Raw genomic sequence first — 144,179 nt, 5'->3', positions numbered from 1 at the left:
AGAAATACGCGTGGAAAATTTGACAAAAAATATACATAAATCATACGAAAAACGTCTGATAGTCTAAAGAACCCTTAAGGAAGTATTTATGTAATTGTTTTTATTTGAAGAGAATTCTTTCTTTGATCGTTTAAACATTTGGTCTTTGAATTCTATATTCAGACTACAGTTACACCATTGAATTTGATTAAAAGATTAAATGTTGTGAAATTGTGTTATACGCGGAAATAACAAGGCGCCGTGGCTTAGTTGGTTAAAGCGCCTGTCTAGTAAACAGGAGATCGTGAGTTCGAATCTCGCCGGGGCCTTCGACAAAGTTTGTGTTTTTTACAATTCAAAATGTGTCATTTAATTTACCTTGTGTACTTGGTATTGTACAGTGGGTTCTATAGCCAAATATGTATATGTGCATTATGTATATTTGGCTATGTTAATAAATGAAAAAGTTGCAAATTAAAGAACGCGACTATAATAGGTCTTTACTACAATACATCTGTAGTAGGGATTGATGTGATTATTTTATATATTGAAATTGATTTTGATTAGCCAATTTGGATCCCACATTGAATGATGTTGAAAATTAAAAACAAAAATAAATTGTGTCAAGAAGTTGGAATATAAAAACAATTTTTAATATCTTTAAAAATTAATATGTACTACATACATATTTACATGTTTTTGGTAACATTAAAAAATACTTTTCCATTAAATTAATTAAAATTCAGTGATAAATAAAAATTATCACTTTTTGTTAATAATATTTATTTAAATGTATTTGGTTTAAAAGCACTTCATTTGCTCGAGCTTTCAAATCGGCGCCGTGGCTTAGTTGGTTAAAGCGCCTGTCTAGTAAACAGGAGATCGTGAGTTCGAATCTCGCCGGGGCCTTAAGTGGATTTATCTTTTTTAATATATTTTTCATAAAAGTAAATTAATTATTAATTACTATTAATAAGAATATTAAATCTATAATAGTCTATATTAATAAAGAAATCAGAAAACCCTAAAAAATATTACATCCATTGTTTTTATTTATTTATTTATTTTACTAAGCAGCACTGTTGTATCGAAGAGGAAGGGAAGAAATACACCCACACTGCTCCTGTGATTAGCCACCCCGTCATAACAAAAAAATTAAATTCTTTTGGTGAATAAATTGGTGAATTTAACATATCGTGGTAAATAAAATTACAGTGGTGATAATAATTGTGGTGAAAATAAATAATTCACCATAAATTTTGTTATGCATAATTTTTTAGTCATTGTATTTGGAATCCTAAAAGTATGTTGTGTTTATTATTTTTTAATAAACTATGTATATTTTGATGCACTCTGTCTATAGTTTTAGTTTGCGAGAGGGATTGTAAGTAAAGCATAGCATACAGATGTCATTGAATTTCCAGAATGTCAAATCAAATATGAAAAAATTGACATTTGTTGAAACCGCATAGATATATTATCAAGTTGATGTGAGAGTTGCATCGTGATTACAATTGGAACCGCGAACGACGAATTTAAATGTTTAATGTTCCTACACAAACCCATAAAGTATACCTCATAATCGACTCATAATCACTTTCTGAGTTGATTTAGCTAGCACATACTCTTTTTTTGGTCCAAAGACGAGCGCTATTGAAAGTGGTTGAAATCGGTCCATTATTTCGCCTAGCTCCCGTAAAACCGTAATCCTCGAAAAGGACCTTTGAGCTTATAATTACGTTAAATGTTCTATTATGTCAACAAAAATTAGCAAAACTTTGTTTTATAGAACTTTAAATGATACTACCGATTTTTGCAATGATCGGACCTTTTGTTTTTCTTATTTTTTCTTGTACAGCGTAGTATTTTTTAGTATTATTCAGGAAAAAGCAGAGTTGCATCACTAAAAACTATTAGATTTTAAGTAGATTTTAACGAAATCTAGTTACGAATTGATTTTGTTTTGTATGGGAAATCTAGTTAAAGTCAACTAGATTTGGCTCGAAATTTGATAAATACTAGATTTTGTGTATGTGTAAATGGGATATTAAATGTTTTATTATGAAAACTTTATTTATTTATAAAGTCAGTTATGTCGTCTGAAAGTCCTAACAGATCTGTTTATTCGAGATATCTAAACCTAAAGCTTGGAACATCCATAAAATTACAATATCTACTAACTGTGTTGTCTCTCATTTATAAGGTTTTTAGAAACGATAAACTGATATGATGGAGAAATTGGAATCAGATTAAACGATTCTCAATAATTCGGAATAGTAAACTTTAGTTTTTGAGTTTCGAAAATTGTGCCGGCGTGTGTAAAGTATTTAGCTAAGTTTTTTTTACTTTACATACCATTGAATTAATTTATAACATAATTGCTGGAAAGTATGTTGTATTATTTTTATTTTATTGTGCCAGAATCAAAAGATGTCAAAAATGTCTTTAAATTATTTTTTTAAATTAATATTGAAACCCCAAATAAATAATACAGAAATAAAAATTTTAGAAATTTTATCCGATTCGTGTCTAACGAATTTTTTATCTATTTGTAGGACGGTGTTATACTATTAAGTATTAATGTTTGTTTAGATTTATAAAATCGATTTGCCGAAGAAGGTTTTTACACCAAAATGTCCCGTTATGTTTTCATTATAAGAACACTACTAACTACTACGTTGTGATAGGGCCTACTTAAAAGGAGTAAGAAGGTGCATTCGTAGCAATTTCTAGGGTCAAATAGTGTCTGATCATTACAAAAATCTGCAGTATGGTTTATTTTTGATTTATCTTTAAAAGTACAAAAGCTTTTTACTCAGGGTTAATTTTGGATAATAGTGATATTAGTTTCGCACCCTAGTAATCTACAAAGGGGACACATAAAAAACTTTTTCGAATTGTCATGTTCATTGTCATATATATTGAGTAACAATTAACTTGTGAACTTTTAGAGCATCGGAAGCCCTTTAAAGTTTTTGCGAGATCCATTTCTTGTTGTTGTCCAGATCTTTTGCAAATATCGCCCCGGTGTCTTCTTCTGGCAACTTTGGCGTTTTTACCCTTAGCAGCAGGATTGTGACTTGAGGTTCCTTTGAGTGATGTATTGCTTGGCTACGACTGCATATTAGAAGACTGTGAGCTATTTTTATACTCTACACCACTTTAGTGGGGAAGTCATTATGCGTTTGTGCTGAAGATTGTAAAAATATTGCTCCTAGACCCACCTTAAAGTATACCAATCGCCTAAGAATCACTTTCTGAGTCGATTTAGCTATATCCGTCTGTCCGTCCGTCTATGTGTCCATGTAAACCTTGTGCGCACGTTACAGGTCGCTATTTTCAAGATAATTTGATGAAATTTGGCACATACTCTTTTTTAGTTCAAGGACGATCGCTATTGAAAATGGTTGAAATCATATCCATGCCCCCATACAACCGTATCCCCCGAATCGGGCCTTTAGGCTCATAATTACGTTAAATGTTTTATAATGTCAACAAAAAATACCAAAAATTAGTTTTATAGAACAATAAATTACAATACTAATTTTTATTTTGATCGGGCCTCATACTTGTTCATCTTAGATTTATTCCCAAAACAGGAAAATCCGCCGATTTATAATAAAATTAAGTCCAGTGTCAGCGTTTTCGCTGCAGACATATGACGATTTCCATAATAACGGCATCATTTAAAATTAATATGTATCGTTCTTAAAGAATAATCCTCATCATTTTTTATTTTTCCAAATTTATTAATGTTCCAAAACAAAATTGGAATATTTTTTCAGAATATGAGTATTGTGTAGATATTTAATATATGAAATCTAATCTTTATAAACTAAATAAACAGTAACAACAATAAAATATGTGGGACGTTCATAAACAACACTTGTAAAATTGTCCATTTCTTCATCCATCAAATGACGCATGCGCATCGTTATACCTTGATTTTGTTTCTCAATAACAGATAAAATGCAAACAATGCGATGACTGTAACAAACATTCAAATATGTAAATATTTTTTAGTTCTTTGTTATTATTAAGCTATTACCGCTTGTGATTAAATCTGCGAACACCATCTCTTATGTCGGAAGCTAAATTCTCGGCCAATTGTAAAGAACGCCATGAATCATAGGAACGACTGAAGCGATCCCAGGTCAAACGTTCCTCAATCGTTGCTTCAATAAGTTTCTGAACCTGTTCCATACTGAAATTAGTGCGAAAGAAACTCCAATCGTTTTTGGGTTTCTCATTTTCACTCTCAGCTTCGTTTTCCCCCTCCACAGTGGATAATTTTATCAGAGCCTTACGTTTCCCCAACATGGATTCCGAAAGTAAAGCATTCATGCGACTTGTAGTGCGCACTGAAGCAGTTATACTAAACGAAATAATAGAAAACAATTATATATTTGCATAAGTATGTTTTAAATTAAATATGGTAAAATTATACTGTCAACATTCTTTAGTTTATGTTTATAAACCAACCGAGATTTCATATTACTCCATGAAGCCATTTTCTTTATGAATAAATTTATTAGTATTTTGTGTGTCTTACACTCTGAGAATTGCATGTAACTGAATTTGTATACATTTGCAACATTTCAAATAAGTCAAAAGTTTCTCAAATAAAACCATAAACATTTACCTCTATTGTAGGTACATAGATACATACATACATATGTATATTTTTTTATTGCATTCCACAAACGAAACTTTTCACCCCACTTTTTAACCACTTTCGATAGCTATAATGGAATAGACGATATCGTAAGTTATATCTAAGGTTTGTAATACAATTTTCATAACTATTTGAAATTTGTTTAAATAATTCGTATTGATCGATTTAAATCAATTTTAATATGAAAAATTTCAAATCAACAGTACAAATTAATGTTTTCGGCCCAACACCCATTGTTTAAGTCCTATCGCATCGGCGATCTGACGTATATTTTGTTAAATTTTGTCTCTAAAGCGATATTCAATACTTTCTAAGGCTGTTCTTAAGAATTTGACCGATCGAATTCAACCATGTCGTTAGTAAAGAGGTTATGTTGAATCATACTATCATGAGATATTTATTTTGTTAGTATTGATCGATCGGTAATGTGATTTAACGCAATTTCATTATTTTTAATATATTATTCTAAGAGATTTATCATGGCTTATTATGAACCAATTCTCAAAAGAGTATATATCTTTGTTTTGAAAGCCTTTGGACTCCTCCTTGCGGGGGATGACGAGTAATATTTGGGAAACCTAAAGAAAAGGAAGTAGAGAAAAAAGAAGAAAATATGATAGTCATTTATATCTTAAACTCTGTAGTCAGGGAATACTCCAGTTAGTACTTTGTTTGCATTAGTATTTTGGTCAATGCTTCTATCAAATCTGTGATTTTCAAATAATCGCTATTATCTCTTCTTCAAACTTTGCTCTAAAGTTGGTACTATTGGATAGTAGAAAAGAAACACATTTTCTGCACAACCGGTCTGGAACTGAGTTAGAATAGGTCAAAGTTGAACTTATTGCTCATAAAGGATTTTTTTTTTCAAATAAATACAACTTATAACCTATTGGTCCTAGCCAAAAGTTCAAAATGAGTTTAACTAACTATATTTAGCTAGTACCAATAGGCGAAAATCCAACTTTTATGCCATCTAAGGCCTGCAGTTACTGACTGATTTCATCCCATCTAAGGCCTGCAGTTACCAACTGATAGAACAGGGTCCATCGTTCAAAAATCTTATATGTCAATCAACGTCATATCAAGATCGTTTAAAAAACGAATATACATAGAGTAGAAGGGGATCAGTAACCATAGGGGCACATATGCCAATACCGAATTACTTGAAAACCAAGTAATCGGTTTTATCACATTATCAAATTTTATTTTCGTTTATATGTCAATCCTGAAAGTTTGAAAGATTATTATGAGATTTTAGATATGAGGGGGCAGACGTGATTAATTGTTTTTTAATAAGAAATGAAAATATTTCGCTGTGTGAGTTTTTTGTGCTAAGTTGTTTTGTTTTTGTTATGTAAAAATATATTGGTTGGTGATAGAATGTCAATAATAGTGAAAATAGTTTTTTCGATAACTTAGTTTGAAGCAAAAAAAAAAAATCAACTAAACCTTAGAACTGCCCCTGGGGTACTTTCGCCAAATACGATAACCCCTGTGACATTTTGTTAAAATATATTAAAAGTTATGTGAAATAAGCAATAAATATCTGTTTTATTATACATTGTTTAATTAAAATATGAAACAGCTAAAAAGTTAAAATTTTTTGATTTATTTTATTAATAACAAATCTGTCCCATCCTCTTGGCGTATTCACCCCCTGGATGGGGCGGTATCGTCGTTTGTGGTCAGTGTATATGTATATTAAAATGACATAGAAAGGATTGAAATGTATAAAACTGAAACCAACATATCTATGTATCCGTACCAAGAACAACATTAAGAATATGTATTATAGTTTAAACTAGAGAACGTGTCAAAAAAAAAATGGCGTGTGGTCCCCCTTTTACCCTAGACGCATAACATATGTAGGTATACCTTTGTAGACCTAACACCAATATTTCGATGTAAATAATAAATTTTGATTGTGGACATAATAGAGTGACTTGTATAGTTCCAAACATTTAAAAAATCTATTGAATTTAAAATAATTTAAAGTTTTATAAAGTCGTTCTTAATGAAATTTATATATTTTTATTTGCTATTCTTGTATTTGTTTTTCTTTTGGTTTTATTGGTGTTGTTTTTATTGAAAAAATTGTTAGTACTCTTTGTAAATTTCTTTATTGACAGTTCATGTTGCTTTAACCGCCCACAATTGTAGGTGCCACATTTCTTTTTTACAAGATACACGAAGTTGCACATACCACATTGTTTGTAGGTATGTGTCTCAATTATATCCATATTTTCCAGTTGTTGTTGAATTTTTACGCCGATTATTTCTTTTCGAAATGTTTAGTTGGTTTGCGTGCATAAAATGATCTATTTTGTAATAATGAAAATTCTAAAATGCATTCATAAGCAGATATTTAAATGAATTAAATCAATTTTATAACGTTTTTGTGTCGTTTTAGAATCATAAATTTCATTATATATTTATAATTAAAGCTTATTTAAAGATTTGACTTATTTATATTCCTGCTTTAAAAGTGTGTAATTTATGACTACAAAGTGCAAATAAAAAAAATTTAACACATTATCCAGTTAAACGCCACCTATGAACGTTTTTGTTTTCCCATCACCTACAGGTGTAACTTTCATTTAAAATTTAAATAAAAACTAATTTTATTAAGTAATAACTGTAATGGTTTTAAATTTTATTTAATTTGACAAGCTATATATCTATATATGTATTTAATTCATTCTAACGTTACTGACTGACTGATTTATCATCGGATAGCCTGAAGCTTTAAAACGGGTAAATTTGGAAACCTTATATCTCCTAAACTAGAAAAAATACAAAAACAGTTTAAAGTTAATTTCCCCTTTAGGGAATAAATAGTAAAAACAATATTTTGGTACTTGTTTGCACCCCATGTAATATTTAAACCAGTGAACATACATATATGTACTTTCATAACTTGACGAAAAAATAAAAATGCAAATTTAGTAATTTTTGGACATTAGGACTTTGCATGGATGATAATTGTACCTATATTACTACAGTGCAACTTTTTGGAATAGTAAGTTAGTACCCAAAGTGGGAAAACATGAAATTTTATTTTATTAAAATTCATTGAAAAAATTTTTATAAAATAGAAGAAATTTTAGATTTATTTAAACTGAATATGACAATGGGGTATTACTCGGGCCTATTGTGGTTCTTTTCTGTACTTTTTCGTTCTTCAATACGAACGTTTTGAAGATTGAATTAAGAACCTATAAAATAGAATCCTTTGATACTTTTTAGTTCGTCAACTGTCAAGTTATTTAATTCATATATTGAACATGGAAAATCAAAACTAAGCATTCAGGGATCTATGTATATGAATGAAAATCTAAAACATAAAATGAAATACGTTGAGTCCTTCTTCGTTCTTTTAGTAATACTTTTTGAATTTTCTATGATTCTTTTTTGGAAGTTATTAAAAAGTGAAATTATAGTATGTATTATAGAATACAACTAATTTGACTTAAATAATAAATTAATTATTAAATACAAGCATTTATCAATCAACTCCAATAGAATATCATGTGGGTATAGGACCAATATTATTGTGCGTTACAAATATCAGCACAAACCCAATATAGCCACTAAAGTAGTGTAGAGTATAAAAATGGGTTTAAATCAAAAAAATTCAATAAAAATATACCTCTAATTTTAAACAAAATTGGATTCATTTCGCTTCTTTGGAAGTCAATAAACATATCACTTCTACAGAAGGTACTGCTACTATTGAAGTGGTGATGAATGTTATTCTTTTAAAAGTACTCCGTTTTATTTTTGCTGGGTATATCTATTAACAATGTTTGTTCGTAATCGATGAACTTAGGAACTACGGCACCTCGAAAGTGTTTCTGTAAAATTTAAAATTTGTCCGACAGATGGCGTCGAAGTTTTAATTTTCAGTAAGTTACACCCAAACCGCTAAACTGAATATAATTTTAAAATTTGAGGGATGTATAGATTCTTATGCGAAAGCCTTATTTAAGTAAAATCTATAAATAGGAACTTAGGAATATGTATGAAAATTTATAAAAAAGTAAACCTTTTGATATTGTAGATAGGGTTCTATAGTTGAAACGAAAAGTCGACATTCGACTTTTTTCATTTAATTAAAAGTCGACTTTTCGACTTTTTGCATTTTATGAAATGTAGATTTTTCGACTATTTGACTTTTTTCATATAATAAAAAATCGACTTTTAGACTTTTCGACTATAAGTATTTTATAAATAGTCGACTTTTCGACTTTTTTCGACTTTATTCGACTTTTTGACTTATCGACCTTTTTCGACTTATCGACATTTTTCGGCTTTTATTAACAAAGTCGACTTTTCGACTTTTATTAAAAAAGTCAACTTTTCGACTTTTTTCACAGACGATAGTCGAGTTATCGACTTTTTTGGAACAAAATAGTCGACTTCGACTTTTCGACTTTCTTTGACAAAAAGTCGATTGTTCGATTATTCGAAAGTCGATTTATAGAACCCTAATTGTAAATATACATATAAGAATCGCAAACGGCCCTAACTAACCAAAAATTGAAAATCGATTTGTTTCCAATGTATTGCAAATGGACTCCTCCGACAAAAATTATTTTATTGACAAAAAACTAAAGGCCTTATCTACAAAAACATTTAAATATTAAAGGTAAAAAGTCCAATTAATTCATTTGTATATACGCCATTGTCAACTATCATAACAACTGATAGGTTTCACTATTACAGTAGGGACGTTAACGTTTTAGCTGACGATATGTATATTTGGCTGACTAAAAATTTACAATAATATTTATTTTATTTCAGTAGGATCAGGGTAGCGAAGAAAATTGGGTATAGCTAGTATTTCTTAATAGAGGATAACATCTAAAATGATGAGTCATAGAATTTGTCATTAATTTTGTAACACATTGAAATATTGGACTAAGATACAGAAATATATATTATGGGTCCCAATTCAATATAGCAGTAGCTGTAGTGTAGAAACAAAACTTTTTTTGGCGAAGTGCCAAGCCCACTAAAGAAAAAATTTAAGAATAAACTATCTATATAACTACAGTGTCATCACCCATATAAAATAAATACCAAAATTCGTATATCTGCAAAACTATAGACATCCATGTAAACGTTTGTGTAATAAATTGGCGGATTATTGTACATATAAAAATAAATACAAAAAAGTTGCATTATGTTAAAAACTACGCTGAAAATAATCCATGCTCAACTTTACGAAAAAAAATTTCTATTGAGATCCATTTTAAAACTATTTCAGGGAAAATGTTTAACTTTTTGTACTGAGCGCAAATAATTTCAATCGCTGGTACGGAATTGAGGCCCTTTTAAAAAAAATAGTTCTAGTTTTGCTCGTATTTAGTACATCATTATGTTTGATATGCATTTACACAAAAAAGTTGGTCTACGTAACACACTAATGTCCATACTGTTTACATATGTATATAAAGGACATATGTACATATAGTCCCAGATATTTGATGGTTTTATTGATTTCAACAAACATATTGATATAACGTTCTTACGATAGCAAATCATAACTCATGAATGAATAATAATTGTATTACAAAATATTTGACACTCTGTATGTTTATATTTTACAACCACATAAAAATAAATATATTCTATTGTTATGTTATTATTTTTTTATTATTGAAAAACTTTTCAATAATAATTTATTATTGATTTCAATTTATAAAATTAGTTTTCAAGTTTTATCATGAAAATGTTCATGCACATTTGACACACACTTAAAATATCTATTCATATTCTAACATAATTCAAAAATATAAAATCAACAAATAAAAATACTTACAAATCTACTACAAAAACTTTTTACATACTAACATATGTAAGTATGTAAAATATTTTTACTTACATATGTACTCACAATGTGTATTGACATGTACTTGAAAATTAAAGTTATTTCATGTTAAATATTTACAAAACAAAAATAAACTCTAAAGTTTAAATACAAAAGTTTATTTGATCTGGCGGTACGTAACGAAACTTAATATTAAGTTTGTAGCGTTGTGCACTTCTCTTTATTTAGGAATTTCAAATTAACGTTTTTCAACACACGTTTTGCTAAAGAATGTTTCCAATTAACGCTTTTACATGTGAATTTATACTTTGTTGCTTTCTTCAAATTTAGCATATTTAGTCTATTTTAGCAACTAACTTTTATTGGCCACAAAACTTATTTACGAAAAACAAAAACACGCACTAACACTTTGAGGTGAAGGGAACTATAATTTTTTTTACATGATTGATATTGTTTTGACATTTCTATTGGAAATATTAATGCACTAAAATGTTTTTTTTATTAATTTTACTTATATTTGTTATATTCTTACTTTCATTATTATTGTTTTTTATAATTTATGACTGTAAAAACATACACCTGTATGCGATTCATTTTAATTCAAATTCTTTTTGTTCAATTTCCAAACAAGGTTTTCTCCTTCGCTTCCTTTTCGAATGAACTTTATTTACGAACTTTGAAATATGATTTAGACAAATGTTAAAACGGAAATGAAGTCAAATTTTTGGAAAATTATATTAGAGGCCTTTTTTTCGTCTAGTAGCAAAAAAAGAGAAAAGTTAAAATATTAGTAACAATAAATGTGTTCATATGTTTTTGATTAGTTGGCAAAACAAAAGTAAAAATAACTTGAAAATCATGTATGAATAATGAATTGCAAGTGGAAAAATTTGTTATTATTTACATATAAATATATACAAATTGCAAGTGAAGTTTATTATAACTATACTAAAGCAATATTTTTGTTCTAACACCACGCGATGATGAAAATTTAGTTATTTATTAAAAAAATCGGGTCAAATCTTATTTTATACATCAATAATATCCTTTAACATTCTTCGAATATGTATATTTTTTGTATTATTTTTTGCATTCACTAGAAAGATAATTGCGGTAATCATTTTTAAAGCTCACATATCACATAACCACATAGAGCCTATTAACAAATAAGTCTATCGTCAAATATAAGGTGCTCCCTATTTGTAATTACTTATTTAAATTCACCGCAATTGGGACGAACGATGAATTTTTCGGAACGAATTTTTGTCGTCAGATATAGAATACACACGATCAAGTTTTCCCTTTCAAGTTTTATTTTTTTTACCAACACACTAACACTTTTTAAAATTGAAATAACCCAATAAGCAAAAACCTTTGAAATGATGTAAATATGTATTTGAAAACCTGTTCAAATTTCATACATAGCCTTTGAGAACAAATTTAAAAATTTTTGTTTTCAAATGGAAAATTATGGCCTTCTCAAACAAAAAGGCAGTTAGAAATCAAACGTATTTTTCAAATGTATTTCAAATTTAAAAAGAAGGCTAGAGGTAAGCTTGAAACTAAAAAAAATTTTAAACGTATTTCAAGTATTCTTTATTATTATTTTCATATATATTTCAAACCCTAATTATAATGCGGTACAGTGAAATAACTCCCAACGGGTAAAATGAAATAACACCCAATCAACTGTCCATACAAATTGGGAATTATTTCATATGAAATAACTCCCAATTTGTTGGAACTTATTTCATATTTTAATGTTACTGAAATGAAATAACTCCCAATAAAATTTTTGTTGGGAATTATTTCATTTTTTTGAAGAAATTAGGAGATATTTCATATGTATTGGAAGTTATTTCATTTCTGTAAATTTTGTTGAAATTGGAAGTTATTTCATTCTTGTTGGGAGTTATTTCATTTTGTGGTAATAATTTTCCAAACTTTGGTGGATAATGCATTTTGGATCCTTAAACAAGTGTCGTGGACAGACGGCCTTCGGCCGGGCGCAAGGGTTTAAAACTATGGGGTATTTCGAATACTGGCTTCGCTTAATTTAACCTTTCTTTGTACACCATGTATTTTATATCATTATGATTATGAACACTACGATACTTTCAAATGTATCACAATTCCATATGACAATTTTAATAATGCCCATGAGCATAGTGACATAAGTTCCATGGAATACAAATATATATCATGAAAAGGCTTAATTTAGCGAAGCCGGTGTGTGAAATACCCCAGAGTTGAAAACCCTTGCGCCCGGCCGAAGGCCGGCTGTCCACCACACTTTCGTAAGGAGTTGGGAGTTATTTCACTTCTGTTGGGAATTATTTCATTGGAAGTTATTTTACACAAATAGATTCTTCGACTTGGGAATAATTTCATATTTTTTGGGAGCTATTTCGCATTTTTTGGGACTTACATTTGTAAAACTCCCAAACTTCCAATTACTGGGAATTATTTCATTTTAAAAGTTAATTTTTGATGAAATTGGGGTTTATTTCATTTTACTCGTTGGAAGTTATTTCATTTGGGAGCTATTTCACTGTACCTTATAATGCTAACTATTGCAAAATTCATATATTTTTTTACATCACCTGAAAATAAAATATTCATACATTTATTTTAGCATATTTTTCTTTTAGATCTCCGATTATTTCTCCTATATTTAACGTTTTTTCGCTCCCTTGCTGTAGAAAAAATGTTCTGTTTTTATTTTTCTAAAATAATTTATTTTTTGAAATAAACTTTTCTAAGTTCAATTAAAACAAAACTTTGAAAATTTTATAAATATCACATATTATATTTTTTTAAACGTTTTTTGAAATTATCATGTTTTTTTCAGAGGCTTAACTTTCAAATTTGAAAACAATTTGGAAAATACATTATTAAGTTAAGAAAATTTTCAAAAATATTCACAGGTTTGAATCGATGTTTATTGGGAAACTTGCTTTTAAATTTTTCTTTCCATCTACTGTTTCAATTTTATAATCAATAAATTTATTTTTTTTTTGTTCTTTAAAAAAAAAAAATAATTTTTTGTATTTATTTGTATTTTATTAAAAAAAATTCAAAATTAACAATTTTGTGAATAAAATTAAATAATATAATAAAAACGGCATCATGAAACATAAAATTGCCTGCAGCCTACGCCACAGAAGCAATTTCAAATGGATTTTTACAATCAGTTTGTGTGAAAAACTTGAAACCAAAACTTCTAGGTGTAACTACCCGCCCGTAATGTAGAATTTCTGAGGTTTGAATAAGATTTAACGCAATTCATTTATAAAGTAATAAGTTAAAAGGCTTATAAAACTACTTTTCACTACTTACTCACTGCTATTTTAATTCATTATTATAATACGATGATGGAATTTAAGGCAAATCGGGAGTAAAAGCACTAGACTCAATTATATGTCGATCCTCATAAAATTTGGTAGACAGAATTTGTGTCGAATTTCAAAGCTACTTTTCGAAGGGCCACTCGTATGGGCCGAAAACGATATTTCCCATTTTCAATATCAAACTAACCTTACCTATAAAAAATATTTATGCGTTTTCAAGGTTTAATATGATATAAAAAGACTCAAAAAGTTGAAGAACAAAAAGTACAAAAATTCACCCTTATACATTTATAGATAACCATTTACTCTGGGCCAGGCTTGGGGGTAATGATTACACAAAGTAAATCATTATATGGTTAATTACAATTACCTATAATATTTAATCGAACAATAACCAATTACAATTACTTGTAATTGAAGTTTTACGTTTCAATTACATTTCACAATTGGACGTTGGAATATGAAATTTTTAAATTACAAAATAGTAATAGGCGAAACTTTAATTACTATTAAAAGTAAATGTAATTGGTAAAAATTTAATTATAATTGGTTATTGAATTTGAAAATATCCTAAGCCTGCTTTGGGCAAAATTTTTATTTTTCTAAGTTCAATATTATTGAAAATTAAAAAAGTACCTTTTGTAAAATTAAAAATTACCAAAAATTCCTTTGTTTTATCATATCTGGATTCTAGGTCCAAAAATTGTGAACAAATAGTTCGATTTTGGCAATAACAACACACAGCTTCATAAGTAAAATGTTGTTCTTATTCTGTTTTTTAACAAGCAAACTATGTACAAGAACATATGAAGAATATGATAATTTCTTCGAGCCCTAATTCCAACCATTTTTATTAGGCTTTGATGTCCCTGTGTCGAAAAATACCTACCAGCAGACTTTAATTTGAGCACAATATTTACATGATAAAACCAATATTTTTGCGTTACAAACATCAGCACAAACCCAGAATACCTCTCCCCCTATAGTGGCGTAACATATAAATATTGTTTCACATAAGTACTTACATATATTATCAATATCGTTTTATTGTAAAGAATTAATACTTGTATTAAAAGTAGTATTTATAAAAACATTTTAAAACTTTCAAATAATCAATTAAACTTATTTCTAAATTACATCACTAATATCTAGCTCTACGCTGTTGATTTCTAAATGTTATGGCCAAAACACAAGCCGATATAAATGCAACCACCTTAAATGAAATAAAAAACGTAAAATTGAATCCATTAATTTTAAATTGAAATTCGTATCAGATTATATTTACCTCGGTACAGAAACTAGACCAAGAGAAAATTGTAATCCAGTGTTCGGCGGCTTCATAGAGGACAATCAAAAGCTCTAGACAACCTTCGGAGTAAACTATTTTCGATTTGTCATAATCGCCACCAACGAAACAACTATTGGGAATTGTTAAATTGGCATTAATATAATCGGTAGAGTTGTTTATACCACAACACTTCAACTAAAAATTTAAAAAGAAATAATTACAAACTGTCATTAAGATTCAGATATTTAATAACCACGATTAAAATTTTCAATGGTTTGGAACATATTTTATATGTTTATGTAAAGAAATGTTGTTTTTTTAACCATTGCTAACTTTAGTAAACGTTTTTTAATAGGAGGTGTAAACATCCACTTACATTGGTCTGATATTTATACATGGCATCGTCACCGTTCAATTGCTTTGCCCAGGCTTTATTAATTTCCTTGCGAGCTTCAGACTCACCATCTATATGCGTAATAAAGCCAAATAAAATAATGGCATTTCCAATAACCAAAAGCAACAAACAGAGCGCATACTATTAAGTAAAATGAAATTATAACACAAATATCACCAATCTTAAACTCTTTTCACACTTACCGTCCATGTTAAACAGATATTTTCCCGAATGACACCGCAGCAACCAAGGAACGAAATTATGAAAACAATAGATCCCAATACGATCAAGAAAATACAAATCATACGTCCATCTTCGTCATAGTTATCCAATGCCTTAGTACTAACCACTATGGCCCCAATACCAAGTATCTGAAATAAATATTTTAAATATGTAGGTTTTCAATAACAAAATAAATCTATTGATATCGCTTTTTGCAATGTGAATAAGAAAATCAAAAACAAACTCTTATGACGCATGTTTAAAGTTCCCGTGGAATCTTATCGATTAAATGGCGGTGATTGTAATCATCCAAAATATTTCTTTTGTTTTGAAAATTTGGGCTAAATATACATTTTATCAAATGTTTTCGTTTTCGCTTTCATTATAAAAACAATTGAAAAATTTATCACAATTTAATTAAAATGCATGTATTTTTTTGTTATATCGTAATATTGATAATCCAATATTAAGTCGAACAAATTGTTTGTGATCATAATTCATATAGAATTATCTTTCCAACGTAATATAATTTAATAATAAGGCTTAGTTTCTCTGGTCATAAAATCTACCGACGTTAATCATGATAATACAGAGTAAATTTAATGAAAGTTGATCAATTTGTCCTGGAATCCATAAATTTTTTTTTAAATTTATTTACGAGACGAAACTTTTCTCAGAAGTAAGGTTTATAAAGTCGAAAAAATAACGAAATGTTGAATTTTGGCTTACATAGCTTTTTCAAATTTGAGGTTAAAATGACTTAAAGTCACATTGAAATTTAGCTCAACATTTAGAAATGTATACATACATTATCTTAAACTACATTTAAAACTCTTACTTCATTACACAATTAGTGTGAGATCGGATCTGCGCAAATCCAATTTATACGGACCTTGTTAAAACGATAAATTGATTTAGAGTTAATATTCAACTTTAATTTGACAGACAAATTAAAAAGGTCTTATACATTTATATGGCGAATTTCATGAGTATTACTTTTTCCAGGAATTTCAATTTTAACTATTTTTAATTTAAACGTTCAGAAAGGTGTACATTTATTTTAACATTTAATTTTTAAATCATCGAAATATTGGTGGTAATCCAATGTGTTACCAAAGTGTTTAGATTTTGTAATCTTCGACCTATGGCTTTAAATTGGGGGACAAAGGGAACTTGGGGTTTAATAATGAAGAACCTGATATATACCAATGTTTACTTAATCAAAACATAAGCTTCGAGCCAGATATCCGAGCAATAACGAATTTGTAAATTGGATTGGAATAAAACCGTTTTGGATTGTAAGAAAACTTTAACTGAATATTTTCCCCAGGTTTACATCATATGGGTACCTGACCCATATGAGAGTAGTCGGCAACAAAAGGGCGAATGTAACAGCTTTAAAGCGAAGGGAGCTCAATGTAGTTAACCTGATGAATGCAAAACCATTCTATTGAACTAAAACTGGGTTAAAACTATATGTAAAATAATACCATAATGCCTTTTGGAATAATGAAAAGGTGGGAAGAACCACAAAGATCCTATGAGTAGGATTACGAGCACATCTATACAAAATTGGACATGCGGATTCAGACGAATGTAGAACATGTGTAGATGACAATGAAACTCTGAAAAACTTTCTTTGCCACTGTCAGGCATCTTACAATGTTGGCAGAAAAATGCTCACGGTTGTCAGATCTTACAACGTTGTCAGTAAAATGTCAGATAATGTCAGATGTCTAATAATCGTCTGAACTTACAATTTATAAACTTTATTTATTTATATAAACTTTATTTATATAAACTTTATTTATTTATATAAAAAATTGTTATAAAACAATATAAATATATACTGTTGGACATTTTTTGATTATTTTTCTGACATCGTTGTAAGATCTGATAGCCGTGTACACAAAGCATTACAATTTCATCGGCAGGCAAATGTCAGACAATAAATTTATCTGTCAACAAATATTTGTCAGATTGTAGTACGGCGAAAGTTCCCAGATCGTATTTTAGGCACATGTGTTCTTCGGTTGAAAATACAAAACATTTATCTGACAATGATTTCATTGAATCCCCGTGTCTACATTAGCCAAATATTTATCGCGGCACTTGACAAAACGTCGGCAGAAAAATTGTCAGGTTTTTGTTTATGTTAGACACAGGGTTAGATGCTAAAAATTTGCATATCCGACAATGAGATATATTTACACGCTTGTTAGCTATAGCTAATGCCCTCTTTGAAATTTTTAAATAATTCGTTAATTTATGTAAGCCACTGTTCTATAAGTTTAACTTTAACTTAAAATTATAAGCATTCAGTTATAATTGTATTTCTGAACTGTTGACTCATAAAGAAAATGCATTATAATTTCTTTGTTAGTTTATATTTTTATTGTAAATTTTTCACTCGAACTAAAATCTTTGGTAGTCACTATATAGTAGCATAGTTAATAATAATAATAAAAATTACATTTTTTACGATTTGTTAGTTAAACTATTCAATATTATATATAACTTTTTCCTATTTTGTTCAGATTTATTATCGAATATGACTCAGAATAACTGAAGCAATATTAAAAATTTATTTTTATAGCCTTCACCATTAAAATTGGTGATAAAGGTTGCAAGTTGGCTATTTCCAGTGGTCTAGAACATTATTTTTTGAAAAGAAATCTTGAGCCTACATCGTTTCGGGTTTAAACTACTTTTTCAAAAATTAAACTTTTAGATCTAAAATTTAAAAATTTTAAAACTAGGATCCAAAACTTTCTGGACCAAATTAATAAAAACAAAATATCTTAACTTCCACATAAGTCATATTTCCGAAAAACACTTACCCGCTTAAAAATCACTTTAAAACTTCAATATCAAAACGGATATCTTTTATGAATATATAAATCAAGTCACAATGGGATCTTAATTGCTCATATTTTTTTGTAATAGGAAATGTGTCCCAATTTCTTTAATTTACAAACTGAAAAATATTTAAATGCTTTTAGAAGAAGTTTAAACTCAGCAGTTGCTGATTTTAAATATATAGAAATCGTTGTAGTATCAACATAGCACATTCAACGATGAGATTTGTATAATTTGGTTTTGAACGCAGGGTACATTAGATTCGGCATAGCGGAAGAAAGTATTATAACTTGTTTATACGTACTTGTATAAATATTTACATTTATTTCCAAAGATTCTCAAAACTCTCTTTTCTACTTAGAACGCGATTCAATTTACAAAATGTGTTTTATTTATATTCTACATATGCATATCGAAATAATAATAATAATAACTTTATTAAACTTACGGCGCATAATATATTGAAAATATAAACCAAATATTTAATTGTAGCTGTTGTACAACTCATTTTGAATTTATAATTATTTAATTTTTTAAATAATTTGTTCTATTTAAAACAGTTAGTAGAGTTCGTTATGTTCTAAATAAATGTTAATTCCTGACTAATCGCTTTAGTTTTGAATTGCTATGTTTTTAACTTTTCCTTTAACTGATTGCTTTGAAAATTTGTTTAAAATATTGATTTGTATTTTTATAGTTGTTGTTATTTTGATAAGATATTTGTTAATATCAAGTAATTGTTTTATTTTCAGTTTAAAAAGCATATAGATGAAATTAGTTACTTTCCACACTTTATTATTTACACACACTCTCTCTTACTCTCAAAAAGAATTTGAAATTTTTAGTTTGAATACAATATCAGATTCGAACCTACCGCACTAATTGTATTGAATAGGAAGACCGCGTATTTGACAGTTGGTAAATCACATCCCATTTCAAAGAAATTGACAAAAAAGAAAAGAGAAAAAACGTTGATTCTTTAGTTACAGTCACTTATTTACTAAATCATTTTAAGTCTGTTGCAAAACGTACGTGGTTCAGATCGTGGTTGAGCGAACGAGTGAGTAAGTGTCTGACTGACTGAATGAGTGAGTACCTAGTACATACACCTATTTCTGTATCAGTTGTTTACTGTTTTTATTTGTTTTTGTTTGCTTTTTATTATTCATTGTTTTGTTTTTATTTATTTTTTTTCTTTCTTCGTTTTTAATTAATCTAACGTTGTCCGTGTTTGAACGTTTAAATGATAACCAAACAGTTAATAAATATATGCAACAATTGGCAGTGGATTTAACTTTTAAACGAGCAGTTAATTTTGGGGGTTTTATCAAGATTCTGAAATTTAAAAGAATTAATTAATTGCTTATGGCAAGGTCAAGATTTTGAAAAATATAAAAAAGAGTTTTTTGGAAAGAATGAAGAAATAGCTATCTGAAGAAATAGTTATCTGAACTCCTTTGAACAATTTTTCTAGGACCATTAAGTGAAAAGTTTCACTCATGTAAATAAAACCCTCTATGACCAAAATGTCAAACTTGAACCCCTTCTAACTCCGACAGTTCTTAATCGATAATGCTGAATCTGGCCTACTATTCCTTGGTGCCAAATTCATCCAAATCAGAAGACATATATTTTAAAGTTGGGTCATTTGACATGAAATTCCCCAAATATAACAAGAATGAATGTATAGTCGGGCATGGCCGACCATATAATACCCTACACCAATCAGTATGTTAAAAATTTGAATTATTTTTAAGAAATAAAGCATTTAAGTTGTTTTGTAACTTTATTCCGGAATGTTGGTCTAGGCGAAATAATAAATCGTGTGCTTGGACCAAAAAAAAGCGTGTGTGCCAAATTTTATCAAATTATCTTGAAAATTGCGTCCTGTACCTTGCAGACAAGGTTAACATGGACAGACAGCCAGCCAGACGGTCGGACGGACATAGCTTAATGGACTCAAAAAACGTAGGGTATAAAAATTAATGTGTGTTTATTTCATCTGTCATATTTATTTTAACAGAATATTTGGTATTTATTTGCGGAATAAGTATCAAAAAGGAGAAATCGAGTAATTTAATTCTATTTAAACTCATTGAGCCAATTTTAATACAATTTGAAAAATAGTTTATTTATTCACACAAAAAATGCTATTAGTATATTATTTTTAAAATTCGGGTACTAAATTACTAACTATACGATAAAATTTGGGTAACTATTTGGTACTTTTTGAAAGCACAATTTTTCCGGAACAAATGAATGCATATTAGGGTCATATGATTTATATCTGTGATGTATAGATTTAAACACGGAATATTTTGTAAACTTAATTTTCGAAAATGTGTATTCCTAGACGAAATGGGTAAAAAGGTACTTTTTTATTAGAACATTCCACAAACGTAGAATTTATTCCTCTATTTCATAATTCCAATTGTATTTTTCAAATGATACTTTTTAAATATAGGAATTAAACACATACAGTGCTTAATGAATAATAACATTCTATATGGGAGACATTTTGGTACTTTTATTATTTTGATTTAATAACAAAGTACGAAATATTGTAGTGGATTCTGTATTTAAATTGTTATCTGTATAAAAATAGATAAATTCATCTTACTCGAAACCCCATACATACCCAGCAGTTCGACAAAGAGTCAATGCATACGAAAAAGACAGTCATTTCCACTAATAGTTAACCACATGGATGATCGTAATTCGTATGTCTTGGGTCATTCGTCACGAATGTACCCTTTGTAATCGAGAATGGAGACAGTCGTCACTTTAGTGTCCTTTTTGTAAGCGGGAGCGGAAACATTCGTCTCTTTATTGTGCTCAAGTAACATAGAGATTATACTTTGTTTGTTTTTGTTGTACTTCCGAATGTAGTTATTTTACCCATCTTTTGGAAAAATAATTATTACTTTCTACTAATATGCCACCATCTGGTTGACTCAAATTTATATCTTTCGTGTCAATCGTCACATTACTGCCCCATAGTATTCTAGAGAATAGACACTTGAAATTTTTAAATTTTATTTCCGTTAATATCTTATCACATGGCTGACTCCAATTCGTTTGTTTTTGGTCTTTCGTCACAAATAAACTCTTTGTAAACGAGAATGAAGAGAGTCGTCATTTTAGTGTCCCCTTTGTAAGCGAGAGCGGAGGCAATCGTCTCTTTACTGTCTCTTTGTACGGTGTAGAGTGACGATTGACTTCCTCGTAGGACAAGCCCATGTTAAAATGGTCACCTGGCCAGTTAGGTGGCTAGGGGCCATCACAAGTGATAGGTTAAATTGTCAGTTCGGGACTGTCCCGTCGAACTGCTGGGTACTTTATTGTAAATTTGTTCGATATTTGAAAATTTTGAAAACCTGCATTTTAAAGAATGAATTCTTTAAAACTTATGAATAAACTAATAAGCTTTATCTCAGAATATTAAATATGTATGTTTGTATGCGAAAATTTATTTGAATTTATAAGGTGTATTTATCATTTCACTTCAACGTTTTTTATTTGTTAATAAAATTGTTCTATTTACTAAAACTCAGGAAAAATATTTTAAATATTCTTTAACACAAGCCGAAAATAAAAGTACAATTTCATGTTTATTGTTTTTTTTTATACAATTGCCAAAAAAATATTTTTGTGTGCGATAAATGTTCTTAGACCCTTTGATACGATAAATAATCAAAATTAAGACCATGTCAGATGAGAATTTCAACATATCTATTAACAGCTTAATAATAATTAAATAAAGTTATATTTTTATTGATGACTACACTTTGAAAATAATTATATGATAATGTAGATTATTAAATAATGTTAAAAGAAATTAAGTTTAAAAAGTCTATCCAACCTTAATCACTACATGTGGAGATGTATGCTTAATAATTTGTATTAAATTGTGTTTCTCATCTCAAGTGTATATTTGTACCTAAAGTTATGTACATAAGTACATTCGTACAACATAGATAAACATACATACATATTTGTCACTTTTGTTGAAGTTGTAAATTAAAGTAAATAATTAGAGAAGCAAACTATTGTTAATTATGTTTATTGATACAATTCACATCAATGATAAAGAAAATTGTGCATCTGGATACAGTGAAAGAAAATTTTATTTTAAGATAAGCTTCAAAGATAATTTACAGAAAATAAATATAAACGATTTTTTACAGATGATATTCGAACAACCAATAAAATACAAATAAAAACATTCTAAAATGTCTCCCATATAGAATATTATACATTAAGCTTATGTATGTTTAGTTTCTATATTCAAAAGTATAATATGAAAAATACAATTTGGAATTATGAAATAGTGGAATAAATTTTACGTTTTTTAAAGGAATACATTCTTCGAAAATTAAGTATACAAAATATTCCGTGTTAAAATCTATAAATCACAGATATGAATTTACTTGTTCCGAAAAAATTGTGCTTTCAAACAGTACCAAACAATTTATCCCAATATGATCCTTAGTACTCGAATTCCAAAAAATATACCAATATCTTATTTAGTTTATTTACTCTATTTTTCAAATTTTTAAAAAAATTAGCTCGATCATATACATTCCTAAGCATTTTCGGTTAAATAATACTATTTAAACAAAATACTTACCTCTATATTCATAAACGCTTGATGAAGTTATTGATGAATTATTGTAAGAATTTTATATGGGAAATGTGAGTAATAAACCAAATATTAGTGATTAATATCTTTATGAATACGGTGGTTACTACACAGAGAAAACAAATTCGTTGTGATAACCGAATTTGTTTCCTATCGAATTCAGTCGATTGGATCTGGATTGAAATTTACAACTGAAATATTATTTATTAAAACCCAATTTGTGGATTATGTGTATTTTAAAATATATTTAATTTTATTTAAAATATTTACAATAAAATATGAATTTGTATAAACTTTCAAAACTTATATTTATAAGTTGATGGTTGATGATGAAAATTTGATATTTATGTGCCGGGGATTTTGCTCTTCATCCTGTCCAACATGTCCAAAGGAGTACTACCTTTCCGCAGCTGTAAAATTATGAAAACTTATAGAAAATAACACAAAATAGACTAGAAGATATAAAACATACTAAACATTACCTTTTCTATCCGATCTTTCCGATTTTATTTATGCTCAAATGTAATTTGGCTTTTTTTAAATATAAATTCATTTTATTTTATTCATTTTTATATACGTCAACTAAAATTACCAATTTATTGGTTGTGAACATCGAATTTGGTTACTTTAATCATCATTCAATTTTAAATAATTTTTCCATTGATAATTGGTTGCAGTGCTCAATATTTTTTACTCTCTACTATTTCGGTTGCAACGACTAATATTTGATGTTCTGACGTTTTAATTCTAAATAAAAATCAACTTCATTTACACTTTTATGGACTTTTTTGTTTAAAATTTAGGGGAAATTTAAACCAATCATATAGAAGTTTGTTTATAAAATTGATATGTATATCAATTGATTTCATCAATCATGAATTTCATTTTAATGTTGGACATTGAAGTCATTTTCTGAAGGGGCATTGATTGGAGCTACCCGATTATTTAAAAATTCGGCGTGTTTAAGGCTCTGTGCGAATCCATGGGTAAAAAAGAAAATTAAATACATATCAACTAATTATTCTCAATCTCAATTCGCGTACCTAGTTAAAAAGGGACTTAACTCAAATTTTATTTTTTCGGATTTATGTCCTAAAGCTTTAAGTTTAAGCAATGAAATATCAATGTATTTTGTTGTTGATAACTGTTTATTAACATTATTCATAAACATTTATCAAAGTTTATAGAACAAATTTTGTAAGTATAAAAATTTGTTTATGTTTTAGAATTTGAAAAAAAAACTTCTTCTGATTTGCTCGAATATCGAACTTCGGATTATGGAAAGCTTTTAGTTAACTAACAAGTTGAATTGTTAAAAAAAATAGTAATTGAATGATAGATACTTTGTAATTTAAGTTACAAAGCTGTAACTTTTCGATTTATCAAACATTTTTTACTCCAAGTATATTCTTGTTTACCAATTTTCAACCTATTCGTAGTTCGAGGATTGCCCTGTTAATTTAACAAATTAAATTTTATTAATTAAATTAAATCATCAAAATTAAGTAAATCGTCACTTGCAAATTATATAACAAACGAACAATTTTTTTTTATTAATTTGTATTCTGTTTACTGTTGACAGAATTTAATCTAGATAGATTTGATTTCTTTTTTCAGTGTAGTAGCTATTTTTAACTGATAGTTAAACATGACGCGAGAAATGTTGAGCTATTTTGCCATATCTTTGAAAATGAGTAAAACAACTAAAGGTAATAGCTGCCCCATTCTAGAGTTCAAAAATATTTTTTTTATGATTTGGTTTGTGGTGGCGATTATGAATGTTGAAAATTTAGAAGATACATTTCGTTTTCAATAAAACATTATAAAATCTAATTTCATCGCTATGTTAGTATTTTAAAGCTAGCTGTTAGCGTTTAAGTCATTTTTAAATAGGACCCAGAAAACATACTACTTTGGGGGTATACAACCAATATTTCTTCGTTTTACAAATCAATATACCTCTGATCTTTTTGATAACACATAGTAACAATACTAGAATAGGGCTGTTCTTTCTTATCAGTTTGGCAAGTAACTAATAACAAACTAAATAATTTGTTGTTATTCTTTTTTATAAGCTATGAATTAAATAATTTTAATAATAAATGTACTTATTATGACAACAGAAAATGAAACGATGAATTTTTTCACTTTGGAACGGCCAGTAACATAAACGCAACCGTGCGGTTAAGAAGAGAACGAAATCAATTGTTATATTAAATTAAATAATACGAAAAATAATAAATATTTATTAAGAAAATAAAATGAGTTGTGGATCTTCAACATTAAAGTTTACATTATTTATATTAAATATTCTGTGCTTTGTGAGTTTAACCAAATATTAATTTTTAAAACGATTATAATGATTAAAACTGAGAAAAAAATAAATAGTTTTTAATAAGTGTGTTAAGTAATTAGAAATATTGTTTGTTTGTGTGTATTTATTAAATTCAGATAGTTGGTGTCCTAACACTCTCAGCGTGTACCTATGCTCTAATTGAATTCGATGGAAGTGAAGCTATTAAAATACCCTGTATATTGGGAATAGTTTTGAGTTCGATATTATTTTTAAATAGTATTTTGGGATGTTGTGGCATTACACGCAAATCGATACGTATTACTTGGATAGTAAGTTCCTAATGGGTTGAAATGTCACACAATCATTATATCATTCTGAATCTTTCACTCTCTCTCTCTCTCTCTCACACAGTATGCCATTGTAATGCTGATTTTACTGTTGGGTCAAATTGCTGTGATATTTTTGGAACCAGTTAACTTTAACAACATTGCCAATGAAATAATTAATAATGTCTGGAATTCTGATATAGCGAACGATTATACAATGACAATGTATGAAATGAAGGTAAGCACTTTAATACTCGAAACAATCATGTTATTCAGTAAAATTCAATTATAAACAAATAATAATATTAGTCGACAATATAATATCCCAGGTAGCATTTGAAAGATTGTTGGATGATTAATCAGTAAACTGATTCATTTTTGACTCCTTTTGATGACCTAAAAGTGATTAATAAGTTTAACGCTTAAGAAATGATTCGAAAATGATCCCGATTTATGATTGAAAACTGATTATTACAAAAAAGCAATAACAAAATGTATAGCAATCATAAATTGATCATTTTGCTATTTAATATATGATGGGTTTAAAATCTTATTTTGTGATCATATTTCAAGCAGTTGGAAGATGTAAAATGGTTGTTATGTATTTTTTTTTTTGTTTGCAATAAAACAGCAACACTTAAAAATGACTCGAAAACGATTAAAAAATAAGTCGAAACTGATTAGAAAAGGGGCTCAAAATAGACTCTTTTAAAAGACTTGGCAAATAATTTTGTGTGGCCTAAAATAAGTTGATATATTTCTCATTTTGTTTATAGAATTAAATATATTATTTAAATTAATTCGGTTATTAATGAGTTGAAAAACGAGTCAGAAATGATCAGAAGTTGGGTTCATAAACGACGCGTTCAGAAGATTCGCGGGTAGGGTACCATTTTCTACCAACGAATGAGTTATTTATGATCAGAAAATGAGCGCATATATGATCATTTTAATCGTGCATTAATGTCTCGAAAGTGATCAAAAATTTCAAAAAACGCTAGCATGGATTCTATGTTAGGTACGGTTTTATTTGTTTATTTTATTTTATGGTTTTAATGAGATCATTATCCTAGAAGGAAGAGATTTTTACAAAATTTAGAGACTTTATGAGCTACGTACCAATATAACTATTGACTTGAGAAAAGTTTTCATATAATGTTTAACAAAGCTTATATAAGGTTATAAACCCAGTAAATTTCCTAATATGTCACTACATATGGACTTAGGTTTTTATGGATCAGTGTTATTATTAGGCAAAGATCTATGTTTGTAAGTTACGCCTCTTTTGTATTTAAATTGACGATACATAAATTTTTGGAGTCTTCAATATAGACCGCTTTGTACCCCATTTTAAAGCCATCCATTTATCAACGGATTCCGCTGGACCATGACGAAATTCTAGACATATTATGTGTCCAGTATAAATACATTAAAGACCTATATAAATATCCGCTTTTGGTTAGTAAGCCTTTAGCTGCAAGTAGCGTCTCATATCTAAAAGTGTTTCAGAAGCATTGGTTGTGCTCATGACACCACAAATACCCAAGCAGCATGTACGCTGAATTTCCAGCAGTAGTTTAATATTTGTCTTGTTACCAAGAAGTCCACCAGATTATTGATGCCTAAGTAAGAACTGGTCTAAATATACTAAGGTTCCATTTCATGCCTATGGTATCCTACAAAACGCTCAGCACCGATTTTCCGCTAGACTATATACTAGACTTTAGATATTTGAATTTATTTTTTAAGGTCGTTTTCTGAAAATCAGTACTTTTGTCAACCAATTAACAATTGTATCTCAAAATAAGTTTTAATTAATAAATAAGAGTAAATTTAGAAAAAATACGAGCTTCTATGCTCTTTTCGGTGCTTGGGTTATATTGAACCTAGGTTAATTGATGGACCAATTTTAAATATTTTCAAAAAACTTCGTCTTTAGTATATTTGAAGTTCATAATTAAATTTTGTTAAATTATATTAAAAAATGCGAAATTAAGAAAGGTTTTTATTTTTTCAATCATGCTATACCTTTTTATGGAAACACCCATATATGTATGTACACCCAAGATCGATCTCACAAAGAATTTTATAATTCTATATAAAAGTCTTTAGTTTGAAGCAAATTTTGTTGTACTCAATTCAAAAACTCCAATTTCGGATTATGTCAATCTTGTAGTAAATGTTATGTACTTATACTTATTTTCTTTACAGTATGAATGCTGTGGTAAATTTGGACCAGATGATTATGTAAAAGAGGGACACTCAATACCATTGAGTTGTTTTCAGAACAACAACAACACACTTGCAACGAACCTATTTACCGAGGGTTGTGTTACAAAGTTGACAGAAATGTATTCCCTAAATCAAAGAATTGAAGAAATTTCTGACTGGACATTAGTTGGTCTAGAGGTTTGTAGATTGTATTGACAAATCTATTTCTAGTAATTATGATTATATTTTTACAGGGAGCTTCAGCATTCGTGGCTGTTATATTGGCGATAAGTTTGAAACATATTCAAAGGCGAAAATTATATCATTAACTATTTATTTGATCATTCTTAGATTGTAAATGATATATATTTTTGAAAAAGAAGCTTTAATCCAATTACTTTTCTGTGTATGTCAGTATTTTAATAGCTTAATTGTGAAATATTTATTTTGTAATATTATGGAATTAATAGAGAAATATTTATTTACTTGTATATATTAAAAGAATTTTCGTTTCAATTTCCCAAACAATGAATTCCTATTAAATGTTGGACTCGAATCTTTATAATATTTACAAGTAGGAAAGTATAGTCGGGCATGGCCGACCATATAATACCCTACACCATGAGTATATTTTTAAAATTTTTACTTTTTATAAAATTTTTATTTTTTGTAAAGAAACTTTTATGTGGAATATTACCATAATTCCAAAATATTTAAGCCATTTATTGATAAAAAACTAAAATTTCTAAAAAAGGCTTTATATAGGTCAAATATGGGCCGATCCTCGGTAAATTTGGGAAAAGGATATATTTCTAAATAACAGTTAGTTTTGTTGGGTTTCATTGCGATACAAATGGTTACAAGTCAATTTTAGACGTTTAAATCATTTTTTTAAGGGGGGTTTGTATGGGGGCTAGGGTCAAATATAGGCCGATCCTTACGAAAATCTGCAGTATCATTTATACTTATATAAAACTTATTTGTGCCAATTTTTAGAGAGATAGCATAATATTTGACGTAATTATAGCATAAAAAGTTCAAATCGGGAGGTACGGTTGTATGGGGGCTAGGTGAAATAATGGACCGATTTCAATAGGCTTCGTCCTTGTGCCAAAAAACATGCTTGGTCCAAATTTCATCAAATTATCTTGAAAATTGCGGCCTGTACCTTGCGCACAAGGTTTACAAGGACAGCCAGCCAGCCGGACAGACGGACGGACATGTCTTAATCGACTCAAAAAATGATTCTGAATCGATCGGTATACTTTAAGGTGGGTATTGGACCAATATTTTTGTATGTTACAAACATCAGCACAAACGTATAATACCCTCCCCACTATAGTGGTGTAGGGTATAATAAAAATAGAGTTTAATTCGTTTTAAAATTATATGAAACTTTTGGGAAAAAATCCCAAATTTTTACTTCCTTGTTTTAAAAAACACTTAATTTTCAACGAAACTTTAAAAAACAAAGAACAATTTATGTTAAAAAATGTCTAAGTACATTACAGGTGAAATGATTTACAAAAAAAACGACTGATGGTCAAATTGTTTTATTTTCAAAATTTAATTTTGAATTATGTCTGTTAGTTTAAATTATAACAGTTCGCAATTTCCATGTTCGTCAATGGTATACAAATTTTAAATTGACTACAGACCAATAGATGGTGCTGTACATTGAAAAACAATGACAAAATTAATTTTAAACATACTTTTAGGAAGAAAAATATATTACAGTTAAAATGTTGTTGTGTCAGGCACTTATATGACCTGTGAATAAATAATTTATAAATAATACCAATATTTATGTACATTTAAAAAAACAATTATTGAATTATTGAGTCAGTCTTGAAAACTAATAGTCAGAGAAAGTGAAATTCTTAACAAATATTTCAGCAATACAATAGAATTTTTTAATTTTTTTAAAACAAAAAACTTTGAGATGATTGAAAAGTAAATACAAAATGTTTGCATAATTTATCTAATACAGAACCTTAAATGATAAAACTATAAATATCCACCATAGCATCCAAAGATATTTTCAAGTTTAAATCAAGTTTTTTTCGAGTTGTACAAAAATATGTATTTTATAATAAAAAAACTAAATAAGATAAATATTCAAATTGATAGAGTTCATAAATAAAAAATGAAAATTTAGGCGAAAAAAACTAAATTTTCTAAATTTAAAACTAAGAAATAAATCTCGTAAAATTTGTTCACTGGTCAGCGATTAAACCAACTTCTTTTGTAACATTAAAAAACAGTTAATTTTTTTTAAGCCAAATAATATAAACACTTATATGTATATAACGTTTACACTTTAAAATGTACACATAATACAACTCCTTTTAACGAAGAAGTAAAAAAGCCATTAAAATCATATTAAATATGGGTCAGTATTACACAGTAACAAGTAAGAGTTCTATATTCGGCTGTGCCGAATCTTATATACTCTTCACCATGATGTGTTTAAAGCCTTTTGTACCTTTTGAAGAACGAAAAAGTACCAAAAAGTCCCCATCTATGGGTCCTCAGTTAATCCGGGCCATACAAACTTAATTACATGTTCCTAGGTTCAATATTGTAGAAATTGTAAAAAGTACCTTTTGAAGTACCAAGAAGTCCCCTTTTACTGGTTCTCACTTAATCCGGATATACGAACTTAATAACATGTTTCTAGGTTCAATATTATAGAAATTTCAAAAAGTACCTTTTGAAGAATGAAAAAGTACCAAAAAGTACCCTTTCATGGGTCCTCACTTAATCCTGGCCATACATACTTAATTACATGTTTCTAGGTTTAATATCGTAGAAATTGCAAAAAATACCTTTTGAAAAACGAAAAAGTACCAAAAAGTCCCCTTTTATGGGTCCTTACTTAATCCGGGCCATACATACATAATTACATGTTTCTAGGTTTAATATTATAGAAAATTCAAAAAGTACCTTTTGAAAAACGAAAAAGTACCAAAAAGTCCCCTTGTATAAGTCCTCACTTAATCCGGGCCATACATACTTAATTACATGTTTCTAGGTTCAATATTGTAGAAATTGCAAAAAGTACCTTTTGAAAAACGAAAAAGTACCAAAAAGTCCCCTTGTATGGGTCCTCACTTTATCCGGGCCATACATACTTAATTACATGTTTCTAGGTTCATTATTGTAGAAATTGCAAAAAGTACCTTTTGAAGAACGAAAAAGTACCAAAAAGTCCCCTTTTATGGGTCCTCACTTAATCCGGGCCATACATACTTAATTAAATGTTTCTAGGTTCAATAATGTAGAAATTGCAAAAAGTACCTTTTGAACAACGAAAAAGTCCCCTTTTATGGGTCCTCACTTAATCCGGGCCATACATACTTAATTACATGTTTCTAGGTTCAATATTGTAGAAATTGCAAAAAGTACCTTTTGAAAAACGAAAAAGTACCAAAAACTCCCCTTGTTTGGGTCCTCACTTAATCCGGGCCATACATACTTAATTACATGTTTCTAGGTTCAATATTGTAGAAATTGCAAAAAGTACCTTTTGAAAAACGAAAAAGTACCAAAAACTCCCCTGTTTTGGGTCCTCACTTAAACCGGGGCCATGCATACTTAATTTCATGTTTCTTAGGTTCAATATTATAGAAATTTCAAAAAATACTTTTGAAGAACGAAAAAGTACCAAAAGTCCCCTTTTATAGGTTCTCACTTAATCCAGGCTCTACATACTTAATTTCATATTTCTAGCCAATGACAACGTAACGTTACGTGATGTTCTTTCTTTGCTTTGTGTTTATTAACAAGCAATTACAATAACAAAACAATTTACCGTTTGATGCTCCATTTTGTTTTTGTTGTTTTATTATTTCTGCATAAGCATGCACGAAAAATCTAAATTTTTGATGAAATTTTCAGAGGTGTTCTCGGATTTTTACTCATATCTTCGTTATTTATGGACCGATTGGACTGATTTTAAATAGCGTTCTATTCGACCGTATTTCCAATAGAATTATTGAAAATTCGGATCTCGCAGATATCTGGGGTCTTCTGAAAACTGATTTCAACATACACACAGACAGACAGACAGATAGACAGACAGACAGACGGACATGGCTAAATCGACTCCGCTATCTGTAAGGATCCAGAATATATATACTTTATAGGATCGGGAAATTATATTATAGAAATTACAAACGGAATGACAAACTTATATATACCCTTCTCACGAATGTGAAGGGTATAAAAAATATACAAAAAATTTTAATTAAAACAAAATAGTCTTAATAAACATTAATAGCAAGATCAAAATAACGCGTGGTGTGTAACTTGTAAAGCGCAAAAAATTTGAAAAGCGTAAAACGCGTTGCAGTCTTAACGCGTTGTGTGTACTTCCACCTTAAAAGAACGATAAAAACTAGTTGATAGATATTTATAGGTTCTCACCTAATCCGGGCCCTATATGCAAAATTTAATGTCTCTAGGTTCAATATTATAGGAAATTCAAAAAGTACTTTTTGAAAAACGAAAAAGTACCAAAAAGTTCCCTTTTATGTGTTCTCACCTAATTCTGACTCTACATAATTAATTTCATGTTTCTATGTTCAATATTATAGAAAATTCAAAAAGTACCTTTTGTAGAACGAAAAAGTATTCTTCTTGCCTAATCCGGGCTCTACATACTTAATTTCATGGTTCTAGGTTCAATATTATAGAAAATTCAAAAAGTACCTTTTGAAAAACGAAAAAGTACCAAAAAATCCCCTTTTATGGGTTCTCACCTAATCCGGGCTCTACATATTTAATTTCATGGTTCTAGGTTCAATATTATAGAAAATTCAAAAAGTACCTTTTGAAAAAACGAAAAAGTACCAAAAAATCCCCTTTTATGAGTTCTCACCTAATCCGGGCTCTACATACTTAATTTCATGGTTCTAGGTTCAATATTATAGAAAATTCAAAAAGTACCTTTTGAAAAACGAAAAAGTACCAAAAAATCCCCTTTTATGGGTTCTCACCTAATCCGGGCTCTACATACTTAATTTCATGGTTCTAGGTTCAATATTATAGAAAATTCAAAAAGTACCTTTTGAAAAACGAAAAAGTACCAAAAAATCCCCTTTTATGAGTTCTCACCTAATCCGGGCTCTACATACTTAATTTCATGGTTCTAGGTTCAATATTATAGAAAATTCAAAAAGTACCTTTTGAAAAACGAAAAAGTACCAAAAAATCCCCTTTTATGGGTTCTAACTTAAGCCAGACTCCACATACTTAATTTCATGTTTCTAGCCAATAACAAAACATTAGTGCTGCTCTCGCTCTGCTACTCTTGCTCTGCTGCTCTTGCTCTGCTTTGCTTTTATAAACAAATTACAATAACAATATTTACCGTATTGTTATGTATTTTGTTTTTGTTTTTTGCAGTTTCTGTCTGAGCATGAATAAAAAATCTAAATTTTATATGAAATTTTCAGAGGTTGTCTCGGTTTTTTGCTCATATCTCCGTTATTTATGGACCGATTTTGCTGATTTTAAATAGCGTTCTTGCCGGTCGTATGTCTGATAGAATTATGGAAGATTCGGATCTCGCAGATATCTGGGGTCTTCTAAAAACTGATTTCAACAAACATACAGACAGACAGACGGACAGACAGACAGACAGACAGACAGACAGACAGTCAGACAGACGGACATGGCTTAATCATCTCCGCTACCTATAAGGATCCAGAATATATATACTTTATAGGGTCGGAAAATTATATTATAGAAATTACAAACGGAATGACAAACTTATATATACCCTTCTCACGAAGGTGAAGGGTATAAAAATATTGATTGATATGCAGTGTAATATTGTATAAACAATACACGTTTTTATAGAAATATATGTATAGACGTTGTAATAATCAAAGAAATATTTGCCATAAATTCTGCTTATGAAATTTTATAAGATGATTTCAAGATTGAAAAAAAATTAAAAGAAGTAATTTTTAATTCCTAATTTTCACTTTCTTTTCGGTAATTTCAATAATAATTAATTTTTCTTATAAATAAAATGTAAACAATAACGTTTAATTTTAATATATGTATTGATGCTATAAATAGTTTATTAATTCATTCCCAAAATATGTTTAAGGTGATAATTATTTTGCTATTTTATTAAATTTACATTCAATTTCCACAAAAATATAATAAATCTAACAGCAATAGCATTTTTTTGTAGAAAGCAATTTATCAATGAAATCAATCTCTTATGTCTTTTCTCTTTTTGAAGTACATAAAACATTGATATCAATTAACGAAATATTTGATAGAATGTGAACGTATAATTTTTTAGGTTTTTTTGTAAGTTTTTTTTTAAGATTGCTGATAATTTTGTAAATTTTAAAATTTTTATTACTCCTATATATTTATATAATAATTTTTAGATATTTTAAAAGTTGTGCGTCTAAATTTGAACATTTCTTAACTGATTTATTGGCCTCCGGTAGGTTAGTGGTTTTTGTTCTAGTCTGGTAGAACGGAGGTGGTGGGTTCGATTTCCACCCGTGGCACTGGTTAAGGAGCGCACAATAGGCCCGATAGAGGCCTATGATTTGATTTGATGATTTCAAACTAACTAACTAAATAACTAACTAACTAACTAACTAACTTACTAACTAACTGATTTATTATACTATAAGAATACATTAATATTTGACTTAACATGAAATCTATTTTTTTTATTTTATTTCAAAATAAAATGTAATCTTGTATTGGATACGTGATATATCAGAAAATTAATAAAATTGGACTTAGAAAAAATGTTTAGTGAATTATAAAACTATATATTATATATTATATAAACTATATATTATATATTATATATTATATATTATATATTATATATTATATATTATATATTATATATTATATATTATATATTATATATTATATATTATATATTATATATTATATATTATATATTATATATTATATATTATATATTATATATTATATATTATATATTATATATTATATATTATATATTATATATTATATAAACTATATATTATATATTATATAAACTATATATTATATATTATAGTTCGTGTATGGAACTAGATCGGCCTTTTGATTTATAATTTAATAGGAGCGTCAGGCAATTATGTATAACGAAAGCACTCAATTAATACAAAACAACTGAAAAAAGAGGTTTAATGTTTTTATACACTTCATCTTTCTGAGAAAGGCATATGAAAAGTTTGTCAGTCCGTTTTTAATTTTTTCAGTCAATTTTCCGACTCTAAAATTATATACATACATTAATACCCACAGGAATATCCCATATCTTTTCAGATGTAAAAGAACGAATTAGATGGTTCGTTACGGAACGTAGAAACTAATTGAACCTTTACGTGTTAGCCACAGAGTTGCTTATTTAAGTGTGTTAAATCATAAATACTACAATATTATTTTGGTCCTCTTTTTAGCAACCACTCAAAAATTATTTATTTGATGTCATATTTTATTTACAATTTTTCTAAATGAATAAATACAGATGTTTTTTTTTATAATTTGCAAATATATTTTATTAAAAAAATTAAATTAAATGGACACTAGACGAAGTACTATTTGTTTTAGTTTCTATTGTCTTCAAATTATTTAAGAAAATAAATGCAAACAGAGCAGTGCAAAAAATGAAAACAAACTAAATAAAAAGCTGTTTTGTTGATAAACAAAAGATCCAGGTAGCAGCGACCATCAAGAGAACTGTGGACGGACAGGCAATTAAAGCGGTTTAGACAAAACGTTAGTGGAGCAACAACAACAACGTCGTATAAGTGAGCAGCACCAAGAGAGTGGCCCCACATTCGGTGGTAAACGGTCAAAGCAAACACATCTTGGTGTCGTCTAGTTGTATATTTTTTTGTAGTTTCGTTTATTTTTGTTTTTTATTTTCGATCGGTCGATTTTGTCTTAAACATTAACGGGGTATATACACACATATACATACGTTAAGACGCGCTCGTTGTTCGTCGGTCTGTCTTTTAGTTTTACAAGTTAAACCAGAAGTGAAAAAGAAATTTGGCCAAAATATCGCCAACAAAAAGAAGTTTATTTACACGTAACATAATGGGTTTACGATTTCAGCAATTAAAGAAATTGTGGCTGTTGTATTTGTTCCTGTTATTTTTTGCATTCTTTATGTTCGCCTTCAGTATTAATTTATATTTAACAAGTATGCAGCCTACACCTGGCCAGGAAATACTGTAAGTTGCATCATAGACATAGCGTTTTTTATTTTGTTTTTATTTAATAAAATATTCATCAAATTGTAAGTTATTTGTTGTTGTTAAGAAGCTAACATATTGTTGTGGTAGACTCATTGGTAGCCGGCGGATATTTAAACGTCCCTCACAGTTGACTGAGCATCTAACAAAAAAGCAATGAATGCATAGCATACGTAGAAATCGCAAAACAATGCAATAAAATGTAAATTATGGAATAATTTTGAATAATTCCAATAATAACAAAAACCAATGTTTTTCAAAATAAGAAAAAAAAGAAGAACACTTAACATTAATTTTGAAATCAAAACAATTGATTCATCCATCAGCCTTGTCCAAGATTTAAACCATTTGATTGTTGTTTGTATTTTTATAGATTGAAAAAATATTTATTAAATTTATTTTAGTACTAATTGATTTATTATACCCATTACAAATTAAAATTCGATATACAAACGTCTACTGACTACTCTATGCATACGACATTTATGGAATCAATCAGTGTATTGCTGTATACATTTATGTTAATTAATTTAACATTTATTGCATTGTTGAACATAATATAATAATTGCTTTTTAAATGCATCACTATTAATGGAGAAAGAGAAAATGATCAAATTATTCCCTAAGATCTAAATGAAAATGAGTATTTGATTCCAAAAAGTCCAAATCTGTGATATAAATATTATAAATTACTACAAAAACTTTATAAACCGTTTATTGTTATGAGAGTTTTTTTTTATTAAGAATATTACAATAATTTGGATATACAGATATTAGATATTACTGATATTAGAAAACTGATTTTTTAATTTTGTATAAAAATTATTAGATTGTAAATTTGGTATTTGCAAAATTTTTGAGTTTATAGGCAAGGTTTTCATTAAATGTTTTATTGAAAGCAATTTTAGTGTTTAAAATTTTAATGAAAATTTTAACATTAAGACCAATAGCACTATACATTGAATATTGGTATATTTAGAGTGATATAGTGGATGTCAAATAGCTGAATTCAAAAATCGATATAATTTAGTTTTTGGTATTTTAGATAATTTCAAATGTAGATAACAAAGTAGTTATACTTTGGTAGATAATATTAGTATATTTTATTTTTTGTATTTACCCATGTCATTGTGATTTTAAAAGTAAACGTTATTCTGGTGCACTATTAATGCATCTCACATAGATCTAAAAGAATTGTAAAACTTTGGTGTATCTCTAGTCCTTGTACGAAGTAATCAAAATAAAGAGTTTACTAAACAGCACCTTATTTAAAAATATCAAAGCCATTATATACCAAATACAATAAAGTCTAAATAACGCAATATAAATTTAGATTTTTAAAGATTGTCCTCCTTTAACATTGACAAACGTAATGTGTAGAGATATTTAATCAATTTTAATATCTGAAGCAATTTGGGGAAAAGATCTGTTATACAATTAAATTTACCGAATTTGTATTGCAATTTTATTAATAATTGCAATTATTTTATTTGTTTCAAAATTAGGAAAAAAAGAACGAATCTGAAAGAATGAACACAAAATATTAGTTTTTGTAATATAAACTATCAGTGCAAAAAAATTGTATTGATATTTATTTAAGATGAGTGCGACCTATTTCATAAATTTGCAAAAATGCGAAATTATTTGTTTATTTACTAATAGCATGAATCGATTTCATTGATAAATTGCTTTCTACAAAAAAATGCTAAAGCTGTTAGATTTATTATATTTTATGAGAAATAAATGCATATAATGAATATGTGTTTGTAAATTTAATAAAATAGCCAAATAATTATCACGTTAAAAATATTTTGAGAATGAATTAATAATAAAAATAAAAAAGCATCAATACATATACTAAAATTAAATATTATTTGTTTACATTTTATTTATAAGAAAAATTAATAATTATTATATTTCTATGATTATTACAAGATCTATACATAAATTTCTATAAAAACGTGTATTGTTTATACAATTTCTATATTACACTGCATATCAATCAATATTTTTACTGTGTAATACTGACCCATATTTAATATGATTTTAATGGCTTTTTTACTTATTCGTTAAAAGGAGTTGTATTATGTGTACATTTTAAAGTGTAAACGTTATATACATATAAGTGTTATATTATTTGGCTTAAAAAAATTAACCTGTTTTTTAATCTTACAAAAAAAGTTGGTTTAATCGCAGACCAGTAAACAAATTTTACGAGATTTATTTTTTAGTTTTAAATTTAAAGAAAACTTACAGAAAATTTAGTCTTTTTTCGTCTAAATTTGCATTTTTTATTTATGAACTCTATCAATTTGAATATTTATCTTATTTATTTTTTTTTATTATAAATTACATATTTTTGTACAACTCGAAAAAAAACTTGATTTAAACTTGAAAATATCTTTGGATGCTATGGTGGATATTTATAGCTTTATCATTTAAGGTTCTGTATTAGATAAATTATGAAAAAATTTTGTATTTATTTTTCAATCATCTCGAAGTTTTTTGTTTAAAAAATTTAAAAAATTCTATTGTATTGCTGAAATATTTGTTAAGAATTTCACTTTCTCTGACTATTAGTTTTCAAAGTTTGTTGTCTTCTTAAGACTGACTCAATAATTCAATAATTGTTTTTTAAATGTACATAAATATTGTTATTATTATTAAATTATTTATTCACAGGTCATATAACGTTTATGTCTTTTTCACACTCTATGCAATCAATTTTTATTTGTTACTATTAATATGTATTTAAATTATTATAATTATTAAACATATAAAAACATCATTCATGATCAAACTAAAACACTACCACTTTGGTATCATCAAATGCAAATTTAGTTAACATACATATGTACATATCAATTCTTTAACTTGTTTTTTTTTTATATTGAATTATTTGCCACATATTATTCATTACTACATACAAAACCACCGAAGTCTCTTTACTTCTTCTCGCCTTTATGTTTATATTCTACGAAATGTTGAGACATTTGCATGATAATACAGTTAAGTAGTTTCTTAGTTTGGTTAAATAGCGTTTAGTTTTTAGCGCTAACATGACTTGAGTCGAGTTCATATTAGGCCATTGTTTTTATTTTAAAACTACTTCTACTATCACGGTTACTCACCATGAGTTTAAGTAGTAGTTTTTTTTCTTTGTTATTGTGTTCACTATTGTATAATTCCCCTCTCTCTCTAGCTAGCTATACGTTCTCCCATAATCTGAGGTCGATCATTTTTTGTGTTTTCAATAAACATATGATCTTCTTCATTTTTTTGTTAATCATCATTGTTTTATTTTTATATATTTAATTAACTGGTTTTCTTGTTTTGCAGACAACCGAAACCACCAAAAAAACGTTCAATTTGGCCTATTAAAAATGTTGTCGCCCATTATATAGGCAAGGGTGATATATTTGGTAATATGACCGCTGGTACGTACATACTTCATATTCTTGTTTATTTATTTAAACTACTTTAACAATAACATAAACAAAAAACAAAATATAAACACTAACCAAAAAAATTAAGACAAGAAATTCAAAAAACCATAACAAATTTCTTTGAAAAAAAGAAGTAGTTTAATGGTTTCATTATATTTGAATCTGTAACGTTGTGTTTCATAATTAAAACAACTAAAAAATAATAATAATGAAGAGGAACTTGTTATAGCCATAAGCAGCTTTTATTATAATCTTTCTATGTATATACTAGTTTTTAATTATTTCATTAAAAATCAAGAAGTTTCTGTACAATTATTTTAGTTAGAATCTTGAAATGAATAAAATAATTTTCCATGTTTTTATTCAGTTAAATCTCTTCCGTTATATTGTTATAATAATACTTGTATTTGATATTACATCGAATTGCATGTGTTACTAAAAATGTAAAATATTTTACAGTTTTGTTAAGTAAATTTTTAGAAACAATTCATATAACAGAACAGAGACAATTTATTTTACTATTTGATAGTTAGAAAGATTATTTTTAAAAGATTTAAATACATTAAGCGAAAATATGCTAAATATGAGAATATGAATTTTCCACTCAAATTCTATCAACTTAAATCTGGTGAATCGCAAGGGATTTTCTAAAGTATCATTGTAATGACTTTAAAGGCGAGTTTTTCTGATAAAGATAATCTTCATTCTTTGGTTAAACCTGGTTTAATATATGTTTCGTGTTTTTCAGTTACCAGTAAAGTTACTTATTATCCTAGTTTAACTGAGTGTAATTGGCCAATTAAACTCAAGTTATAAGTGAGAAAACACAATTAACAAAAACAATAATATACTGATTCCGGAAGAACAAAAACATAATATTTTAAGTAAATTGCTATTTTCTGATTTGTTTTATTTCATTAATTATTGTTTTAAATGTTTATTTAACATTTTTACAAAATTTTCCATTTTACAAAAGTATTGTTTGCAAAAAACAGCTGTTCATTGTTTATGTTTTTGAGTGAAAACTCGGCAATACTAACAAAGTTAACTGAGCTTAAATCTACAACTGAAAAACACAGTTATCGGTTAAAGTCCGCCTAAATTTGTTCCGAGTTTCATCTAACAGCAAGTTAAGCCTAGTTTAACTGATGAGTTTTCCCCTATTGACTTTGTACTCTAGATCAGTTGCAAAAAATATAGTCTGCTGTTTGAAAAACCTACAAAAACCATTTGTGTAACATAACCGATTACCTTCAACTAGGATTCTCAAACGGCTCATGTGTAATTCTAACAGGAATCTAGTTACTTTGTTATTGAAACTGTTGCCTTCGAAAATCAAATTATGTCTTCCTAAAAAAAAAATAACATTAATACGGATATCTATAAGTCAACATATGTCGCTATCCATCAAGTAAACTTAGGACCCTCTACCGAATTCGTTTTTGGACCTATCAATAAAAATTTTACTCATTCAAACTTTAAACAAAATAAGAGAAAATCTATACTTTAATATTTTGTTTATACACGTGTTTGCAGACTAATAAATAAAAAACTAAAAACACCATTATGCCCACGCTTCTATTGTTAACTAAATGCATATTTTTATGTTTAGTAAATCACTTTAAAATAGCTCAAGTTCAAATAGCTAATTTACGTCTCGATTTACGTTGTTGTTTTCTAATATTTTGGTTTTTTATTTTGTTCTCCGTCTAGCCACACTATTAATTAAAAACTTAATCCTAAATTGGAATTTTCCTTATTTTTTAAAATGCAATAATATTTTTAATAACTTGATTATGACTCTATATTGATGTCTTTTTATTAAAATATTTTATTATTGATCTCTTTAAATTTCAAGGTTTTAGTTTTAAAAGGGAAAAATATTTTCAAATTCAAATTTATTAGTTGTTGAAATTTAAAAATAAATGCATTCGATCAAACAACATTTTGTTTTACCATTTATGCGTGTGTTTATATTAATGTTTAGCAGAAAAAACATATTTAATACCATTTAAGAAAAAGTTGTCTTATTGTTTTATCTGCATAATTTAAAATTTTCCATAAATTTTAATTAGAAAATAATAATAATTATCAACAATAATAAAAAAAAACATATTTATTTTTTTCAGATGACTATAACATTAATTTGTTTAGTCCCATACAAGGAGAAGGAGCAGAAGGTCGTCCTGTGGTTATACCATCTAGAGAACGTTATCGTATGCAACGTTTTTTTAGACTTAACAGTTTTAATATATTGGCCAGTGATCGTATACCATTGAATCGTACACTCAAAGATTATAGAACCAAAGAGTAAGTCCAAAATTTAACAATATTTAAAGTTTTAAAAGTAAAACGCAGTTTTTTTATTTTAAAATTATACAAAAACAAAATTAAGAAATAAAAAGTTATATTAAGTAAATAACAATAGTTAATAACTTTGCAGAAGAAAAAAATATACAACAACTACATTTAAACGCTACCAGTTGTCAGCTAAATGTAGCAGCAGGCTGCTGTATTGTTTTGTTTTCAATGCAAGTCATTGGCTTTTTACCACAAACTATAATTTATTTCTGATTTTTATTTTATTTAATACTTATAATTTTTAATAATTTGTATAGTTTTTTTTAAGTTTTTTTTCGGAAATCTTAAATTTACGTATTTTTTTTTTTAAATTACTTTGCTTTGTTCAAAATATTTGTATTTATTAATAATATGTCTGCTTATTACTTAGTTTCTCAGTTATTGTTCAAAATATTTGTTAATTTTTATATATTTTTTATGTTAGTTGTTGATATTATGGCAAATGTTTATAATCATTTTAAATGATCATGTTAAATTATTAAAAGACGTTTAATGAGGCTGCTGCTATTACTGTTGATGATAATTACTTTATTTTTTTTCAGGATTATTTTGTTTTTATTATTTGCTTGTTTTCAATTGTGGAAACTTTTCTTAAATTTTAACTACATAAATAATTCTTAAAATAATTTGTTTATCGTTTTATTTTAAAAATAATTCTTAATTACATAAAAGTTTAATTGGACTCGAATTAAAATTATTTTTATTTGTTTACATTTTATAAGATAAAATTTATTTAAAAAAAATAATTGAAAATTATTTCTGTCTGTAATATTTTAAGTATGCACATTAAATTAATTTGTCACAAAAACGTCTAGACATTGATATGCACCATAGAACAGAATGGGTGCCTTATCAGATTATTTAACGATAACCTTAACTCCATTACTTCTAAAAAACAGTTCTGTGCAACATTATTGTGATTCCAAACTACTATTAAAGAGTCTTTCGGAAACAGAACAAAAAATTCAATTGACGATATCTCATCAAATACAAGAGAATTGATAAAAATTCAAAAAGTATTCTTAAAACTATGACAAAGACATAATATATTAAAAGAATCAGTTTTTGTTAATTTACGTTATTATAAGCTTCAGCATGAGACATCTTAAGGACAAGGACACGTTAGACTTTATTTTAATATAAAGGTAGTTTCATGCTATTACAACATATCAAATACAGTGTCCAGTTGTTCATTCATAGGAAAACTTAACAGTAAGCTTAACCTAGGGGCATCAAACAGTTAGATTCGCTAAACCATCTAATTTGAGCTATTACTTATAGTTCAGTAAGGAAAATACTAATAAAGGCATCTCTCCTCATAGCACCATTTCCCTTATGTCCAGAGAGCTATACTTGCATTATCCTGGAATGTTTCGCAATCTCATTCATTTTTATACTCTGCACCACTATGGTGGGAAGGTATTATGCGTTAAGAAAATGTTATGTTAAGAAAAATCGACAAAATTTAGTTATATAAAACTCTAAATGACGCTGCCGATGTTCGCAAAGATCGGGCCTTATTTGACCCAAGCCGTCCAAAAAATGAATTAAAGTTCAAAATTCACTTTACCATTAAGTTCATGATGACGTAAATACCTCTAACAAAATGTAAAAGGAAAAATATTCCGGAATTAAAATAAAAAACAAATTAAATGCTTTATTATTAAAAAAATAATCCAAATTTTTAACTACTCACTGGTGTATGGTATCATATGATCTGCCATGCCCTACAGTACATTCATACTTGTTTATATGAGGACAGCAAAGCCGTGACCTGAAATCTAACGGGTATCAGTTTGAACTCGTTTGCCATTGCATAAGGCGATATCATTAGTTCCAAGGTTAATGTTCAATACAAGAAATTATTGCACTCTGCGAAATGACCTTCACTCTTCGTCACAATGTGACATAATTAAGTAGGATCTCGATTGAAAATGTGGAAACTGCGGTGGCAGCTATTCTATATATACCGCTATTGCACTGTCTATAAAGAATTACTAAAAAAATTGAGAGTGCGACAAAAACAATTGAGAGATGAAATAGTTGTTACACCACCAGTCAATTCTGACTTGGCTAAAAATCCACCCAACTCTACAGATGTCTTTCTTAAGGAAAGTACAACAAATTTTCGTCAAAATGGGAAGATAACTGAGCCATAAGACTCAATTTTAAAAAAATGAGTAGTCCAAAACCTTATGTTCCTTAAAATATGAGATAGTTAAGAACACTTACAGAAGTACTGACAAACTTTATGTCGTCCATGCAATGATCCAAATTCTTCTATCTAGAAAATGAGTTATTAAAATATATGTTTCTGGAATTCAAAGGCTTTAAACCGACATCAATAGGAATTATTAAATTTCATTTTAAACAATAACATTGACGTAATGTTAATTTCGATCTTACAAATAAATACAATTTCTACATTTTTATTATTTTATTTTACAAACCATCCTGATGCTAAGGCACATGTTGGCAGTGGTGTTTTAAGTAGAAACCGTCTGAAACACTACGCTCTAGATGCGTTTTTAAAAGTTAACATGCATGCAACATCTATTCGCGTTGAATGCTTAGCTAAAAAAAAAACTACCATAAGGTGTATACGTTGCCCACTACGCTTTTCAATGATCAGAGAAATATATGAAGAATTTTTTAACTAACTGAGAGATCGGTTTCTAGTTTTCGGTGACTACAACACTAAACACACTTACTGGGGTTCAAGTTTTATTAATACTTACAACAAAACACTTTTTTTAGACTTTGTTTCTCCTGGACATCCAACTTAATGGTAAACTAATCCAAGGAAATTCCCGACTTTCTAAATTACTTACTTAATAAAGATTAGTTCTACAAATTTGGATATTGAAAGACTTCTTCTCGATTAGAGATAATTCGGAGGATCGTGCCTTTCTTGAAAGTTTGACAAATATACAAATGTCTCCTTTTGGAGGACAACAAAAAATATAAGAGGCACCTCTACCGGTGATTGAATAGAACCTGAGCACAAAATGATATGTAAAAGCAACTAACCAAATGCCAGGACAACACAAACACAATGTATTTAATATACAAATTCGAACCGTCTGGTTTTGAAGCCAATTACAGAATTACCTACTTGCATTAGCGGCATCAATTTTTACTTGGCCAATACATATAGGCAGGTATTGTGGGCACAAATACTTTATTTTTAAATTGAAAAACTTATTTCCAGCTTTAAGTGCTAAAATATACATATATAGAATGATTTTTGTCGGGAATTTACCACTGTGTAGAGTTATAAAATTTTGCTTGCGACAGAATCATTTAATGGCAAATAAAGATGAGAAACATGTAATAAATTTTTGCACTTGTAACAATAATACTAATAATTTTAAATGTCGTATAATTATAACTTCTGTGAATACAAATATGTACATTTTATAAGTTTTTTCTACGACATACTATCGTAATAATATATGCATTGAAAAGTGTTTAGTATTTATTTCCTAGAACAATTGGCAAACTACGGTTAGTGTTAGTGAGTAAGTAACTGAATAGAAGAGTGAGATTTTAACATTTGATTATATAAATATTAAATAATTTAATTATTTTATTTTTTTTTAGTTTTACATATTATAAGTAAAAAACTTTATTTGTATTTATTAAAATATTATGTGAGATCTAAAAAATAGTATTATGAGCAGTTGAATATCAAATATTAAAAAGGCAATAAGCCAAATTTTATATGAATTCAAATATGATTTTTAATTGATATTCAATATTTAAACTTCAAAGCAGTTATCACATCAGTAGACATTATTCTGTACGAAGTGGGTCTATTTGGCCAGAGTTGTTGTTGTAACAGTTCAACTGTGGCCGATAGTTCTTTCCTGAGGAAAAAATGCAGCTGTCGGTGGGTTGAGTAAAGATCCAGCTGTTTGCAACAGCTAAAACTGTACAATAGTTTCTCAAGGGGGTATTACATCAATGTCCAGGACTAAAAATGCGTACATCCATTGGAAAAATGAAGAAGTGTTGGCTGAGCAATTAAATATGTGTAGTGGCTGTCATGAGGACCTTGACTACAGGCAGGACATTGGTTAAGGGAAGGCACGGTTTATACGTGACTAGTAGGCATTAGGAAGGTTGATCCATCCCGATCTTAGTTGTGCAAGAACTACTCTTGTTTCCGCGGCAGGTTTTCCTCTATGTCGGCTATAGGAGGTCGCCCACCGCCGCCAAGTACGAAATTCCAGCGGTATTCTGCGGAACTTATGGCGTCTCTATGAATATAAATCTACCGCATACAAGAATTTATCTAGTTGATCCTGCAAATACCTGTGCATGTTTTCCTCATATATACGAAGATCCTTCTTGACATGTATCGGGGGAATTGGGATGACTCCTCCGGTGTCATTTTAGGAGGAACTGTTTTTCCTTGTACAGGTGATATTTTGAGGTAATTTGTAGGCAGCTCGTTACAGTCCTTATGGTGGCATTTTGGCAGATTTGAATATTTCTCTACTGTGTTCCACTGAGCAAAAGTGATCACATTGGAGCAGCCAATGACCGACCAATAGTTTGAGGTGTAGCTAAAATGGTTTCCTCATCCATAAGCCAATGTTGTTGGCAAGCGCTTTGAGAACCTTGTTTATACTTTGCAATTTGTGCGTGAAAATAAGCTATAAAAAGTGACCCGAAAATCCGAACTTATTGTAGTTCTTCAAGTGATGTAGCCATAGCTCCTTATCATCATCGCTAACACCAACGTAAAACGTAAGAAAGTCATGCAGACTCCCTGGCATATGTATTGTCTTTTAATCAGAGACAATAGCTACGGAACTGATATGTCATATCAGGATGCTCTCGGAGCATCGGTTGTCCCTCCTGGTTGTAGATTGCAGAATGGCCTCAAGGACATTTTGAGACTGTTTATATCGTTTACCGGGCACTGTCATTATTATAGGTTGATATTCGAGATAATACGTGACATCATTAAACAGTCCTAAAATAGTTAGTTGGTTTGCAAAATATCAAAGGACTTATTGATAACACTTGACATGAAGGGTTATTTATGGATATTGGATTATATTACATTTCTTTCTTTAGAACTTCTTGAGAATATACATATTTCCATTCATCTTTCTTCTCTAACTATTTGCTCTCTTTCTTGATTTTGATTATGTTGTTTCCCTGTTTTTAGGTTTCCAATGATTGAATGTGCACTTTTTATGGTACATAATCCTTCTTAACCTTAAACTTTTTATTGTTCTATCACAATAATATTTGACATACAAATTTGATATCAAAATGGAAATTTAAATTAATTTGTGTAATTAACTTTTTTTTAAGTTCTATCTAATAAATTCTTTTCGTCTTTTAGATGCCGTGATATATCATATAAAATTCAAGAGTTGCCGACAACATCGGTTATTATTGTGTTCCACAATGAAGCTTGGTCCGTTCTATTAAGAACACTAACGAGTGTCATAAATCGGACACCCAGGAGACTTTTAAAGGAAATAATATTGGTGGACGATGCAAGTGATCGATGTAAGCATTAAATAAACATTTATTTAAATAAATTCAATTCATTGCAATCTGTTGTATCTTATTGTAGCTTATCTGAAAAAGCAACTGGAAAGTTATGTTAAAGTATTAACGGTACCAACTCGCATCTTCCGTATGCCAACACGAGGAGGTCTGGTGCCTGCTCGTTTAATGGGTGCTAAACATGCACGCGGTGATGTCCTAACATTCCTCGATGCTCACTGTGAATGTTCGAGAGGATGGATGGAACCGTTATTGCAGCGCATTAAAGAATCGCGCACTAGTGTCATATGTCCAGTTATCGATATCATATCTGACGATAACTTTAGCTATACGAAGACATTTGAAAATCATTGGGGAGCATTTAACTGGCAGTTAAGTTTCAGATGGTTTTCGAATGAACGAAAAGGAATGTCATTAAAAGATAATCCTACTAAGCCAATCATGACTCCTGCAATGGCGGGAGGTTTATTTGCAATTGATCGCAATTATTTCTATGAAATGGGAGCATATGATGAAGAAATGAAGGTAATTTAAATATCCTTAAAATTTTTCTAAAACATTTTTACCAATTTTTTTAATTTTTCCATAGATTTGGGGTGGTGAGAATGTGGAAATGTCTTTTCGCATTTGGCAATGTGGCGGTAGTGTAGAAATCAGTCCTTGCTCTCATGTTGGTCATGTTTTTCGTAGCACTACTCCCTATACATTTCCTGGTGGCATGAGCGAAGTTTTGGGTCAAAATTTAGCTCGCGCTGCCATGGTATGGATGGACGAATGGAAATATTTTACAATGCTCTATACAGCAGGACTTACAGTTTCCATGCAGGATAAAATTAATATTAGCAACCGCTTAGCCTTACGTGAACAGCTGCAATGTAAACCATTTTCTTGGTACTTGCACAACATTTGGCCCGATCATTTCTTTCCCGACCATGATCGTTTCTTTGGCAAAATCATTTGGTTGGATGGCGAGACAGAATGTGCTCAGGCCTATAGCAATCATATGAAAAATATACCTGGACGTCTTTTATCTCGTGAATGGCCAAGAGTGTTTGATGAAATCGAAAGTAATTCAGAAATGTTTATGAGTTTAATCGATTTGGATCGAGATAAATGTTTGAGACCAGCTAAAGATGATGCTCCACGCACTTCTGTGCAACCGGTAACGGTGGGAGATTGTAATGCCCATTCTCAAACCATGGACATATTCGTTATAACTCCCACTGGTAAAGTAATGACAAATAACAATATTTGCCTGACTTACAATGAACCCAAACAAAGTGTAATAAAAATGCTAAAAAATCGCAATGCAACAACATCAAATGTACATCTAACACCCTGTTCGAATGATCCACGCCAATTGTGGAATTATGATATGGATGTAAGTTTTAAAAAACTTTGTTTCATTATTAGTTTAATGCTTATGAGAAATTATATTTTACTTCCAGACTCAACACATAAGTCATCGCAGCAATCAACTTTGTTTAACACTAAAAGCAACCGTGTCGGTTAAAACGCACTTGCAGGAAAAAATAGTCGTGGCCATGGAATGTAATTTTAATGATATTACCCAAAAATGGGGACTTATACCACTGCCATGGAAAATGTAAAATTATTTATATTGCCAAGATACCACCACTGTAAATTGTAACTTTACACCGAAACTAAAATTGAAAAGAATATAATGCAATTAATTTAGAGCAATTAGACAATTTTTAGAGTAAATTACAAAAAAAAAAAAAAAAAAAAAAAACTTCAATTTCTACAACACCAGCGAATACTAAATGTGATATTTTTTTATTTGAATAATATTGATGGTGATGCATGATTAATTGAATTAAACTAAACTTCATACTTACTTTTTGTTATCCTATAAAACAATTTATCCTATAAAACACACATTCACATTATTTCGAACCATGAATTTAATATTTTAAAAAACTTATAATACAACAGCAACTATATATACATATTTTTCTTTTTGTAAATACATATATTTATATTTCGAGTGAGAATAATCATAGTATCTGTAGCAAAATCTGTTGATTTATATATCTTACATAATTTAAATTAACTGTTATTTTAAGTTTACTCAATTTAAAATTGTAAAAACTACACTAACTAACCTTTACTTAAGTTTGTAGTTTTAAGCATGTATACACATTTAATATATTTTTAAGAGTGATAGTAACTAATAAACTTTTTGTTTAATTTTATTTAAATTTCTCTGCAGTATATAATGGGTAAAATTAACTAGTTGGATTCTGCGAAATAGTTGAGAGTGATGTCATACTTGAGATATTAGTGAAATTAAAAAAAATAGTTAAGCTGATCCCTTGAGTGTTTAAATATATTTTCGGTTTTAAAAATATTGCGCCTGTTCCAAAATGCATCACTGTGCTCCATCTTATGCGCAGTGCATTCAGAAATGCGCACTGCTGTAACCGGTTTTGCCAATTTATCTTGAGATAAGAGTCGATCGGCTGTTACATGTTGTAAGAAGAGTTTTTATTGAAGTGGAAAAATATTTGATTTACAAAATATTATAATAAGTCAAATATAATGGAAATTCAAAAATTTTTGATAAAGAAAATTATTCATTTTTATAAGTTGTTTTCTCCATTGGTATAGAATATGTATTTTATTAGCATATGCTTTCTGATAAATCTTAATACATTCCATCTTTGTGAACAATTTTAAATTCCTTTTGCAATTCTTAATAACTTAATTTAATTTATTGATATTAGAAGCTATCAAGCCACCAAGACGCAAGAATTATTTTATTTCCATTTTTCTATCTCACGTACAAACAGGTTATATAATATCCTATTCGATTGTTCCAGCATCGTGGAGTTTGCTTTAGGCCGCATAAACTTCGTCTTAAGTGACATACTCGATTTGTTCCAATATAAAATCCATTTGGCAGATTCATATATAGAGAATTTGACCCAACTCAAAAAATCAATTTGGACAATATTTACACTACAAATTTTCAGCCCTATCGCTGAAGAACTGCCGGACATAGAGGGGGTCAAAGTCGGACTTTTGGTCATACAGGGTTTTATTGAAATAAGTGTAACTTTTCACCTATTGGTTCTAGCAAAAATTGTCCAAAGGGGTTCAGATAGCTATTTCTTCATTCTTCAATTTTTTTTAATAATATTTGTTCAAAATGTCCTCTATTTTTGCTTAAAAAAGCTTATACAATTTCCTGAAATCTCTTTATAGTCCCATAATTGGATACGAGTAGGATATACTATGCGACAAAAATAAATACCTGGGAAATTATACTATTTTTCTGAAAGGTGGATCTAAGTAGAACAGAAAATTTGCCAAACACCTCCAAAATCTTGAGTTACGGAAAAAAACTATTTTTTAACTAAAGAATAAAACAGTAACGCGGTACCGTTATCCGACGCCACACACTAAACCTATGCGGTAGTGAAACGTAAAACTCTCCGAGGCAGAGCATAAAGAACGGCCTGATTACCCTTAAGCGATAATGGCAATTCATCAAATGTTGTTTATTCTGATGTCCCCATTATTCATGGTATAGTTGTAAGAGCGAACTTTTATCAACGGCCACGTTTAACTCATTTTTTGTTATCGGAAGAATACTTGTTTCGTACTGCGATTCGTCTACTTCATGTTTCACTGTTTACTTTAAGGTATCACTTTTTCGGAAATGATTAACTCGAAGTACTTCTATCATGAGCTGCGAAAACCGAAAATAGTTCCTTGTAATTTCCGGAACATTCCAATTTTTTTTTTTAATTTTATAGTAATCTCTCTATAGAGACTTTTCCTACAGCCTGATGTGTATCATTTCCAGTTTTATTAAAAGTTTCATACTAAATTAAAAATTCCGATGAATGTGTTACATGTTCAGTTCCCACCAATCCATTTTCGAAATCCAAACACCCGCTTCTGCTAACAGTGATTGAAGTGCAATGTTAAAATGTTTAAGATTTTCCTTCTTATACTTACTTGGTTTTCCAATACATTGGTTTTCAAATCAATTTGCAACAATCTTTCAACTAGTGACCTTTCTTTTTTCAATAGTGAAAAATATTTTCTTTCTTATTATTTGTTTTTTAAATTCTTTCTACGATTGAGGCCTTTCCTTTGGTTTACCATGAAGAAGCTTTCATTATCACAACCAGTTTCAAATAAACATAACTGCATTAATTATTCATCAAATGTCTTATCTTTATTTCGGGTATTCATCATCCAACTTGATTTGAACATCTTAAATGAACAGCGTATAATATACAAAATTTTGCACACTAATAATAAATCCGGCAATGGCAATTTTTCAGTACTAAATTATTTCAAATAACAAATTCTTCAATTTTGAAATATGTGTTGAACCGTCTTCTTTATTATTTCATTGGAAAGAAAAAAGTTCAGTACACATCTGAAATAATTGGTCTTTCGTTGTTTCATATTACTGTATTAAAGCTTCCCACATTTCAAAAGTATATTGCTTGTCCAATATTTGTTGATAGATTTCATCACAAATTGTGCTTGTGAAGATGCTTTTTGCATAGTAAATAGTTTTTCTGTATAACTTACATTTGAAGAGACTGTGGCTTGATTTGCTTGATTTTCAATTACATTCAGTGCTTCTTCGCAAAATTCGAAAAGGTCTCTGACCTTTCTTTTTCATGTAGGCCAGTAGGACTCAGCAGATAATTGTTTAATATCTTGAAGAATTCCATATCTCAAATCTAAGTAATTTTGAGTTTTGAATAAATCTAAGTTTTGAGCAAATGGCGCATATACAGTGCCGAAAGTTCAGCATGTAGTCAAGGCCTCAAGACACCCACTACATATTCAACTGTTCAGCCAACCCTACTTCATTTTATCCAATGGATTTATGGACGCAACCAGTTGAAGAAGCACCATATTTATGCCTGGACATTGATGTAGAATCCCCAACTAGATTATTATATAGTTTTATATATCGTCATTTTGTCTGATGAGTATAAAAAGAATATCAATAATTCTTTATTACCTTTTAAGTATTTCTTTGTTTTATATATCGTCATTTGGTCTGATGGGTATAATAAAATAAATCCAAAATTCTTTGTTACCTTTTAAGTATTTATACCCTACACCATTTTAGTGGGGCTTATAATTAATTTAAATGATCTGTTATGTTAACAAAAGTCGACAAAACTTAGTTTTATAGAACTTTAAATGACATTACCGATTTTTGTAATGATCGGGCTTCATTTGACCCTATCCCCCATACAAACTCCCCTTCAGAAAATGACTTAAAGGTCAAAATTCACTTACAAACACTAATAACACTTTTAAATTCTACATAAATAATATTGAAGAAGACTTAACTCCCCCTACCAACATTTTTAAGGATAGGGCCATATTTTGCCCTACTCCCCTTTGAGCCCTCTTAAAAAAATCTCTTTTTTTGCCGAAAAAAGTAAAAATATTCCGAAATAAAGTTAAAAAACAAACCAAATGCTTTATTTTTTTAAATAATCCCCATTTTTAACATACATACTGTCTGGTGTAGGGTATCATATGGTCGGCTACGCCCCGCTATACATTCATACTTGTTTTTTTGGCGCATTCCAGCATTGTTGGGGTGAAATGTTTAAAATTTCTTTGCAATATTTATATTTTTAATGTTTTATTTTGTTTTAATACTAAGTATAATTTTTGTACTAAAGACGAAATTAAAAAAATCATTATCAATTAAATATGTGAATGATGCTTCATGATTCATTATCTTTTAAAGCTTCTTAAATAATAGCATTGTTATTCTATCGTCTGCTGCAAAATACAACTTTATCATTAATAAAAAATATTTAACGAATAAAGAAGTATTAAAACGTAATCGATATACATAATTATAATATTTTTTTTTAAATATTAAACTTTACTTAATATTGAACTTAAATAATGGGAGTAGCATTTAATACTATAAAATGGTTTGTTTTCGCCCTAAATAAAATATGTCTGGTAAGTTGGCGTAAAATTTACCAACAAAAACATTTATCCACCAATGTTTTTAAAAAATTTTAGTTCCTTGGAATTGGTGCTATTAGTTTGAATGCAGTGGGCTTTAAAGATTCACAACCGGGTACTGATGCTCATACATTTTTTATTTTGGCCATTTTGCTGTGTTCTCTTCTGTGCTTGACCACAATTATTGGCTGCTATGGTGTGTTTAGTGAAGTTTTTGGTATAAATGTCATTGTAAGTAGACTTTTTTAAATTTAATTATAAGAGTATGGAAACTACATTGTCTAGACAGAAGGAAATAAGAAAATAAATAATTGTATAAAGAATACCTTTTAATGCGTGGGTTTTGTGGTATTAAAGGTGTGTTGACCTTTTGAAATTTAAACCCCTACAAATGAATTACTTAGAGTTATTTCATGTTAAATAATATGAACTAAAATATATTCCGTTAATATATCCCATGAGATATTTGGTTTTAACGACTAAGTTAGGTCATCCTGTGTAAACTAAGTTTTTATACCCTACACCACTATAGTGGGGAGGGTATTATACGTTTGTGCTGATGTTTGTAACATACAAAAATATTGGTCCAATACCCACCTTAAAGTATACCGATCGATTCAGAATCATTTTTTGAGTCGATTAAGACATGTCCGTCCGTCCGTCCGTCTGTCCGGCTGGCTGGCTGGCTGGCTGGCTGGCTGGCTGTCCATGTAAACCTTGTGCGCAAGGTACAGACCGCAATTTTCAAGATAATTTGATGAAATTTGGACCAAGCATGTTTTTTGGTTGAAATCGGTCCATTATTTCACCTAGCCCCCATACAACCTTACCTCCCGATTTGTACTTTTTATGCCATAATTACGTCAAATATTCTATTATCTCTCTAAAAATTGGCACAAATAAGTTCTATATAAGTATAAATGACACTGCAGATTTTCGTAACGAACGGCCCTTATTTGACCCTAGCCCCCATACAAACCCCCTTCAAAAAATGTCTTAAACGTCTAAAATTGACTTGTAACCATTTGTATCGTAATGGAATTTAACAAAACTAACTGTTATTTAAAAATATGTCCTTTCCCAAATTTACCGAGGATCGGCCCATATTTGACCTACATATAGTCTCATTTAGAAATTTTAGTTTTTTATACCCTACACCACTATAGTGGGGAGGGTATTATACGTTTGTGCTGATGTTTGTAACATACAAAAATATTGGTCCAATACCCACCTTAAAGTATACCGATCGATTCAGAATCATTTTTTGAGTCGATTAAGACATGTCCGTCCGTCTGTCTGTCCGGCTGGCTGGCTGTCCATGTAAACCTTGTGCGCAAGGTACAGGCCGCAATTTTCAAGATAATTTGATGAAATTTGGACCAAGCATGTTTTTTGGCACAGAGACGAAGCCTATTGAAAATGGTTGATATCGGTCCATTATTTCACCTAGCCCCCATACAACCGTACCTCCCGATTTGTACTTTTTATGCCATAATTACGTCAAATATTCTATTATCTCTCTGAAAATTGGCACAAATAAGTTCTATATAAGTATAAATGACACTGCAGATTTTCGTAAGGAACGGCCCTTATTTGACCCTAGCCCCCATACAAACCCCCTTCAAAAATGTCTTAAACGTCTAAAATTGACTTGTAACAATTTGTAACGTAATGGAATTTAACAAAACTAACTGTTATTTAAAAATATGTCCTTTCCCAAATTTACCGAGGATCGGCCCATATTTGACCTATATATAGTCTCATTTAGAAATTTTAGTTTTTTTTATCAATAAATTGCTTAAATATTTTGGAATTATGGTAATATTTAACGTAAAAGTTTCTTTAAAAAAATAAAAATTTTAAAAATATACTCATGGTGTAGGGTATTATATGGTCGGCATGCCCGACTATACTTTCCTACTTGTTATTGACAGTATTATCTTTAAGGTGTAGTTTTTCAGGCTTTAAAACTGTAATGGTATTAAAGTAATTTAAAGTAATAATAAACTCAGATAAAAAGATTTACAAATGATAAAAATACTTTATTAGTCTCTGTAATGTTAAACTACTAGATCAATTAATTAAAATTGATCATCAAACTATTAACCGTTAACCGAAGCGAAGTACTTCCAAAAGAATAACATTTATTATTACTTCAAAAGTATCAATTAGTGAATTATATTTCTTCTGTGGAAGTGATGTTTAATGACTTCCAAATAAGCGAAAATAATGCTATTTTTCTATGCTGAATATATTTTTTTGTTTTTATTTTTTGTGAGATGAAAAATTTTATTTTTGGCTTCTGTTTAATAAAATATGTAAATATTAATTAAGTCCAATTAGTTACATTCTATAAGACAATTTCACTTCTGAATAACTTCCAAAAAGAGCATAAAAATTACGTTTTGAGATTGACCTTAGAAGTATTGAATTTGGAATTAAATTAAAGGTACATCCCTCCTCCTAGGTAAGCCTGTGTTAAAATCATCCCTTCTTCAGGTCATTTTCAGTACTTCCATGGAGTAAATTCTACTTCTTTTTCGCTTTTTGAAAGTTTTTTTTTGCTGGGACTATAATATTCAAAAATTTAATATATAGAATATGTACAAAATTTTAAAAAGTCGAAACTTTGAGACGAGGTTATATTTTTCTAAAAATTTTCTCCATTTATGGGATTTATTAAATATTGTATGTCATTTCGTCAACTTAAAAATAACGTCTAAAAATCTTTGTTCTTCTTCAGAGATACATAATTAAAGGGTGAACCCATGAAAATCGAACAATTTTTAATCTTTTATATCTACAAAACTAAATGTCCAAACAATATAAAATTTTGGATTTAAATAGCCTATAGCCTACTAATTTTATTCCAATAAATAGTTTTTAACTGTTGATTTGAAAAAATTATCTTCAGAGCTTATTTGGAGAAAAGTTATTTTGCACCGATATGATAAAAATTAAATATTATCATTTTTCTTTATAGGTATAATTATTACAAATGTTATGTAGCATTTGTCCACATTATTGTAAATAGATAATAAAAATCAAATTTCCAAAAAAGGACCTTGTTAAGCCAGCAATTTGTTCTTGTATTCTAATATCAAAATTTGATTTTACAAGTGGTAAAATCAATGGCTAAATTCATTAAGGAGAATGATTTTGAAAATCAAGCATTTGTCCAGACCTATTCATTTGTCATGTTATTCCAGAGACACATGTAATTGATCTTTGAAATCAAATGAGTTAAAATGAAAAAAAAATTGACTTTTTACTGAAGTAAAATAATTTCTCAAATTAACCACTATTAGAGATAAACAAAATATTGCTCAATTATAATAGGATTTTTAAACAATATAAGAATAACAGAGTCAACGTTAAAATATTTTATCTAAGCAGAATTTGGCAGATACAAAAGTTTCGTGCAAAATCAACGTTTTTCTTTTAAGATATGAAACCATTTCCTACAAAACTACATGTTGTGTCTTCATCTAAAGCTTGACGTAACAATAAATTGACAAAAACATAATATTTTCATAAATCTTCATTGATTCTTTAGAAAGTAGACGTGTAAGCGCATCTATAAAGGTCTACGTGAAATATTTTTTTTTTGCATACGGAAATCTGAGTCGTTAGTTTTATCGTGAGGTTTACGTTTGGTTTTTGTAAATTAAACAAGTAAGAGTGCTATATTCGGCTGTGCCGAATCTTATATACCCTTCACTATAGATATTTTAAACATCTTTTATAAATTTTAAATTTTTTCGCGAACACATTATTATTACATCAAAAGCTAAACAAAAAGAACAACAACAACGCTAAACGAAATAAAACACAAAATACAAAAGGCACCTAAACCAACAGACATCTAAACATACATAACGAAAAACACAGAAAAACAAAAATAACAACGCAATGATGCCAACAGCATCCAAACCAATGGTGCCCAAGCCCTATGCGCTTGGTACTCTTTTGTTTTTGTAAATGCGCTTACCTATAGACATTGTGTTTTCTATAAACTTATATTCGAGAGTTATATTCGACTTTGTCGAATCTATTACACCCACGATCAAAATGCATGCAGTAAATGTAATGCTCTCCTATAAACATTAGGTTAGTATATCGAATTTCATAGCTATACTAGCAAAGTCAATTTCAGAAGGGGGCCTTGTATAGGCGATTGGAAAAATATATACATATAGTATTATATATTTATACTTTTGTGGGTCTATGATCAATATTTCGATGTCTTACAAGCGGAATGAAAAAATCAATGTACCCTTTAACTTTTTTTTGATGGTGGGTATAAAAAATGCGTGGTCGTTATCAATAGAATTTCATATTGTCAAAATCATCTGTCTAATCAACAATAAGTAAGTGGTTCTAACCATAATTTATACTTGTAGTTTCGATATGGAAATTTATTTAATATTGTTAATATCTTTTCGGAAATGGATTATGCATAATATCAAGAAAATGATGAAATTTTACTTTATTATGAAACAACTCAGATAATTACATTATTAATTTTTTTATAGTATTCAATATTTATATTGGCGTTGCTGATCATACAATATTTACAAATACGTTCATTTCAACCGCATGAATATTATTTCAACAATTTACAAGACTTAGAATCAGCATGGCGTTTAGTTGAGACACAACCAAAATATATGGATTCAATCCAGTTACAAGTAAGTTTTAATAAAATATTTAAATATATTTAAAAATTAAAATAATCAGAAGCGCTGGCCAACAAAATTTGAAAAAAGTCGAAACAATTTTTCAATGAGTTCAGTTCGAAAGGCTAACAAAACTTGAAAAAATTCGAAACTCGGATATTAAGTAAGACATTTCTAAATGATTGAATCCCAATCTAATATTTTATTCATCACATCTTGGATTTGAGACTTAGTCATTTATAAAAGTATACTTTGGTCAGTGGTTTAAAAATTTGTCAGTCTGTCTTATTTTTACCTAAAATTTAACAATTAATTTTTTTCAGCATTACTGTTGTGGGTTGTTTAATGCTCACGATTACTCGTATAAACACCTTTCAATACCCGAAAGTTGTTACGCTTCGATTACTGAAGCCGATGATGATGTTTTAGCTGCCAGAGTTCATCAGCTAAATAATGTCGGATGTTTGGATACAGTATGGAGATCTTACAAATTCGCTGTACATCGTCATGTTTTATTTAACTGGGCTCTTCTTATAACCGAGGTAAATAGATAAAAATATAATCCTAAATGCCGTAAGTTCAGACTTAATTGAAATTTCATTAAATTTCTGGCATTGCTGTGTTACATAAATCCCATACGCTTTTTACCAAATTCGAATGAAGTTTATTATTAATCATTATTTTATTTTATTCCTTTGGTTTCAGTTTATTACATTAATCTATTCGATTATTTTAAGTATTTTAATATTTAAACGACGATTTCAACCACGTTTTGAAAATCTTAATCGTGCTGTTGTTCAAGAATTTGCCCAACAAAATCATTTCGGTTCCAGGCAACTCTTATTGTCGAACTGATCGGAAGCACTTTTTTCTATATAACATCAGAACGAACATGTGGAGGTGGATTAAGTGGGATGGCTGCAACTCCAGTATATTTTGATATTAAGTTATTTATTTTGGACATTTGCATTCTTTCTGCCATGTAATATGCAACACCCGTTATAATACCGTGTAATATCTATAATTTAGGAATAAATAAATGAACATTTTATTGTTAAACCAATATTTTTAAAATTAAAATTTCTATAATGTTAAAAATTAATAACCTTCTTCGCTCTAATTTAGTTCATTCCATTATAAAATTATTTTATCAAAGAGACATTAATCATGTATAAAGAGCTTTTGAATATAGTAGTACAAAACATGCGTCATTAACATCACATGGCGGATTGGATAATTAGGTGATAAAGAAACATAAATATACTACCGTTTACTTAACCAAAACACTAGCTTCCAGATAGAAGTCCGAACAGATACCGTTTACATAACCACAACACTAGCTTCCAGCTAGAGGTATTGCCAATAACGGAATAAGTAAATTAGATTTGAATAATTGGAATCAATTTCTAATTTCAAAGCAAAAAAATTAGAACTAAAGCAATAAGTGAGAATAAGAAGTCCTATTAGATCAAGTCTGAAGTTAGTATACTAGTTAAAAATCTTAGGAATTACGTCTCGGACACAGTTTCTGAACATCGGAATTGATATATTTAGTGATTATATATAAGAATTTGATGAATATCGAACCCACCACCTCTGGCCTACCAAACTAGAACACATACCAATAGCCTAACGAATTTCAGATGATCTTACATGTATTGTAAACATACGAAAAAGACAATAATTTCCAGTAATAGTTAACCACCTGGATGATCGTAATTCGTATGTTTTGGGTCATTCGTCACGAATCTAACCTCGTCACTTTAGTGTCCTATTTGTAAGCGGGAGCGGAGACAGTCGTCTCTTTACAGTCTCTTTGTAGGGTGTAGAGTGACGATTGACTTCCTCGTAGGACAAGCCCATGTTAAAATGGTTGGTCACCTGGGTAGTCAGGTGGCTAGGGGCCACCACAAGTGATAGGTTAAGTGGTCAGTTCGGGACTGTCCCGTCGAAATGCTGGGCTTCTTTCAATATTACTTTTAAGTTGTTAATAACCAAATACATACATATGCAGATAAATATATTGTTTTTATAGATAATACTCACCAAAACAAATAATGTATATAGATGTAAGGATAAATCTTCTGTATAAACCCATAGAACTGCTGTTGCTATAATTTCACTAAGAAATATATTGGCAGACTGAAAAAATTTACAAATAATTAGAAATTTATTTTCGAATATTTGCCAAATAAATTAGTAAAATGTCACGTAAAATGAGACGTAATATTTTGAATTTTTTATTTTGTACAAACAACTGCAGGTTTTTTTAACCGGTGCAAGTGTTGTGATTCACAAATTTAAATATTAGATTGGTATAAAAGTAATTTACTAAACACATAATAAAAAATAATGCACATTAATTTTTTTCCTTATGAGTTATTGAATTTTTAATTACTTTTTATCTAATCGAATAATAATAATATAATTGATATTTTTACAATAACGTTAATCAACATCTATTTATATTCTAACAAATACTTACTATTTGTAAAATTAAAAAGGATTCCATAACGGCAGCCGCGCAGCATATTCCCGAAATTAACATCGTTATGTAGTTCATAAACAAGAAACTGTTCGGATCGGAATTAAATAATGTTAAAATTATTTCTATTATTGCACGAACCTTGAATATGTTTAAAAGATATTAATTATTCACAATTCGAAACATTTGTATTTTTATTAATTTTATTTATTTGGTTTACTTACGATATTTAAACTGTTAAGAATAAGTAGAATTGATTTAATTGTTAACGTTTCGAAGACCATTTTGTAGAGTATCTAAAACTCAATTAAAACAGTAAAAATAAAAATGTATAAGTTGAATCATTTTAAATGAAATATTTTATTATTTCTCGCCAATTTCGATTGTGGTTTTGTTCAGAGTTCTAAAAATGTTTGTATTTGTTTCTCCTGTATGGCTCTCTATTAAATCTCAAATCTCAAACATCTCAAATCTCTCGCTTACAAAAAAATAAAATTTCCCCTCCAGTGTTTATTTATTAAATATTATTTAAACTTTAAAGTTATTTTGGTTAGGTTTTTGTATTAATCACTTATAAGATAGTAGTTTGGAAACTAGGTCTTCTGGACTTAATTTAACAGTCTTCCTTTGTTCAATGTGTTTGTTAGGGATTCAAATTTACTATGTTATTCGCATTATTAAAACTGGCATTCGCAACTCCTTAATATGTATGTATATTGTTGTGGGAAATTTAAATTTTGATATGGAGTTATTCGTCAGAAATGTACACTTTGTAATACAATAAATGCAATGCAGAGTTAATTGTTCTTTTGTAATCGATGAATGATAACTGTGTCCTAAGAGTCAATTGAATTCCTCCTAGAATAAAGCCTATTTAAAAATAGTTAGTTGTAATCCGTATTTGCAGGTGAAATAACTAGTTCATGGTTGTCACCCGTACTGCAGGGACATGTTTTAAATTAGAAACGAGTCTTGTAAGTTAATATATTTTCCTAATTGTTTGTAAATGGTAAATTATTTTCTTTTGCTTCAAAATATCTTGTCCTATCTACGATGCTTTACCAAGGAAAGAGCAAATATAATAGTTTTAAAGGAAAGGGAGCTCGATTAAGTAGTACATATACAAAATTGGTCGTGCGGATAAAGACAAAGAGCATGAGAAACTGATGCAAGATATTTAAATTTTGTTGAAACCTTAAGAATAGCAAAGAATGTAGTTCGAGTTTCTCATTCTCTACATTTGTCTTTATTCGCTCAAACAATTTTGTATAACGATATATAGCAACATCGAGTTCCCTGTCCTTTAATGCTAGTTTATTTGCTATTTCCTTGGTAAAGCATCGCAGATAGGACAAGATATTTCGAAGCAAAAGAAAATAATTTCCAAACAATTAGGAAAAAATATGAACTTACAATTCTTGTTATTAATATAATTGACCTAATTGCCTTCTGGCTGTCGGTAAATATTTATTGTAATCCAATCCCAAAACTTGTTTGGGATTAGGTAAACGGTGATATATTTCGTTTCTAGGGCTTTAATATAAAACTACAGGACCTGTGACTCTTTTGTTCAGTGCGCCGAATTTATATTTAGAAAAGTTTCCAGAGTCTTGGTTGATGTTGCGCTTATAGCATCACTTATATGTTCGATGAACTCTCTGTAGTAGTTTGATATTATACTCTTTGACCAAGAAGCCTACCAGATTATTGAAGCATAAGACATAGTAGGACAAAAGTCCCCTTTCATGCCTATGGTTTTCTTACATAGCGCCCAGCACTGATGTGCAGTGTTGGTCCTATCCCTATGTGGTTCCTCCATTTAAGTTCATATTTATAATGGACAACATTCAACGCGGTTTGCGCCTATTGTCCCTTTACATAAGAATGCAACCCATGCTTTTAACCCATCTTATATCCGTTCCAATGTTTTAAAAAGAGAGAACGTAAGGCTTATCGAGTTTTATAAATGTTGAAAAATTTTGTTGAATACAAATTCGGACTGAGCTCTTTTTGAATTTCAACATGTAAGTGTTGTATACCTACCACCAAATTTTGTGTCGTAAAATTAATGTTAATTTTAGAAGGTCTTCTCATTTACTTAATACTTATATGCTTAATTATACTATTCGAAATTGATATAGACACGAGAGTGATTTTCGGAATAAGGAATTTAGGAAGATTTTTGTTGCTATGAAACTTTTTTATGATAAATTTCACCACTACACTGCTTTTATAAAACTAATTGTGAGTGTTAAGTAATTTTCTAGAGGGGATAATAACAATTATGAACCGATTTTCATAACTTTTGATGGAGAGATTTTTGCTTGTAATAAACTAAGTTAGGTCCATTTTCTTCGCTGTACGCGTTAAAAATTATTTGCTGAATGAGACCTTATATGGAGGGATACTTATAAAATATGATAGACTTTGGATTGCATGAACAATATTTGTGTGTTAAAGTAAAAATAAGGAGATTTGGGTTTCTATAAAATATGTTCATATCGAATTTTACCGCTATAGATGCTTTTTAGGCAGTTATGAGATTTAAAATAATTTTTTAAAGGGACCTTATATTGCTGGTAGGATCAATTATGGGCCTATCCTTATAACATTTTACAAACGATTTAGGTTCCTATTAAACATATTAATGCCGAATTTCACCGCTAAAGATGCTTCTTATAGATAGTAATGCTTAACTTTGCTTTTTTTTAGTCAGTTATGAGGGTTAAAGTCATTTTTTAAGGGAGACCTTGTATGGGCTAGGCGAAATAATACCAGCATCAACTAAAAACATCATGGCTAGATTGTATTAAAATCTAAAAAGAACCCAGTATTTATACATACATATATACCTTTATGGGTCTTAGACGAATATTTGATGTGTGGAATGACAAAAACAATCTTTGTTGATGGTGGGTGTAAAATGATAAATTACTTAGAAATGGAAACTGCTTTTAATGGAGCTTAGGTTTTATTTGCTAAAATTTGTGGCTTTGGAATCTCAAACGATGCTACAAACGTAAGTAGAGCTTTCACTAGTGATGCAATTTTTGTCGTTATTACTGTTTATTACTTTTAAATTATGTTGATATCATGTTAGTTTCCCATACATCCAAGAGTCTATAACTTTAGAAATAGTTAACAATAAATTTAAGCAGATATGAACTCCAATCTCAATTGGGTTTATTTGTAAGCTGCTTCTAAAAATATATGCTTCTAACAAGTAGGAATGTATAGTCGGGCATGGCCGACCATATGATACCCTACACCATGAGTATATTTTTACAATTTTTACTTTTATAAAATTTTTATTTTTTGTAAAGAAACTTTTATGTTGAATATTACCATAATTCCAAAATATTTAAGCCATTTATTGATAAAAAACTAAAATTTCTAAATGAGGCTTTATATAGGTCAAATATGGGCCGATCCTCGGTAAATTTTGGAAAAGGATATATTTCTAAATAACAGTTAGTTTTGTTGAGTTTCATTGCGATACAAATGGTTACAAGTCAATTTTAGACGTTTAAGTCATTTTTTGAAGGGGGGTTTGTATGGGGGCTAGGGTCAAATATAGGCCGATCCTTACGAAAATCTGCAGTATCATTTATACTTATATAAAACTTATTTGTGCCAATTTTTAGAGAGATAGCAGAATATGATTCTGAATCGATCGGTATACTTTAAGGTGGGTATTGGACCAATATTTTTGTATGTTACAAACATCAGCACAAACGTATAATACCCTCCCCACTATAGTGGTGTAGGGTATAATAAGATAAGGACTCAAAGCCGTATAAATCAACATTTTTTGATTCTAAATTTGAATAATTTATACTTACAATGAGACTAAAAAGTGAAAGTACAAGATTATCTACAACCAATACAAATGATTTAAAAGATACAAAATTTTATTATTAAATTAAAATACATATTCATACATAAATAAATATATTTGTAAATTTAATAAACAACTAATAACTATAACGTAATGTATCGGCCGTCAAATTGCATATTAACACAATGGATAAAATAATGCCTAAAATCTAAAAACAAAAAAAAAAATATTCATTTTATTTTTGCACACGTCAAAGTGCCAAGAAATGAGATCCACTCACCTCGAATCCAATCAATGAAATGTGTGCCCATGTCTCCATGCGATAGATACTCAAATAAGCTCTTGACACCGCTGATATACAACCCTCTTCGTGGGGATAATACGATTTTTTATTATTTTCGTAATGATAACAACTGTCGGGGACTTTCATAAAATTATTGATATAATCAATATATCCATGTTTGCCGCAACAAGTGTACTGTATAGGAAACAAAATCTTTATTAAAGACTAATAAAAAACAAAATTATGTAGGTAATTTAAAATCGATCAATCGTTAAAAAAGGGGTAATTTCATGCGAGATTAAGATATAAAACCTTTCATTGACCTCCATTAAATAATCTTATTTATTGAATCTGTTCAATAGAATTCATGTTAACTTACTGTTTCTTGTAATGGATTCATTTTACCACGTTCTACAACTTCTTCTACCCATGTATAGCTGACCATAACCTCGGTTGTGGTTCGCACTCTAAGTTCATCGTAACGCCACAATTTCCAAATATGAGCAGCTATTAGTGCAAATAATATGGTAATAAACTGGATAGATTTTTTTATTAATTTATGTAACAAAAAATGTATAACAGCTGCAAAAAGATTTTTGTGTTAAAACATCACTTTTTATTACCTAAACATGTACAAATTTAAAATTTCTTTTGGGAACTTTTTAAGAACACAGAAACCTTTTTACAGACAAGAAAAATATATCTTACAAGTATTAACATTTTCACGGAGCCATGAACTGCACCACAGCAACCTATAAATGCCGATATAACCAATACAGTTCCAATAACGATTTGTACTATTTTCTCAGTAAAATCAGGTGAGCCATAATTGTATTTTTGCAATTCAAATACACTTTCGACGACACCTAAAATACCAAATATCTGGAAAGAAAATTCAATTACGATTTTTTCTAATATTAGTAAGAAGTATTGAAATATCAGCAATTATCGAAATATTGGCACATTTAAAATATTTTGTGTGAATATAAACCTTGACTAGGTAAGAACCTATAAAAAGGAACTTTTTGAATTCTCTATAATATTGAACCTAGAAACATGAAATTAAGTATGTAGAGCCCGGATTAGCCCAGAACACATAAAAGGGGACTTTTGGTACTTTTTCGTACTTAAAAAGGTACTTTTTGAAATTTCTTTAATATTGAACCTAGAAGCATGAAATTATCATGTTGGGCCTTGACGAGGTAAGAACTTGCAAAAAGAGACTTTTTGGTACTTTTTCTTTCTACAAAAGATACTTTTTGAATTGTCTACAATATTGAACCTAGAAACATGATATTAAGTATGTAGAGCCCGGATTAGTCCAGAATACATAAATGGGACATTTTGGTACTTTTTCGTTTTACAAAAGGTACTTTTTGAATTTTCTATAATATTGAACCTAGAAACATGAAATTTAGCATGTACATATATGTAGAGCCTAGATTAAGTGGGAACCCATAAAAGGGAAGTTTTTGGTACTTTTTCGTTCTTCAAAAGGTACTTTTTAAAGTTTCTATAATATTGAACCTAGAAATATGAAGTTAAGCATGTAGTGCCGGATTAATTTAGATCGTATAAAATGGGCTACAATTTGTAGTTTTTGATTTCTTGTAAAAAAGTTTGTAATGACTATTTTTTAACACATCATGGTGAAGGGTATATAAGATTCGGCACAGCCGAATATAGAACTCTTACATGTTATCATTATCTTCGTCATTTTTTTTAATTTTGTAAACTTTCAAAACCGATTACGTTTAGAAATTAAGACCTAGAGTTTACAATTTAACAACATTCAGGCTGGAATTCTTGTGATTATATGTATATAATCCTTTAAAAATTTAGTTGACATTTTATTAGTTAGTTTATAGTTATTAACAATTTAGTTCAATTTCAAAGAAGTGTTTAACAAAAACAAGTAAGAAATTATAGTCAGTCGAGGCCGACCATATAATCCCTATACCTTTTACAAAAATAAAATATGATTTAGTTGCCATAATAAAGCGTTTAAGTTGGATTGTACCTTGCCGTTTCGTCTATTCGATGTACTGACTATGAGTCAAGCTAACGAAATGAAGGTTTTTGAAAACCTTCACTATCAAATTAATCAAGTTTGTAATTTTTTTCCTTTGAAGTCATATATGTCCTTTAAGATTTAAGATCCTTTTACAGATGTATATGGAAATAGGATCAATCATAGACCGATCCACATTAAATGTGTTGTATATTTTTGTATTTAAAAGATAATTACGAAGAATTTTCTGAAATCGTTCTTTGGGGCTTACTTAATGGTATGACTATGGTATATTTACTTGGATAATCTTTGCTTTCAAGGAGTTGATGCGCCCTGTCACACATGCATGTGCCTTCAGCGAAACATAGCATTAGTAGTTTAAAAAAGGTTTAACAGAACTTTATTACTACAAAAATGATGTGGCATTGAGAAAAATGCTAGAATGATTTGTATTTTCATTAAATTTGTTAATGTCGAATTTTATTGCTAGACATTATTTATTAAGTAAGTTATGAGCTTTTAAGTCGTTTTATGAAAGTGATCTTATATAGTCGTTTGAATCCAAAAAAAAGACCGATTACTATGACATTTGACAGTGATATATAAGTTTCTATAAAATTTAATTATGAAGATATTCATTACTATACTGGTATTTTTAAGCCAGTTATTAGATTTAAAGTAATTTTCTGAAGAGCTTTTTATGTGGGCGATAGGATAAATTATGGACCAATTCTTATTAAGAATTTAATAAGGATTCAATAAATATTTGTGGGTATATGACCAATATTATTAAGTGTTATAAACGGAACGAAAAAGCTTATTATAACAATCTATCAAGAGTTTATAAGACCAGCTTTCGTACAAAACTTATTCTACAAACCTCTGATTGTTATGAATATGGCAATCAGCATTTCAATAATCTTATTATGCTTCTAGAAAATCGGAAAAAAATATTTTCTCAAAAACAGTACTAATTTATAAGTTAATTAAAATTTTATCAGTAAAATTTTCATCCAAAAAAAGTAAGAAAATATTGTTCATGGCATGATTATGAGATAGATTGACTGAACTTTACAGACTTTTATTTCATTATAATACACAATATTTTTAAGCAGGCAGTTTTCATGTTAGAAAGTTGATTTTGGTTCATATAATTATTTGTTATTTATATGTAAAACTTCTTACTTGTAAAATTGAAATAATTTTATGGAAATACATACGTACATACATATATAAATGGAAAAACATAAAAGTACACTAATAATACTTTTATCGAATAAAAATTATTAATAGTTTTCTTAAAACAGGGGGTAAATTTATATTTATTTAATAAATTTGTTTTGCTTTAGATAATTAATTTTGTGTTTATTTTAAATACTTTTTTCTTTTAATTTTCCAAAAAATTCTTTGAATTTTCACTATTTCTCCAATTTTTTTTTATTTCATTAACACTCACTCACTCACCACACATGATGTATTAAAAATAATAATAGTCCATTGTAAACAGGAACGACACGATGGCATTTTTTTCGTTTTTAGTTTTTATTACAAAATATTAATGATTTTAATGCCGTTTTTTTTTTTTTTTTTTTGAAAATCACACTATTTTTTTCAGTATTGTGTTTGGAATTATTTATTATTAGTTTCTGTATATGTTTTAGTTAAATGTTTTCAAAATAATAAAATTGTTTTTGCTAAAAACGCGTCCAAACTTTGAACGAGTAAAATTCCAAATGAAACATTTCAGAAAAAAATACAAACATTGACTAAATAGCAAAAATTCACCTCAAAATGTTTAAACTTTTGGCCATTTTGTTGTTGCTATTGTTAATTTATTTGCGCTCTCTATTTAATTTTTTGTAATTTTATTGTTGTTGCTGTTGGTGTTTTTGGGGCGATTAATTATGCCAAGATTTTTCCAAAAATAAGAGTACGAATGAATGAATGTCTGTTTTTGTGATTGTGGGTGTTGCTGGTCTTACGTTTGGATATTGGTGTGTTTGTATTTTTTTCTTTTTACGAAAGAGTGTTTTCCTTTATATGATTTTTTTTTTTTTTTGAAAAACTTAAAAAAGTTTTTAAATGTTCATATTTTGAAAAGAAAAAAAACGTTGTTTTTTCGCGATGATTATTTGTTTACTATTAGATTGTAGTTCGGAAAACGCAATTTATTCCAAAATATGTAACTTTGTATATTTTTATTAGAGACATGTGCATATTGTAGAGTTTCCGTGAGTATTTTAAAATAACAACCGTATAAGGTTGCACTAAGCAATGAACAGATTTTAGTGACCATGAAAATATATTCCGGAAACAGGATACAAAATTATCCAAAAACTAGTATTTCGTACGTTATACATGTATATTCGTCTTTCGAATCTCCTGAATTCAATTCGTATGGCAACCATTATCTTGTTTATGTATAAATCAAGCTGCTTATAATTTTTTGAAATTTCTGTTTTTTCAAGATATGATTTTAACAACAATATTCATGAGGTCAAGACTTCATATCTGATATAAGTTGTATAGTATTGAAAAAGGGTTCAATCCACGATTTCACTCAGTCATTATACAAATGATCGTTCGGTATACAGTTTAAACAGTCATAACTTCTCTAAAAACATCAGTTTCATAGGTACCAAAATCTATATAACAAACTATACCGTCTGTATTTCTTTGAATGAGTCTAGTAAAGACATGTTTGCTCGTCCGTCCGTCTGGCTTGTTGTCCATGTATATCTTGTGCGTAAGGTACATGCCGCAGTTTTTAAGATATTTTGGTAAAATTTGACACGTTGAAAAAGTCTGTTGAAAATGGTTGAAATCGTTACATTTTTTAGCTTGCCCCTATACAACCGGACTTCGCGATTTGGGCTTTTTTATTTCATAAGTATGTCAAATATACTATTATCTTTCCAAAAGTCGCCACAACTAAGTTTTATATAAGCATAAATGACACTGCCGAGTTTTGCAAAAATTGGACTTTACTTGACTTTATAAAAAGTAAATAATTTTTAAAATATACTTATGGTGTAGGATATTATATGGTCGGCCATGCCCGACTATATTTTCCTACTTATTTTCAGTTTCTAAGTAAATTTCTCAATCACATCAAATTTTCGATATATCAAATTTTTGAACACGAGGTTTAAAACAACCATAGATTGGCAAAAACTTTCTACCACATTACACATCTAGTTTTCGACTAACTGTTATGTCACAATTTTTCATGAATTTCCCATAAGAACTTTTAAAGTTCGTTAAAAATCTCTTGTATATGCTGAGAAATCGTCCATTGAAGGCATTGTCTTAAAATAATCTCAATACTAATAGAAGATTCCAAACAGGAATTCTTACAAAGTCGACAGATTAGATTTTTTAAAGACATAACACATTTTAAAAATTAAATAACGTCTCAAAAATGACGCGTTTTTTTCAAAATTTTAGACACGATATCTCGGAAATCAGATTAGGATTCAGAAAAGTTTATTTCTTTAGAAAAGTATAGATCAACATTTTCAATATTTTATGTCTTCTTTAAATAAAATATGTCATTTATTTTTCTCTTGTTTAGAACATTCTAATCTACTACTAGTTGTTACGCATACATACATAATTATTTTTACGCTTTTATAAATTTTAAAATTTAAGTGTTGTACTATTATAGTTGGGAGGCTGCAAGTTGGGTTGAATGTTGCCAACTTCAATAATATGATTTGTAACTTTATTTTTCTTATTCTGTATTTCCTTATATAACTCATAGATCTGCCATACACTTATTGATTGCGCAGCTAAAAAAATATAAATCAAATGTAGAAAAAATTCTTAAATTTTTTATAAAATTCTCTTACCAGTTATAAACATTTCCCGTAGATATATCAATACCATGTTATCATTTATAAAATCAAAATTTATTGAAAGCGCGAATCGTATAAGGGAATTTACGACATCGAGGCCAATGCAAACCATCCAAGGAGAAAACAGGATATGAAGTCTCTTAAAATATTTAAAAATTATTAGCTTTTCTTATGTAAATGTGAACGTATTATAATATGAAATATAATTACCATTTTAATTCCCACTATAAGTAAAAAAGATAATAATATAATGATAATATATAAAATCAATTTTAAAATAAGAATACTTGAAACATTATCGGAGTAAAAACTTGGATATTCATCTGAAATTAAAATGTTAAATACTAGCACATTAATTCTGAAGCTTAAATGTGTAATTTATTATTCAAAATATTTGTTAGTCCATTTTACCCCTTCTTCCATCAGTTGATAATAATATTATGTATTTAATACATAAACAGACATAAGTACAAATATTTACTACGCCTATAGCAATACCCATTACATAACGGTCAAACTTCATTTTTTTGGTGTATATTAAATTTGTCCTTTATATCATAAAACGTTAAATTGTACTGGTTTAAGACAAAAATATTTCAATGGTTTTTAAATTAATTTTCTGCTTTAAAAGTGATTTTTCCAATAACTATAATATTTATATATGTATTTCTATACATACATATGTATGGAGTGAAATAACATTGCACATAAGGATAATTTTATATTTACGACATAATTTCTATCAAAAATTAGTCTATAGACTATACTATAGACTAAACAATAGACTATACTATAGGCTAGACTACATACTATACTATAGACCATACTAAAGACTAAACTATATACCATACCATAGACTAAACTATAGACTAAACTATAGACTAGACTGTAGACAAGACAATAGACTATAAACTAGACAATAGACTAGACTATAGACTAGACTATAGACTAGATTATAGACTAGACTATAGACTAGACTATAGACTAGACTATAGACTAAACTATAGACTAAACTATAGACTAGACTTAGACTAGACTTAGACTAGACTATAGACTAGACTATAGACTAGACTATAAACTAGACTATAGACTAGACTACAGACTAGACAATAGACTAGACTATGGACTAGACTATAGACTAGACTATAGACTAGACTATAGACTAGACTATAGATTAGACTATAGACTAGACTATAGACTGGACTATAGACTAGACTATAGACTAGACAATAGACTGGACTATAGACTAGACTATAGACTAGACTATAGACTAGACTATAGACTAGACTATAGACTAGACTATAGACTAGACTATAGACTAGACTATAGACTAGACTATAGACTAGACTATAGACTAGACTATAGACTAGACTATAGACTAGACTATAGACTAGACTATGACTAGACTATAGACTAGACTATAGACTAAACTATAGACTAAACTATAGACTTAGACTAGACTTAGACTAGACTATAGACTAGACTATAAACTAGACTATAGACTAGACTAGACTTTAAACATAAGAGATTCCGGATCTGAAAGAGTCATTCGTAAAGTCACTTCAAAAATCATACGGAGGCATCCAGAGTGCCAAAATAAACCTTTCAGCTGTGGGGACAAGAAAAGCTCTAGATCGCCTAATTTTAGGTTGGACATAATGTCGTTTAAGAGAGGCATGGGAACTTACTATGTGCTATTGATGCTTTGAATGTGGCCATATATCGAAGTCCTGTACAGAAGAATAAGACAAATCTTACAAATATAAAAAATGTGGAGGCAAAGTGCACATATCCCAAGACTGTGTGGCGGGCTAAATTGTAGACATACATATATAAAAATCTTATGAATACCGCAAATCATGTTAATTTGACCCTATGTGCATTGCTAAAAGATTTTCTGTTCTAGATACTAGTGCGAAGTTTTTAATTTATTCTACGGTTATAAAACTTATCTCAATTTTGATTTTAATTAGCAAATACATATTTTTCTTTTACCGTATATGTAAATGGGATTGATTATACCCTGCCAGCAATTCGAATACTAAAAAAACATTCCTTGTTAAGCTAACTACATTGTAGTGCCGAAGTGTCTCTAAATATGTCATTTGGCAACGTAAATAACCGATTTTTATAACTAAATACATTTTAGATTCCTTACAAAAAACTGTTGTCTGTTGATTTTAACGAACTATTATCATGACTTGTAATAATATTACAAAAAAATACCAAACCTTAAAAATTATTTTAAGTATTTTGAACTACTTGAACTAACTTGCACCGATATATTTATTCCGATTATGCACTGAATTTTAGTTTCTTCCAGATTTCTTTGTTTTTAACATGTTTTGCATAATTATCAAAATAAACAACAAATTTTTTATAGAATGTTTTACTAAAGAGAAGTGTATTTAAGTAATAGTTAAATAAATTTCCTTATTTAAAACAAAATATTATTAATTTTTACAGCATACAATAAAGCTATTAAAAACTGCTTTTCTAAATTTTGTTCGCCTTTAGAAATCTTCCTAAAAGCAACAACTCTCCAAGTAGCAAAATTGATTTTTTTTTAAATATATATCGAATTAATTTACATACTTACGAATCATTCCGATTTCTTATTAATATTAAAGAATGAAGTTTCTAAGTATTTTTTTAATATATATATTTAATATATTTACATACATATTGTATGTATTAAGGCATTAATACGAGTATATAAATAAATACACAAATATACGATGTAAATAATCAATATTGTACATAAATACTTCTTATATAAATATAGAACATTTTGTATATAAATTAACAATAAATTTAACAAATCTCTGTTGATCTCAAATAAATAAATTAGTAAATTAATTAATAAGTAAAACAAGTTGAATTAATTTCGAAATTGTTCCCTTCTGTGTGTATTGCGAAGATTAATTCCCATCAAGGACGAAAGTCCTAAGGCACATAACTGAAAATATATATATAGAGAAATTATTAATATTTTGTTTCATTATAACTTACTTATAACAAATAACTAATTGTATAACAAATAACTAATTAGAAAACAAAAAAAAGTATGGTACATATGCATAGGCGTATACCATCTCCATGGCTACACCAGTTATGACTTATTTTTTTTAAATAAAACATTTGGGATCTTAAAGAGTAGTTTCTAGGAAACATGTGGATGGTGCTTATCCAAAGCGTGCCAAAAATGCAATAGAACCTGAACAACAGGACTTAGAAAACTTAATTTTTCATATGTGTTTGCCAAAAATCGTTTTTTCACCATCGACATATAAAATTTCCAGTTTTTTAAATATAGGGCGAAATATTGGACCAATTAGGATCGATTTTTCTTATTAGTTTTACAACTAAATGAACAATAATATTCTTGGTTATGATTATAGCAAATTTTATTACAATCGGACCAGCCGTTTAGATATGCCAAATATTTCCCCAAATATTTTCTTTCAGTTCCACTGTGCCTAGTTTATTCCCCCCGGAGCATGTTTCTTTGATGTATGACTCACATCTTATTGTATTGAAAACTACAAACTCTGCTACCAGTGCCTCTAGTGTACCGGGACTATTAACTGGTGATGACATTTCACTCCCTGGCTAGTCCTTGGATGATTTGACATGTGATCTAACCAGAGCACCAGTGGTGGCCAGTTGTTGGGAGGACAGTGTCCTAGCTGGTCAGTTGGTTGGAGGTTCCCTCGGGATCCACGTAGTGGCCGTGGGTTAAACCTCGCAGAAAGGCTCGTTTAAAATATTGAGTTTCTGTTACCGGATCCATTAGAAACAAGTTTCAGATACTTGTATCTTATGGATTAGGGGTTGGATGTGCTGAATTAAGGTTTGGCGAAATGAAGTGAGATAGTGCAAGGTTGTTAATACCCTAATCTATAATTTATCAGTGATTTCCCTTGATAGTTGAGTGTGTTGGAGTACAAAACATGAACAATTTATCGCTGTAGGACTACCAATTACGCCCCCTAGGTGCTGTTGCCGAAACAACAGAAGCCATATCAGTAGTATGGTCTAGGAATGCACTGGGGTAAATCATAGATGATGAGAATGCTCTAGGGATATAAGTATTCGTCACAAAATCAATCGGGTTTGATGTTTGATTTTCTATTGTCTCCATATTATTGATTGTCTTTTCCTTGTCTGAGTTAGAGTGAACATGTCCGTAATACTTGTCATTCACCAACGGGACAACTATGACAAGGTTTTTAGATAGCTCGAGCAAAGTGCATTGGCCTAGAAATTCTATATACAAAGGCAGTTAATATGCACAATAGGGCGGTGGTAGGTCGTTACAAAAGAACAATCAGTGGTTGAATATGACCACAGTGATATAGGCCAACATGACAGGTGTTCACGTAGAGTACTTGATACAGTTAACTACTATATATTTAAAGCTGAAGCCATATTTTGCAAAGCTATAAAATACATTGTAAAATATTTTTTTATATTTAAAGGACTAAAACAGCGCAAAGTTGAGTTCAAATGAATATAAAGTTTACATTATGTACAACATTATTCCAATCTTAAAATAAATTTTGAAGTACTTTTAAACTAAAATATTATCTTTTAACATTTGTTGAACTTCTCGCGCTTTCCTACCATAATTTTATATTGGAGCCTTAAATTTTGAGGTGAGCAATATGTTAGCTATGAAAAATTTTTTTTTTACCAAATTGAGAAAATAAAGATATTTTAATATCATTTACCTAGATTTTGATATGTAATCACAGTGAAAAGGCGGTACCTTATGCTATCATAACTCAGTGAAAAGTGAAAGTTTAGTGGGGCACATCTGACCATATAATACCCTACTCCAGTATGTTAAAAATAACAAGAAAGAGGTTTTAAACATGAGGGCTCAAGTGGGGGTACGGGTAAAAATGGGCATATCGTAATAAATATTGGTAGAGCAATTTACATCTACTTCATATGTAGAATTTAATCGTATTATTAGTGTTTATAACTAAATTTTGACCTTCATGTCGTTCAGAAAACTTTACCGATGACATGCCTTTCCAAACGGCAATGACGACTGAATCAGATGCTAGCATAAGTTATAGTTATTACTTTTAGTTCTTGTGAAGGCGTTGGGTGTCTAAAAGTAAAACTGGAAATGTAACTTTATTAAGTTTTGTTTAGAAACAGTACTATTACTAGTTCTAATGACACTCGATTAAAAAAGTTTTTAAATTGCTTAGTTAACTAATAAATTTGAAATATTTTCTTAATTTTTCATGTTTAATATAGTAGATACTAGTTATTTTTCCATTGTGACCAATGCAAAAAAAAAATAATAATAATAATAACGAAACCAAAACTTCAACACTCTTTATAGAATTATACTTACTTCCAAAAAGAATAATATCCATTTTATCGCTAAACCAATTCGACCGCTTTTAGAAGCATTTCTCTCTACAATATCCAAACAGTTTTCTGTGAATAAATTAATGGGCAATCTTTCCTCATTTTCATAGCAATTCTTTGGTATTGATCGACCCATCAGTATATAGTCTTGCGAGCCATTTTTACCACAACAATGATACTGTTAATCACCACACACAGCAAATGTAATAAAAATAACAATTTATACAATTAATTCAAATATTTTATGCTAATAACATATTAGTTGTTTTCCCACCTTCTTCTCCGTTTCAATAATTTGTTCTGCATTCAATGTATAATTACTCCATAAATTATTAAAGTTATTACGGGCATTCTCAACATAATCGGTAGAATGGGCAGCGACAATAATATAAATTTGGAACGCCAACAAAAACACCATACACATGGCGTACTGCAGACAATAAAATGGTAAAATGAATACAAATTAATAACAATACACAAACAAAAAGACAAGTGGACAAATGGACAACAAGAACAGCATTTCACTTACACTCCATATGAGACTTGACGAATGGCGACAAGCTCCAATACAGCCCAAAAATGAGGTGAGTATAACAAATGATCCAATAAATATTTGTACCACTATGGCAACATGTTCAAAAGTACCTGGCTTTGAGGAGTTTAATTCGTAAACAGACAGTGCTATTAAACCTATACCCAGTAACTGGTGAAAAAAAACATCGAAAATATAATAAGTTTTTTAATTAATATACACACACTTATGCATATACACATGTGAGTACAAACATATGTACGTAAAAATATAAAAAGGATTCCACATTCCTTTGTCCATCATGACGTATACGTGTGGAAAATTAAATCGAATATTTGTTTTGTGAATCACTCATACGTACCGATAGCACTGTGTTTAAGATGCTTAATAAAACCTTATAAAATGATAATTGGCAACTCATATTTATATTTATTGTTTTCGTTTTATTTAGTAATTGTATTTATTTTCATTAAATTTTGATAAAAATTTAATGCTAACACTATTTATTTTGTTTTCTTTTCTTTTTCTATTAATAACTTGTTCTTTCTTGTATTTGTTTTTACAACAATGGCCACCACTTGCTATCTTCACAGCCAACAATATACTAACATTCATTTTCATCGTAGTACTTTACTCTCATTACACTAAATGCTACTCAAAACCACTACAAACACAAACTGTTGTTGTTGATGTTATAAATTTCCTTTTTAATATTTCTCTATTCGTATTCGTTTGTAGTCGTTGCGTGTTTGTCTAACGGTTTTTCTTTTATTTTTGTTAATTTTAGTCGCTCTAATTTTCCGAGTGTTGGTTGTTTTTTTGTTTGTAGTTGTTGTTACTTTTTTACAGCGGTATTCATACAATTTTTTTATTGTAGATATTAATCACTACACTAAACACATAAGTTTTAAAACTCATTTATAAAAGGGTAGTTCCTAAAAATGGTTAATAAACCTATTGTAAATTGCTATGAATATAGCTGCTATTGTTTACCCGGTTTGTTTTGATTTTAGGCAAGTTCGTATGTTTGTATGTAAGAGTATTTCTTATTAAAAAGGGAGTCGTAGTAAGTAGTATTTAGTAGTATGTCATGTAATGATGTCATGGTTTGAGTTTTCCATCTTAATAAGTTTCTATTGTTATTGTTTTTATTTTCCTTTCACTCTCATATAAAATGATAAAAACGCATACATATACGGTCTCGTAACATGAAAATTTAAATAAAATTCTCTTGATTGTTATACCCTACAACACTGTAAAAGGAGTGACATATATTAGTTTTAAAATATGTGAATAAATCGATTAAAATATTTTTTTTTTTTTTACTAAGGACTCAATTTTGGATTGATTTCGATTTTGGGTTGATAAAACAATCTATACTACATTAAATCTGAAGAAATACATCCAGCACACTAGCGGACCTGTTATCAATCATTTCATTATCGTCTCAGTTTTCTGTACGTAATTCCTTAGAATAATAAGACGAAAGCCTGACAAAGAGGGTAATGCCCTCTCTATATGCTCTACACTCGTCTGAATCCGCATATATACATAGTAATTTACACCCCACGTTGCGGCGGTGCTCCAGTGAATCAATACAATTGGATACGCAACTGTCAACCTTCGCCCTCTCCTGTAAATAGTAAGAAGATTAAGAAGATTAGATTAGAAGATTAGATAAAGTGTATTACACCAAGAACCAAAACCAAGACACTAGAACTCGTCTTTCGACACTTGAAAAATGTCTTTAGTATTTTCATGCCCAGAACATCATTTAGAGATTTTCATCAAGTCGTAAATAAACGATTCATTCATATTGCGCCTCATTGTTGCATTCTGTAGAGGACTTGGCATATAACTGAATGATAAAGATAAGCAGATATTACATCATCTGCAAAAGAGTACATTGAGTGGACAATTTGATATAGAAGTTCGGAACCACTGAAGAAGTTGCAGAACCACTGAATTAATCTTTTACTCGTTTAATGAGATCTGTAACAACTAGTTTTATGTGATCTCTGAGAAAGTTCAAAATAAATCGAGAGAAGTTATTACATACACCAAATGCAATAAGTTTTGATACAAGTACTCGATGTATAATATGTATATTACGCACATATGACCTACATGTGAAAATCACTATATATGTATCCGTATATCGATATAGGGTAACATGTAATCCCACTTGATTGACTATACATTTTTCCTTGTTTTGGTTTATTGTTTTGGAGGATAAATAAGTGTGTATGAGTGTATGTGCTTGTATGTGTTAATGAGTATGTCAAATTAGTGTTTGTCAAAATATAAAGTGTATTTTTTTGTTTTCTTATAAACACCAGTTTGTAAATATTTACTAAGTAAATATACATATTTTCCAGCAGTTATAAAAAAGTCAATGTATTTTATTTTAAGATTATTTTGTTATTTATCCTAACAGCACTGTAATTGTATATGTACTGCATGATCCAAAAACGAATATTAAGGTAAAAATATTTATTGAAACATTTTTAAGTGTTTTTATTTGGAAAATGTGTATTAAACCATTGTTAATATTAATAATCATTTTGAGTTTTTCAGACTCATAATTTAAAATAATACTCCTCTAACTACAGGGTTTATGTCAATACTAAAAGATATAAAAAACGTATTTAACATACCGTTTAACATATACATTCACACAATTGTAGATATATAAATGAGGAAGGAATTGTTTATTATATACACTAGTTGGTGTAATAAAGAGAAGAAGTTTAAATAATTTTCACTTTTATTACAAACATTGTTTGTTCTCTTTAAGCAAGAAAAAATTGGATGATCACATCAAAATTAATTCAACAAGGTCGTCGTTCAAAAAAAGAAGAAAATATTTTCACACAATTTACGAGTTGTCTACAATAATCTGAAACTATTTACGTTCATCAATTGAAGTCTGCTCAGAAAGGCAACTTAGGGAACAAATATTATCACCAAAACAAATATTTTACTAAAATATTTCATAATTATAAAATGATAAATGTGCTAGTCCCAGGGGAATTGGACTAGCACAAGGAAAAAAAGATTAACTATCATTAAGCTTTTCTAAAAATCTAAAATTCTAGAATTGTATTTTTGTTTCGTTTAAATCACAGATACAGCAAAATTATATATTGACCTATTTAGACGTTTACCTTCGCTAGGTTTTACTCACTGTATATTAGGTATCCTACAGTGAGCAGAGCAAGAACGATATGTAACTTAAAATATATTTTTTTAAAATGTTTCCATTGTTATGTCACCCACTGTATATGTTTCAAATGATTTGTTTTAAAGGATCGTTCTAAATAAATACTTGAATTAATATCATTGCTTAATGACAAGAGGTGAAATTATCCAGCACTAAATAATACGTGTCCCATTTAAAAAATATACTATAAACGTAATGTACAAGTCCCATTCGTGAATTGTATTTGTTTTAAGGTCATGACCTACTTTTTATTTTATTGTCTTAACGACAGTAGTACATACAAAAGTGGCATGACAGAATATCGTGAAAAGCTGGAATATGTATAGATGCGTAAGCATGCGTTTTGTACTAACACTAAACAGCTCTGTAGGACATACATATCAATGCCTTTCATAAAACATACTCAAAAATATAATTTATTGGAATTTTTACTATCCTTATATTAAAAAGATTTATTACTCACATTTTCTACAGAATATTCATCAATAACTTCATTAATCGTTTATGAATACTGTGGATAGTATTTTGGGTCAAGTTCAGACATGTCAAAAATATGTGTTCATACATTAACAAGTAAGAAAGTATAGTCGGGCATGGTCGACCATATGATACCCTACAATATTAAATGTGGTTTATTTTTCATAATAAAGCATTTATTGTCAATATTCCCTTGTTCCGATACATTTAAGCAATTTATGGATGAAAAACTAATTTTCTGAAAGAGGCTAGGGGCAAATGTGGACCAAGTCCGATAAAATTTTTTAAATATATTTATATTTACATAATATTTTATTGTGCTGAATTTCATCGCGATATTTGTGTCTATAAGTTAATTTGGGACATTCAAGTAATTTTCTGAAGTGGACTTTGTATGGGAGCTAGGGTCAAATGGGGCCCGATCTTTATGAAATTTGGCAGGGTCATCAAGACTTCTATAAAACTTAGTTGTGCCGTATATTATCGATATATCTGTATATTTAACATAATTATGAACTCAGAAGCCCTTTTCGTGGGGTTCTGTTCTATGGGAGCTAGGGGAAATAATGGACCGATATAAACCATTTTCAATAAGATTCGTACTTGGGTCAAATGAAACGTGCGTGCCAAATTTCATCCAATTATCTTGAAAATTGCCACCTGTACCTTGCGCACAAGGTTTACATGGACAGCCAGCCAGACGGACGGACATAGCTTAATCGACTCTAAGCCGATTGGTATACTTTAAGTTAAGGGTCTAGGACGAATATTTTTGTATGTTACAAACATCAGCACAAATCCAATATACCCTCCCCACTAAAGTGGTGTAGGGTATAAAAATACCCAGCAAAAACTTAAATTTTATAGTTTTTCACTACGTTTTTCACTACAAATTTATTAACATTTTCGTCATTATTTTAACACAATGATGACATTGACTTTCTATCTCATAGTTGAAATAATACGCTCCTTATATAGTTTCATGTTCTGTTAATTACAAAGTAAATATTTACTAATTAATTGAGTCATTAAAGTAAACAGCAATAAAATCAAATTTGCTTTATTCATAATTCATATATGAATTCTAGAAGATTTTGAGATATTATAATGAATGACTTATTGCAGTAACTTGGTAGGCCCCAAAAAAGATTTGAAAAATCCTAAAATTATATAAAATTTGTAGAAAAGTGTCCGAAGAGAACACGAATGTTCTCTTCGTTCTGCCGAAGTTATTGTCACATTCGCACTAACTTATCCAGAAAGAAATCATTTAAGGATTTTTAAATGAACATTAGAAAGCTGTTATTATACTCACCAGAAAAAAATTAACTAGCTATACTGTAGTGCTATACTATATAGCTATACTATAGTATAATCGGGACATTCATTCCGAACTGTAGGGATACTAGTATATGTGAACTTATTTATTATTTTTTTATAATTTTTTGAATTTGTTTATATTTTTAAAAGCAACAAGTTGTTGGATAATGTCTGCTCTTTCTGTAAAACACATAATAAATACATTCAGTAAATTTGTATGGAAAGCAAAATAAAAACAAATAATTTTTGTTCATTTGCAACTAAAGAGTCATAATTTAAAAATCATTGTTTCGATTGAAAATTTCACAAAAATCAAAACGGCAAAAACTGTGTAATGACCTTTGCTTACTCGACAACTTATTTTCCAATGACTAATACATACCGTCTGTATTACTTAGAGTGAGTTTGCTAGAATATTTACAGATGGTTCTAAAATGAACTGCGGTGTTGGTTCTGGTGTTTTCTGCGAAGAAGCTGGGGTAAGTCTATCCCACCGTCTTCCCAACAACTGTAGTGTCTTCCAGGCTGAAATATTTGCAATAATGTCAGCCTGTAGGGTATTACACGTCCTCAATATTCGCGGCAACATAGGAATCTTTGTCGACAGCCAAGTGGCACTTCACTTACTAAACTCTTATACTACTACTTCCCTATTAGTTAGATAATGCAAGAAGGATCTATCAATGCTGGGTCGTCTGTCTGACATTTCCCTTGTTTCGGTCCCTGCACATAGGGACTACTAGGGTAATGAACAGGCAGATGAGCTTGTCAGAATGGGATCTGCTCTTGATATTTCCGACGCCGTTTCAGTAGCAACTCCGTTAAGTTTTATTAAGAGCAGTATTCTCAGATTCTTTCTTCAAAAAGCAGAAAACAGGTGGAATAACCTAGACACATGCAAAGGGGCCAAGTTATTGTGGCCATCCTTCAATGAGAAAAACACAAGACACCTTGTAAACCGAAGTAGGCGGGACATATCAAGGCTGATAGCAGAAAATTATCACTTTTTTCAAAAATGACGCCGAGGCCCCAAATCTTTGGGGGTCTATAACTAAAAAAGTGCATGACTTTGGGCAAAAATGAAAAAAAAACTGGAAGACACGTGTCTTCTTATTTTTGGACTTTTATCATATAGTGGTGTCCGTATATGGTTATTCAATCATGACTTAAAAAATTACACACAGTGGTATTAACATTACTCTGGGTAGTAGGCAGACACGCAAGTCGGCTTGGTCTCCCTCACAATGATCATTGTCGCAGTTGCAAAAACAAGGAAAAGGAAGAAACGGTCTTCTATCTCCTCTACGAATGCCCTGCTCTGGCCGTAAAGAGAAACCGCTTTCTTGGCAATCGCTTCATTTTTAACCTTGGTGAGATATCTGAGTTTAGGCTTAATGATATCCTTAAATTTATCACAGCTACGGGCTCGATCTAATACTAAAAAATACAACATCTAACGAGTGGAGTGGTCCGGTCAAAACGTAGTCTCTTAGATTCTACTTGACACTTCGCGCGCTGGATATGTTGTTTCCAAATTTGTTTTTTAAACACAATAATAGAAGCAGTGGACGTATTCTCTTAATATATAAACTTTTTCTCAGAAACAAAACTATGATTACCTGCAAATAGGTAGTAAGTAGACATATTTGCAGGTTATCGTAAAAAGAACTAACCCTATTTGTAAGCGAGTGTTGTAAGTACTTGCCTCCTGTTATTATCATTATACTAGCTTATAGCGAGCGGTTTTTTATGTTTTGTAAAAATAAATTAAATTTGTAAAATACTTGTAATCTCTCTATTACTCAATGTTGTACTGCTTAATTTTAATTGGTACCATTTAATATGATTTCATAATAAAAACATATTATATGAAAATTTGAAAAGTACCTTTTAAAGAACGAAAAATTACAAAAAATCCTCGTTTATAGGTTCTCACTTAACCCTAATGGTCCTAAATGGTTAATTTCATGTTTCTAACTTCAATATCATAGAAAATGAAAAAGATGCTTTTTGAAGAAAGAAAAAGTACAAAAAATTACCTTTTATAGGTTATCTATACAGTTTTTACCCGTTTATTCCCTGAAGGGGCCGAATTTGAAAAAACTACCAGACACCTGTCCGCTTATTTTTAAGAAAAACAGCGATGAACTTTAAACGGTTTTTGTATATTTTCTAGTTTAGGAGATACGAGGTTACCGATTTTAACCGTTTTAACCCCTTAACACTCGAATTTCCAAAAAATTCCTTCTTAGTGGATCTATTTGGTAGGAGACCAAATTTCATACAGTCAGTAACGTTAGAATTTTATATATACATAAAGATCCTTAAACACAGTCCACCTATTTTGGGAAAAACATTTGTCCAATTCAAAATCTATGTCGTATCGTTGTAGCCTTGTAAATCATAAACATTTTTCAAATAATTTTTTTTAAACGAAAACAAGTCAATAATAAAAAAGTTACGACATACTGCAATATAACCGTACAACACTAATTGTGAATTGAACAATTGAATTTTGAGTAAAGACCTTTTAGTTACAGCCATTTTTTCATTTCTCTTGTAAATAAACGGTGTGCCGGAAAAATTGTCTACGCAATTTCCTCTTTTTAAATACACAACTATTTCTGAGCTACAGCACTACGATGAGGAAATATTTTTCTTGATACTATAAGCGACATTAATAATAAATCGATTCTGAATCGCTTTTTCCTTAAATCATTCTACAAATTCTTATAAGAGTGCTGTCATAACAAGCTAAGCAATATTGAAAACTAATATTAGAAACTAATTGTATAACTGTTCTCCATATAGGAACGTAGAGAATCACCGGACCTTACCCCTAGAGAAAATTACACTGGACCCTACCCCCAGAGAAAATTACTTTTATGCCCATGACTGAATAGAAAATATGAAAACAGATATGAAATTCGAAAGAAGAAAGTGTACCAAAATCGATTAATTAAATCGACTGAGTTCGTCCATTGATTTAAGTCTACTACATACCTGAAATTTAACACTCAATTCTCTTTTGGTTCAAGGGCGAACGCAATTGGAAATGGTTGAAATCGGTCAATTATTTCACCCAGGCCCTATACAACCGGAACCTCCGAATAGGCCTTTTGAGCTCATAATTATTTTAAATGATCTAGTATTTCAACAAAACATAGTCCTATATAATTCTAAATAATACGGACTATTTTCGTAATGGTGAGTGGTGGTAGAAAGTTACCTTCAAAACACGAATTGAATTTTCACAACTCATTTATAAATACTAGTCTTACGATTAAATTTGGCACAAATAAGTTTCACATAAACATAAACCGGACCTTCCGATTTGGACCTTTTATCTCTTAAAGTTAAGCTATGTTGGTCGGTATAAACTTGGTATAAAATTTGTCGATACTCTTCTATGGAAATCATAATTATGTTAAATATACTTGTATCTCATCAAGAAAACCCACAACTATGTATTTTAAAGGCCTTAATGATGAATTTCTTAATAATCGGACCTCCTTTAATATTATCATATAAATCCATCCACCAAATTGTATGGTTTCTTTAAGTAAATCAGTTTTCTTCAATAAATTTGGATATAATTTAATATTTGTAATTGAGGGTATCATATAGTCGGTTACGCCCGATTGTAGCTTCTTACTTGTTTTTATATTAAAAATTGCAAAAAAAGAAAGGAAATTGAAGAAAAATGTTTATTTACAGAATATTTGTGTATATCGTAATTAAATTAAGTAAAATTTATTTTCTTTTTTTTAATTCTAATGATTTTATTTATACTAAAATTAATAATAAAATAATTTAAAAATTTTAATATACATACTTTAATATTTAATATGGTTGTATTTAAAATAAACAAAATATTTATTTATTTAAAATAGTTATTGCACGAAAAAAAAAATGTTTTCAATATTAATTAATATTTTTTATAAGGATCATTAGTATTAGAGGTGGTATTTTTTGCGATACTGTTGGTCAATTTTATATATTTATTTTTTTTTAAGGATTCGAAAATTTAATATAAAATTTATTATAAATTTGCTGCTCTCTTAAAGTACTTGCAGATTTAATTTTATATCATTTAAAATTGCATGCGTCTTTGGGTATTGCGGAAGTTGATGACCAAAAATGTAGCCAACAGGAAACCGAAAAACTAACGAAATAAAAAATTAAATGTTTAAATTATATTAAAAGAATAGTTTACTGTATTTTGTACATACCTCAAATGCTACACAAATCCATGATAAAATAGCAAAACGATAAGATTCTTCTTCATAGTATGTCACCATTTTTTCACTGCAACCTTCGGTAAACAAATTGTGAATGTCCGAATTATCCTGATCAGCATAACAACTGTCTGGAATAGGTTTATTCATGAGTACATAATCGTTGGAACTTGTTTTGCCACAACAGTCATGATGAATTTGTAATTCATCCATTGTATTTGTTTCCCACGCCTTATTAACCATCTCAACACCATTATGCTCGCCACTGTTGATGCCAATGATCGCGATCGCTATATTTATCAAGGTCAATGCCAAGAGGAACACAGCGCACTTTAAAAGATCAATTGATCATTACAAACATACAGCGAATATGAATAAATTAAATTATAAAACAAATTTTTGTGCTACTTACAGTCGCCGTCAGACAGACAGATTCTCGTATTGTGGCAAATATACCTAGGAATGCAAAGATCACACATAGAGATAGTGTTGTGTAGTAACCAATGGATAATTCTTCTCGAAAATAGTCTGGATTAAATGAGATCAATATTATGCCCGCAATAGAAATTATCTGTAAATAAAAATATTGATTAAATTAAAAAATATTTTCATATGTACATATGTAGAATGAAAAATTTTTAATAGATTTTATTATGCGCACCGCCGTTTTTAAGTGCATACCTATAACTAGAAAAATGTATGTAATATATGTTTTGGTCTTTGTAACTATTTATTAAAACCAAGAAGAGAGAATTACCAAGTGGATAAAATGACTATAAAATTGGCGTTAAACCGCCAATATATTAGGTAAATACATAAATGTCAATATTGTTCGTGCGAAATTTGAACATTCTTACACCAATTGTTTCACCGTTATAAGAATTCAAAAGGAAGTTGTTCTGATGAAATTTGGTTTCCCAGATATATGAATGTTATATGGGGAATAACAGGCCCACTATTTCTTTTACGACCATTATTGCACAATAGTTTTACATTGTCACTAAAGCTCGTACAAACTGTGGCTGTTATACATACTTATATCGAATTACAGCGCTAAACTCGTACCATATATGAAGGATAGGATCAATAGTGGACCGATCCTCATAAAATTTGCCACAGAGAGAATTTGGGTCATATAATATTTATTTATGTCCAGTTTTAAAGTTGTACTCGCATTTATAAAACTGTTATGACTGTTAAATCTGTTTTATGGAGGCCACTTGTGTGGGCTATATGGGCTATACAAAAACGTGCAACGATATATATAGGAAATATTTGTGTAAAATTTCAACCCTCTCTCTGTCTTTTCTTTCGGAAAGAACGATAGAGTTCTTTCAACAGACGGACGGACAGACATGGTTATATCGCCAGGACCAATAACATATATATACTTTTGTGGGTCTATGATCTATATTTCGATATGACAAAAATCAATAATCTCCATATTTTATTATGGTGGGTATAAAAACGCATTCAGGCATATATTACCCGGTTCGTGTCTTATTTTGAGTGTCAGACGGTGTAAATATACATAATATTTTAAATATACAAAATATTTAAATTTTTAAATAAATGAGTGCTTTTTACACATTTTAACACATTTATAGTCAAGTAAAGTAAGGTTTTAATGCCGAATGAAGTAAAAATTACCACAGACTCTCAACTTAATGTTATAAATATGATGGTAAAAACTATCTGAAATCATGTCTTATATATTTCCAATATTGGAGGACATAGGTCAAAATAATAAATTTTTTATATATCTCCCTTTTAGTACATCCTATGGATTAAGGAGTCATTACAAAATTTGCAGAGAATCCAATTTACGGTATTTTGGTTTCAGATAATTTTTTCGTATTATCAGCAGTTTTGGAGTTATAGCCATTTTTTGTTCATTAGAGATATGTTTTTCTAGCCTCAATATATTTTGTACTACAAACGTCATTGTGAAATATGTAAAAAGCACTCATTTCCTATGGAAATTGTAAATGTAGCTAAATAAAAACCCTTATAACTTCGAAACCCATTAAGATCCCATTCTATAATTTTTACATATCAATAACAATAAGTTTGTCTATTTGTCGTAAAAAAATTAAGAAAAACAAAATATCCCTTTTTAATATATTTAAGGATAAAGGACATTTTCCACTATATTGTACTTGCGCTAGGACAATATAGTGGAAAATGCATGTAATTTTAATGAAATGTCAAAAATTGAGTAATCTTAGTCTTGTCGAATGAAACATCATTTGTTAAAATTGGATAACTGGTTCCAAAGTTATTCAGTCGTCAACATTTCTAATTTTAAACAAAAATACGCGAGATGCCCTGTTTTAAAGACTCATAACATATGAACCTTATAAGTATGGATATAATTTAAGAGTAGAATATATGTTTCGAATTATAACTAAATCGAAAGGGTTGAAAATTTGAAGTGATCGACATGTCTGTGGAATTATCCAATTATAAATATCTAAAAATATGTACACAAAGACGATAAAATAAAATTTCGTTAAATTTTATAAAGTAATACATTCTGGTCTATATTTTTTAAGTTTTTAGTGCGAATTACCCCATTTTATAGTGCACATTATAATCTTATACTTTGATTTTTTAACCCTTTCACGCACAAAACTAAACCCCTCGACTTTTTATGGATTTGACTTCTCCACATACTTTATTTAGATGTATATCGATCATTTTTGATGAAAAATAAAATATGTGTTTTCGAAGGATATCGCAGGATATTATCTTTTTTGGCATTATATTTTTTTGCATTTTTCTTTGGAAATTACATTTATTGTAACTGTGAACTCAAAATAACGCTCCTAATAGAAAAAAGTGTATAAATAAACTTGGGACACCGGTGTCCCGTATACGTGAAATAGTTAATGCATAAAAATCCTTGCCTTGGCTATAAGCATTACAATTTGCATTTTATTTAAATATATAATTGAATTAATTAAAAATTTATCACTTCATTTATCATTTTCGATATGCAAACTCATTCTGATATGGAGTCTAAGGAAATTGCAAATATTTGGATTTAAAACGCCACCCGCCGGTTAAGTATAAAACAAAGGAGTTTTAATATTTAAGTGCTAAAAACCAAATATAGGTGGCGTTAAAACGTGCTTAAAACCATGAGAAGTGCTTTGAAATTTAAACAACAATCAAAAGGACCGTTCGTTAAATATTGGAGGAATTTCCAAAATTAGGGCATAATTATTAATATTAATTAAGTTTAAAGCGCAAATTTGATTTTTATTTATAACATAACTAGTTCATAATCAATGTATAATTTAACAATGGTTGATAAAAAAAATTTCCACATAAAATAAGACAAATATAATAATTTATTATGAATAAGGCTTTTTATATATATATTAATAAATTCTGATTTTTTATACATTTGTATTATTTGTTTGACAGCAATTTAATTGTTAACTATATTAATACCAATTGACATGTCTTGCTTGAATTGTTACTCTCACTTTATAAATAAAAAAGTTTTTAAACATTTTGTTAGTATAATGTACTTCAATTGAGTACATTGTCAATGTCACCAATTCATTTACCTTTTTGTATTATTGTAAATATTGTAAAAGTATAAACAAAAGAAAAACGAAAACAATAAACTGCGCCCTGACTTTATAACATTTTTTTTTAACTACTCTTCCAACAGCTATTGAATCCTTTCCTTTATTTGACCTAAATAAAATCCAGTATATGACATCATAGATTAGAAACAACAAGTACATTTGATTAATGTAATAATAAAGCTAGACAGATAGACCGTATTAATTTAAAACATCAAAACAGAATATTAAAGGAATAATTTGTTAAAATGAATAAACATGTTTGAAATATTATAACAATTGCGATTAAGAACAAAAAGGAATTAATAATAATTATCAATGAATAATTTACTCTATTTATAGATGAAATGTATTCATAAAAATTAAGATCTTGTTTTGTGAAGTATTTTCTCATATTGAATAAGTTCAAAACATAATAATCTAAATTTAGCATTCTGATTAGTTTTTAAATGAAATAATTATTTAAAATATCTAGATGAATGTAAGAATAATTTCTTTGTTAATTCAACATGTGTTTTTTCGAACAGTGATTAAGGTGACAATGAATTGTTAATATATAAACTTGTTCATTAGGGTGGTTTTATATTTGGTGAATCTACTCGACATTAGCGAAGTGTGGACATTTAACTCATTTTATAAATGAGGGCTAGGGTCAAGTGAGGCTTAATAATTAAAAATTCGGCAGGTTCATTAACGTAATTCTCAGCAGTTCGAAGGGACAGTCCCGAACTGACCACTTAACCTACCACTTGTGGTGGCCCCTAGCCACCTGACTAACCTACGAGGAAGTCAATTGTCACTCTACACCTTACAAAAAGACAGTAATAGACGATTGCCTCCGCTCTCGCTTACAAAGGGGACACTGAAGTGACGACTGTCTTTCGGAAGTACAAAAAAAAACTTTTAAGAGTATAAACTCTAGGTTACTTGAGGACAGTAAAAAGACGACTGTCTCCGCTGCCGTTTACAAGATAATGAAGACAACTGTCCTCATCGATTAGAAAGGGTATATTCGTGACGAATGACCCAAAACATACGAATTACGATCATCCAGGTGGTTAAATATTAGTGGAAATTACTGCATTTTTCGTATACATTGACTCTTTGTCGAACTGCTGGGTTATTTCTTTTCCAGATACGAGTATATTAAACATAATTATGAGCTCAAAAGTTCTATTCAGGAGTTCATTTGTATTGGAAGTAGATGAAATAGTAGACCTATTTTAAGCACATTCAATAGACTTCATTCTTGGGACAAAAGAAGATTATTTACAAAATGTTATTGAATTTTATTCAAAATTACGACAAGGTTAACAAGTTCTATTCTAGAGATCAATAGTATATGGGGCTAGAATTTTGTATACTATTTGACCGCCAATATCTCACTTAGCGTACATGGAATACTTAAATCATGGAATAAATAGTATAGTCCCCAAAACGGAACCCTGTATTAACTTTCATATAGCTATCTAAAATTCCCAAGTTTGCTATTTTTACTACTAATTGGGCTTTATTGTGGCAACAACAGAAATATAGGCTGGCGGTTATATATAGATCTTTTAAGAATTTTATAAAAATATAGAATATTAAATCATTAAAGAGAGTGCTAGAGTTGTTATTCCGAAAACCACCTGATATTTTTATTACCCTAAAATTTTTTATTTATTAAAACAATATGTTGTTATACCCCTATTGTTTATATTTTTCTAGTATGTAAATATGTTTCTATGTGTATAATATTAAAGTTTATTATTTATTAATCATTTACCTTTAAATGCGAAATACTCAAATAAATAAACAATATTGAAATGTCTATAAAATTTAAATGATTTAAAATAAAAACAAAATTTAATATGAATATTGTTTAAACGCACATTTTATTGGACCTGTTGGAATAAAATTATTTTTGAAATGGATTTTTTACAGTTTGAAATAATTAAATTATAATAAAAGATTTGTTAAATGTGCAAAAGTGTTTATATACGCCCTAAAATCTCGTATAAGTATTTATTTGTGATATCTAGGGAATTTTTGTTAAAATACAAAATGCTTGCTTAATTAAATATATTTCAAAGTTTTGCAAAAAAAACATTATTGAAAGTGAAAGTGAAGAATCTGGTGAACGAAATAAAGTTTTAATTTAAATAGTTTGGAACTATTAGTATTTACTCAAATAAAAATGGTTGATTAAAAATTATATAGTCGGTTTTGACCGACAAAATTTTTTATATAAAAAGCAAATTTGATATTATAAAACATCTCAACTTTAAGATCTCTATCATAATCAATAAGAGATAACAAAATAGCTTTCTCCTTTTTCAACAAGCAAAAACATTTTTAAATGTTGGCAATGAGTACATAATGAGTGAAATGCAGTTATTTAATTATTACTTGGTAATGAGCAGGCGTTATCAGATTTTTTTTCATTTTGTTGAATAGGATTTGTAGCCAAGAAGCTAGTGATTGAGATTCTAGTTGATATCAGAAAACTTGAATTTATACTTTTATGCAAAAACTTATCGAAATAGCGATTAAAACTTTCAATGGAAAACTAAGAAAGCTGACCCGGACTTTAGTCCGGGAATAAGCACATTGTCACCAGTTACTTTTTTTAACCGCGTCGAACAGAAAGAAGTTATCCACCCAAAAAGAAAGTATTTTCATTTGCCTCATGCCTGCTTAAGACATGTTTCCGCATACACCGTAATCGCAACCGCAAACGAAATTTCAGTACAAATATATGAAATTTCGTTTTCGGCACCGACAGAAATGAATCTTTACCGGATAGTTAAACATTTTCTTGAGCTCCCCCCCCCGGGACCTTCATAATAGACCCCATCTTGGTGTTATTGCAATCTTGGGGAAAGAGATGCTACCAGTACCTCAAATCTACCCGGATTATAAACTGATGTGATGTCACTTTACTCCTCGGATATTCCTTGAAACTGGTATTTTGCATCTCGGAAGTTATGCAACGGGGCAGCAATGGTCAGAGATTAGATAGCTCATGCACTTGAGCAAAGTTCACGTATACTGGACCGGAAATTCCATCACAATGTGGCGGTGATAAGTCGTCACAGAAATTTGCACAGTGGTTCAAAAAAAAACACAGTGAAATAAGGCCTACACGACAGGTGTTTGCGTAAAGCATTTCGACATTCTTTGTCTTGGGTTTTTAATCAAATCATACACGAATAAAAAATAACATTATTTTGGAAATAGCTTTTCGATAAATGTTGTTTCAAATCATAATATAACAATAATATAATAATATTCTATAGTTGTATCATGGTTTCAAATTAAAAAAAAACTTTTTAAATAAAAGTCATTTTGATATATAAAACTTCTATTTACAACATGTTCATTTTCAACTTAATATTTATAACTGATAAAAACAACAAAATCTTCTCAATACTCTACAGATGCTTATATATATTTTTTCAAACTTCTAAAAGTGTGTCAATATTCCCAAATATGTTGCAATTATTGTGTAAACATAAATATTTTTCCCAAATGAAATTTAGCCATGTTCGATGTGGTTCATCAAGTTTGAGATATAAGAAAAAAAGGCAGCTACATTTTAAAAACCATATGGAATTTATAATTTATTTTTATTGTAGTTTAAGTGTTAATATAATATTTTTAAAAATTATTAACTTGTTGAAATTTAAATATTCGAATTCAATTTATAATTAAATTCAATTGTTTTGACTTATGTTGTGATATCACATTAATGAGCAATCGATCAACAAGGACTAGTTGAAGGCCCCCAATTGTAAATAGATTTTGTGTTGGGAATTTAGGGTTATGACTGATTTAAAGAAAAATTTTTCGATATTTATAAATATATCACTTAAAGCACACATTTCATTAATTTAATAAAAATGTCATTTAGTTTTTTGTATTATTTAACCCCTTGTGTAGCAATTAAAATCTAATAATGTGTTTTAAAACATGTAAAATGTATCAAATGTGTCATACGATATGCATCTAAGATTATTTACTATAAGCAAGCAATTGTGACAAAATTTCACCCGATTTGTATACATTTTATACATTTAGACTTAGAGTTTTTAATTAAAGATTTTTGATGTTAAAACATTGTTTTTGTAAAATAGTCGATGGAATTTTGGGTTTTATGAAAACACTGTTGTTTTCGTTTTAGTCACCTGGGGTGTAATTACAATTTTACGCATAAATTGTTAAAAAGTCATTTAGCAAAGATTACTCAGTATGTAATCAAATCATGTAAAGTAAAGAATTTCTATAGTAATTACATTTGTTACAACGTGAGTGAATGACACATTAAATTTATATGTAAATTAGTCATTTACATGATAACAATTACAATGTTCAAACGTCAAGCAAATGAAAACAATAATTTTAATGTCAAACTTATCTCACCTGTTGACCTGATGCTAACTATATCTTAGAATTTACATTTAAAAAAAAGTATACAATAATTTTCATTTAAGAAAATAAATTTCAAATATCTTTGCACTTGAAAATCATATATTGTTAATGATTTTTTTGCTGTCAAATGACATCATGCTCAATGTCACATAAAATACAAAGAAAAAACTATAAATTTTAAAAATAACAACAAATTATTTAAATATGACTAATAAATACCAAATACCAAGACACAATTTGTGGAAAAAATTAAAAAGTTCAAACAAAATTTCATACAAATGTTTGTCAAAAAAAAGAAAACTTAAGGAAACTCACCGCCAAGAAAATATTGAAAATAATGGAGGCAATTTTGACAGTAGTAGTGGCACAACCCATTTTCACTAATTGGAATATTTGATTGATTTTATTTTATAAAAATATTTAAAATATTTTTTAATATAGAGCTTTTTATTATTAAATTTTAATTTTTGTTTTTAATAATTAATATATATTTTTTATATAAACCGTTAGTTATTCAAGTTCAGTATTCGAATTTTAAACTTTCACGTTTCGTGTTCAATTGGAAACTAAAAACAAAATGTTTGTTATTTTTTTACACCGATTTTACTGAGTGAATAAAAGTGAGCGCCATAGATGAGCTCAGACAAAATAGACGACGAAGGAAAAAATGAAAACAGAAACTGAAACAAAAACAAATAACATACATACCAAATTGAACAACACACACTAAACAAAACAAATACAACAATGACAATAACAAAAAAAAAAAAACACGAAAAAATAAACCTGAAATGAATTGATACAAAATAATAATGACGTCACACGCACACACATCCAACATAAATAGAAAAAGAACTAGAAAAAAAGATACACTTTAACTAGACAGACACCATTCGAGAAACGTGGAATTAAAAAAATATATATATTAAGAGTCACAAATAGACAATTTTATTATTTAAGAATTCAATATGAATGTATTTTACTCTTACACACAATAATAACAAAACGAGAATGTTTTAACAAAAACAAACATTCATCAACACTAACTTGGTCCAATGCGAAACTGTTGGAATGTTATCAACCGATTATCTAAAAGAATCAATTCATATTGTTCGCCCTACACTCCCTCACATTTGAGCCTTAAGACTATAAATCGTATAAACTGCACTGATGTTTGCATAACATTGAATTTTATTAATTTTAATAAATCTTTTAAAGATGTTATACTTAAATGTAACTGAGTCCTTAAAGAAAAATACCTGGGCCACTACTAGACTCTTCTTCTCATTGAAAATTTTTGCTGGTAAAAATAAAATCCTTATATTATATAATTTTGTGTTATCGTCCGATGTTCAGAAACTCCTGGAGTTTCCTGGACATAAGTCATAAGAATTTAAAAAAGTTATCCAGTGTTTTACTGTTATACCCACACGGACTTCTGTCTGGAAGCTAGTGTTGTGTTTCTGTTTCTGGGTCTTTAATATAGAACCCAAGACTCGCTTTCTCTCATAGACTGTTCATATTGATCATAATATTCTATCTGGGATCAGTGTTTCAAAGTTTCCGACATATTCTGTGTCTGTTATACTATCGGGTACGTCCGATGTTTTTGTTTAACCTGGGGTGGAGTTTATGCAACATTGACGAAGTGTCGCCACTTATACTCGAACAGCATGTACACTGAACTCCCGTTAGTAGTTCGATATACAGTTTTTGCATATAGATGTTCTTTGTGAAAATTGGTTTAATTGAATTATTATTCTTCATGTGGTTTCTTCGTATTAATTTCCAGTCAAGGATTACACCTAAATCGGTCATCGGTATCTGCGTTCCGAGGCAACTGAGTTTAATATTGTTACATTTTTTTTCGAAGTACAGATAGTTAACATTCAGGCGAAGCACTAATACTTAAACATGTGGTACCACGAAATACCTGTAGGGTACCACAAAATACCCTTTACATGATAGTTATATCGAACATATCGCAGCTTATCCATCTGTTAGGGTGCATGTTATAGAAGGCGTATTCGTTTGATATCTGGTATACTGCTTTTAATTATGTTATCGGCAATCCGTTCCAAGTGGCAAAAAATATATGATTTTGATGTTAGGGTTTGGGAATAATTACCTTTACATCCTGCCATTTAATTGTGTATGCCAATTTCAATTCCTGCAAATTTAAAAGGTGCAAATCTTTTGATTGCTTTCCCAACCATGGCAGTTGCAATAATTCTCTTTATCCCTTGTCGTCGAAAATAGATTTCAGTACGACCTGAGTTTTTTCATCTAATTCTTTGTGGGTAATATAAAACTATTTTAGATCTATTAGTCTTTTTTGATTCATATGAAGAAATCTACGTATGTCTTTCAGGATATAGACCAGCGAAAGACAAAGCTATCAATAGAGAAATAAAAATTCGATGTTGTGTAATATTATTTATTTTTTCGTAAAAAGTATATGGAGTCGTGTTTCCAAACGCTTCATGCAGCTACTAAAGTGACTTCATCCCTATAATCTAATATGTTTTCGATGACTTCATTCATCATTTCTGTTTGACGAGCCACTAGTCGATATATCTACAAGCCTAAAGAAGGTGACATTAGATGCACAGTCAAATAGGTAAACGTTGTCATGTGGACCTTCTCTACAGGCTGTCTATGAGAGTGTATGGTATTGTGGAGCTTGTAAAGATCTTCTCTAATATACCTTTGGAGAAGAGTTGTAATAAAACAGCGGGGGGGGGTGACCAGACTCCACCCTGATGTACACCTTATATTATCTTACTTTGTTTGGAACATGAAACTCTAATCTCAATGAACTATTGTTATTGGTTCAAATCAATTTCTTCGCGTTGTTTGGCAGAAAGGACTAGCATACATAATCGATCTATAAATCAATTAATAAATTCTTTTATTTCTCTGTACTGCTTTCAAGCTCATTAGATTTTTATCATTATTTATTGTTGTAGTTAATTATTAGAAAGAAACAAAAACACACAAAACTAAATGCATGTGAAAGTTTGTTTGTGAGTGCGAATGGATGAGCGCATTGAAGTCTCCTCTTATTTATTTTACCAATGTTGATGATGTTGTCATTGATGACAGTAACATTCGATTCTAATGTAGTTGTTGTTTATTTAATTAATTTCATAATATTTGTCATCAAACAGATGTAAACAACAACAGAAAATGTGGCACCTTTTTAATTTATACACCGGCCGGTAAAATTCTTAATTTAAAAAGCTTTTACGAAAACTTTCATGAAACCTGTTATATATTTAGTGGCAGGGCAACCGGAAAGCTCACATTTTCTAAACTTAAAAGTGTTTTCTCGGTCTGTATGCAAAATTCGTAGTTGTAAAATTTGTTTATAAAACTGCATAAAGTAAATGATTAATAATTCTTACTGAAGATACTTGACATCATAATTTCATGCAGGAAAATAAAATGTTATTTGTGTTATTCCAATCGTTCGCTACCATTTTAATAAAAGTCAGTTTATTTGCTACATTTTATTAAAAACTTCATTACAGAAACACATCAAAAGTGTTAGTTAATATGTATTTCAAATATACCCGTATATATTCAAATGATCTATGAAGTAGTGACCCTAGTAGATTTTATTTAAAGAATTTACGTCAAAATAACAAATTGTTGATTTAGATAAAACTTTAATATATTTGTTGTGTGTTCAAAACCACAATAAAAAAACTTGTTCAATCGTAATAAAATGTTTCAATTTATTTTTATTTTTTTAATATCTTTCTAACAAGTTTAATTTCAGCAACTTATTTTTTTTAAAAGTGAAACGTGCGGGGGATTAACTTAATATCTATACACGAAATTTGTTTTGGTAAAAAAAAATAAGTTGGAATCAATAGTTCAATTTTAATTTATATTTTGATTGTATAAAAACTATAAGTCTCATCTGATATTATGATAAAAATGTCATGTAAAAAGTTTTAACATTGTTTTTAAATGGGATTGCAGGCACATTTAAGTTTAAAAATTTTAACTTCAATATTTGAGTTGACATCATTTTAGATAAGTAAGAGTATTATATTTCGGATGACGGCACTACAAAATAAAAAGTAAATTAGGACTTGACCGATCATATGTTTAAATACAAAAATTTTTATATTCAAATTGGTAATTTAAAATTTTCTTAAAATATGTGCTGTTATTGCCTTATTCATAACAATTTATCAAAGCTTTATAGAACATTTTTTGAGGAATCCTAAACGTTCAACCTAATGTCTGAGGGTGGCTTTGTAAAACTCGATCATTACGAAAAGTCATAGTTGAATCAGACCTCTTATAGTACTAACTTGTTATGATGAATACCAAAGTATTATGCGGAAGGTGTGGTTGTAAGTAAAGTCGAGTATGGCCGACCACACGATATCTTACACCAATGAAGAGTATAGTTTGATAGATTTTTAAATGCCTCTTACTTTATAATTATAAAAGATAAATACCACATTTGCCGAGCCTTCATTGATCTGCCCTGGAAAAAATGTAAGGTCTCTTTTCAAAGTTTAAACTAAAAAACTCCTTACTTAACCCTATGTCGAATTTTGATCCAACAGCTATTTTACAATACCAGAATTCTGAATTCTGAAGATATTTTTTTGTAATTTGAGAAATTGCATGAATAAAAGTAATTACAATATCGACGGTATAGGATTTTTATTTGACACGTCGGAACGATTAATTTGTTATTTTTAATTGACTAAAAGCCAATTACAATTATATGTAATTGTAGTTAAAGTTTTGCCAATTACAATTACTTGTAATTGAAGTTTACCAATGACAATTCATTGAAGTTGTAATTTAGCTATCACTTATTACAAATTACATGAAATTATAAAGAACAAAATTCACAATTTCAAGTAATTTTAATTGAAAAACTTTAATTATAAGTAATTGTAATTGGTTAAATTTCAAATACACATTACAAGTAATTGTAATTTGAAAAACTAAAATAACAATTACATTTACTTCAAATGTAATTGTAATTGGAAATGCAATCATTACCCCCCAAGCTATAATTGTTCAAATCAATGTCAAAGTTGACCGTACAATATAAAAATTATACAAAATTTGGTCACTGTTTTAATGTTTCTCAGATATATGTATGAATTTAAGTATTTAATAACTACTAGAGATGCCACGCCCAATGATTCTAGATATACGAATTTTTGTATTTGATTAATATGAGAGATCCCACGCCCACTGCATATTTTTCCCTAAATGTTTAAGTAGATGTCAAAGTTGTCAATGCAGAATTTTAGAACTTTCTCATATTTAAAAATTATTAAGCGCATTTTAAATATTGCTGTGTCTCCTAGCCCACTTAAAATTTTTTATATACTTTAAACAAAATAACAAACAACACATTATGTTATATTTTTATTCATAAATTTTGCAAAAATTATCCGACTTTCCATCAGAATAATTGATTTGGTTCACACGGTCAGATATATAATGGAGAATACCTTTGTAGCGAAGGGTTCAGACTACAGCCCATTGTAGGACTTTTTTTAATGTTTTTTGTTTCTTGGAAGCTTTTAAAAGACGTTTAAAATGTTTATTTTTAAAAATTGTTAGACCTTCTTACGGAAATTCCCATATATAATTATGTATAAATAAAAATTAAAATATTTAGCTTAATTTAAATTGCATATGCTTGCAAATATATAAACATTTTGTTCACACTTGATTTATATATTCTTCTAATGAATTATAATGAAACTAGTTATACTTTCAGGAAATATACTATGATATCAAAGTATGTATGTGGTATACTAAAATTATTTCTAAACATTTTGGCACAAAATAAAACTTGTTTTATAAAATCAATAATATATTGCAATTTTAAAAAAAAAATTATTATTGTGATCCTCATTTTTCTTAAAACATTTAAATTATTTGGTAATTTGATTTCTTGCTCAATACAAATAAATAAAAATATATTCTATCGAAAAAGGGGTAAAAGTAAGATAAATATTCAAGTATATCTATGAAGATATACATTTATTCTATTTCTGGGTTAGTTTAGTTCTATTTTTCCCATCTGTTAAGGTTTTTTAAATTAGTTTTGAATTTAAATTTCCCTATTAAATAATTTAGCACTTTGCTTTCTGATAATATAATGCAAAATATATATATTCTTTACATTTCAGTGACTTTTGGTCAAAAATCATTAAACCTAAAATTAATTTTAATTGTTTGTCATTAATGCCGCATTAACTTAAAATAAAAGAATAAATTATACATGTTTGTATATTTTGTTTAAATAGTTTTTTTATTTTTAAATAAATCATTAAAAAATTATTATTCTAGAATTAAGTTTTTTTTATAACATAAAATGTTTCGATATGATTATGTGATTAAATTGATATTTGTATGTGATTTTTTTTTGTATATGTATGTATGAATTTATAATTATTCTACTTTCACAAATCCATTTAAATGTATCTTTTAGGTACATGTGACTTTAATGTTAAATTAATTAAAGAGGTAGTGGCAAGTTTGTTTTTTTATTTATGTTTGTATAAAAAAAAAACAAATTAAATAATATTACAACAACAAAAATAATCATAATAATAAATAAAATATAAGAGAGAACAAATAAATTAGTGGAATAATCTCATCAATAGTTATAACGACGTCTTTGATTCGTATAATGAATGGCCAGTATTGTTGACAATACCAGAACAACGATCTGCAAAGAAGTGATACAAATCAATTAATCAAACTTAAAAAAAACAGTAACAAATCAGCAGCAATTTACATTTAAACCCAGCAGACACCATTCAGAAATTTCGGTAGTTAAAGATTCATTAGAAAAAGCTTCCTCCACTTTGGTCAAACAGCCGGTGACATAAACATTTAGGGGATTAATACAGTTGCCATCCTTGCAACAACTTGAAGGCAATTGGCGATTAATGCGTCCATAATCGGCAAATGAATTGCGACCACAACATTCATACTAAATGGGGTAAAGAAAAAATGTATTATTCGTATAAGTCTGACACTAAAAACCGCTTAACACTTACAATAATTTGTTTGCTATCCATGGCTCCTGAATGTATAATCTCTTGATCCCACAAATCATCAATTTCCTTAAGGGCATAATTTTTAAATACATCTCGAGTATTGTAACAAATAAATACGATTGTCAGAACCAAAAGTATCAGCAACATAACGGCATACTGTTGAAGAGAATAAAAATATGTAAGAACGACTAAGTATCACAAGCTTTACAATCGATATTTTTTATTTTTTTACTTACAGTCCATAAACTGCGTGCAGACTCACGTACGGCTCCAAAGCATCCGAATAAAAATGTTAGAAGTATGACACAACCCAATGCTATGATACCGATGGCGTAATTCTGAGGCATTGCATCCCAACCAAAACCTGCTAAGAGCAGTAAAAGGATACCCAAAATCTGAAAATGTGAATCATTATTAAATTAAAATTTCAATATTAGCCAGATCATTCATTTTGTAGGAAATATGTATACGGAAATTTAAAACCTAACGATTGAAATTTCAAGTTTGCGGAATATATATAATATAAAGAAACTATAATTAAAACATTTTATAAATTCATTGCAGTACATTATCCATTAAGTTATTTCCATGGTCCATGGCCTACATTACATGGGACCATGTTGTGGATCATTTTAAAATTTGTGGATAAGTATGAAGTAATGCATTCGTGGATTAGCTAGTCCCCACTTAAGAAGTTAAATGGATCATGATTATATCCTACACCACTATAGTGGGGAGGGTATTATACGTTTGTGCTGATGTTTGTAACATACAATAATATTGGTCCAATACCCACCTTAAAGTATACCGATCGACTCAGAATCATTTTCTGAGTCGATTAAGACATGTCCGTCCTTCCGTCCGTCCGTCTGTCCGGCTGGCTGTCCATGTAAACCTTGTGCGCAAGGTACAGGCCGCAATTTTCAAGATAATTTGATGAAATTTGGACCAAGCACGTTTTTTGGCACAGGGACGAAGCCTATTGAAAATGGTTGAAATCGGTCCATTATTTCACCTAGCCCCCATACAACCGTACCTCCCGATTTGAACTTTTTATGCCATAATTACGTCAAATATTCTATTATCTCTCTAAAAATTGGCATAAATAAGTTTTACATAAGTATTTATGACACTGCAGATTTTCGTAAGGATCGGCCTTTATTTGACTCTAGCCCCCATACAAACCCCCCTTCAAAAAATGTCTTAAACGTCTAAAATTGACTTGTAACCATTTGTATCGTAATGAAACTCAACAAAACTAACTGCTATTTAAAAATATATCCTTTTCCTAAATTTACCGAGGATCGGCCCAATTTGACCTATATAAAGCCTCATTTAGAAATTTTAGTTTTTTTTATCAATAAATTGCTTAAATATTTTGGAAAAATATTCAACATAAAAGTTTCTTTATAAAAAGTAAAAATTTTAAAAAAATATACTCATGGTGTAGGGTATTATATGGTCGGCCATGCCCGACTATACTTTCCTACTTGTTTTTACATATATTTGGATTAATTTTCTACCAGTCCTAGTCCTTTCGGAGTTACAAAACTGATAAAAAAACAATTGAACCAAATATTCGCCCCTTTTAGTTCGAAACGTTGGGTTAGATTGTTAGGAAGATGTATACTACATCAAATCCGAAAAAATACACCTAGGCCTCTATACAGCCTATTGTGCGCTCCTTTTAGTAAAAAATGGTCCCTGAATTATAATTTTTCTATGTTCAGAAACTAATTCGAAATAGTTCTATAATGTATTTCAAACATTTTTATGCAATTTCCAAAAGCCATTAAATCTAGTTTAAAAATAAATAAAAATTTTTAATTTAGAATTATAATTGAAGTACGGATTGTTGTTTGTATAAATTGCAAACAATATTTGCAAACAATTCTAAAAATTTGTTTGCTTAATATAAATTAATTAATTAAAAATTCCTATGATGTTATATATTGAATCATTTCCTCAGCTGTTATTTTTTGTTCAATTTATAATCTTTCTAACCACCCATATTTAAATTAAATCATTTCAAAGTTGCTTATATAATTAAACGTTATGTTAATTTAAATGTCCAACATTAAAAATGTCATACACCATTTTCTTTAATCATATCAAAGTTTTTTCTGATAATTTAATCGTGCTATTAGTGTTTATAAATGAATTTTGACTTTCAAGTCATTTTCTGTAATTGTTTATATATGTGGGCTAGGGTAAAAATCGGAAGTGTCGTTAATAGTTCTATAAAAGAAAGTTTTGCTGATTTTGGTTGATATAATAGAAAATTTAACGTAATTATAAGCCCAAAATCCCTATTCGGGGGGTACGGTTGTATGGAGGTTATTCGAAATAATGGACCGATTTCAACCATTTTCAATAGTGTTCGTCCTTGGGGCAAAAGAAGACAATGGATTATCTTGAAAATTGCAACCTGTAGAGTGCACATATGGTACGTGTAGGACCAATATTTGTGGGTGTTACAAATATCAGGTGAGTATAGAAAATATAAAATAAAATTTTATTTTTTTTAATTAAAAGTTTATATATTTTTATTAAACCATAATCACAAAATTTGTGTTTTGTGTTAGAAATTGTGTAAATTATTTGATCACATACTTAGTTTTTCTATAAGAAGTTAAATTTATAGTCAAACATTCTAATTAATAAAATCACATCATACACAGTGTGAATTATACAAATAACTAATAACTCAATGTATATTATACGAGGCTTATATGTTAAGTGTCTGGTCGACTATTATTAATGAATAATTTTACCAACCATAAAAAAATAATTAATGTGGGTATATTGATTTGTTATTCCTTTTGTAACAAGTCGTACAAAAATACATTCTGATTCCTTTTAAACTGATTCCTTTTAAACTTCCAATAGCATCCAAACTAGAGGGCTATCCGTTCATGATTTCAACAAGCTCACACCCAAATGTCCTCCGGAATTCAATTTAAGAGTCATAAATAAGTTAATTTCGTAGCAATTGTGTTATAATTTTTCAAAACTGTTTTTTTGTATCCAGAAATTATATTGTAATAAATAGCGGACATCGGACCGTAATTGAAACATTATGAGGATCTGTTCAGAAAATAACTTTATTTGATTAAGATAAAATAAAGTTATTTTAAGATCGGTTCAATATTCAAAATTTCAAAATTGGGATCATATAATGTCACTTTCTGCAGTATAAGCATCTCATAGAAAATTTTGCAAATCTTTCAAAAATCGTGATTATCAAATGAAAATCAATCAAAACATAATTTTCATTCTTCTACAAGTAATTATCACATAACCCTATTTTGTAAATATGTATGTATGAATGTGTATAATGTATCTACATATGTATGTACCTGAAGTTAACATTAAATATTAAAAGTAAGTGAATATTCAACATAACACCAACAAAACGAACAAAAAAGTTGCGGCTAAACACGCACATCATTTACTTAATATATGTACCTACAACATTAACAAATACGAGTAGCGAGCGACTACTTAGGCCACACGGACTGTCAGAGCTTTTTGAAGATGATATCATCTGCCAAGGTAACACAACTAAGTACAGCAACAATGACAACAAGTAAAAGACGATTTTTTAGGAAGAAGAGAAATAAACGACAAATATGTATGAACTAATAAAGCATGCATTAAGATGGTTCAATTTTAAATAAAATTTATTCTTAATAATGCTTTCATCTATTTGAAACATTTTTGGATTAAGTTAAAAAAAAACGCTAGTACAGAATTTTGAATTTTTTTGCGCAATTCATAATCTAGGGAGCAGGTACAGCTGAAAATTAAGGATTCTGTTTAGGTTAGTTCAAAGAACGTGTCACTTTTGAAATCATATGTTATTTTGATATTGACAGATTTGTATCTATCGAAAATATTCTGCGGACCAAAATGAGGCCTTCCATGCTTTAACGTGGGAATATATTACTTAAAACTTTATTTCCCAAGTGAATGCTGTACACTGTGCGCTTGTTGAAGAAGTACTACTGTTCTTGAAAAATGTAGAACTTCAACCGACATTGAATCGTCAAAGATGTCAATAACTCGAGCGCTACAGAGATATGAATCGATCTTTCGTGAATTAAGTTCAGTAATCATTGTAAACATACATCTTGCTATGTCAATTAGCTGTCTCGATTTGAAAAGCTTAGATTTTTCTAATTGATAGGAAAATAATACAGAAAAAATCTTTGCCTAAATGGTACATCGATTTTTACGATCCGGGGATTATCGAAAGAAAAGGAGTATATTAGGATTGTCATTGTGTTTGCAAACACGTACAAAAATTAGTAATGGATCAACACGAGGTCTAAGCAGCTATACCCATCTGTTTGTTTGTCTGTTTGTTATGTTTAAAATAGAAGAAATATGTATATTATGGTGTCCCGTGGAGCACTTTTGTCGATAGATAAACATATTGGAGATGTGTCAATCTTTAGCTAAATGGTACTTTGAACTTTACGAACGGGGGATTAACGAATGAAAAGGGGTATATTGGGTGTGGCATTGTGTTTGTAAAACATAGAAATATTAGTAATGGATCAGCACGAGGTCTAAATAGCTATACCCACCTGTTTGTCTGTTTGTTATGAATGATATAGAAGAAATATTTATATTAGAGCGTCCACTTTTTGTAGGAATAACGATGTATTAAATACGATTTTTTTAAATAATAATTAATAATTTTAATTTTTTATAAATTAAAAATATGTATTAATTTTAGATAAATAGAAATATTAAATATATAAGATAAACATTACTTGAGAGATATTTCACAAGATTCTCAAAAAGGCTGTTCCTTGGGACACTCTAATGTATATCTGTTGAGCAGAAATATTTGAAATACACCAAATTATTCTAACAAAAAAAAAAAAAATACACATGTATATATAAAGATGCGTAAAAATAATTAATACAGTTTTCCAAAAATATACCTCGCCAATGGCTAGACAAATTATTTAAAAAAATATGATAATACACAACTTTTTTCACACCATACAAATTGCACCATCCTAATATTTAACTATTAAAGTTAAAAAAACATTTGATATCTAATACGTTTTTATTACAGAGTTAAAATTTTGTAATGAAAAGTTTTATTGTAGCAACCGAAAGAAACCTTAGAAGAGTCATTAAAGTCTTGCGTCTTGCAAATGCAATTTTCTTTAAACATTATCATCATTTCCATTTCTCTATTTTATTAACAATAAAAAAATGTAACGGATTTCAAAGGTTTGAATTTTAATTGTTTAACCAACTGTATTTGATTAAGTGGTTTTAGCAGTTTGATAAATTATTTTTTGCATTAGTTCTTTTTATATATATTTATTGTAACAGTTTCAATTTGTTGTTTATTTAAAATAATAACAATTAAAGTAATTATTTACTTACGGCCCATAGTGTATTAAATATAAATAATGTACATTTAATTGTTTTCGTAGCACAACCCATTTTTCTAAAATTTTATTACTTAAAAAAAAACTCTATTTGTTTAAATAATGAATTAATGTCTGGTCAAACACACAAAAAAAGAAAAATTAACACCGAACGATTTTCTGGCGGCACGTGAACTAAAGATACTCTGATCTAATAATGTTTACGCAAAATCAAAATTTTTTTTTAAAATATTAAAAAACGCCTTTTTTATTTAAATTTCAAAACGCACAGCGGGTTCCAAAAACACATTTCAAATACGCGTAAATTCAAATAGACGATGTGAAGAGAAATGAGTGAAATAAAATAGACAACTGTCAAGGGCCACGGTCACGAGCAAACTAAATACAAAAAAACTTCTAATATTTGCATTTACTGCGAAAAAATAAAAACAAAAAATATAATAATAAACAAAACAACAAAATAAAAAAATGTATTTTTATACTCATACGGATTGGACTACGTACATACAGCCAAACAAACAAACTTACGTATTCTAAAGTCTAATGCTCCTCTCATCATCATTCAACATCATACAATAAATATCTAGAAAATAACACAAACAAAAACACTGTATTTGAAGCTTTCCATACTTTTTTTAAAATTATTTCATAATTTTTTATAAAATATTTTATAGTAAATGCTTGATATATAAACACAATTAAAACAAGTATGAATTTATAGTCGGACATTGCCGACCATATGATACCCTACACCAGTCAATAATTTAAAAATCTTGAATTTTTTTTTAATAAAACATTTAATTTGTTTAATTGTGGAATATTTTTACTTATTGTTTACAAAAAAAGAGAATTTCTACAAGAGGGCTCATAGGGGAGAAGGGGTAAATATGGCCTATCCTTATAAATTTTGGTAGATGAATTTACGTCTACTTCAAAGTCATTTATATAGATTTTTATGAGTAATTATAAGTTAATTTTGACCTTCAAGTCATTTTCTGAAGGGGAGTCTGTATTGTCATTTATTGTTCTATAAAACTAATTTTTGCAGATTTTTGTTGACATTATAAAACATTTAACGTAATTATGAGCCTAAAGGCACGATCCGGGGGTAAGGTTGTATGGGGGCTAGGAGAAATAATAGACCGATTTCAACCATTTTCAATAGCGATTGTATGAAAGAGTATGTGCCAAATTTCATCACCTGTAGCGTGCGCACAAGGTTTACATGGATACACAGACAGACGGACGGACAGACGGACTTAGCTAAATCGACTTAGAAAATGATTCTAAGGCGATTGGTATACTTTATACAAACTTCAGTACAAACGCATAATACCCTCCCCACTATAGTGGTGTAGGGTATAACAAGTCAGAAATTATAGTGCGCGATCAACAATATAATACCCTACAGCAGTTAAAAAAAGTAGAATGTGATTTATTTTTAATAATAATGCATTTAAATTGCATGCATCTGATATATTTAAGAAGTTTATTGGTGAAAAACTAATTTTCTGAAATAGGCTTTATATCGGGACTGGAGGAAAATATGGACCGATCCCATAAAATGTGGTGGATGAATCTACGTCTACATAAAATATACTTATCCCGAATCTAAGTATGACATTAACGTGTTTATGCAAACTGTGGACATTTAAATTACACCTTAGAAGGTGGTCTTTGTACGAGGGTCAGACCGATCATTATAAAACTCCGCAGTGTCATCATCGCAAGTATAAAACTAAGTTTTATCTCTTTGTACTGGGATACGAGTATTTTAAACATTATTATAAGCTCTATTCAAGTGTATGAACAATTTTAAATAGGCTTCATGGGATTATATAGGATCACGTGCTAATCTTTTAAATTGCGATTAACTTTTAGAAACACCATTTTGCCTATATTTGAAATGTTATAACTGCATGTTGTCATCCGATCAATCAGCATTACAATACTGCATTTCAAATACAAAGAAGATTTTTAATTAAGTAAAACCACAGGTCAAATTTTCCCTGATAATGTTGAACAGATTAACCTAATCTGTCAACAGCTGGGGTAGAAAGGCTATCATGCAATTATTCAGACCACTTTAATACTTGTGAGCTTCATCGAAAATATGCTATGCAACTTTTTCCGTATAGCAGCTAGACTGCTAAGATTAGATTAGTTGCTTCAACACTAAAACATAAATTCTGTGGAAAGACCCATGTATAAAATATGAATAAACAATAACAAAAAAATACCACCAGAACAGTAGAGCAGAGCAACTAAAGTATGAAGTATGTACTGGCTCATATCTGTTGAATGCTTATTGTCGTTTGTTTTGCTTTGTTGTTTCTCTAACAAGAGATATATTGAGTTCATATACAATTTCCATAATATGACTTGTTTATAAAGACCTAAAACAAAAAAAGCTTAAGCACCAACTAAACAATTCAAACAAACCAACCACCATCGTTGTTGCCGTCGCCGTCGACATTCAAAAAGCAAACAAAACAAACAAAAACCCCATCCATCCATCGTAAAACATTTAACAATTCGAGTATTAAACCAGATGTTACCCACGATTCTATTTACAATTCCAAGAGCAAAATGAAATGTTCAACATTTTATTGTTTTTGTTTTTCTCGAACTAACATTTAACGGACGCTTTGTAAGCAGTTGACATTACAAATTGTCATGTTCGTTCATTTATTCGTTAGCTTTGTATTCCCATGAGCAATCAACAGTTAGATTGCGATACTTGTGCAAGTACTCGCAATCGTACTACTCTCGATACATTCCTCAACAATTTTCGTTTTTGTGTTGAAGAACTAACTGATCTCGTCATAAAAACCAATGATGTCAGAATTTTCAAATAAAAAACCAGTATTTTTTAGAATTTTTCTTCAATACTATTTTCGAAATACAGATTTTGTGTAGTATTTTTTTTTACTTAAATGTATTTGAACATAAGTACGTTTGTATAAGTACAAACTATAAAAAACAACATATTACGTGATTTTGTTGTAGTAAGATTTTACGATTATGAATGAAATCAGATCTTGAGTTTTGTAATGACCTAAGCGAGTGATGTGTGCGTGTGAACAAATATGACCGGCTGGAATTTTAATATTTTTTATGACTATATAAGTACATACATACACAGATATTTTAAATTTATTAAAAAAATTGGGAGAGTTTAGGCAAAAAACCGAGAAGCAAATATCAATTTTTATATAAACTAGCCAGGGTGTAATTTTTACCAGAGGAATTTACGTCTACTTCAAAGTTATTTATGTAGAATTTAAAAGTATTATTGGTGTTTATAGGTGAATTTTGACCTTCAAGTCATTTTCTGACGGGGGCTAAGGCAAATGAGACGCTATCATTACAAAATTCAGTAATGTCATTAAAAGTTCGATAAAACTTAGCTCCAAGGTGATATTCGGGGGGTACGCTTGTATGGGGGCTATGCGAAAAAATAGACCGATTTTATCCATTTTAATAGGCTTCGTTCTTGTGCCAAATTTCATCCAATTATCTTGAAAATTGCGACCTGTACCTTGCGCACAAGGTAATCGGCTCAGAAAACGATTCTAAGCCGATTGGTATACTTTAAGGTGGGTATAGGACGAATATTTTGGTATTGACAGTGACAACATATCAGATTACCTTTGAAGCTTCGACAGCCAAATGGTAGGGTTCTATAAATCGACTTTAAAATAACCAAAGAATAGACCTTTTTTGCCTTAACTTAATCGAAAAGTCAAAAAATCGATGTTGCAAATATGTAAAAGAATCGGGAAAAAAGTTAGAAAAAGTGGACAAAAGTCAATTTCCCATAAAAGGTCCAAAAGTCAACTAACTTTTCATAAAACGCAAATTGTCGAAAAATCGATTATTTAAAAATAAGAAAAGTTAAAAATTCGACTTTTTGTTTCAACTTAAGAACCCTACCAAACGTACTCCCATGGTCCCTGACTGTCTCTCAAGTATGATGTGTCGCCTTCCAAGCCGCTGAATGCGAATAATGTATATAAATGTCGCTTAATCCCTTCCCTATGCCATCGACTACTATTAACAACTGATGGACTATATACACATATGATCTTAACTAACAGCAATGTCTGATAATCATGTTATCAGACATCATCCCAAAGTCGAAAGGAATCTTAAAACTGTGATATGATAGAGTTAGATGCTTAATCGTGGTTTGCTTTAAACACCCATTTGGGCAATCCTTTTAATCGATCAACTGTCAAAGATGATGTGAGACATCAATCCATTAGACCAACACTTCGACCGACCGATAAAGGTAGTTTTCAAGAGGTTATGTTTTAGACACCTGAATAAGAAAGTTATTTATGTTGTCTAAATGATAACATGATGTCTTGTCAAAAATTAGCACATTACCTAATAGCCGATTTTTAATAATTTTTTTCTAAAACACTACGTTTTTGAATTTTTTTGGATCATTTATTTTAGTTCCTTCAATTTTGTTTCATACCTATGCACTTTTTGAGAAAGAATATCCGAAACATTTTCAATATGAAGGCCACTCCAAAATGTTTACATTCTATCTTTGAATCCACCTTTTTACAGCAGTAGCGGACGTTATATTTTTGAAATATCCACGGCAAGGGTTCAAAGATATCAAAAAATGTGAAAAAGCTGTTTCCAGTATGGCATTACAAGTAGTACTATTCTTACTATACAAAATAAAATGAAGCTCATATGTTTCATAATTCCAAAGTGCCCCCCACTACATTCTACATTATCTACAGCTATGTAGACGACTCAAATAATAGACCATCTAAATTAAACTTTTTTTCATCCGAGAAAACAAGATGTTGCTATTGCATTTTATAAACATGTGTTTTCTTAATTTTCAAAATTTTGGTTAAGCCTAGGCCCTTCTTACACCAACTTTTTATTCAATTTTTTTGCAAAATCACTTGACTTGGAGGCAGATTTTATGAAATCTCTTCAGTCCTCTGTTGTTATGAGTCCATATGTACGTTAATTTATGTTTTTAATATTCAGACTTACTTATAAAAAAATATTCAGACTTACTTATAAAATGATATAATGCTGATTGAACCTAATCAAGTGAGCCAAAAAATATAGTTTTTAAAATAGTAGTATGTTAAAAAATTATTAAAATTCAGTCAATTTTTGTCTTATTAGTGATACAAAAGACATCATGTTAATATTTAAAATTATAAAATTACTAAATAGTCTTTTACTTTTTGCAAATAATTAATATGAATGTGAACAAAACAGTGATCCTACTTAAGTGAGCGGGAGTGTATCTATGGGTTTTAAATGAATTTATTTGAATAATCCAAAAGTATTTACTTATAAGATTTCGTGTGCTTAAAACCCTGATTTTAAATTTGCCCAAAAATTTAAATATGTAGTAGCTTAAGTATCATCGTTTCACTTAATTCTATTTTAAAATCTTGATTTATTTAGAAATCACTACAAATTAGTCTATTAAATACTTTTAAACTAAATTCAAATCACGCTTCCGTCACTCTCACAAATTCTATATGCACTTTGATGTTTGTTGCGATTAAAAGCAACAACTTTGTGATTAAATTTGAATCGATTGTTGTATTTGGATTTGTAATTGCAATATTTGTTTTTGTTTTCTTTTAAGTAAATAAATAAAAATGTGTTTTAAATGATCAATTTAAAATTTTTTTTTAATTATGGAATTGAATGTTGTTACTAATCATTCTATTATTAGGAGCATTGTCAACCAAATAAATATTTTTTATTTCATTATTGTGTTGTTGCCATTGAGTCCAAAAGTGTGACGGAATGAATATTGTTGCATTTTCCATATATAATTTTGTTTTAATGACACAGTTCTCCTAAATAAGATGTAGTTTTGTAGGTGGGAATATACAATAAAAAATGTATTGCTCATTTACTTACTATAAGACTGGCATAAGCCAAAAATTTCATTTCGAAAAAATAGCTTTGGATGTTTTATGACATTAAAGTAGATTATATATGATTAAATATTAATTTAATTTAAATTACTGGGTTCAAAAAAGTTGAATTTTAAGTTATGTCAGTTTTGTAGTAAATAAGCGTTATATTTTTTATATAAATCAAGTTATGATTGTATAATATATATACCTACATATTCAGTGGCGGTCAAAATATTCGGAACTATAACAAAATTTCACATTTTCATTAATTTATTTTTGAACAGATAATATTTATTTATTAAAATTAGTATAAATGTAAAAATATACTTCAATATTATTTATAATTTTAAAAAAGTTATTAAGATTAAAATATATGCGAGTAATACGAGTACATTACATTTCTATAAGTCTCTAAACACAAAAAAGTTTTGAAAGATGACACTAATCGGATTTATTTTTGAAAATCTATGAGAACTTTATTGACTAAATGTCCTTCAACATTTTCCAAACTGGCTAAACCTGCAATACTAGTATATTACCTATAAAGAGTAAATATGGATTTAGTAGCTTCCGAGAAGCAAAGATGCTTAAATGCCAGATTTCATTTTATGTTAATACAACAACAATGGGAAAAGCTATTATGCAATATTGAAATTACACTTTCCGGGACGTTTCTTTATTTTAACTCCAAATTCGTAAAAGATCTGCAGATGTAAGACGTGTCCTTTAAATATGTTCTGATAAGTATGGTTTCTTCGAACAATTGTAGCTATAAAGTCCATAATTTAGGCTTTTCTCTTAATAGTATCTATTAAAATTTTATTTTTAGAATTCTTAGGAACTCTTGAGCTATTATTGGAAAAATAATTCATGTTCTTCTATCATTTCGATTATCCATAATTAATTTGCTCAATAAAAGGCAAATTGTTAATTTGGGTATATTAAACTCCATGGGAAATTATTATATACCTTATCCATTAATAGCATTTCATTTTATAAAAGGTTTATAAAACAATATTTCCATACGAAATTTGATTTATAAATCGTTTATAAAATAAAAATTTGTTTATGAATATGGGGGTAAATGCTTTATTATAAAAGTTGTATAAAATTCTTAATTCGGACTCGGAATTTATCAAATGCCTGGCCATTTTTGAGAAAAAAGCTCCTCGCTATTTTTAATTCAATAATTAATTTAAATGTAATCGAAAGTTAATTTGTTTATCAATTTAAAATTCAATACTCGTAAACTATCAAAAATAAATCCGAACACTTTGATATCGACTACCTCACATAATATTAATTTTTATAAAATTTATTTTGAAATAAACTTATTATCTCTTTATAATATTGAAGTACATTTTCACATTTATACTAATTTTAATAAATAAATATTAACTGTTCAAAAATAAACAAATAATAATGTGAAATGTTGATTCAGTTCCGAATGTTTTGACCACTACTGTATATGCACTTTATTAACTAACTTAATTTACAATATATGGTGAAATTAATAAACTTTAAAGTCATTATTCCCAATTTGATCATTAGTTTTGGAATTTTAAATAGCTAAATTAAAGTTGATAGAGGACTTCGTCTTGAAGTTTTAATCAGTGTTGCAAAATTAGGCTAACATTGCAAAAACAATTTTAAAATTGCAATATTTTTTAACAGATCAAAAAAATTACTTCACTAATTATTCTACTTCGTATAACTGTTCGTTATGTCTTTATTAAACGCGTGCTTTCATTTTACCTCAGAGTGAGGTTATGTTTTATACTGGTGGAGACTATTTAAACTCGTATATATACTGGTGGAGACCATTAAAGCTCTAAAAGTTATTTCTAGTGGAGACCAAATAATACTTTTGATATAATTAAGTTCGGTGCTATAACTTTCTATATGAAGGTATAGGTCGTTTGGTGGGGTGTATCCAGATACACGTGTGATAACCTGACAATATGATAATACATATTGTTAATGTTGGACAGATTGTTAAAAGGCAGTTATATGTAAAAGATTTCTAGCTTTTCCGTTCTTTTGTTGCATTTATCCAGGTATATAAAATTATCATATAATGATGAATGCTGTTTTCTGGTCTTTCTTGGATTTTGCATACTACTTATTGTGCTGTTTTAATCGGAAATTAAACCTGTAGAATTATCTATTTCAAAACATAAATCAACATCAGAATCAACTAATTCTTTATCCAGCTCATTGCGTGAAAATAAACGATTATATAATTTCACAGCAAACTCTGCTTTGGTGGAGTATTTCAAAATGTGATCATTAGTTGGGTGCTTTCTTGAATTTATTTATTCTGAGTTCATTAAGTCTTGTCTTGTTACACAATTCTTGTACATATTGCGTTTTAATTTTCCTTAAGTTGTTGAAAAACAATTTAATTTAAGTAATTGCTTCGCCCTCTACAAGGATTCAGTAAAATCCTTAGATAACTCTTTTAAAGCTATTTTAGATGAAAAAAATCATAATTTACACATTTCTATATTCACATGATAATGAATTCCATCTGTGTTTAACATGGGATATTAACTTAAACTCTTTACCGCCTTGGTTTTTAACAAAATATTGGATGGAGCCCTTTTGTTTTTCATTTATTGAAAATCTTTACATATTTGCGTAATTTTACCGGTTTTTTATAAACAGATATAATTGTACATATATGTCGGTTTTTGAATGTTAAAAAAACCGGTAAAACGGTTTTCGGTTTCGGTTTTTGAATACTCTAATATACACATTACAATGTTTATTTAATTTCAACAGTTGAATATAAACGTTACTTTTAAATAATATCTAGACAGATTTTAAAAATGTCCCTCCGACCTTCCGTGTGTCCATGTAAACGTTATTATCAAAGTACAGGTCGCAATTTTTAAGATAATTGATGAAATTTGGAATACACGTTTGATTTGAATCAAGGACGAAGCCTATTGAAAATTGTTAAAATCGGTCTATTATTTCACCTAGCCCCCATACAACTGAACCCCCCGAAAAAGGCCTTTGAGCTCATAATTATGTATAATAAAAATGTATCACAATGAAAGTTCGAACAACTAAGTATTATACAAGCCTTGATGACCTTGACGAATTTCGAAATGATCGGACTTGATTTGACCGTAGCCCCCACACAAAGCCCCCTTCAGAAAGTGACTTCATTTGTTAGCACTGTTATTGCAAATAAATTTAGCACAGACAAATATTATATATATTATATAAATATCATATAAATACAAATCTATCCCATTTTATCGAGATCCACATTTGCTCCTATCCCCCATTAAAGCCTCTTTTAGAAAATAAGTTTTTCGTAAAAAATTACTTAAATAAATCGTAATCAAGGTAATTTTCAAAATAAATGCTTTATTATAAATAATAAAACTTATTTAATATTCATAACAATTGTAGGGTATCATAAGTTGGCCAAGCCCGACTATACTTCCTTACTTGTTTAATTTGAAAAACTTTAAAATTAGGATTTTTCGAAATTTTTTTTTTTTTTTGTTTTTTTTTTTTTTTTTTTATTTTATACTTCCAAAAAACTAACTTTACATGAAACATTTTAAATTAAAAAAATCATTTTTTTTATATCGAAGGGACCAGGTTCATGCAAAAAATTCCTATTTTTTTTAAATTCAACTTTATGTCAAATTTTCTCAAATCGCCAAGTCAACATCAAAATATGGTAACCTAATTAAGATGACCCAATATTTCGATAACCCCGGCCCTGGTATGGATAGTATGGCCAAAAAACTATAAAATAAATTTTTTGAAAATTTTCAAAACTTTTTTTTGGAATTAAGTTATTGGTGAAAACAAATTTTATTTTTACTGTAAAATTTTTATACCCTACACCACTTTAGTGAGGAGGGTATATTGGGTTTGTGCTGATGTTTGTAACATACAAAAATATCGTCCTATACCTATCCTATACACCTTAAAGTATACCAATCGGCTTAGAATCATTTTCTGAGTCGATTAAGCTATGTCCGTCTGACTGACTGGCTGTCCATGTAAACCTTGTGCGCAAGGTACAGGCCGCAATTTTCATTATAATTGGATGAAATTTGGCACACACGCTTCTTTTGGCCCAAGGAAGCCTATTGAAAATGGTTAAAATCGGTCCATTATTTCGACTAGCCCCAATACAACCGTACCCCCCAAATAGGACCTTTTGGCTTATAATTAATTTAAATGATCTATTATGTTAACAAAAGTCGACAAAACTTAGTTTTATAGAACTTTAAATGACATTACCGATTTTTGTAATGATCGGGCTTCATTTGACCCTATCCCCCATACAAAGTCCCCTTTAGAAAATGACTTAAAGGTCAAAATTCACTTACAAACACTAATAACACTTTTAAATTCAACATAAATAATATTGATGAAGACTTAACTCCACCTACCAACATTTTTAAGGATAGGGCCATATTTTATCCTACTCCCCTTTGAGCCCTCTTAAAAAATCTCTTTTTTTGCCAAAAAAAAGTAAAACAAGTAGGAAAGTATAGTCGGGCATGGCCGACCATATAATACTCTACACCATGAGTATATTTTTACAATTTTTACTTTTATACAATTTTTATTTTTTGTAAAGAAACTTTTATGTTGAATATTACCATAATTCCAAAATATTTAAGCCATTTATTGATAAAAAACTAAAATTTCTAAATGAGGCTTTACCGATCCTCGGTAAATTTGGGAAAAGGATATATTTCTAAATAACAGTTAGTTTTGTTGAGTTTCATTGCGATACAAATGGTTACAAGTCAATTTTAGACGTTTAAGTCATTTTTTGAAGGGGGATTTGTATGGGGGCTAGGGTCAAATATAGGCCGATCCTTACGAAAATCTGCAGTATCATTTATACTTATATAAAACTTATTTGTGCCAATTTTTAGAGAGATAACAGAATATTTGGCGTAATTATAGCATAAAAAGTTCAAATCGGGAGGTACGGTTGTATGGGCGCTAGGTGAAATAGTGGACCGATTTCAACCATTTTCAATAGGCTTCGTCCTTGTGCCAAAAAAACATACTTGGTCCAAATTTCATCAAATTATCTTGAAAATTGCGGCCTGTACCTTGCGCACAAGGTTTACATGGACAGCCAGCCGGACAGACGGACGGACGGACGGACGGACATGTCTTAATCGACTCAAAAAATGATTCTGAATCGATCGGTATACTTTAAGGTGGGTATTGGACCAATATTTTTGTATGTTACAAACATCAGCACAAACGTATAATACCCTCCTCACTATAGTGGTGTAGGGTATAAATATTCCGAAATAAAGTTAAAAAAACAAACCAAATGTTTTATTTTTTTTAAATAATCCCCATTTTTAACATACATACTGACTGGTGTAGGGTATCATATGGTCGGTTACGCCCGACTATACATTCATACTTGTTTCTTATTTAATTTTTTTTTCATTATAAAAATTAAACCAAAAACTTTTTTTGCTACTTAATTTGCAATCTATTGATATATAAATTGTCCAAAGCAACTGACTTAAGGCGTGTTCTGTATTAAATTTAAAATGTTAAGTTAGAAATTATTTTATAGTACGGTATTTATAAAAATATTCGATTTTATTAATAGTAAAACAAAATAAAAATAAAAATTACAACAATTGATGTGAATTTATATAAAAAATATATATATACATACTATGTAGTATTATGTATATACTTTAGTTAATACATATTAAAAAAAATCATAATAAAATAAAACAAAATTTTGAAATTGTAGTCGATTTTATAAAATGGCCAATTATTACTTTAAAATTTAAACAATTATATTTAAAAACTGATAACAAATGTTTCAAATTTTCTATTTGAAAATCGACTGTTTTTCGCCAATTTGAGGAATTAATAATTATAATGACGTTGTTTACTGCGGAAACGAATGACCAAATAAATGGAGAAAATAACCATAACAGCCTGCAAGAGAAAAACCATAATAATTAAGATTTTGTTATAAACGAATCATTTCAACTCAAACTTACAGTAATTGCTAAAACAAACCATTCGCCGGTTGAGGCATAACCGAAGATTTCAACATATTTATCTTCAGCAGCTTTAATGCAACCAGTTGTAAAGATATGATTGTTGTCAATTTGTTCTTTGGGATAACAGCTTTTAGGAATTGGACGCAAGAGAGGAGTATAATCAGTTGGTCCGATTTTACCGCAACATCCATACTAAAAAGAAAATTAGAAAAAAATATTAGGATCGAAATATTCATATTTTTATACTCTTCTGCTTCGTAGGAAGAACATAATTATATAAAATATCTTTTAATTTCCAATTTTTAAAATTTATGGATATGTATCTGCATATTTTTTCTATTTAATTGCATATTTAAAAAATCTCTTAGTATATAAAGTAGTAAAATTTAAATTTTTATCATGACATTGACCATTAAAGAAATTAAGTAAAAATTCTAAAAGATGGTGTCATAATATCATTTTGCGGATATTGTAGAAGCCATATTAAATAAATTAGCATATGTACTAGTTATGTAAGTTTGTAATGCTAACTATCTACTAACGAAGAATTTTAATCACTTTAAATTTATTACACCTGAAGTCAAATTTTTATTACTTCATTCATGCAATGTCCTTGACACAAAAACTTTATTTGTAAATTTTACCAACAAATTTTTGCATTTTCCTGTTTGTAATTAATAACATTTTCCTTGGGATTAAAATTAAAAGTGCGTGTTTTATAATTATTTTTTAATTATTTTTTTTTTACATTTTTTGTCTCAGTGGATACTTGAATTTAACTTTACAAAGATATTACGAAATTATGTCACAAACAATACGGGGACCAATAATCAGTTAAATTTAGCTTTAATGTTATTAGATCGCGTTACTTAAGAAAAATAGGATTCCACGCTTCTAATCTTTTAAATTTTTGTCTAAGTCATGCAACTTGCATATGGGCAATTCCATACGATTGTATGTGACATTCGCACGCTTTCAGAGTGGTATAGATTTTGTAAAATTATTAGTACTTGGAAAACAATTTTGTCATTCTGTTCCATTTAAAGAATACTATCTTTGCAAAAAGAATCATCCCATTCGGAACCTTGTTTTCCAAAATATGGATTAAAATATGGCGATAATCATACGTGACAAAAAACGGAAGTGTTTTTAAAGTACATGTAAATATTTACGAAAATCTGCGTGTATCTTCTTTGTTTTAATTCCTTATACTATGGGACCTACATACATCATCAATCATTTTTTGAGTCGATTAAGACATGTCCGTCCGTCCGTCTGTCCGTCTGTCCGGCTGGCTGGCTGTCCATGTAAACCTTGTGCGCAAGGTACAGGCCGCAATTTTCAAGATAATTTGATGAAATTTGGACCAAGCATGTTTTTTGGCACAGGGACGAAGCCTATTGAAAATGGTTGAAATCGGTCCATTATTTCACCTAGCCCCCATACAACCGTACCTCCCGATTTGAACTATTTATGACATAATTACGTCAAATATTCTGCTATCTCTCTAAAAATTGGCACAAATAAGTTTTATATAAGTATAAATGACACTGCAGATTTTCGTAAGGAGGATATTTGACCCTAGCCCCCATACAAACCCCCCTTCAAAAAATGTCTTAAACGACTAAAATTGACTTGTAACCATTTGTATCGCAATAAAACTCAACAAAACTAACTGCTATTTAGAAATATATCCTTTCCCAAATTTACCGAGGATCGCCCTATATTTGACCTAGTTTTAGTTTTTTATAAATTGCTTAAATATTTTGGAATTATAGTAATATTCAACATAAAAGTTTCTTTATAAAAAAATTAAAAAGTAAAAATTTCGGCCATGCCCGACTATACATTCCTACTTGTTTTAATAATAAAAAACTGTAGTTATATGGCGACTTTGGTCAAATATTGACCGATCCTCATAAAATGGGTGTGATTTTAATTCATATAAAACTTATTTGTGCCAATTTTTATCATAATAATAGTGATTAGAGGTGAGTTACCGACGTTTAAGTCTTTTTCTGAAATTAAACTTTGAATGGAACTAGGGTCAAATAAGGTCCAATCGTTATGAAAATCAGCATAAAGGTTTAGGCTTATAAACATTTTACATCTGCGATTTTTGAAGGGATAGTATTATAATTAACATAATTATGAGCTAAAAATTGATATTTTCTGGTCCGTTTGTATGGCTACGAGTTGTAAAAATTTTCAACAGTCTTCGTATTTGGTGCTACGAAAGATCATATACCAAATTTTGTTAAATTATCTTCAAAAATGCAGAAGTTATAAGGGTTTGATTTTTCCAGTCGTGTTTACCTTTTCATGGAATTGCCCATATGTCAATTGTGGTCAAGACTGAATAATGAAAAAAAAAACGATTTCATAATAATTCTAAATTATTGGAAGGATTTATTGACAATAAACTGATTTTCTTTACGAGTGTTTATAAGTAAATTTTGACTTTCAAGTCATTTTTTGAAAGGTAAATTGTATGGGAGCTAGTGTAGAATGAGGCCCGATCATTACAAAAAAAACAGTGGTGTTGTTTAAAGTTTTATAAAACTAAGTTTTGCAGATTTTTGTTCATATAATAGAATATTTAACTTAATCATGAGCTCCAAAGCCCTATTCGGAGGGTACGGTTGTATGGCAGCTAGGCGAAATAATGGACGAATTTTATCCATTTTCTATAGCGTTGAGGTCAAAAGAAGAGTATGAGCAAAATTTCGTCAAATTATCTTAAAATTGCGACCTGTAACGTCCTATACTCCTATATAAAGTAACGTCCTATACTCCTATATAAAGTCTCATTTAGAAAATTAGATTTTTATTTATAAATTGCTTAAAAACTTCGGAATTAAGGAAAAATTCAACATAAGTTTTTTTATGAAAAATATACAATTTTTAAAATTTTGTAGGGTATCATATCGCCAGCCGTGTCCGACTCAAAAATAATATTCTACTTAATTTTAAGCTAGCTGTGACTTTTAAAACTGTGTTTTGAGAGTCAACAGCAGATTTATATATGTATGTATGTTAAAAATTAATTGGCAAAAACAATATACTCTGAAACATAAACAAGCCTTATGCGAACAAACATCGTTCCATATGATGACATTCGGCATAAACAAATTTTGTATGAATCAAACTCTACTAAGTATTGTAAGGACCGGTTAATCATTGACCATATAAGGTCCTCTTCAAAAAATTACTTTAACGATTATTACTGGCTCAAAAATAAGAATACAGCTATATGTTATATTCGGCATGTTCGAATATAACAATCAAAATGTTAAACTTGAGGATATGATAACTGAAAAACTTGATTCTTTGGATCCTTTAGAAAAGTTTAACATGGATTAACAATATGATTTAAAACAAGTAGGAAAGTAAAGTCGGTCATGGCCGACCATATAACATGAGAATATTTTTAAATTTTTATTTTTCATAAAGAAATTTTTATGTTTAATTTATTTTTTGATAAAAAAAATAAAATTTTGTAAATGGGGCTTTATATATAAGTATAGGTCAAACATGGGCCGATCCTCGGTAAATTTGGGAAAAGGATATATTTTTAAATAACAGTTAGTTTTGTTGTGATTCACTGCGATACAAATGGTTACAGGTCAATTTTAGACCTTTAAAATATACTTTGAAGGCAAATAAGGGCCGGTCATTACGAAAATCTGCAGTGTCATTAATAATTATGTAAAACTTATTTTTGCCAATTTTTGGAGATATAATGGTATATTTGACGTAATTATGGCATAAAAAGCCCAAATCCGGAGGTACGGTTGTATGGGGGCTAGGTGAAATAATGACCGATTTCAACCATTTTCAATAGGTTTCGTTCTTGTGCCAAAAAACACTCTTTACATGGACAGCAAGACAGACGGCCGGACGGACATGTCTTAATCGGCTCAAAAAATGATTCTGAATCGATCGGTATACTTTAAGATGGATATTGGATCAATATTTTTGTGTTTTACAAACATCAGCACAAACGTATAATACCCTCCCCACTATAGTGGTGTAGGGTATAAAAACTAAACGATTACTTTATTTAATTTTATAAAATTACATAAAAACGCAGTTATATTATCTCTTTGCCGAGTTATATGAAAAATCGGTTGTAAAATTATTCTTATTATAAAATCGTATTTTATAGGATTAAATCTGAAAAGTAGTTTATCATTTCAATAGTCAATATTAACAAAATGATCATAAATCGATCAATTTTGCAATTCCAATTTTTTTATGTCAAATTTAAATATGTAGAACCTCTACATTAACACCAAAATAGAATATTCAACTTACGGTTTGTTGTGTGTTATCCATAGCACCTGGACTTTTAATTTCCATGAGCCATGTCTTTTCAACATCTTCCCGAGCGAATTTCTTAATCGGAGCTACATAGTCGAATGAATAAACTTTGCTGCAAATTTGAGCAATCAAGGTTGCCAAACAGATCAAAGCATACTAGAATTGCAAAAAAAAAAATAAAGTGTTATTAAAATTATTACTATTCAAAATATTTCTAAAAAAATTAATTGATATTCTTATTCGATTTACCGTAGCTGTCATGCAGACATGTTCGTGGCAAATACCGCAACAACCCAATAAGGCGGCACATAAATTTATGCCACCAACAATGTACATGTACATTACATAATTAGGTGGGGCGGTTTTCAAAGTCAAAGTGGCCAAAACAATCAACAGAATGCCTCCAATCTGGAAAAGAAAATAATTCATTAGAAACCATATGTATTCTTTATTCAAATATTATATGTTTTATAAGGGAATTGATGTCCAAATCTCCATAGAGCATATGGTTTGTTTTACTATTTATGTTTTGCTTTTATTTTGAATATTTTAAAATATTTGTGAGAAAATGATATAAACCATAAAGAATGTTTTATCTTTTATCGATTATTTATTTATTATTGAATATTTTGTTTTTTGCTTTTTTTAATACTAAAGATTCCCCAAGTACATGTGGTAAAAACTGGTTTTATATACAAATATTTTTTTAATAATTCTGTGAACATTAATTTGTAAACAAAATAATATATTCATCCCCAAAATCACACAAAGCAATCGCAATTTGATTCCTAAGCAAATTCTATTTACTTTATTTGTGTTTTTCATCCATATCTGGTTTATTTCTTGTTCGATTTCTTTGAGTTTATATGCTCTTATTCCCGAACAATTTAATGGTTTTATTTGACCTTTTTTCAATACCAAACATTTAGAGAAAATAATATATATTTTCCTAAATTGGATTACAATTATTTGAGAATCCCGAGCAATGAAATGCACGAAAATTTCTTTTTAAATATTTTATGAATAAGGGAGTAATTAAAAAGCATTATTTCAGCATTATTTTTTTGTCGTTAGTTGTATAAATTTTAAGTACGTTTTCTATACTTGATATTATTTTTGGAAAAAAGACTTGGATCTAATAAAGTGTTAACTGTTTATTATAAAAAATACATACAAAAAATATGCTTCATATTTACTTTAATGGAATTTAAACATCAAATTAATAAAACAAATAAACACACATTTAATCAAGTTTGCGACGTCAAGAAGGGCTTTAACACTATTTAATAGTCAAAACATGTGCCACAAAACGAAGACTTATTGACACATTATTTGAATTAAATACATATTATCCGTTACTATGTATACATACTTATGCTCATATGTACATTCATTTTAGAAATTTTAAATCGGCAAGTAAACAAGTAAAAAAGTATAGTCGATCATGGCCGACCCTATGATAATCTACACCAATTTGAGAATTTATGAGATACATTTATTTAAATAAAGCTTTAATGTTAGATTTCACCTCGGTTCCGATATATTTAAGCAAATTATTACTGAAAAACTAATTTTTGGAAAAAGGAGGGCATATCCACATAATATGTCTTTGTGATTCTAAGTAAATTGTGGACATTGAAGTCAAATTCTGAATTTAAGCCTTTGTATGGGGTTTAGGGTCAAATGAAACCCTTCAATTTTCTTGTAATTGTCATAGTATATTTCATAATATATAAGGTATAGGGTACTAGTCACTTCCATATGAAGAAAATTATCTGAAATATATAAATATATAAAATATTAAATAAATATATTGAGTTATTAGAGCTCGAATCCTCAAATTTAGAAAGACGAACTTTGTCATCCATGTAACATTAAGATAATCAAATGGGAGGACTTGTAATAGGGATGTGACGTCTCCTCTTTAAATTGAATACAAAAATTGCATATAATGGAAATTTTTAGAGTTATAGTCATAAAATTTTATATCCATATTAGAGTTTAAATGACAAATCTCAGATATTGTTAAAAGGTTTTTTATTTTTTATTGTTTTAAGATAACAAAGTGCACTAGGAATATCAAGTTTTACAATTATGAGGATGAGTGACGGCTGATCATGTTACGCTAATATAAGCATCATTTTCTATATTCTGATTGACTTCCTAAAGTAAGCTTTATGCTTTTAATAAATTTTTGAGTAGACAATTTTGTACTTAATTATAAGGCTAAGGTCTGTGCCTCGTTTTTGTAACTCTCGCATCGAGAAATTTCTCGCATGAAACAGTGAAATTGAATGTGAATTGAAACAAAATGTAATTTCTCGCATACAAGCGTTTCTGTAATTTCTTTTTGTGCGAACTATTTGTCATTTTAGTTTTTTGATGCAAGTTGTTGGAATTTTGTTAGTAAAAGTGTTTCTGTAAGAAAATTTTGTAAGATGTTTCTCTTAGTAACTGTCAAAAAAAAAAAAAAAAACTTAAATTTACGGAACGGTGCGGAAAGTAAAATTTTAAGAAAAAAATTTAATTTAAACTTTATTTCTATGAAATTATGAAAAAGTAATATTATCTTTATAATTAGTTAAGAATAAAAGTAATATTGTTAACTAATTTTTAGAAAATAGGAAGATTTTTCAGCAAAAGCTGAAAAAGTAGGTTACCATAAACTTAGAATTTTCCAGGAGACAATTAAGTGGGATAATTATTTTAACATATTTTTATATTTATTCTTCATTTTAACTTCGTTTCAATAAAAACGTAATTCGTGTGCCTCATCTCATTTAAAGTTACAAAAACACTTTTTACTCACAAATGGAGAAACTATCTAATTTTTTGTTTCGATGTGAGAACTTCTCACATAAAGTTACAGAAACGGGGTACTGGTTATGCTACTTACTTATGTGTATATGTATTTATGCATCACATTCTATATTCATCTATTCTGAAACGATGGCAATTGATTTTAAAGCTAGATGAGGGGGATGTTTGATCATGTACATACATACACATTCTATATTCTTCTATTCTGAAACCCCGATTAATGATTCATAAAATTTGTTTATTTTGACATTGTTTTTGTTATTCTAATGATAACATTATAAATTCTTTATCAATATTATTATAATTATTCAAATAATATTCCCAAAAAGAAAATAAGACAATGATGGAGATAATCTAAAAAAAAAATCCCCTCTTAAATTTTGTTATTTTTAAGTCGTAGTTAATATAGATTCATTTAAAATCTACGATAGTATCTATTATTAGTAGGTACTTTTTATTGTAGATGTGTAGTTTCAATTAGTCATGCGATTTAAGCCATTTTTTATTAAAAAAATACAGTAATAAACATTACAATTAGGTCTATTATAAAATAACCACAACATTGTGAAACGAAATTCTTAAAAAAAATACATAAATATTTAGGTTTTGATATTTATAGTTGCAAGGTTCTTTTAAAATTTTACTGATATGAGTCAAGCTATTCTTATACTTAGTCTGAATTAATCATTTGACTTGAAGCCAAATTCGTACTACAAGTGAATACGAAAATTGTTTTAAAACCGACTTAAATCGATCGATTAAAGGTGTTTTAACTTAAATATGGCTGTATGTATGTATATATGCAGGGATACGACATATTGAATACTTTATTTATTTTAGAATATGAATATATATTTTTTATTATACAAAGATTCACAAATAAGGTGGAATGATGAGATCATACACAAAGTAATTATTAAATTTAATGCTGTTGGGGGATTTTCAAGTTGTTTTCAACAAAACTGTTATGTTGTTTTAACAATTTATTTAATACATTAAATTAATTAAACAATGTCATTTTTAATACTTACAGCCATGAAGGAGTTGAGAATGTTTAAAACGCATTTCATTACACCAGAAGTACAACCCATTTTGTTAAAATATCTTCTTGATTAAACTGTATTTAGAAAGAAAAAATTAAATTAAAACAGAGACAATTTGTTAATAATGTTCACACTTAAGGCATATCAATAAAAAACTGAAACACATTTCAATGACTCAAATTATTTTTATAAATAAAAAAATAAAATTCACTTTTTTTTAAAACAACACTTTACCGATTGTTTATATTTAATTATTTGTTTTTTATTTTTGAATTTTAAAAACAACGTATTTTTTTCTACACAAAAACAAATATTCTAAAACGTCTGCTTTCCACTATTAACTTCGTCGAATATCTGATATTGAATGAATTGCGAATGTGTTTCTTTTAGCCAGTATTCGTAATTTGTAGACAATTTTGATATTTTCGAAAAAGCGAGAGTGTGTGTGTGTGCGTATGTTTATCATACATTTATAGAATAATAACAGCACATACAAACAACGCTCATTTCAATGTAAATTTAACATTGTGGAAAAGCTTTTTACTATGTAAAGTTAGCAGAAATATTAACATTAATTCATTTTGTATTGTATTAATATTAACAAAAGCTTGCTTATATCAAGCTTAAATTGATGTTTGAATAATAACCGTCAATAAAATAGAATTGTAATCTTAGAGCGGAAACGCTTTGAAGACCAACTACCATACATTTGTATATACCCGGCAATTTGGTCGGACAGTCGCGAACTACTAATTTAAGGTTACCCCTAGCAAACGAGTGACTAGCTTTTATATATATCCACACCACTTTAGTGGGGATGGTATATCGGGTTTGTGATGATGTTTGTAACGCACAATAATATTGGTCCTAAACCCACCTCTAAGTATATCAATCAGCTCAGAATCATTTTCTGAGTCGATTCATTATTTCACCTAGCCTCTATACAACTGAACCTCCGAATAGGGCTTGTAAACCTTGAATCACTCGTATCTTGACAAAAACCAAGTTTTATACTAGCCTTGATGATCCTCATGAACTTTATAATTATAGGACCTCATTTGACCCTATCCCCTATAAAAAGCCCCCTTCAAAATTTAACTTAAATATCTACAATTTTATTCAACAAAAATGACTTAAGTATATATGAGTCAAGGTACAATTCAACTTAAATGTTTTATTATGAAAACTAAATCACATTTTAACCGTATAGAGGTGTAGGGTATTATATGGTCGGCCTGGCCCGACTATAACTTCTTACTTGTTTAACATCAGCTTGTCCTATGGGGAAGTTAATCACCACCTCATAGATTAAGAAGATGCAGACTAAAAAGAAGATACAGACAAAAAACTTAATATGTTTTTCAAAAACATCGAAACAAAAGAGAATTTGATTCGGTGGCGTGTCCATGGACATTATATCTTTTAATAGGGCCCTGACATAAATATGTGTTATTATGTAAATGGGATGACAAAATCAATATAACACCGACATCTTTGATTCGGTGGCGTGTCCATGGACATTATATCTTTTAGTAGGGCCCTAACATAAATATGTGTGAATATGTAAATGGAATGACAAAATCAATATAACACTAACATCTTAAAATATCGGGTACACAAATAACTGTTACATTACGATCAAAAACGGTATTTTTAACAAAACTTTTAATTGTTACGGTCCTAATATTTATATTAAATATACATTTGTATGTCACTATGTAGATTTTGTTAAGAGTGACGTAATTTAACTGACAGATGAGAACTGAGCTTAAATCAATTTGTTGTTCTTTAATAGGGGTGTATCAATATATGAAACAACTAACAAAATAAAATTAATTTCTTTCTCTTAAAAGACTCAATTTTTAATAAATATTTCTAAATCTATAAGTTGCAAGTGTAAGTTACTGTTACAACTAATTTTTAGTTTTAATTAAAATGTGTATTAATTTTTAATTATCGCAGCTGGTAACGGTCGAGCAAATACAATTTATTTGTGTTAATTGTCTGCAGTGATGCAATTATAATAATATAATCCATAATTTGGCTTTTGGCCAATTTATATCTAGACTATTATTTAAAATAAAATTAATTGCTTTTTCATTGGTTTTTATTTTCATTTATTTCATTTTTAATTTTGTATTGTAAAAATTATTGGCCTTTAAAATTGTTAAAACGTGAATATGTAACTGATTGATTTCGATACATCATCTTCATCATCGTCATTATTTTTATTTATTTAGTATTTAATTTTGACAAAAATAACTTTTTTACTCTCTTATAACAAGAATATAGTATAAAAGACTTTATTCAATTAACATTATTAAAATTAACAAAATTAACGAGTTAACTTTTTTCAATTGATCGATCTACATTTTTGGTTGATTTTAATTATTGTACGAGTAATAACAACAACTACTAGATAATTATTCGGAAATCACAATTTGTTCACTTTTCTGACCACGGGCCTCTAAGCTTTTAGCGAAGTAGTATGAAGATATCATGGCTAGGGCCTAGAAAAAGATGAAGTTTGTATGGAATATAAATAGTATAAACGCTAATATGATAAAAACAAATACATACCTCTAAAGCTACTAGACCTACTATGGTCAAGATGAGATTATCACTTTGGCAGTCAATAAATTTTACAGCCATAATTTCACAACCTTTAGAAAAGATATTATTGTCATCGGAACAATCCTTTAAGATGCAACAGCTGGAAGGCAATTCATTGGTATCATCCTTAATATAATCCTGAGGACTCTCTTTGCCACAACATTCATACTGGTTATATCGAACAAAAAAATTCAAAAATTTAAGAGTATTCCTATATTATATGTATGTATGTATGTATGTATGTATGTATGTATGTATGTATGTATGTATGTACGTATGTATGTATGTATGTATGTATGTATGTATGTATGTATGTATGTATGTATGTATGTATGTATGTATGTAGAATTTGACTTACTTGTGTTTGAATGCTAAACATAGCACCAGGGCTACTTAGTTCCTGCTCCCATGTATCCTGTACCCGCTGTCTGGTCATATCAATATAATCACTTTTCATTGCTGCAAAACTAATCATGAAAATTGTTTCACAAACCACAGTAAATGCACCAAGACCCAAATACTAAGAGAACACATAAAATAATGTTGATTAAAATCCTCTTAATACTCATAATTCAAGTGAAAATACTTACTGCCATCGATAGATTATATGACTCGCGCAACGAAGCAAAACATCCCAGGGAGCATAGTGTTAAGGCTAAAGATCCTAACCCGGTAGCTAAATAAGCACCCAAAGGAGAGCCAGCACCACCCAGTGTCACTACGCCGACTGATATAAGTATTACGCCTAATGCCTGAAAAACCAAATTAAAATTATTAAAAATATTTATTAATTATTTAAATCTTATTAAAATTTATGCACATCATTAAAACACTAAAGCATTTCAATTTATTTGATAGGTAGTTGTACTTGTTATATTTTCACCGTTTCTTGTACAATTTGGCACAAACATACATATGGCCATTATGAACATTTTAAATTATTCTCTCATAGACAAGTATGTATATAAATATATCATAGAGGTAGGTTGCAAAAGGGAAAACAACTTTTAGTTTTGATTAATTTTTGGGTTATTACAAATATGTCTTAAAATGCCCTTCAGAATAAGCAATACTTGTCCTTATCGAAATCAAATAAAATAAACACGCCCATTATTGTTAGTACGCCCCCTTAAGTATTATCATAAATATGTAAAGTGATTTAATTTCTGTATATAACAAAATAACACAAGCCAACAAATATTTAATGCAAAAACCACAGTAGATATACTTTTCTATAGCATTAAGCAATGCTGAATCCGAATTAGGCATCAAAATTTATCCATCTGTTTTTTAAACTAATAAATCTCGATATAAGAAGAAGATATAACAGAGTAATTAGAGACGAAATTAAAACAAGTAAGATTTATATATTCTGCTGTGTCAAATCTTATATACCCTTCACCATATTAAAAATTCTTTAAAAACAGTCAGAACCAAAAGGTTCAATATTAAAGAAAAGTACAAAAAACTTCTTTTATAGGTCTGCATGCTTTATTTAATGTTTCTATGTGGAATATTATAGAAAATTTAAAAAGTATCTTTTGGAGAACGAAAAAGTACAAAAAATACCGTACCGTAATTATACCCTACACCACTATAGTGGGGAGGGTATTATAAGTTTGTGCTGATGTTTGTAACATACAAAAATATTGGTCCAATGCCCACCTTAAAGCCGATCGATTCAGAATCATTTTTTTAGTCGATTAAGACATGTCCGTCCGTCTGTCCAGCTGGCTGGCTGTCCATGTAAACCTTGTGCGCAAGGTACAGGCCGCAATTTTCAAGATAATTTGATGAAATTTGGACCAAGCATATTTTTTTGCACAGGGACGAAGCCTATTGAAATCGGTCCATTATTTCACCTAGCCCCCATATAACCGTACCTCCCGATTTGAACATTTTATGCCATAATTACGTCAAATATTATTTTATCTCTCTAAAAATTGGCACAAATAAGTCTTATATAAGTATAAATGACACTGCAGATTTTCGTAAGGATCGGCCCTTATTTGACCCTAGCCCCCATACAAACCCCCCCCTCAAAAAATGTCTTAAACGTCTAAAATTGACTTGTAACCATTTGTACGCAATGAAACTCAACAAAATTAACTGTTATTTAAAAATATATCCTTTTCCCAAATTTACCGAGGATCGGCACATATATGACCTATATAAAGACTCATTTAGAAAGATTCTTTATAAAAAAAATTTAAATATAGTCATGGTGTAGGGTATTATATGGTCGGCCATGCCCGACTATACTTTCCTACTTGTCTTCTTTTATAGGTTTTCACTTACTCCGTGCCCGTCATGTTTAATTTAAGGTTCTAGGTTCGAAATTATAGAAAATTCAAAAAGTATTTTTTGAAGAACGAATAAGTGCCAAAAAAATACACTTTTATATGTTATCACTTACTCCGGAACCACATGAAAAATACGAAAAAGTACAAAAAATTCCTTTTTAAAGGCACTCCGGATCCTAAATGCTTTATTTTATGTTTATTATTTCTTAAATATGGCCAATTCTGGATTTGGATTTAGTCTTTGTGTTTCGACTTTAGTCAAATTTTGTTAGCCTGTGTAGTCAGTATGGAAATGTACTTAATAATGGGTAAACAGCACAATAAATTTATACATACATATTTCTCATTTACTACAATACCGGAATAACTCGAAATAAATTTTTTCTTTGACTATTACTTTCGGTGTTTGAATGATTTTGTGAATATATAATTGACAAGTAAAAAAGGGAAAAAAATATGGGTGAGAGAATACCAAGATACCATTGAGTGAATCGAACGAAAGCAGAACAAGAAGTCTCCCAAAAATAAGCAAGTGTGAGTTGAATTACTTAATTCGGCTTCTGAATGACAATAGCCAATTAACCCGTTTCTACGACACATTGGTAATTCGTTTTGACAATTTATCGCCATGTTGTTTTTGATTCATTCATTATTTTGTATTTATTTTTTAATATTTATGAGTATGATACAAAAATGTTAAATGTTGTTTTTAAATGAATCCCGAAATCCCAATATCAGGATCCCGGGATTTTCGAGATATATGGTTTTAATGGCCGCTAGGGAAACACTAAAAAACTGGTCTATATCAAGTATAGCCATCGTAGTTCCAGCTTTTGCCAAGCTATCAGCAATATTATTTCCAGTAATATATCGCGTCTTCTTTCCCAAATAAGAGAATTATCATCTCGCCATTTTATTAATAGGTTGACTGCCAGTATAGATTCTGATATAGCCATATCCGATAGTATCAATGCCTATTTATTGTCCATTTTATACCCTACATCACTTTTGTGGGGAGGGTATATTGGGTTTGAGCCGAGTAGCTTATAATGATGTTTAATAAACTCGTATATTGACAAAAAGCGGCACAACTAAGTTCTATACTAGCCTTGAAGATCCAGTTGAATTTCGGGACTCTTTTCAACCAAGCCCCCTTACAAAGTCCCCCACCCCCTTCAAAAAATGACTTTAATGTCCACAATTCGCTTAAAAATATTAGTGCGATAGAGAAATTCAGCATAAATACATTTTACGTAACCGTAAATTTATGAGAATCGCCTCAAACAGGGAACTTGGGAGAATCCCCCATATAAAGCATATTTCAGAAAATTAGTTTTTTAACAATAAATTGCTTATATACTTATATCAGAGGCGAGGTACAAATCAAGTCAAATGCTTAATTATGAAAACTAAATCATAATCATAAATCATCATTTCTTACTTGATATTTTTTTATTGCCCTTTTTATTTTTTATATTTCAGCTTGTAAGTTAGTAGTGTCATCTTAAGTCTAAAAAATTACTCAAGGAATAATATAATTCGATTTAAAAATAGGCCGAAATGTTTAAAATTTTATGATCTTGTTAATTTTTTAATCAAAAGATATTAAAATTCTCTTATTTAATATTTTATATTGTATAAATTTAACGGAAAAACATTTAACTTCGGGATTTTAAAATCTCGAAAATACCCGTGATTTCATTTTAAAAAATACCGGTTTTCGGTACTTTCATACGAATCGGGAATTCCCGTTTGGCATCCCTTATATCTGGTAAAAATAAGAGATGATATTTATTTGTAATATGCAGCTGAAATTTTGTATGGCAGATCATGTCATTCAGTATGTAATTGAGGGTTAATTGATGAATGAGAGCGTGAATGACTAATTATTGCACCATGTGAACGTTTTATTAGATATAAAAATAAACGAATGAATAATATGATATTATTTCGATTATAATATCCATAGCGAACACTGTTCTGAAAATTCGTAGGAATTTCGTCCAGGAAATTAAACATTGGTCGATAATACATTCAGTGAATATCTATATATGTATATAGTTATGCCGAAATTTATTGTAATACTAGTGTTTATAATTAAATTATGTCAATTCCTATATAATTCTTATTTTTGTAAATTTTTTAAAATTACTAGAAAATTTAACATTAATAAGTTATGTTAGTTTTGTTTGTAAATGAACGATGAATTTCTTTTCTTTTTTTAATACGTTCAAACAAAGTATACTATATAATTTATTTGCAATAAATTAATCGTGATTTTTAAAAATTCGTATTTATTATTTTTTATTTTTCTTTTTGTTTTATGATTGACTGCATCTCTTTCTAAAAAAACTAAATTCAATTTGTGCGAGGTACACAATTTAATCACAGCATCCGTATGTGCAATCATTTCAATTAACCCATTTATCGCCAATTCAAATTATATTCATAAACTATTAATAAAGTTATAATAAGAATTTAGATAGAAGTAGTATTTAATAAAACATAAATAAACATTTAAATTTTTGTGAATACAGAAGTGAATGTCTTCTTTATGTCTTTGTAAATACATATGTACATACATAAATATGTATGTATAATATGTATTTAAATAATAAGAAGTAAAAATGTAGAGTATGCATATGATTCACTAATTAAACGTATCACATAATATCATTTGAATTAAGTTTTATTTTTCTAATCTAATTAATGTATATTTCGAACATTTTTAATTTTGAATTAAGATCTTTTGTGGAAATCGCATATATTGCATATACATACATTGACAAAATATATGCCATTTAAATTATGTATATTTTCTTAATATTTCGATCAAATCTTGTCTTCAAGAAAATCACTCTTTTTAACAAAGTACACCGTGCTACACTCATTTGCACACATGAAAAATTTACGTGTACAGGAAAATGTGGACCATTAGTATTAACTCTGTATACTCAGTTATTAATAATCAGTTCCTATGCTCCTGTAAAAGGACTTTAAAGTTTATAGGACATATGATTTCAAAAGATGAAATTCCAAATTATGATAAAAAATTCGGTACTAATATTAAATTAAGCTGAGAACCTCTGCTAATATAATTTGCTGATATTATTTATTTCAATTTATATGGACTAAAATGGAAATCGAAATCTTAAAGAAAACTTCTCACAAAAAAGTAATTAAAAGTTTTTTGGTCGAAATTGAGATCTTTTTTTTTAATTTAATTTCTTTTTCGTTTTTTTCTCTATGTGAGTCAAGTAAATAATATAGCTAGAATTTACAGATTCTTAGCTTCTATTTGACACTAATATTAACATCATACAATATATATAAATATTTTTAATATATGTGGTGGTAAAAGATACTAATATCGAGAGACAAATAAGTGAATTATAGGCATTCTCTTTTCATAAATATGTGGCAAAAAGTCATATCCTTAGGGTAAGTAGATAAGTCAGAATCCTCTTGCATTCCTTGTTAATCAAGGCAATGAATAAGTACCAATATTACGTTTAATAGACCATCAGTCATTCAGACTTTTTCAGAAAAGTTTCTTAGAACTAAGTATAGTTGATACTTTTAATTCTAAAAAAAGTGCAAAGTGTAGGCAGTGTAGTCTGAAAGTAATGAAGCGTATTCTATTCACTAAATACTATACAAATTTAAAACTCCTCAACCAATGTTTAGGATTAAAAAATAACTTTTAAATCTTCATAATGAAAGAAAAAGGTTGATTCTCATCCGATATGTTAAAGATATCCTCTTAATAGCAAAACAACCGTAGATGAACCCGTTAACTGTAGTCAAAATCGCACTGTAAACTATCGTTACATCAAACAATCCATCAAGGCTAGAAGTCCTTTATATGCACAATAAAAGACTTCCCAATCATTCCTGTTACTTCTAGTGCTCAATATAGAAGTATTACAAATAAACAATTTTGAGTTGATTATACAAAAAATATTAAAATTGTTTAAGAGTATTTTTTGTTAAAAGATGCGTGTTGCGGGCAAATTTACGTCAATGAACGTACCTAAAGATTGAAATAGCTTACAGCCTAAGTAACAGAAGCAACTTCCAATGAATTCTGACAATCTGTTTGCATGAAAAACTTGTAGGTGTAACTACAGCGTAAATGTCTTAGATACATGATTGTATTAACCCATTGTTACTAAAACTTTCTAAAAGATATAAAGGAAGACAGTGTAAAAAAGTCCGGAAATCGGTCCCCCGTTTAGCTGTTTATAGATTTCAAATATACAAAGAAACTTTTATTTTTAAATATACTGATAAAATGGATGCCATTGGTTTCCAGTGGGTTAATGAAATTTTATTTTACTACGTCTATGTAATCAAAAACATTTACTTATTAAAATATGTATGATGTATATACTACATCTATATATTTATATATATGTATGTGTTAAACACATAGAAGAAACATGTGAAACCTATTTCGGTAAATATAAACAAGAACGAAAGCTCAAAGATATGCAAAATTTAAAATGTTCTTTTTTTTTGTTTGACTGACTATATAGTGTTTCATGACCATGATAATAATATACATAATATAAAAGAATGACATACACATGAATATGTCCTATTTACATACACAAGTATGTTTATATAAATGTACATTACTTGTTGTTAGTACTCTTCTTCGTGTTCTTATTTTTCTACAACATACATACATATGTATAAACATATGTACATGAATTCGTATAACTGTTTTTAGGTCCTACGAGTAAATTAAGTTTCCTGCCATCATTCTATAGGTTTTTAGTGTTAGTGTTATTTTTAGTTGTTCTCTCACTTACCGAAACCAAAACATTCAAGGTTAGTAGAGCGTATTTCCAGACAGCAATCGAAAATGACAATTTCATCTTAACGTCAGTTTCCTTGAACCTTAAATGAGCAGCTGAGAGAACTAAAATTGGAACAAAATAAAAATAATGAAAGAAAACAAAAACAAACATTAAAAAGTTTATTGTTGTCAAACAAATATAACGAAAAAACAAGCAAGTTGAAAACAAATCTATACTAAATGACACAATTTGATGTTTTTTATACTTTTCTTAATTAGTTGTTGTTTACTACAAATCAATTTCTACAGTTGGTGCAGTAAATTGGAAATTCCTTACATAAAGTTAAGTGTTGTGATTTGAAAATAACTGTTAAGTTAATAGCCTAATTGTATGCATCAGTATATACATATATGTACATATGTACATAGTTTGCATATTTTAATTATAATTACATGTTTTATAATAACAAAAACTTTTTAAATACACATGTACGTATGAGTACACATTTCAACATATATTGCGTATACGTACCCAATAAATATTATTTTTATTATTTTCCTTAAATTTTCTTTTGTTGTATTTTGTGCTGAAAATAAACTACAATAAAGATGTATTTACTTGTATTGTAGTCGTCTTTATTTCAGCTAATATTTTGTGTTTTTTATATTTTTTGTTCTTTTTGTTTATATTCAAAAGACCAACAAACAGACACACACGATTTTAAATTCCAACAGATTTTTCTATTTATGATTAATTTTATTCTGGTGTCGGTATATAGAAGAAAACGTACGGACAATCATGAGCACATGCCTGTTGTTGCTTTTTATTTTACCCGCTCACAGACTTTTCCGACCAATTTCGTCTTAAGGAACAAGTGGTACTGAGGTGAAAAGCTAAGAGAAGAATCTTATGCATGTTCGTATTCATGTTTATGTTTATCATTGGCGTAATGATTGAGATGAATTCGTTTTTATTTAAACATTATGTTATTGTTGTTGTTATTTCATTTGCAATTGTCGATGATGATGCTCTTCTTTTTGCTTTTCCTGTGTGGTGTGATGATAAGTTTGATAGTATTTGCTTTTATATTCACCACTACCACATGTTTTCGTGTCAAAAGTGAAAAGGAAAATAAAAAAAAACAAGAAAACAAACACTCGTCGTATTACGTTAAGAGAGGAAAAAACTACTCATTTCAATTGTAATACAATGTACATATAAGTATTCAGCTGGTACTTTTTTATAACAAAGGAAAATTTTGTGTTTAAGCAGAACGAATACTGATTACCCTACATTAAATAAAATTTGAATAAAGGTAAAAACTTTTTTATGTGTTTAGGCTAAGAAGACAACTGTAATCAACTGATATTGCCCCAATTGTTTTCTGATTGTAACAAACCAATTCGTTTACACATTTCACATAGCACGGGACGCCGTTTTTTTTTTTTTTTTTTTGCAATGTACATTTTGTTTTCTATTATAGATCCATTCGTATGTATTTTTATGTAATTATATACAAAAAAATGAAACAGCAGTTTCCACCATACTTTGTTATTGTTTTATACCAATTGCGCAAACACAAAATTATAAGGGCAGTATCACACATTCAATATTTTTCGTGATATTTGCCGTATTGCGATATGTATTGAATGTGTAGCATGTAATATTGACGTATCGTGTTTCATATCACTGAAAACCCCAATTTTCTGAAATCCAAGATTTGTATCAATATTTATAATGGATCACGTGATAAACGTGTGGCATGTTTTGTGATATCAATCACAATACATTTGTAAAATTCGGAAAAATTAGGAAAATAAAAAAATAAAAGTAAAATAGTTTTTTTTTCAATATTAATAAATAATGTAAGAGATAATAAATATGTTCTAAATTTGTACGAATTTGGAGTTTTCGCGGCATTGACCTAAATCATATGATATTTATTCTCATTTTTGGTCATACGGATGAAATTTCGTTTTACTTTTTCATTTTTGACAACGGATTGTATCAATTTCGGTACTTTTCTACCCAGCTCAGGGTAAGCGTAACCTATTAAAGTGAATTTTTTGGTACTTCTTCGTTCTTTAAAAGATACTCTTTGAATTTTTTATAATATTTAACCTAGAAACATAAAATTAAGCATGTGAAGAGCAGACTACATGCGAACTTATAAAAGTGGAGTAAGTGAGAACCTATTAAAGGGTACTTTACTATATTGAACCTAGAACATGAAATTTGTTTGAAAATTTTAATCTAAATACAATGTGTTAAAATAATTATGCAACACTACGAAATAAATGTTTAAAACCTGAAATTTTGAGCTCATCGCGAATAAAATAATTAAAATTTTTAGAGTGTTTTTGGTTTGCAAAACTTAATTTAAACTTTTTTAATTACCGATGAGGAACTGAGACCCTTCGAAATAAATGTTTGTTATTTTTCTCGTATTTAGATTCTTAATATAAATATTCTAAGTAGTTTATTTAGATTCGAAGTTTTAGAACATTAATACGGCATTGTTTCATAATCTGTTTATTATATAAATTTCAATAAATGTAGGTATGTAGGTGAAGGGTATTTAAAATTCGGCGTAGCCTTTGGTTCTTTTTTAATTATTTTTTCTCTGTAAAGGTTCAAAATTGATCTTTAAGACATTACCCGAATACAAATATTTTTCAGCAACAAATTTTGACTTACGCATATGTCTATTTTATATATTGGAAAATTATTATTAAAGTAAATTTATTCGAATTATATTAACCATGTATATTAGGCTGTATTTTTTTTATTATACACCTCTAATGTAGGGTGTTTATTACTTGAATTAAAAATATTCTTGTATTTACTAAAAGTTATATATGTTTTTTTTTGTTATTGAGTATTTCTTCTTTTTTGAAAACAATCAAGAAAACATTTTTCTGTGTTCCACTAAGTATTTATACTTTTATACCAACCAACAAAAATTTTAAGTGTATTGATTTTAACAGTCCATTTGTAACACATCCAAGTATTGTTTGTGGACCACATAATGTGTATAAATTTTAAGTCTTTCCAAGAACGATGACATAAGTGTATACAATTTTACAAAAATGTATTCGGATGACATTCGGTAACAAATAAAAAATAATTGTAGTTATAACTAAACGGATCCAAAATGTTTTAATCGAAGTATGTATGTATATATATACAAATATATAAAAATTAAATGTTTTGATGTTGGGTATTTAGGATTCGTTTACAGCCGAAAATAAGTAACATTCTTAGTTGTTGTATTTTAAATTTATATTACACATACACATATATTTTCGAACCACTTTCAATTTTTATATTTCAATTTCATTAACCGAAAATACAATTGATGCAATTTTTTGAAAAATAATTTTTTACGATTATTTAATTTTTGATATTTGTAAAACTTTTTTAATAAAACAATTTTAAATTAACAATCATGATCGCATTAAGTCAGTTGTGGCAAATAATGTACCATAAACATGTGTAATATCACAATTAGTTAAACAAATTAAGAGAATGACTACTTAATAACAAATTAAAATTACCAACACTTACAAGTACTTTTATCTATCATTTTTGAATTATTTTTTGAGCGAGTTCGAAATAATTTTAAATCCTTTAATGACAGATACGATGTTTATATGGTAAAATTATTCAAATGACTGAAAATATTACAAATCTTCATTAGGTACATATATGTTTAAAACCCTTGTGCATAGGTCGTTAAAATCTGTCAATAACTGAATTTTCCTAATTAATATTTACATTTGTTAAAGGTGCAGGTAAATAGTTTTGTATATTTAATACTTACCTGTAAATTATGTTTATAGGTATTCAGTAACACGTTATTCCTTTATGTACGTTCTTATGTATTTGATTTATTTTAATGTTATTCTCAAATTGGATATTATAAAAAATATTATATTAAAAACTAATAAGAATCAAATTTATTTCAAAAATTGGAGTTTATCCTACTTATATCCAAATCGATTTTTGGAGTTGGATTACTTGAAACGAAATTGCCCATATATGAATTCATATGACAATTTATACCCTACACCACTATAGTGCTGGAGGTATAGTGCTGATGTTTGTAATATACAAAAATATTGGTCCAATACCCACCTTAAAGTATACCGATCGATTCAGAATCATTTTTTGAGACGATTAAGACATGTCCGTCCGTCTGTCCGGCTGGGTGGCTGGCTGTCCATGTAAAACTTGTGCGCAAGGTACAGGCCGCAATTTTCAAGATAATTTGATGAAATTTGGACCAAGCAGGGACGAAACCTATTGAAAATGGTTGAAATCGGTCCATTATTTCACCTAGCCCCCATACAACCGTACCTGCTGCTTTGAACTTTTTATGCCATAATTACGTCAAATATTCTTTTATCTCTCTAAAAATTGATACAAATAAATTTTATATAAGTATAAATGACACTGCAGATTTTCGTAAGGATTGGCCCTTATTTGACCCTAGCCCCCATACAAACCCCCCTTCAAAAAATGTCCTAAACGTCTAAAATTGACTTGTAACCATTTGTATCGCAATGAAACTCAACAAAACTAACTGTTATTTAAAAATATATTCTTTTCCCAAATTTACCGAGGATCGGTCCATATTTGACCTTTATAAAGCCTCATTTAGAAATTTTGGTTTTTTATCAACAAATTGCTTAAATATTTTGGAATAATATTCAACATAAAAGTTTCTTTATATAAAGTAAAAATTTTAAAAATATACTCATGGTGTATTATATGGTCTGCCATGCCCGACTATACTTTCCTACTTGTTTATTATTATTATTATTATTATTATTATTTATTGCAAAATTAGTGTAACCAAAGTATGCCTCATCAAAAACCGTTTTAATACCCTTCACCTTTATGAGAAGTGTACATATCAGTTTGTCATTCCGCTTGTAATTTCTATAATATAATTTTCCAACCCTACTAAGTATGTGTATCTCGATCCTTATAGATAACGGAGTCGATTAAGCCATGTCCGTCTGTCTGCCTTTATGTTTATTGAAATCAGTTTTTAAAGGACCACAGATATCGGTGAGATCCGAATCTTCAGTAATTCTGTTAGACGTACTTTCGGGAAGATCACTATTTAAAATCAGCAAAATCGGCCAGTAAATAACGGAGATATGAGCAAAAATCCAAGACAACCTCTTAAAATTTCATCAAAAAATGTCATATTTTTTCATGCTTTGTTAAAAAAGCAACAACAACACTGTATATTAGAAAAAGATGTACACGTGTGTGAAGATGTATTTGGTTTTTCAGCTGTGTATTTCGTATTGTATGTTTGGATGCTGTAGGCGTCATTCGAACTATCTATCTATCTATCTATCTATCTATCTATCTATCTATCTATCTATCTATCTATCTATCTATCTATCTATCTATCTATCTATCTATCTATCTATCTATAAGGATCCAGAATATATATATAGGGTCGGAAAATTATATTATAGAAATTACAAACGGAATGAGAAACTTATATATACCCTTCTCACGAAAGTGAAGGGTATTACAAGTATGAAGTTATAGTCGTGCGAGGCCGACCATATAATACCCTACACCTATATATGAATAAAATGTAATTTAGTTTTCATAATAAAGCATTTAAGTTGAATTGTACCTTGCCTCAGATGTACTAAAGCCATTTACTCTTTAATAAAACTGTGGATATTTAAGTAAAATTTTGATGGGGGCGTTTTAGAGGGGCTAGGGTGAAATGAGGCCCTATAATAATAAAGTTAATCAATACTAGTATAGAACATGTTTTTGCAGTTTTTTGTCAAGATACGAGTATATTAAACATAATTATTAACTTAAAAGCCCTATTTGTTTGGTTCAGTAGTTTGACGGACAGACGGACGGAGATAGCTAAATCGACTCAGAAAATGATTCTGAGCCGATTGGTATAATTTAAGGTGTATAGGTATAGGACCAATATTATTGTGCGTTACAAACATCAGCACAATAATATTGGTCCTATACCTATACACCTTAAATTATACCAATCGGCTCAGAATCATTTTCTAAATCGATTTAGCTATGTCCATCTGTCTGTCTGGATCCTTATAGACCTAATATACCCTCCCCACTAAAGTGGTGTAGGGTATAATTATTGGATTATTCGAACGAACAACGAATAAAAGTTTTTATTCAAATAATTTAATAAAATACAAAAAAGTGGTCATTTGAACCATAGTGAAATGGCAATGAAAGTGATCTAGAGTTTCACTGTCATCTTCAAAATTTCATCGCTAAATTCCTAATTAAATATATATTTGCGACACACAGTGGTTTAGAAACTATAACTGATATTTTGTTACAACAGCATTTACGAAAAAGTTCAAAAATCATAATACAGTAATTTTTTAAAATAACAATAAACTAAAGTAAAATTTGAAAATTTTTGACATAAATAGTTCCAAGTCATCCCAAAATAATAATATTACAAGTTATCTCATATCTATACACAAATTCCTTGTGATAGTAAAAATTATTTGTATATATTTAAGATGCTTTGCATTTTGTTTTTATTTTTGTATTGAATTCAAAATATTTGTCCTATAAGTTACTATGTTTAGATATGGTTGCTGGGAGCAGAGTCTGCTTAAATGAGCTAATTTTAGTTTTTTACGCTTTACGTTAAGTTCTGCCTCCGGATAAACTCATAAAACGTCCTGAAGAAAATTTGTGTCTATTAAAGAAAAAATATAGAGACCTTTATGGAAAATAACTAACTTTTTATAGGGACAAGATAACTGTTGAGAAGTTTTTTGTTTTATTTAAAATTTTGTCAAAAAGGTTAAAAAATACGGCCTTTCGTAGGTTCGTCACATTTAAAGAACTAAGAATAGATCCGGAAAATTTATGAATAAAATATTTTAAACTTAAATATTTTTTAAAGCAAAAGAGATAACCCACGCATGTTAGTGCATTTTTTGAAAATCTTTTCAGTAGTTACAAATACTTTAAATTTCAGCTCATTCCGAATATAAATGGATTTTTTCAAAAATTGAGTACTCTAGGTTATCAATTTTGAGGGACTACCCGTTTTATCCACGACCACCTACAACTCTAAATAAAATCGAAAATACTTCATTTCCAAACATATGAAATTTCATTGGAATATATTCCATAGTATCAGAGATACCGAATTATTTCAAAAAATAAAAGTTTCGTAATCACTGTGTGACAGTTTACTTTGTATTGCGGTAAGGAATCACTTGTATAGAGGCTACTAAAGCCAATATAACTTATAAGTAAACAAGTAAGAGTTCTATATTCGGCTGTGCCGAATCTTATATACCCTTCACCATGATGTGTTTAAAGCCTTTTGTACCTTTTGAAGAACGAAAAAGTACCAAAAAGTCCCCATCTATGGGTCCTCAGTTAATCCGGGCCATACAAACTTAATTACATGTTCCTAGGTTCAATATTGTAGAAATTGTAAAAAAGTACCTTTTGAAGAACGAAAAAGTACCAAGAAGTCCCCTTTTACTGGTTCTCACTTAATCCGGGATATACGAACTTAATAACATGTTTCTAGGTTCAATATTATAGAAATTTCAAAAAGTACCTTTTGAAGAATGAAAAAGTACCAAAAAGTACCCTTTCATGGGTCCTCACTTAATCCTGGCCATACATACTTAATTACATGTTTCTAGGTTTAATATCGTAGAAATTGCAAAAAGTACCTTTTGAAAAACGAAAAAGTACCAATAAGTCCCCTTTTATGGGTCCTTACTTAATCCGGGCCATACATACATAATTACATGTTTCTA

The 144,179-nt window shown here is 28.9% G+C and overlaps 12 protein-coding genes, 1 long non-coding RNA gene and 2 other non-coding genes across 18 annotated transcripts; 5 read left to right on the top strand and 10 right to left on the bottom strand.

Moving 5' to 3' along the window:
* The first annotated feature begins 234 nt into the window (after nt 1-234).
* On the top strand, nt 235-308 carry Trnat-agu. The gene has a single exon. It is a non-coding gene; the product is annotated as a tRNA-Thr (tRNA).
* Nucleotides 309-814: 506 nt separating this feature from the next.
* Trnat-agu lies at nt 815-888 on the top strand. The gene has a single exon. It is a non-coding gene; the product is annotated as a tRNA-Thr (tRNA).
* A 2,798-nt stretch (nt 889-3,686) lies between these two features.
* LOC111675419 (dynein light chain Tctex-type 4) lies at nt 3,687-4,547 on the bottom strand. Its single transcript, XM_023436186.2, has 3 exons — nt 4,462-4,547; nt 4,028-4,354; nt 3,687-3,966 (listed from the first exon to the last, which is right to left on the bottom strand). The coding sequence occupies exons 1-3, from the start codon at nt 4,545-4,547 to the stop codon at nt 3,801-3,803; spliced, it is 579 nt and encodes a 192-aa protein (XP_023291954.2). The 3' UTR covers nt 3,687-3,800.
* Nucleotides 4,548-14,861: 10,314 nt separating this feature from the next.
* On the bottom strand, nt 14,862-19,649 carry LOC111675408 (protein late bloomer). Of its 3 annotated transcripts, none has more exons than XM_023436173.2 (5): nt 19,478-19,649; nt 15,726-15,893; nt 15,505-15,663; nt 15,126-15,323; nt 14,862-15,053 (listed from the first exon to the last, which is right to left on the bottom strand). In XM_023436173.2, the coding sequence occupies exons 1-5, from the start codon at nt 19,535-19,537 to the stop codon at nt 14,982-14,984; spliced, it is 657 nt and encodes a 218-aa protein (XP_023291941.2). In that variant the 5' UTR covers nt 19,538-19,649; the 3' UTR covers nt 14,862-14,981. The 3 variants fall into 3 exon arrangements, with proteins under 3 accessions (XP_023291941.2, XP_023291943.2, XP_046810729.1); XM_023436175.2 differs by lacking the exon at nt 19,478-19,649 and adding an exon at nt 19,052-19,218; XM_046954773.1 differs by lacking the exon at nt 19,478-19,649 and adding an exon at nt 18,585-18,699.
* Nucleotides 19,650-25,394: 5,745 nt separating this feature from the next.
* LOC111675411 (protein late bloomer) lies at nt 25,395-28,576 on the top strand. Its single transcript, XM_023436178.2, has 5 exons — nt 25,395-25,566; nt 25,697-25,870; nt 25,953-26,105; nt 28,079-28,276; nt 28,333-28,576. Exons 1-5 carry the CDS (start codon nt 25,507-25,509, stop codon nt 28,405-28,407), a joined length of 660 nt encoding a protein of 219 aa, XP_023291946.2. The 5' UTR covers nt 25,395-25,506; the 3' UTR covers nt 28,408-28,576.
* A 7,090-nt stretch (nt 28,577-35,666) lies between these two features.
* Nucleotides 35,667-49,428, top strand: LOC111675382 (polypeptide N-acetylgalactosaminyltransferase 3). Of its 2 annotated transcripts, XM_023436138.2 has the most exons (7): nt 35,667-36,315; nt 39,676-39,773; nt 41,912-42,092; nt 47,506-47,675; nt 47,743-48,200; nt 48,265-49,056; nt 49,124-49,428. In XM_023436138.2, the coding sequence occupies exons 1-7, from the start codon at nt 36,179-36,181 to the stop codon at nt 49,283-49,285; spliced, it is 1,998 nt and encodes a 665-aa protein (XP_023291906.1). In that variant the 5' UTR covers nt 35,667-36,178; the 3' UTR covers nt 49,286-49,428. The 2 variants fall into 2 exon arrangements, with proteins under 2 accessions (XP_023291906.1, XP_046810106.1); XM_046954150.1 differs by lacking the exon at nt 39,676-39,773 and having other exon boundaries at nt 36,183-36,315.
* Nucleotides 49,429-49,582: 154 nt separating this feature from the next.
* LOC124420642 lies at nt 49,583-52,259 on the bottom strand. The gene is made up of 2 exons (XR_006941288.1): nt 51,663-52,259; nt 49,583-51,605 (listed from the first exon to the last, which is right to left on the bottom strand). It is a non-coding gene; the product is annotated as an uncharacterized LOC124420642 (long non-coding RNA).
* A 1,173-nt stretch (nt 52,260-53,432) lies between these two features.
* Nucleotides 53,433-59,411, top strand: LOC111675406 (protein late bloomer). The gene is made up of 5 exons (XM_023436171.2): nt 53,433-53,663; nt 53,727-53,900; nt 58,205-58,360; nt 58,672-58,890; nt 59,054-59,411. The coding sequence occupies exons 1-5, from the start codon at nt 53,604-53,606 to the stop codon at nt 59,201-59,203; spliced, it is 759 nt and encodes a 252-aa protein (XP_023291939.2). The 5' UTR covers nt 53,433-53,603; the 3' UTR covers nt 59,204-59,411.
* Nucleotides 59,079-61,125, bottom strand: LOC111675407. Its single transcript, XM_023436172.2, has 4 exons — nt 61,058-61,125; nt 60,834-60,974; nt 60,395-60,490; nt 59,079-59,366 (listed from the first exon to the last, which is right to left on the bottom strand). Exons 1-4 carry the CDS (start codon nt 61,115-61,117, stop codon nt 59,220-59,222), a joined length of 444 nt encoding a protein of 147 aa, XP_023291940.2. The 5' UTR covers nt 61,118-61,125; the 3' UTR covers nt 59,079-59,219.
* Nucleotides 61,126-64,706: 3,581 nt separating this feature from the next.
* Nucleotides 64,707-68,681, bottom strand: LOC111675410 (tetraspanin-8). Its single transcript, XM_023436177.2, has 5 exons — nt 68,430-68,681; nt 65,663-65,836; nt 65,334-65,489; nt 64,952-65,149; nt 64,707-64,879 (listed from the first exon to the last, which is right to left on the bottom strand). Exons 1-5 carry the CDS (start codon nt 68,487-68,489, stop codon nt 64,808-64,810), a joined length of 660 nt encoding a protein of 219 aa, XP_023291945.2. The 5' UTR covers nt 68,490-68,681; the 3' UTR covers nt 64,707-64,807.
* A 4,952-nt stretch (nt 68,682-73,633) lies between these two features.
* On the bottom strand, nt 73,634-77,325 carry LOC111675393 (protein late bloomer). The gene is made up of 5 exons (XM_046955259.1): nt 77,107-77,325; nt 76,743-76,916; nt 76,488-76,643; nt 76,197-76,391; nt 73,634-73,781 (listed from the first exon to the last, which is right to left on the bottom strand). The coding sequence occupies exons 1-5, from the start codon at nt 77,164-77,166 to the stop codon at nt 73,704-73,706; spliced, it is 663 nt and encodes a 220-aa protein (XP_046811215.1). The 5' UTR covers nt 77,167-77,325; the 3' UTR covers nt 73,634-73,703.
* An 8,274-nt stretch (nt 77,326-85,599) lies between these two features.
* On the bottom strand, nt 85,600-94,590 carry LOC111675404 (protein late bloomer). The gene is made up of 4 exons (XM_023436170.2): nt 94,331-94,590; nt 86,416-86,574; nt 85,998-86,333; nt 85,600-85,930 (listed from the first exon to the last, which is right to left on the bottom strand). Exons 1-4 carry the CDS (start codon nt 94,388-94,390, stop codon nt 85,859-85,861), a joined length of 627 nt encoding a protein of 208 aa, XP_023291938.1. The 5' UTR covers nt 94,391-94,590; the 3' UTR covers nt 85,600-85,858.
* A 5,722-nt stretch (nt 94,591-100,312) lies between these two features.
* Nucleotides 100,313-106,880, bottom strand: LOC111675403 (tetraspanin-6). Its single transcript, XM_023436169.2, has 5 exons — nt 106,489-106,880; nt 101,313-101,471; nt 101,077-101,232; nt 100,812-101,009; nt 100,313-100,742 (listed from the first exon to the last, which is right to left on the bottom strand). The coding sequence occupies exons 1-5, from the start codon at nt 106,546-106,548 to the stop codon at nt 100,671-100,673; spliced, it is 645 nt and encodes a 214-aa protein (XP_023291937.1). The 5' UTR covers nt 106,549-106,880; the 3' UTR covers nt 100,313-100,670.
* Nucleotides 106,881-118,190: 11,310 nt separating this feature from the next.
* Nucleotides 118,191-127,025, bottom strand: LOC111675400 (protein late bloomer). Its single transcript, XM_023436166.2, has 6 exons — nt 126,870-127,025; nt 126,624-126,709; nt 123,022-123,180; nt 122,767-122,928; nt 118,447-118,641; nt 118,191-118,381 (listed from the first exon to the last, which is right to left on the bottom strand). Exons 2-6 carry the CDS (start codon nt 126,681-126,683, stop codon nt 118,310-118,312), a joined length of 648 nt encoding a protein of 215 aa, XP_023291934.1. The 5' UTR covers nt 126,684-126,709; nt 126,870-127,025; the 3' UTR covers nt 118,191-118,309.
* A 1,793-nt stretch (nt 127,026-128,818) lies between these two features.
* LOC111675401 (protein late bloomer) lies at nt 128,819-137,234 on the bottom strand. The gene is made up of 6 exons (XM_023436167.2): nt 136,888-137,234; nt 136,369-136,478; nt 129,839-130,000; nt 129,607-129,768; nt 129,216-129,416; nt 128,819-129,145 (listed from the first exon to the last, which is right to left on the bottom strand). Exons 2-6 carry the CDS (start codon nt 136,432-136,434, stop codon nt 129,059-129,061), a joined length of 678 nt encoding a protein of 225 aa, XP_023291935.1. The 5' UTR covers nt 136,435-136,478; nt 136,888-137,234; the 3' UTR covers nt 128,819-129,058.
* Between the last annotated feature and the right edge of the window lie 6,945 nt (nt 137,235-144,179).

Source organism: Lucilia cuprina, chromosome 6 (genome assembly GCF_022045245.1).
Source record: "Lucilia cuprina isolate Lc7/37 chromosome 6, ASM2204524v1, whole genome shotgun sequence".
NCBI lineage: Eukaryota > Metazoa > Arthropoda > Insecta > Diptera > Calliphoridae > Lucilia > Lucilia cuprina.
Note: the sequence above shows the minus strand (reverse complement) of the source record. Positions and strands in the feature narration are given on the sequence as shown.

What these genes read in the sequence shown, in the direction of transcription:
- LOC111675406 (XM_023436171.2), top strand. Translation starts at nt 53,604, where the DNA reads ATGGGAGTAGCATTTAATACTATAAAATGGTTTGTTTTCGCCCTAAAT. An exon ending in CCCTAAATAAAATATGTCTG is followed by an intron (nt 53,664 to 53,726) that starts GTAAGTTGGCGT and finishes AAAAAATTTTAG; the next exon opens with TTCCTTGGAATTGGTGCTAT. An exon ending in GGGCTCTTCTTATAACCGAG is followed by an intron (nt 58,891 to 59,053) that starts GTAAATAGATAA and finishes CTTTGGTTTCAG; the next exon opens with TTTATTACATTAATCTATTC.
- LOC111675411 (XM_023436178.2), top strand. Translation starts at nt 25,507, where the DNA reads ATGAGTTGTGGATCTTCAACATTAAAGTTTACATTATTTATATTAAAT. An exon ending in CGATACGTATTACTTGGATA is followed by an intron (nt 25,871 to 25,952) that starts GTAAGTTCCTAA and finishes TCTCTCACACAG; the next exon opens with TATGCCATTGTAATGCTGAT. An exon ending in TGACAATGTATGAAATGAAG is followed by an intron (nt 26,106 to 28,078) that starts GTAAGCACTTTA and finishes TTTTCTTTACAG; the next exon opens with TATGAATGCTGTGGTAAATT.
- LOC111675401 (XM_023436167.2), bottom strand. Translation starts at nt 136,434, where the DNA reads ATGAAATTGTCATTTTCGATTGCTGTCTGGAAATACGCTCTACTAACC. An exon ending in CCTTGAATGTTTTGGTTTCG is followed by an intron (nt 130,001 to 136,368) that starts GTAAGTGAGAGA and finishes TTGGTTTTTCAG; the next exon opens with GCATTAGGCGTAATACTTAT. An exon ending in TGTTTAGCATTCAAACACAA is followed by an intron (nt 129,417 to 129,606) that starts GTAAGTCAAATT and finishes CGATATAACCAG; the next exon opens with TATGAATGTTGTGGCAAAGA.
- LOC111675403 (XM_023436169.2), bottom strand. Translation starts at nt 106,548, where the DNA reads ATGGGTTGTGCTACGAAAACAATTAAATGTACATTATTTATATTTAAT. An exon ending in TGGATAGCAAACAAATTATT is followed by an intron (nt 101,010 to 101,076) that starts GTAAGTGTTAAG and finishes TACCCCATTTAG; the next exon opens with TATGAATGTTGTGGTCGCAA. An exon ending in GGTGTCTGCTGGGTTTAAAT is followed by an intron (nt 100,743 to 100,811) that starts GTAAATTGCTGC and finishes ACTTCTTTGCAG; the next exon opens with ATCGTTGTTCTGGTATTGTC.
- LOC111675419 (XM_023436186.2), bottom strand. Translation starts at nt 4,547, where the DNA reads ATGCAATTCTCAGAGTGTAAGACACACAAAATACTAATAAATTTATTC. An exon ending in TGGAGTAATATGAAATCTCG is followed by an intron (nt 4,355 to 4,461) that starts GTTGGTTTATAA and finishes TATTTCGTTTAG; the next exon opens with TATAACTGCTTCAGTGCGCA. An exon ending in CGCAGATTTAATCACAAGCG is followed by an intron (nt 3,967 to 4,027) that starts GTAATAGCTTAA and finishes TGTTTGTTACAG; the next exon opens with TCATCGCATTGTTTGCATTT.
- LOC111675400 (XM_023436166.2), bottom strand. Translation starts at nt 126,683, where the DNA reads ATGGGTTGTACTTCTGGTGTAATGAAATGCGTTTTAAACATTCTCAAC. An exon ending in TTCTCAACTCCTTCATGGCT is followed by an intron (nt 123,181 to 126,623) that starts GTAAGTATTAAA and finishes TTTCTTTTCCAG; the next exon opens with ATTGGAGGCATTCTGTTGAT. An exon ending in ATGTCTGCATGACAGCTACG is followed by an intron (nt 122,929 to 123,021) that starts GTAAATCGAATA and finishes TTGCAATTCTAG; the next exon opens with TATGCTTTGATCTGTTTGGC.
- LOC111675382 (XM_023436138.2), top strand. Translation starts at nt 36,179, where the DNA reads ATGGGTTTACGATTTCAGCAATTAAAGAAATTGTGGCTGTTGTATTTG. An exon ending in CATATGATGAAGAAATGAAG is followed by an intron (nt 48,201 to 48,264) that starts GTAATTTAAATA and finishes ATTTTTCCATAG; the next exon opens with ATTTGGGGTGGTGAGAATGT. An exon ending in TGTGGAATTATGATATGGAT is followed by an intron (nt 49,057 to 49,123) that starts GTAAGTTTTAAA and finishes TTTTACTTCCAG; the next exon opens with ACTCAACACATAAGTCATCG.
- LOC111675404 (XM_023436170.2), bottom strand. Translation starts at nt 94,390, where the DNA reads ATGGGTTGTGCCACTACTACTGTCAAAATTGCCTCCATTATTTTCAAT. An exon ending in TTTTCAATATTTTCTTGGCG is followed by an intron (nt 86,575 to 94,330) that starts GTGAGTTTCCTT and finishes TTTTATTTACAG; the next exon opens with ATAATTTCTATTGCGGGCAT. An exon ending in CTGTCTGTCTGACGGCGACT is followed by an intron (nt 86,334 to 86,415) that starts GTAAGTAGCACA and finishes GATCTTTTAAAG; the next exon opens with TGCGCTGTGTTCCTCTTGGC.
- LOC111675393 (XM_046955259.1), bottom strand. Translation starts at nt 77,166, where the DNA reads ATGAGTTGCCAATTATCATTTTATAAGGTTTTATTAAGCATCTTAAAC. An exon ending in TCTTAAACACAGTGCTATCG is followed by an intron (nt 76,917 to 77,106) that starts GTACGTATGAGT and finishes TTTTTTCACCAG; the next exon opens with TTACTGGGTATAGGTTTAAT. An exon ending in TTATTGAAACGGAGAAGAAG is followed by an intron (nt 76,392 to 76,487) that starts GTGGGAAAACAA and finishes GGTGATTAACAG; the next exon opens with TATCATTGTTGTGGTAAAAA.
- LOC111675410 (XM_023436177.2), bottom strand. Translation starts at nt 68,489, where the DNA reads ATGCCATCGTGTCGTTCCTGTTTACAATGGACTATTATTATTTTTAAT. An exon ending in TTTTTAATACATCATGTGTG is followed by an intron (nt 65,837 to 68,429) that starts GTGAGTGAGTGA and finishes TTTTCTTTCCAG; the next exon opens with ATATTTGGTATTTTAGGTGT. An exon ending in TTTCATTGATTGGATTCGAG is followed by an intron (nt 64,880 to 64,951) that starts GTGAGTGGATCT and finishes TTTTGTTTTTAG; the next exon opens with ATTTTAGGCATTATTTTATC.
- LOC111675408 (XM_023436173.2), bottom strand. Translation starts at nt 19,537, where the DNA reads ATGGGATGTGATTTACCAACTGTCAAATACGCGGTCTTCCTATTCAAT. An exon ending in TATTCAATACAATTAGTGCG is followed by an intron (nt 15,894 to 19,477) that starts GTAGGTTCGAAT and finishes TATTTATTTCAG; the next exon opens with ATACTTGGTATTGGGGCCAT. An exon ending in GGTCTAGTTTCTGTACCGAG is followed by an intron (nt 15,054 to 15,125) that starts GTAAATATAATC and finishes ATTTCATTTAAG; the next exon opens with GTGGTTGCATTTATATCGGC.
- LOC111675407 (XM_023436172.2), bottom strand. Translation starts at nt 61,117, where the DNA reads ATGGTCTTCGAAACGTTAACAATTAAATCAATTCTACTTATTCTTAAC. An exon ending in TTCTTAACAGTTTAAATATC is followed by an intron (nt 60,975 to 61,057) that starts GTAAGTAAACCA and finishes AACATATTCAAG; the next exon opens with GTTCGTGCAATAATAGAAAT. An exon ending in CCTTTTTAATTTTACAAATA is followed by an intron (nt 60,491 to 60,833) that starts GTAAGTATTTGT and finishes AAATTTTTTCAG; the next exon opens with TCTGCCAATATATTTCTTAG.